This window comes from Manacus candei, unplaced genomic scaffold (assembly GCF_025592945.1).
Source record: "Manacus candei isolate 608988 ecotype Guabito, Panama unplaced genomic scaffold, ASM2559294v1 h1tg000014l, whole genome shotgun sequence".
Taxonomy (NCBI): domain Eukaryota; kingdom Metazoa; phylum Chordata; class Aves; order Passeriformes; family Pipridae; genus Manacus; species Manacus candei.
In genome coordinates, this window is record NW_026138062.1 from 52,956,812 (window position 1) to 53,082,905 (window position 126,094).

The following is a 126,094-nucleotide window of genomic DNA, read 5'->3' on the forward strand; positions in this document are numbered from 1 at the left end:
TACTCATACATCAGTATGTCAACACGTTACAATGTAAGATTTCTTCTTGGCAGTTTTTTGTCTGAAATCATGACAGTTAACAGCTCTTGCACTTTACTGCACAAAAATAGGGACAGGCATACATGAGTGTCAGTATTTTTCCAGTCACAGTGAATGTATGCCACAACACTGTTCAGTGAGAGGAAATTCCATAGGACATAGTGGCAAATTTGCATTTAAATGAATGCCTTTTATTTCTACCTTCTAAATAAAAAGAACCATCTGCAGCTAGACAATGTATCTAAAGTTAGCATGATCCAGAGGGCTCTGAGGTACAGGATAGCAGTTTCCTTTGATAACAGCCAGCAGTAGACTAGGTTTGTTCAATAGTTAGTATCTCTTTCTGATAGAAATGCAAAATCTGATCATCTCTATCTCCTTTCAAAATGGGAGTACAATTTGACTCTTGAGGAACTTCTAGAAGAAAAGTCCTTGACTTTTAAGAATATTCATTATTTGCAGATGTTCCATGACCAGCTAATGGGATTAAAGTTTGGGCTAAGAGTTAATTTTCTTCATAGCCGCTTATATGGTACTATGCTTTGGATTTGTGACCAAAACAGAGTCAATAATACACCAAAGTTTTTGTTATTGTTGAGTAGCACTTGTACAACACCAGGATTTTTCTGTTTCTCATACGGCCCTGCCAATGAGTAGGCTGGGGATGTGGAAGAAGCTGTGAGAGACACAGCCAGGACAGCTGGCCCCAATGACCAAAGGGATGTTCCATACCATATGGCATCGTGCTCAGCTAAAAAGCCGGGGAAAGAAGGAGAAAGGGGGAGGATCGGAGTTATGGTGTTTGTCTTTCCAAATAACTGTTACGTGTAATGGAGCCCCGCTTTCCTGGAGATGGCAAAATATTTGCCTGCTGATGGGAAGTAATGAATGAATTCCTTATTTTTGCTTCGCTTATGCATGCAGCATTTGCATTATCTATTAAGCCATCTTTATCTCAACCCATGAGTTTTCACACTTCTACCCTTCCGTTTATCTCCCCCATCCCACTGCAGGGGAGTGAGAGAGTGGCTGGGTGGTGCTTAGCTGCCTACGAGGGTTAAACCACAACAGTACATTTTTAGTTATTTCCTCCCCCTCCATACCAATATTTCTTTCATAACTGTTCCCAATCCTGCATTATGTTCTTGTACCAAATATTCTTGGTATGCCACATATGCTTGGATAAGGACACTGATAAATACTAATTAATTAATCAGTTACCTGTGCTACTGAAACTTTATAATGAAAACAAGAATCCTTCCAAATCCTCATTCCATGCTTATTGTATTAAATACTGTAGCTTCACAACTCCTTCTGTGCCTCTCTCTTCTAAGCCAAGTGGGTCTAGCAGCTTAATTGCTTCTCACAAAGCAATTAAAAAAGCATACAAAAGTATGCTTCTCTACTTCCCATTTTTACTACATGCCTCCAGATATGTCATGTATATATGCTATTTTGAAGTGACTAATGCGTTTCTGAGAAATGTACAACACCATACTACAAAGAAAACATATTGTTGACTATAAGGTAATCTTACAGATCATCCCAGATTTTATGTCTCTTTGAGAGGGGGGAAGAAGTAGAAATTTCACCTGAAATATAATGTGATCCTACATCTACTATGCTATCAATTCCAGACCCTTATATCACATGTTTTTACCTCCTAAACAGAAACCAAATATCATGTTCCTGTCACTGCCAATCATCTCACACAAAATAGGAATTAACTTTATTAACACTCACCTCACATTGCTGTATTTCATCTGTTTTTTATCCTGTGCTTCCCTGTTTCCATGTCTGCATTATTGTTGTGGTTTAACCAGACACAGTCACTAAGTACCACATAGCCACTTGCTCACTCCTCTCCCTGCAATGGGATGGGGAAGGGAGCGTGCAGGGTAAGACTCACGGGTTAAGAACACTTCAATAACTGGAAAATGTAAAATATGATGATGATAATAACAATAATAGTAAAAATAATTTTAAAAGGGAAAAAGAGAAAGAGCCATAAAGCCCAAGAAAAACAAGTGATGTGCAATACAGTTGCTCACCACTGACCGATGCCCATCCCACCCCTGATCAGTGGCCCCTGGATAACTCCCCTCCATTTATATTTTGAGCATGGTATTCCATGGCATGGAATATCCCTTTGGTCAGTTCAGGTCAGCTGTTCTGGCCATGTTCCCTCCCAGCTTCTTGTGCACCTGCTCACTGGCAGAGCATGGGAAACTGAAAAGTCTTCGATTTAAAGCAAGCTCTACTTAGCAACAACTAAAACATCAGTGTGTTATCAATATTATTTCACACTAAAACCAAAACACAGCACTGTGTCAGTTACTAAGAAGAAAATTAACTGAAACCAGAACAGTTTCAGTTCCATACCAGTTATGTCATGCTACACTTCAATACTCTATCACCTTTCCTGTTTTTTGATATATGCACATAGATATATTCCCTTTGATATATTCCCTTAGTCTATGGACCATCCATTGAGTTAATTTAGTCCATGAAATTAGGCTCCATCTGTCATAACAGTCTTTCAGGCAGCAAAGATGGTGTGTGGTGTTGGATTGTTGCATGTTGAAGTCAGTTCTGATTCCATCACCATTGCACTTCTCCACTTAATTGACATTAATGTGACAATCAAAAGGGAGTGGGATTCCGATCCCAGTGTGATGATGAGCACATAGCCACTGTAGAAGTGATAATATACAGTGCTATATAGCAATTAATATAATGCAATTTAATTAATTGGATATTCTTACCCCAAATCAAAACCCCTTGAGGCACACACCAGACTTCCCACTTTAGCCACCAAGGGCGCTCAGGTTCTGGAGCAAAAGCAGTCTTACAGATGGGTTTGCCTTTGCCTGAGGCGGGAATACCGCAGACTCTTTTCCCCAGGATGCTTTTTTACATGCACTACAGGAACTTTAATCCCTTCTACAGTACATAAAAGGCAGTGTCAGACCAATTGGCAGATCCCCTGCTGTTGACTAACCAAGTGGCCTTTGCTAAATGTGTATCCCAATATCTGAGGGTCCCACCACTCATTGCTCTCAATGTAGTCTTTAGGAGTCTATTGCATTGTTCAATTTTTTCAGAGGCTGGTGTGTGAGAGGGGATCTGATATACCCAGTCAATGTCTTGTTCTTTAGCCCAAGGGTGTATGAGGTTATTTTGGAAATGAGTCCCTTCGACACAGTCCTTTCTGGAGTACCATGCCACAGATATTTACTTAACCCTAAACAAGATCTGAATCATATTCAACAACTTGCAGAAGGACCAGGTTTGTTTCAAGGTTATTCAAAGGATGAATAGGATTATAGGATTCAAAAGATTCAAAGTATTCAATACCTTTAAAAATCTCATACGCTACTATAATGAGCCAGGAGAAGGAAGGAAGGAAGGAAGGAAGGAAGGAAGGAAGGAAGGAAGGAAGGAAGGAAGGAAGGAAGGATTAGGAAGAAGTGTTCCCCATAGGTTGGCTCTGCAAGCGGAAAAGGCGAAAGGTGTAATTGTCAATAGTTCCCAATAGATGGCTCCCGAAACACAGAGGTGACGGCAATGCTGAGCACACAGATTAAATTAGTTTTGCGACCTGCGATTCTATCATATCATAAACCAGTACTGCATAGAACAACAAAATGATAACCTTAGCCCAGGACACAAGGAGGACAGACACCACAACCAGGAACACATACAGCAATTAAGGTGTTACATAAATACACATGCAAAAACTCTAAGAACAAATAAATCAGCATTGTGATCAGTGACTTTTGAATTAATAAAATGAATGCTTAAAACAAATTTGTTTTAACACTTTCTGGTCAGATCTGTTGTTATCACAACCCTTTGTGCCCAACACTGGGCACCAAAAAGGACTGCCATGGTTTAACCCCACTTGGTAACTAAGAATTAAACAGCCACATGCTCATGTTTCTCCCACCCCAAGTGGAATTAGGAAATACGTAAAATGTGTACGTTGATATAAGAACAATTTAATAATAATAGTCATGGTAAAAATAATTTGAAAGGAAAAAGAGAAATGAAATTAAAGCCCAAGAATAATAATTGATGCACAATTGCTCACCAGCTGCTGACTGATGCCCATCCCATCCCTGAGCAGCAATCAGCAGCTTCTGGCTAAATTACTCCCAGTTTATGTACTGCACATGATATTGTATGGTACGGAGTATCCCTCTGGCCAGTTCATGTCAGCCGGCCTAGCCATACTCCCTCCCAAATCTTGTGCACCTCTTCACTGGCAAAGCATGAGAAACTGAAAAGTCCTTGATATAGAGTAAGCTTTACTTAGCAAGGACTAAAACATCAGAGTGTTATCGTCATTATTCTCATACTAAATTCAAAACACAGCACTGTGCCACCTACTAAGAAAATAACTCCCTCCCAGCTGAAATCAGGACAAATACTCCTCTCTGTCTTAGCATCACCACTCTGACCTTGTGTAGAGGGTTAACACCGAGTTCCTGCAAAAGCTTTAAAGGTGCTAGAGATGTTAACTCACATTGTAAAACATTATCAGCAAGCAGAGACAGCTTATCTCTGAGCAAGGCAGCTCCTACATTTCAATAGTTGATATAAGACATGGTGATGGGGACATGTATGGGTTTTTGTGGTGGCTTTTTCCAGTAAAAATACAGAATTTACTGTACAATAAACAACTATATGTTGATTGCAATTTTCTGCCATTTCCCCATTCCTTTCCACTGGCATTGTTATCCAGCACCTGAGAGACATTGGTTAAAACCAAATTCACCTTATGTCTTTCAAATTTCACACCAAGAATTTAATGAAAACAAACCCAATCCAAATATTTGGGAGAATTTTCTGGAAAACAAATGCTGGGAAAATTTTAGTACTTTTGCTAAGTAAACCATTACCTAATTTTTTTGAGGATTTTTAAAATCCTGATATGATATGTGGTGCAAGAAAATTTTGGGCTGTTTATAGTGAAGGTAGGAGGTGTTAAAATTAGTTTCTGTGCTGAAATTCAATAACTATAGAACAAAAGACCTTTCAATTCCTAGTAAGAGTTGCACTGTCAGATAGCTTTAAAGAAAATTCACCCATTTATCACTGCATTCACTGGCAAATTTAGGAATAAGGAAGTAATGAATAAAACTTATTGGGGTCCGTGTGAAAGCCTGAAAACAGACCAGAAGTTGGGGACAAGTGCTTTATGTTGAATTTTTTGAAAGTTATAATGCCATTAGCAATTTATGCAAATTCAACCATGTAAAATCAGCTAATGCTGCATTTGAAAGGAAACAGCTGAAGTCAAGCAAATGTAGAGAAATGAGGTAGACAAGTAGATTCAGAAGAGGAATATAATGTTTCATTAAGAGTTGTATGCTTGAACAAAATAAATGCCCAGAGGTAAATATAAATAGTTGAGACCTGCCAAATGCAGTGGGAAATAGGAAAAATTTGCATGCAGTGGTACACTCAGATTTTTGACTTCTGATCTAAGGCAGATTCTCTAAGAGTAGAGAAGGCAAGTGCAAGTACTATCAGAACACAATACTCTCAATCTTAATGGCAGTTTATTCTTCCACCTGAGTTACGTGTTATTTGAAAGACAGCATGCATTTTCAGTGGGCAAACAAAAAACAGATAGCAAGCCAAATAAAGTGATAAAGAAAATAGAGAGATATACACTTCACATTAGAGTCAAGAGACAGATAGTCTTGAGAAATGCTTAAGGAGAGATGACAGCACTGAAGTCCTGAAATCCTAAAAAAGGTGACAGTAAGATTTAAACTGCTACTGTGAGAACAAGGAGACATGAAGAGAGCACTGAGGTTTACATTGGAAGGTCAAGTGGTAAAGGTGAATGCATGATTTTAGAGAAAAGATTTAAAATGGACATCTCAAAAAGGTACTTAAAGTCAGATTGTACTCACGTAACTTAAAAAGTGGATAACTGTATAGAATATTGGAGGTTCTATTCCAAAAGTGATTACATAAAAACTGCACCTTCCTACTCAACAGATTTCATTGCTGTGTTTATTCAGAGTCAGATCTATTTACCTCAAAGACAAAAATATGCCTTTACAATTTTTATTCCTGTCCTGTCTCCTTGCAGAGCCCACACAATTCAGCCAGGGGTCTAGATGTTATTCGTTCTTCTGCAACAGCTAAATCACTTTGCAAGTTTCAACCAAATATACTTGCAAGAGCAGCCGAAACACAGATTCAGTGCAGATATCCTGGAATTAAATCTTACAGTCTGCGTTTTGGAGTAGGCTAGGAAAGATCTGATTGGTTCCTCCTGGTCTTAAAAGCTGTCTAATTTGACTAAATATTACCTTAAAATACTGACTTCCCTAGAAGTCATGGGGGTTTTCCACTGATTTCAGTCAAACCTAAATATATGCAGACATAAACTAATTCTGTCTCTTTCTGCCATTTTTTGGCTTGAATGTAATTGATCTCTAACAAACTGAACTTTTTGGCTGCTGGTATTTTCAAAGAGGCTTTATCTGGTTTTTCCAATATCCTTCACTGTTTGTAATATTAAAGGTATTAATGTAAATTAATACTGAATAATACCTAATACCTAATACTACCTAATTAATACAAAATAAATACCTAAATGTAATATTAAAGGTATATATTTACAGAAAATATCTAGAATGGACATTTCAGCAACGTACTTGAATTCAGATTGTACTCTCATATGTAGCTAAAATCTGGATAAGATGTAAGTACTCCAATCACCTATGCTATGTGAACCATAGAGATTCAATCCTTGATTCTCTTCATTATTCTCTATTTGGTCTTTTAGTCTTTCCAAGCTGAAATGGGAAGTTTTTCAATCCAACTTACACAAAGTTCTGGTAACATGATGTAGGCTAAAATTAAAGGTGCATAAATTTTGGATCTTTTAGACAGAAACATCTGCCTAAGAACAGGTCAAACAGATCAAATAAAGAGCATCTGAAAATACTGCTCCTGAGAGCTAAAAAAAAGTGAAAATTTTTTGTTCAGAGAGGTGGGTTGGAGACAAAAGGACAAAGAGCCTGAAATTTGAATGCCATTAACATCATGAACTCTGAGTACTTGACTAAGATGCACTTCAGACATAAATCTCAAACTTTACAAAGGTAATTTCCTAACTGCTGCTAACATACTGGACATGGACCAAACCTCTGATTGCTATATATTAAAAAAAAATAAAAATAGAGAGAAGCCTCATAAAGTGCTTTTCTCTAATAATATGATGGGGGAGAAGAAAGGAGCTGAAATTTATCAAATTGACAACCATATATTTGATTTAAATCTGAAAAGTGAAGGTTTTTTTTTTCCTATTTCAAAATCAGCAATTACAATCCAATTGTGCATGCACATTTTAAACTCAGGGGTTCTTTTCAAAAAACAATGTTAATTTCCCTAAGCTCTTTTCCCCTACCAATGAAAAAAAACATATACAAAAGCAAATTCAAAAAGCAAACAACCTGTTCTTCCTCTACATTACATTGCCTGTTTAAAAGCAATCTATAGCCAAAAATATTGTAATTTAAACAGTAAAGAGAGTTTCAGAAAATTTCAGGTTGCCAGAAATTAGCATCTTTAAAGCAAATGCAACATAGATCTAAAAACCACTATGGCTAGTTGGGAACTTCTATTGAACGCTTAAATACAGTGAAAATAATTTTGCCTGCCCTTGTTGACGAAGCCTTCCATACAGCTCTGGATTTTCCCACCTTCGAATGAAAAAAATGAGAAACACACAGATGCTCTACTTTGTTAGCTGTGCGGAAAGGATGGTAAGGGATTTTAAGGATTTTAAGGGATGCTATCAGAGTCATTTATGTGTCTGACTTGAGAGAGATCATCTCATTATTTTAAAGACCCTACTAGAAAAGCAACAAGGATATTCAGTGTGCGATATCGAAAATGTTCACTTGACCTGCAATAAGCTTGTCAGGTCAACACTAAAATCTTTTGCTTCAGAGGGCAAGTCTTGCCTCCTAATTATGAGCCTAATTTTCTTCTCATGGATATCAAGATTATATTAATTATAGTCAAAAGAATTTCACTACAGTATTGCCATGAGGGGAACTATACCATGGAAATCTGTTGAAGACAAACAAGATAAGAAAAAGCTAAAAGCCTCTTTTTCCTTCCTTAGTAATTCCAGATAGCTGCATATGGTCAAAAATATGTTTTACATGGCATTTTTAAAGCTCCAACAAATCACATATGAAGTTACTACAAATTACCTGTTCTCATCTCGCTACTTATTATTGTGAGTTACAAAATCTTAATTAAGGAATTAACATCACCTTTTTCTGTCATGTGTGCTTTGTTTGCTGAGTTTTCAATCCTTAAATAGCTAGTGTCATGGAATACAGACTTAACCAAATATAGATACAGTCTATTGACTGTACTGAAAGTCAGAATGCCAGGCATCAGCATTTTGAGAATATTATTATTAATATTTTCAAATTTTATGCAATTCTACATTTATCAACCCATAATACTAATAAGCCTTTGTCAATGCCTCGGCTAGCTCCAAAACTGCTCTGTGCTAGCAATTGAGAGTATGCATTTTAAATAAGAACAAATAAATGAAAACTGAGACAATAAAAAAAAAGAAAGAAAGCCTGTTTATTTGTGCACTTCTAAATGAAAACTTATTGCAAGATTAAGTGATAAACGAAGCATTATTTGAATATAAAATAACAATACATCTTTCTTCCCTGCTATGAGAAATAAAACCAAATGTACCAAAATGTGTAGTAGGCAATGATGTATCTATCCTGATTAGTAAGGCCAAACAGATCCACTAAATGATTCTCAGAAAGAATGTTTAGACATAACACACAAGGAAATTAAATTATATGGGTAAAGGTGGGTGAAGAAAAAAACTGTATTAAAAAGCTGTCATATAAAATATCTCTGAATTTACCTGTAAAGATATCTTAACAGACCCTTGGTCACAGCTTCAGTGATGTAAACTGAAACAGCACTACTGATGTCATTGCAAATATGGTGATTTATACCAGAAGCTGAAAATCCAATCCATTATTTTTTTTTATTATCCTATGTAACGTGGTGTGATCTATCACTACTGAAGTTCTTGGGCTATGTAAAAAGAACATAGTACATTTAAATAAAAATATCTTATAGTAGTTAAGTTATAAGAGAATATTCAAATTAAGGAAGAATAAATCCAAATTGTAGAGAATACAAATCACAACTAATTAGTAAACTCTGCCAGTAACATGTAGGGACACTAAATAGTGTTGAATGGAAATGCTACAGAAGCAAGGTAAGAATAACAAATATGATTCTGATGCCATAATCACAATGGAATGTGATAATTTTAATATTATTTTAAGATTAATTAGGGAGAAACAAAAGGGGTGATGATTTTAATCAGGTTTTTTTAGTGTCAGTGCCAAGCATTTACTATTTTCATAGCACTCAGCTTAGACTATAAAAACAAGACAGTGAGAGCTGCCTGCTTTACCTTGAGCCATTGAGTGATGCAATATTTCTGTTTAAAATCCCTACAGAAATAGGCTGAGGTTGACCAAAACACTGTTTAGTTTGATTACATTCATCTCTGAAGGTATACTGCCTTTTCAGAAAAACAAAGCCAGCCAAAGAAAAGGAAGAAAAAAAGAAAAGGAAAAAAACCTGAAAACATTCCCATCCTAAAAATGCTTTCTTTCCCTATTTTAAGCTCCCTTTTACTTGACTACCTTAGCAACTGTTTTAATTTCATAGGAACTGAACTGGGAAACATTAGGGTTTTTATTCACCAGGAAGGCTATGAAAGCAGGATGTGTTTATCATATGGAGTTATTATGGTTTAACTCCAGCCAGCAAATAGTTACCACACAGCTGCTCACTCACTCCTCAGTTAGGAGGAGAATCAGGAAAAAAAGTAAACCCTATGAATTAAGAAAAGTTTTATAACTGAAACAAAATAAAATATAATAATACTATAAGTAATACACAATACAGTCGCTCACCACCTGCTGACTGATGCTCAGCCTGTCCCTGAGCAGTGATCAACAGCTCCCAGCCAGGTCCCCACTGTTTATATAACTGAGCATGACATTCCATGGTATGGAATATCTCTTCGGCTGGTTTGGGTCAACTGTCCTAGTCATGCTCCTTCCCAGTTTCTTGTGCATCTCTTCTCTGGCAGAGCATGGGAAACTGAAAAGTTCTTGAGTTAGAGTAAATGCTACATAACAACAACTAAAGCCTGAGTGTGTTATCAATGTTATTTTCATATAAATACAAAACACAGCACTGTGCCAGTTACTAAGAGGAAAATTTACTCTTTCCCATCTCAAACCAGGACAAGAATGCATTTACAAAATTGTACGGATGACTGGTGTTGCTGAGTAACTGAAGACATTTAATTAGTAACATGGTAAAACTGAACTCTGCACATCATAGGAATAAGATATAATTTAAGGGGAAAGAAAAGAGCATACCTGCAATCCCCACTCTGTGGGGTTTGGCAGAGATGAGTAAAGAATGGCAATTTAATCTAATACTTAAAATTGTTGCAAGTCAATAAATAGTGGTCAGCACTACTGAAAACATTTATAAGAAGTACACTGTTGAGAACAATGCTTTTCACATCTGATTTGTGTTATTCTATACCAAATCTAACACTGTCAGCTGGATTCTTGACCCAGATCTGCAGTCCCATGTATACAATTCACTGACCCACTACAACTGCTTTCTCTCAACACATGCAAGTTTCAATACCAATTAGAAGGCATCTAAGATGCCAGGAAAGCTCAGTCTTCTGGAGTCAATCTGTTGCCATCTTCACATATGAACTCATACAACAAGTGTGAGATACTTGAGATGCACAGGTGCAGGTTTAAGAGTTGGACTTAATGATCCTTTTGGGTCCCTTCCAACTCTGCATATTGTGTGATTCTGTGATAGTTTTTGAGTGATGAGGGCAGTGCCAAGCTGAATATCACACACCTAAGAACGGTTAATTTCTCATTGTTGATCCTTTGAGAACCAACTATAATCTACATTGCCAACAGTGACAGTAAACAGATAGCTACTTCCTGCCAGCACTCTCCCTGTGCTCACTCACAGATGGAGCACTGTTTTCACTACAAGGTATAGAAAATTCACTGTATGTAAGTTTTCAGATGTGAATCACGAAGTTTGAAAAAAAAAAAAAAGAACCTCTGCACTTCTTTATGTCTATTGGAAGCTAGTATAGGCAGGAATGGAAAAGGTAAATTCCACTACTAGACATGTCCAAGAGTCATCTGTCTGCACAGAAGGTTCCACCTGAATATGAGGAAGAACTGCTTAACTGTGTGGATGACTGTGCATTGGAACAGGTTGCCCAGAGAAGTTGTGGAGTCTCCCTCACTGGAGAAATTCAAGAACTGTCTGGACGCAATTCTGTGCAATGTGCTTTAGGATGACCCTGCTTGAGAAGGAAGGTTGGACCAGATGACCTACCGTGGTCCTTTCCAATCTAACATGTTCTGTGATCCTGTGTACCTGTGTCATTTTTGTGAAAAGACTTCTGAAGTGTTCTTCTTTTGCTTTTGCCATTCCAAAGAAGAATGGGATGCAAAGGTAAGGATTTCTCTCTTGGACTCTGTAAAGGGCAATATGTATTGGCAGTATGATACAGTAAACAATATTAACAACCATTGATTGTTTGACTTATCATTCATAAAGTTTTGTTGTATTCTAATAGCACAGAAAAATTTATGAAGTACCAAGCTTAGACTTCAGGTGAAAGAATAGTCAAAATAGTTTTTGCTTACAATTTAGCTGTCATCCCTTGAAATACAGTTTGGAATCTGAGCCAAACTTTCTATTTTTATTGTTGCTAGCAACAAAACTCTGCAGAATAAATTAGGATGCTCACTGGCATCTATGTAAATGTGTTAAAAAATGTAGCTTTCCTGCAACAGAGTCTCAGATGTTTGATTCCAGGAAGAAATAATTTAATATTCCACTGGTACAACAATAGGAACGGCTCAGGCTTGGTACCCCAAACAAAGGAATCCATGGGAATTACACCATTGCAATCTAAGTTTCCTGCCTATCATGCAACAGTTTGGTCCAATGGTATTATTAGGGTCTTCTTGTTCTCCATTGGTTCTCTTCACTGTCTCTAGGTGGGCTGTTTCTCCTCCTAACTCTAAGGTTTCAGCTTCTGGTGATGGGAGTAGTGACCTTCTTTGCTTCCTTATCTTCCAGTGTGAACCGGCTGTGAGGTATCCCTTTACTTAAGATGAAAAACTCAGCATATCTAGGAAAAAGTTCACAGCTCGAGGTCTGAGGCTTCAGCACATCTAGCTACTAATGCTAATATTAGTCACTGAGTGACTAATTTCCTTTATTCCTTTACAAACGTAGCACCTCAGTCATGTTCCTGTAACAACTCCCAGGCAATTTTATTTAGTTTCTATTGTAAACAATTGTCTACTGGATCAAAAAGACTGATAACATAAAAGAAAGCATATCATCACTCTCTCAAAGTGCTCTCGTTCCTCTCTTCAGACTTTGAAAGAGAACTAGAGATAAAAACTAGCAAAAAGAGATATTTCAGTAACAAAAGGGAGGACATGAATCTCTGAATACACTCAGAGAGCAAGTCTTTTCAATAAGAAGATACTATCTTCATGTAGACATTTATCATAGTAGATTTGCTACCTGAAATGCTCTTATAATAATACAACATAATGAGACTGGTTGGACGTAGTCATTTGTAGAGTAACTAGAATAGATATAAACCTCAGACACTCATGTTCGTGGTCTGGTATTGTAGTGCAAATCTGTTTTAAGTTTTTTTTAAGACAATATTCTAGACCAAGTGACTAAAAATTTTGCCTCTCCACTGTGGCCAGAGAAGAGAGTTTTCTCTGAACAATTTTTCTTGCATTTCTGTAGGCCTTGCTTGACATTATTTTAGAAGTTGTAAGCTGCGTGAAACTACACAATGTTTATACTTGTTAGCCGTGTGTTTATAGTTACAAGGTTTGAGAAAATATAGTAAGAAAGCCTTGAGAAACTGGAGATAACGAAACACCTGCAGATCTCTGGAAAAGCCCTAAAGGCAGATCAATACAAGGGACTTGCATGCCAAGTATGATTTCAGGCCGCATGGACAGAGCACCAGGTCCAATAAACCGAAAGCATGAGATGCGTGCACAGACTGAGCTATCCAATCGCCTTGTTGTGAGCATGTACCTGGAACAAACTAAACTGTGTAAAAGTTAACTGATCTAAATAATAAATTGGACATGGTCTGACCACATTGGCCTGTGTACAATTTGTTCCGAGCCTCTCCGCCAATACTCCACTTCTGCAGACTGTCTTAGGGAATGTTGATTCCCTAACAGAGGAGCACTGTGTGGGCAGTATAGCTATTTACATGTCACAGCTTGTTCATGAGAATTAGTAAAGTATGTTTTGGTCTTGCTTACCTCAACAAGATAATAATTTCAGTTAGATCACACTTCATGGATGAAACCAGAGTAGCGATAATTAGTCAGAAAATTACTTCTGGAATGAGGTAATTCAAAAATGATCAATAATGTCTGGACTTTTAGCTGCTATATGTAATGGAAACTGGGTATGGATTAAATGTGAAATAGGACAATAAATAAGGAACCTGAAAGCTACACTGGCAACTGATGAACAGCCATAAAGCCAATGCTACTCTACAACCTCTTTCAACAAAAACCTTATGAAATCAATTTCATTTTTGCTATCAACGTGTCTTCTAAATAGCTCTATATGCAGAGATTACCATTGACTTTGTGTGAACAATTTCATATTGCTCTTTAATTTCAAACAAAAAACTCCTTTCCCAATACTTTGAAAAATTTCTAAAAACTTTTATACTGATACTGTAAGTTCTTGTAGGATCTTTCAGGTTAAGGCACATTTCTCTCTATATCAGACCAGAGTGTGTTTCTGCCTGACACTAGTCAGTGAAATTAATCTCCTCTAACCAGACACCTTCATTTCCAGCTTCTCAAATGGCATATGAAGTTTTTCAGAAGACCACCTTGTGACTGTCTTGATACTCTGCTGTGCTGTACATTGCAAGAGTGGTCCAGGGTCCCATTAAGACTTCATAAATGGAAAAGTCAGCCCCTTATTCGCCACTGATTTCATAATCATCCTTAGCATAAACACATAACGAACATCTTTACAAAAAACTTAAATATAAGCAATATGATTGCAAAGCTGTCATGTTCCTGGAATACTGACTGCCCCCTGTCTCTTTAAAAATAGTAAGGGAAGCCAGATGCAGTCACATTCCTCTCTGAATTTAGTGCTTGATTAAATCATAAGCAAATCATCAGACTATGATGAGCAAACCACCCTCTATACCTAATGATGTTATAATCATCAAAGCAATGTAAAAAATTAAAATCGAAAAGCAAAGGCTGAGTCTAGTATTTTCTAAACATGCATGGATTGTTGATTAATATATCTTATACAACCACCAAAAGTAGACCAAAGCACATGATTCACTAAAGTCTGCTGGCTGGAACTGCTGATTGATTACACTCATATATCTGGAATCAAGAACAGATTTATGGTAGCTGTCTCTAACTCACTTTTTGAGGCACAGTATTACAGCCCTATTGGGTCAAGTAATAAGTACTCCATAGGCAGGAATACCAAAACACAGGAACTGACATCAAAGTATATAAGCACATATCAACCTCAATAAAGGTACATAAAAAGAAAGGTTTTTTAAGCAACTGAATTACATAAAAGCAGTACAAAAAGCTATCCAATTGCTGGTAGAAAACATCTCTGATCAGGTTACAATAAGTTATATGCCTTTATGGCAGCTACCTTCCAGTTACTAGACTTTCAAGAAGTTGCATTAAAATAATATATATTCAGACCCATATTCTGTATATTTTTAATTTGCTATACTCTCCAAAAGGAAACAATCCGAGAAAGGTTTACCATACCTCAAGCTATTAGGAATTGCATGTATAAAGATGTCTGAAAAAAGAAAGAATTAAAACAAAAATTTGGCAGAACCTATGATATAATTAAACTGCTGCCTTATTTTTCAGGCTAGTGAGCGTTGGTAGAAAAGGGCACCACAATCTGCACACAATATTACATATGCAAATTTTTACAAGTAGACAAACTGAGGAACCTGGCAGTTCTGTGATGGCTGCAGAGCAAATAAGCAAGTGACAAGAGCATAAATACAAAATTTCATCCACTCCATTTATTAAAAGGCTAAACTCCAAAACACTTTATCATTGCTTCTTTTTCTTCTCAGTGCAAACTCTTATTTTTTATATCTTTCCTTACATGCTTATAATCATATTCACATAGCATTCACTGCATTCTGCACAGCTGCATTTGGTCACCAGTTCTTTGATGCACTGCACAAAAGCTGTGGTTGGCTGAGAAGATTTTTTCATCCAAGGCCATGTTTTCATTTTGACTTGTTGAGATGCTCCTGCTAAGGAAGAATCACTAGAATATACCACAAAAATGATAAATACTTTATATTAATTTAGGTCTGCAGCCTAAATTAATGAATACTTTATATTCATTTATATTAATACTTTATGTTAATTTGGGCCTGCAGCAGATTCCCAACAATTCTAGACATTCCCACTCTGTAAGATTCCTGTACCCATAGGACACTCATGCTATCCCCTCTTGCCCCTTTTTTTTGATTCTTTTTGCAACCCACTGCTGCAAATTGAAGACACTTTAGAAAAGTCCAGTAGATTTATCAATGCCAGTAAGGACAGAGCAGCCTCCTTTGAACTCAAACAAGGAGTATAATCCTTGTATCCAGGTATATAAGTTTGCCAGAAACATGGCAGACCTGACACCACGGTAAATGCATCAGACTTCCAGAGCTACGGACTGGAGAACACCAGAATTATTCTGTTTCAAGGGCCATCAACATACTTAATTTGGAGAAAAGCCAGGTGTGGCAAGAGGAGACATCAAGCTCAGGTATAAATTTTCTTCAGAAAAGGGAAACAATTATCCTGAAAAATCAAACTGGCAATGTAGACCAGCTCTTAGCAAAATTCTAAATGGTTTTCACTCAAAAAGTCACCTTTTGAAAATATAATTTCTCATCAGCTTCATTACGAGCACTTAATAGGCCTTTATATTGGTGTCATGACCTTGCCTCCTATGCCACCAGGCTTTTGCTGCAATTCTGAAAATTGTAGAATCATAGAATAGTTTGAGTGAAAGGGACCTCTAAAGCTCATCTAGTCCAACCCCCCTACAATAAGCAGGGACATCTTCAACTGGACCAAGTTTCTCAGAGTCCCATCCAACCTGAGCTTGAATGTTTCCAAGAGTGGGCAGGAACTTTTTCAAGAAGTATAGCAGGTTAGAGCTGGGATATATCTTCCATGATTTTCATATATAAAAATTAAAAGAAAAGCAAATAAATAGCCAAGGAAATTACAGAGTAATGTGGTTTGCTTTTCCATTACCTTACACCCAGCTTCAATGTTTACATTAAGATGCTACTTCTCTGATCACCCATCTCTTTACATCTCACTGTGCCCTGATTAAAAATTGCCCAAATGTGAAGTAGTAGTTGCCCCTGAGGTCCTGGCAGCTAAGGGTGGCTTCTGATCTCTCTTGAGAGCAATGAAGCAAGGCAAAAAATTATGCTTCTAAAACTTTCTTCAGATGAGATTGTGGCAAAAATGTTTTTTCTTGCTGCATCCCTCTTTTGCCCTGTCAAAGGTGGAAAATGCTACCAAACAGGAAGAATGAAGAGTGTGGGGATTCTTTCCTGGTTCTTCTGAATTATAGCACAAGGACAGTGTGGAAATCAGCCACGTGGCTCTTTCAGTCTAGTTTATATGCTGCAGGGCTTAGAGGTAGTAAATAGCTATTCTCAAATTCTCATTTTTAAATGTACCATCCTGAATGAAGGAAGCAGCAGCATGGAACAAAAAGCTGTATCAATACACATGGGGAAACATACTTTGCCAAAGATATGGAAGCACAGTCTCCTCAATGTACAACTCTGCATAAAAAGTATGGTAGTTATCTTGGCTCCAGATAGTAGTTATTAAAAAAAAAAAAACAAATATTGAACCTACCAGGAGAATATTCCATTAGTGATGTGCTAAAATTAATTTTAATGAGGTCTCTCTGCTTCACTTGGCAAGAAAACCTAATGCACCAAATGATACTTCAGTTTCTGATGAATGCCTTTAATCCTGTTTGTCTGGACAATTGCAAACTAATGATGCTAGAGAATGGAGTTCTGGAAGTCATAAAATATTCTTAGCAGTGATGTCTGGAACTTTAAAGGGAATAAAAATACAGGTGTTTTCTAAACATCCACTAGGTTAATGGATCTGAAGTGCAACATGATGATTTTCAACTTTCTTCACTGGAAACCAGACATGACATTTGCAAGAATAAATGCAATTTTGCAGCAAAATATGCTTGGTATTTATTTAACTTTAACTCATAGTTTGACACCTAAGGTGTCAGTGAACACCACAGTATATTTTTGCTGTAATTGGGAAGATACTGGAGTAAAGTCCATGTTTTTCCCACATCTTTCCAAGCATACAACCAAGCAAATACTGAGTTCATCAGATGCTAAGGGTAACACAGAATTAGTACACTGGCCTTGAGGCAAGTACCAGGTGCTTCAAAGGGAGATGCAAGAAGCCTCAGATTTAAGAGCTAAAGAATTACTTTCTCAAAGGGATATTTACTAGATGCCCTTCACCCTTTCTCTCACCCTGGATGAAAGATGACTTTCATCTAGAAACGCTTGGGCTTTGTCTCTGTTAAATCTTTTGTATTTCTGTTTCTTAAACTTTTCACATGTGTTAATCAAAGCCACAATTTATCACAGAAACAACTTAGAAATCCAGAAACTGTTTATGTTTGGGTTTGTTGGCTTTGTTCGGTTTCTTTGGGTTTTTTGTTTGTTTGTTTTTATAATTGTTCTGCATGGGTAAAGTCTATTGCTGCTGGTCATTATTGGCTGAAAATCTTATGCTTTGACAGTGCCACTGTTTGTTTCCTGGCACACAATGCCTCTGACAGTTCCGCAGAAGAACTGCAGCTGTGCACAGTTAAGTACCAGTGATCAGGTGTGTAAATATGTAAGTACATTGGCTCTGAAGGCCACAATCTCTTTTTGTAAACATGGATATTGCCTTTGCAACCTCTTTATGCTTTAAAAATAATGAAATGTGGGAAGAAATTCTGCATTCACTCTCAAAATCTGCGTTCTGTGCTGGCAGATTGATTGGGCTGCTTACCTGAACTAAGAAAATTATATTCAGCCAGGGGAAGGGACTCAAGAATGCTATCTGCCTGACTGCCAGATCCTCCTGCTAGAGCCCTCTGATCAAGGGACAAAACAGGTTGTTCCATTAAATCCTAGTTTTCCAAATTAAAGTGAGAATAATTTGGGTTTTTTTTAATTGGTATGAGTTTGCAAACAACCACTTCCCATAACTGGGGATATCTATTAAAGCTTCTCATTTCAGGCCTGAAAAAGACACCAGTCATTCAGTGTATTCCTGAGCTCTGAAGAAATGAACCAACATACATTGGGCTTTGATTTTTGCTGTTATTTGGTTCAAGTCAGTTTCTCTTCTATGTTTCAGTTGCCCAGGGGAAAATAAATTCTCTTGCAGTTGAAAACAATGGTATCAAAAGAATAATTCTTAAGCAACATCAGCGGCACGGTAAATGTAAATCTTACGCAATGTTTTACTTTCCAGGTCTTTAGCCCTGTTTCAGTTGTTTTTCCATCAGTCAAACAATTCAGGAAGTACACAAAGCATATGTGTGATACGACTGTAAGATTTAATGGCTTTCAACATACTAACTAAGCAAAAGTCATAGCAAAGATTTTATTGACTTCTTCAACTCATTCCTCCCCGGGGCTAGTTTACAACAAAAGTTTTTAACGGATCAATAGTATAATTCAATGGATATGAATAATTTCATAACTCTCAAGTTTCTCTGAGTTCTCTGAATGAATCCATTTTGCTTAAAATCTCAGTAAGTTATTGAGTCAGCAAGTGGAAGATTAAAGACCTTGTTCTGAGAAATGAAGTGTAGTAAAAAACTAGCAGAAAGCTGTGAGAAAAGAGAAGGAAAGGGAAAGCTGTTCTTAAAGAGTATTTGCAAATATTCAGTAGGAGCTTATAAAGAGTGCACATAGCATAAACTGACCACTGACAAAAGCTTAACAACATGCAGTAGTTACAGTAAAGAACTCTGTTTACTTGGCCTATTTCTGTTCTCAGTTTCACAAGTGTAAAGCACATGATATGAACACATGACATTGCAAGCTATCTAAAGAAACATGTTCTTCCTGTGACTACTAATAACAAGCTATGGTCCAAAGTGGTAATTTTCAGCAAAAAATCCTGGGCAAACTTTGCCATGCAGATGCATTTTATTGGGAGAAATGGAAACACAGTTACACAAAAGAAGTTGCCCTAAAATAAAGATTTAGTAGCAAGACAACCTTTTCTTAGTTATTTGGCTGTGAGCTAGGTCCTCTCTTGCCGTGAACTGCATCTGGATCAGAAGGCTTTTCTAGTCTTGAGATTAAGCGCTTCTTTGATCAGGCTCAGTCCTATGTTAACATGTATAAATGGCTTTGGGAACAGATTTTGCTTCATGTCCAGCCAAGAGTATGGGCAAGCCAAAATACTAGTTGACCACTTATATCTAACTGTACAGGAAGCCCTTGTGAGTTTCTGTTCCAGTAAAATACCATCCTACTCAGAGAGCATCCAGAATCATTATAACTACGATCCAAAGTTTGTTTTGTTTACAGTTACAGGCATCCATTTTAGCATCCAGAAATGGGGAAATAAGTAGGATAACAGAATGTAAAGTGAACACTCCAGAGAAAAGCACACCCCAGATACTACCACATTCACTGACAACTCCAATAAAACCTCATAGCAGTGCCCTTCAGCATACCCTGAAGCTGCAGGATGCTACATAATAAAATATTTAATAATTATCAGAGTAAGTTTTCAAAAGGCTAGAATAACATCAAGTGAAAGCCCAAACAGTGAGAATAACTCAAATAAGAAGGAAGAACTCTGAAATCACAGGATATGATCCAGAGAGTATTTATTTTCCAAAGGCATTAGTGTACTGTTCATAGCGATTGAAGTATCATCTTCCTTCTTCTGACTTCTGTAGCAAGTCAATAACTACGACAATCCCAGCAGAGGCAGAAAACTGGAATGCTTTATTGGACTTACAAGTTCATATTTCAAGGGTTTAGGGTCTACATATTTAACAGGGGGTTGTAACTATTGCAATTTATTACAAACAGGGGGTTTCAGGGGATGACATAAGGGAAAAACCCGACATCAGGGGAAAATCCAAGTTACATTTCTTGGGGTCTTAGGAATTACTTCACGGGGAAAACCTCATTTTATCTTGGGGGATTTCCATGGGGAAAAAGGTATTTTGTTTACAGAATGCAAGGATACAGGGAACATAAAGGGAGACATAAAGCACAAAAGATCTTCTGCATAGGTTTGATGAGATCAGGGCATGCAGGACATTCCAAATCCATGACATCAATGGATCCTTGTCTGGATTCTGGACGAAGGTTTTTTCCCAGTCTCTGTCAGCCCAAGGTTTTTGTTTAAACTTAGCAGTTTTCTTTTTCTCATATCTAGATTTTGGAATCCAACAGACTTCAAGGGAATTTCTGTGGACCTTAAATAACAGAAGTTCTTCCTGACATATTGGGTTACAGTACCATACAAACACAATTATAGAACTTTGAAATCAATGTAGAGCTGTACAGAAATGTGCTGTCCAATAAGAACGATATTTCCAAGTCCCATGAGCACTAGCTGTTAATACAGCAATAGATAGAGCTAGATATAATAAATAACCTCAAACTTGATTCCATTGTTAACTGGTCTACTCTTGCAGAAGTGCAAATGAAAGTTTTCTCCCTCTCACAAATTTCTTGTGTCAAAGCATAGAGCCGTTTTCATCTGACTTCTATGTTACCTACAACTTACATACACAGAATATAGACTAGCCCTTACAACTAAGATGCATGCTAGATTTGATATGGCTTTGATACCTTAAAATTACTCCTATCCTTAAGACAGAATTGCACTGAATTAATACTGAGGTCTTATGTAAGAAAATATACTCATCCTTTGGAGGACAGGGAAAAATGTTAAAAACTGTGTCAGTCTTTTGTTCAGTGAAATTGATAGCAGTACTACCAGTATTCTTACCCTGCTTCCTAGGTTAGGAAAAATAGCTAACATTCTTTTGTACCATGTAAAAATAGTGAAAAAATTTTCTGGCCCTCCTACACTCAAGGGCAACATGGATCATAGACTCTTCATCATTTCTAGGTCATCACATGTACAGACCTATTTCATTAGCAAAAAGCATTTTTATTCATTTTCTGCTTGACCTGTGTTATTGACTTTGATGACTAACCCCTTATGTTCCTTACAGAGATCTGACTACTGTAAAGGACTGAATAAAGTCCAGTTTTGTGCACACCTTCACCTCCATGCATAAGTAGTATTAACAACCTGGAGAATTTCCAGCATATGGCCAACCAGTTGATTAGTGTCCAAGATGATTAGGTGGCACATGACATACGAGAAGAAACAAGAGAGCTGTTATTCTTTGTCTTGAAGAGAAGAAAGCTAAGGGCAGGTGGAACAGTGGGAGGTGTAATTCCAATCTTTCACTGCCAAAAAAGGCAGATGTAGGGACATAGAGACATAGTATGTGCCATAATGACAAGAGGGAATAGTTATAAGTTGCAGGAATAAAAGCAAAAAAATTGTCTTTGAGGGTCCTACAGTGCTAGAACAGAAAGTGCCCAGAAAGACTGTAGAATCTCCCTCCTTATAGGTTTCCAACTCTCAATTGGGTAAGTCCCTAATCAACCTCTTTTTAACCTTTTTAACCTCTTCTAGGTTAAAAACTAGTGTTGCTTTAAGTTCGAGGTTGGACCACAGACCCCAACCCCTGCATGTTCCTTCATGCAAAAAATGTTCTGTGATAATATGAAATAGTGTCTTGGTTGCCAAAGAGCTCAAAGGATAGTCTGAATATGACACTTCAGTGCTACTTTTTGCTGTAAAGATCCCATTGTATTTCCTTTATGCTGGGCAAAGTGAAAATAACTAATGTAAAGTGTCCCTATCTTAAAATCTCCATCATATATAGCTAAGACACACAAAAAAGGCAGAAAGATAAACACATAGAAGAGTGATGTTATTTACTCAACAGTCAGTAGAGTAGTACAAGATTACTGACAGAGGCAGAGCTAGGACCTGAGTGGTACCAGTGAGCAATATACTAGAGAAAAAAAATCTTCTTTATGCTGTTGAAATGCTACACTTCTCTCATAATTATAATTTCAAATACAAATTTTCCAATATAATAATTTGCTCATGACCTGACATGGAAATTCCTATATAGTCATTAACAACAACAGTTGTCATTACTGGGCTTGCCAATAAGTGTTTCACTAGGATGGCTTGGAGATGTGGAAGAAGAGAAGGAGGAAATGGTGGAAGAGGTGGCAGAAGCAAGGGGTGGCAGCAGGCAGCAGCAGGCAAAGGAGGGTAAAGGAGAAGGTGACAAAAGAAGTGGCAAAAGGCTAAAGTAGGAGATAAGGATCAGGTGACAGACAAGATGATAGAAGAAAGAGGCAGAAGAAGATGGTGGAAGAGAAGATGATAGATGAGGTGACAGAGTAGGTGACAGAAGAAGGTGGCAGAGGCAGAGGCAGAGACAAAAGGTGGAGGAATACAGTGGCTAAAGGTGAAAGTCATAGAAGGGTGTGATGGAGAAATGTGGTGGTAAAGGCACTGAAGACAAAAGGCAGTTTCGGCCTATGGAGGCAGTGGCTGATTAATTCAGCAGTGGAAAGTGGCAGCAGTGGGAGGTGGCGGAAGCAGAAGGCAGAAACAGGAGGCAGTGATGGAATGTGACAGTAGACTGCATTGACAGGAGGCAGTGACAGAAGAAAGCAGAGGAGGAAGGCAGGAGAGAAAGATGTGCAAAAAGGCAGCAGCAGTGGAAAGAGGCATCAGCAGAAGGTGGTGGAAGAAGATAGAAGAAGGTGAAGGTGGCAGAAGGAAGGCCTTTGCATTGGAAGGTGGTGGTGGTAGATGAAGGCAACAGAAACAGGCAGAAGAATAGAAGGAGGAGGCAATGGAAGAGGTGACAAAAAAGGTAGAGGAAGAAAGTCACAGAAGACAAAAAGCAGAAGGAAATGGAGGAGGTGAAGGAAGAAGGTGTTGAAAGAAAAGAAAGAGGAGGCTACGGAGAAGGCAAGGGAGGAAGGCAGCAGAAGAAGACACTGGAAGAAGAAAAGAAGGAGGTGATGGAAAAAAGTAGTGAAGGAGAGGATGGAAGAGGCTGTGGAAGTAAAGAAATAGGAAACAACAGAGGACTCAATGGAAGAAGATGGAAAAAGGCTGTGGAAGAAGAAGGAAGAGACAACAGAGAAGATGAAGGAAAAAGGTGGCAGAAGAAGTGAAGGAGAAAGCAATGGTAATGGAAAAAGGCAATGGAAGAAGAGAGGGCATAAGTGAAAGAGGATGAGAAGGAAGAAAAGAGCAGCAGAGGTGTAGGACAGAGGAAGAAAAGGAGGAGGTGACTGAGTAGGTGAAAGAAGAAGGCAACGGAAGAAGGTGTTGGCATTAGAGAAGGAGGAGGTGATGGAGAATGTGAAGAAGTGACAGAAGACAACACTGGAAGAAGGAGGTGAAAGAAAAGGAGGAGACCATGAAGGAGGTGACAGAGGAAAGTGGCAGAAGAAGAGAAGGAGTGGTAGAAGAAGGGAAGAAGGAAGGTGCAGAAGAAGGTGGTGGAAGAAGGTGGTGAAAGAAGAAAAGGAGGCTATGGAGAAAGTGACAGAAGAAGGAGGAGGCAATGGAAGAAGGTGGCAGAAGGGTGGTGGAAGAAGGCTGTGGAAGAAAAGAATGAATAAGTGACAAAGAGTGGTGGAAGAAGGCAGGTGAAAAAGAGAAAGAGGAGACAATGGAGGAAGTGATAGTGGAGGTGGTGGTAGAAAGTGGCAGAAAACGAGAAAGGGGGGATGTGGAATAAGGCAGCAGCAGAATGAATTGGAAGAAGAGAAAGTGAGGGGATGGAGAAGGCAACGACAGAGGTGATAAAAGAGGTGGTGGAAGAAAGTGATGTAAGAAGAGAAGGAAGAGGAGATGGAAGAAGGTGGTGAAAAGAAAAGGCAGAGGTGACAGAGGTGATGGAAGAAGGTGGTAGAAGAAGGTGGTCAAAAATGTGGCAGTAGAAATGAAGGAGGTGATGGAGGAGGTGGTGAAAGAAGGCATTAGAGGAGGAAAAGGAGGAAAATACATAGAAAGCAACAGAAGAATGTGGCAGATGAAGGTGGTGGAAGAAGAGGGGGAGAAGGCAATGGAGAAGCTGACAGAAGAAAGATGCAGAAGAGGGTAGAGGAAGGAGGCAGTGGAAGAAGAGGTGGCAGCAGAATAAGACATCAAAAGAATGCAAAGGAAGATGGTGGAGGAAGAAGAGGGGAGGAGGCAATAGAGAATGTGGTGGAATAAGGCAGCAGAAGGAAGTGTCAGAAGAGGGGGATGGAAGAGGAGGAAGAAGGTTGCAGAAAAAGTGAAGGTGACAGAGGAGGGGACAGGAGGGGGTGGCAAAAGATGGCAGAAAAAGAAAAGAAAAGAAAGAGAAGGTAAAAGAAAAAGGTTGTGGAAGAACACAGCAGAAGTAGAGAAAGAGGAAGCGATGGAGGAGGTGATGGAGGAGGCAATGGAAAACAATGCTCTGAGGACCCTTTATTTTGCCCAGGAAATACAGGTATTTTACACCCCAAGAAAACCCCTTCCAGAAATTGGAACCACTAGGGCAAGTGTTTCATCATTAAGTGCTGTCCCTACTTCCATCTCTGCCTGAACTACCCAACAACACTGTGAGATAAACCCACCTTCTAACACACACCTTTATTAGATCAGACCCTCCCATCCTGCCCAAAAGGGGTCGAGATGCTCCCAGGAGACCTCTTATGCTCCAGAAAATGAAGGGATGCATTTGGGTAACTCTCCAAACTTATGTAGGACTTAAGCAACTCTGCCTGTCCTTCTCTGGGTTATGAGTGACACACTGGCAGACGGGTGACAGTCCAGAGAGATCTATGATAATCTTTGGTCTCTTACTGGGCTACAGTAGCAGGGAACTGTCCAGCACCAAGTCATTCCTGAGGATGAGAGAGATCAGATCAGATGTCATAGCCCTCCATGAATTTTTCTTCCATAAATGTGTCCCTGCTCTTTTTGAGGCCATGTAAATCTTTTGCAACCTTTCCCACAAAAACCTGTGGGAAGGACTTCACAGCTTCCCTAAAAGAGGAGGAAGTGTTTTGAACCAGCCCCAACCCCCAAGCTTTGCATGTTTCTCCCTGATTCTTGGACAGAAACAGACAACAAACAAACCATCCTCCCCCTGGCTCCTTAGGCCACTGTCATGTGCTATGTCTTCTTTCTCTCTACGACACTAAGAATCCATGTTTCTGGCATGGATAGAATTAGAAGAAAAGCATTAGAGGCCATAGGTGAAAGAGGAACACTTGAAGAAAGAATACAACAAGAGGCTGCCAGAGTAGGTTTGCTCAGATGTGGAGAGCTTTGGAGAATGTAGCAGCTGCTCCTACACAGGAGAAACTTGAGAAGAGAGAAGCAGTGGTGTCCTCATGACCAAGCTCTGCGAGCTGTAAAAGGACTAACCTCAGAAGCTCCTCTGATTTCTGTTCACAGGAAGCTTTATCTCTGTCAGCCCATGGTCTCACCAGGTTTCTCTTTCCCGGGATCTTTCATCAGCCTGGACAAATGGATTTCCTTTATCTGAGTCCAGTGTTGACACAGCTGACTGAAATACTTGAAGTAGGAAGACGGAGTTCTAGAAATGTAAACTGCCATTGCTTGTCCATTGATAATACCTAGTAGAGCTGCCCTCAATTCACCAGTCCTCCTCCTTGCTGTGCCCCTGAAACCACCAACTTTCTGTGGCAGCATCACTGCATAAACCAAGAGATTCATTTGCAGCAGCAGATGTACAACCTTGAGTGTATTCTTTCAAAGACCCTCTAAAAAACTTACAATATGGAATGTTCAGCAATCTATCTGATTACAGCCTGTCTTAATGCCAGTGGCATGTTTTAGAAAAAGAAATTATAAATCCACAGGGAGATCAGATTATACATTCTTGTAGACTAGAAATTCTTCTTGTTCTGCTTAGCTATGATGGCATTGGACAGCTTTGGTAATCTTTCCACAAATAGGGCTATTAGGGACCTTTTGCTTTTCCACAGGAAGTTTCTAGTCCTTACTTCTTCCCCAAAATAAAACATGCTTCTAGGAAAGCTAGGCAGTGACACCAGTTTAAAGGTCAACAAAATCCATGCAGCCCCATAGAAAAGTTGCTGGCCTTGGACACGTGCTTTAGCCTAAAGGAAAACTTCATCTGGACAGTGTCACTTTGGGTGTCAGTCCTCCAGGGCTCTCAAAACATGGATCATGGAATGGAGTAGAAAGAGTATTCCTTTTTAGTCTCTCCTGCTATTCAAGCATCTCAAAAAATGTGGCTTCTGTTTAATGTCTCTTGAGAGTATCCCACATCTTTCAGGAGCTAACATGATGAAGTTGGCAGCTGCATGCAAAATGAAAAGGATTTTTCATCAAATGCATTAAGCTTTAGCAAACTTTGCATCATGACAGAAATCCTCCACCTTCCCAAGAAGGATTTCAGAAGAGCTCGCTACTTGTGTTCCCAGTATTATTTTTCATTCCCATTACATTCATAAACATCAGCATGGCCCCGAAATTCTTCTGTGGTAAAAATGAGTCTCTGTAGAACACTCCAAAGATGAATAAAAAGCAGGCCTTGGTACTTTGGCAGGTATTTTCTTAGCGATTAGGAGAGAGAAATTAGGAAAGGTGAGCATTCCCACAGATGAAGTATATAACTTGGGAAGTGGTGGATGACACAAAATAGTTTTCGTCATACTCCCTTTGGAAATTACTTGTGAGGAATTTTAGTTAGGAAATCACTGTTTTCTATATGACAAAACACACAGACACTATTCAAGGAAAGGGATAAACTTAACAAAGTTAACCAGTGGTTTGTTGGCTTTCTCCCATCTCCCCAAAGAAATGCATTGTATCTTTCTGTCCACTACCTACAAAATTCAGCTTCCCGTGAAAATATGCATTCCTAAGAAAGACATCATCAGCACAGAGGAATCTCAAAGGGGTTTGAGACTTCTTCTCAACAGGTGCTGAGTTTAAGAATGAGGCAGACAAACAACTAGGCATCTACCAAAGCCAAAATGTATTTTTAAATTGAAGGCTGCCCTCTGGAATAACTTAAAATAGCTCTCTGTCTTAAGAGAGGTTTATGATGAACAGATATATTATTTGTACTTTCTACTAGGGCCTGTTAATGCCCACGTTTGGATCTCCAAATTTTCCACTGTGTACTTTTTGTCTGGAGAAAACCTTGGACTAGAGATAAGGCCATATCCAAAAATGTATTTCTAGCAGCTCCTGCTTCCAGTCAACCTGTCTGGGCTTGAGGCTGAATCAAGACCATGAAGTGCCTGCTGTTTCTCGCCTTTGTTGGGGCGGCTGGTGAGTATGTTTTTTACTTCTATTTCTGTAATGTAAAAGGAAGCTGATTTTCTGAGCAAAATGGCAAGGTAGCCTGTTGTGGGAAAGCCACACCTCGTTTCAACTTGCCGAAGTTTCAAGGCAGAGTCCTGCAACTTCTGTCTTCTGTTTGCAATTGCTTGTGTCAAAACATGGGGAATGAACACCTTCACAGGGGTTCCTGACCCAGCAACACAGGAACGTGTCCACAGCGCAAGGAAAAGACTCCCTCTGTCTTAAGAAACACACAGATAAGAGTTCTGGCCCAGGAAGCCCTAAAGCAGCTGTAAAATTTTAGACTCTAGGCGGGCGCTTGCTCCAAGGAAATGGCACCGTGGACTTGTTTTGTACTTTTGTGTTCAGTCCACTCTTGACCATTTCTGCAGACAGGATCCTGGGGAAGACACACCTTTCCTCCAATCCATCAAGCAAATTTCTATGTTCTTCTGTTCACTCAGGGTGTAGCTGGACATGCTTTAGTTGTGGACTCGTGAGACACCAGACTAAGCCTGATCACCTTATTGGAGGGTGCAGCAAGTGAATGTCCATTGCACTTGCTCACCACTGCTACCCTGAGTTTTATAGAAGCGCAACCTCCAAGTGGGGTGCACAAGGTACCTTAGGCCAGGTGTTGACATGTGGCACTTCTTATCTCCCAGTTGCCTTCCCCACCATCGCTGAGGATGATGACGACAAGATCGTGGGAGGCTACACCTGTGCAGAGAACTCTGTTCCCTATCAGGTGTCCCTGAATTCCGGATATCACTTCTGTGGAGGTTCCCTCATCAGCAGCCAGTGGGTCCTGTCAGCTGCTCACTGCTACAAATAGTGAGTGGAAAAATTCACATTCTTCTCCAACTGACTTCTCTCTTCCAGCTCACTTCTAGCAGGAATTCAGAGTTATGAGATACAAATAGGGAAGTGGCTCTGTTGTGACCTGAGACAGCCAAGGGATGGATGGCTCATTCAGGAAGGTGGGCTGAGGCACCCAAAAGGGTTTTTTCCTTCTGCAAATGTTTCTGTCAACGCACTTTCTGAAATGACAATGGAATAATCGAGAAACAAGTTACGGGATATGATTTCTTGTCCATTCCATGAATCCAGCTAGAACAGGGTCACTGCAGAACAGGAAGAGCAATGAGGTCCGGCTGATGAAGGTTTGCCTTATTCCAGAATGTTTCTATAAATCACTGCAATATATTCCACTGCCATCTATACATAACCCTACAGAAATCCACCACCCCTACAGGGAGTGGGTAAAGATCTCAGTGTGGATTCCCTTGGCTTATGCAGGACAAGAAAGATAACCCACCCAAAAGAGCTACTGGGGCAGCGATGTTGAAACAAGGGCATCAAGTGACAGACAGGTTTCTCTAAAGCTGTACAAGGGTAGCAGAAAAGTACATGCCGTGCCTTCTCTTTTTTGCAGTCGCATCCAAGTGCAGCTCGGGAAAAATAACCTGGCCCTGACAGAATCAACACAGCTGTTTATTAACTCGGCTAAAGTCATCCGCCACTCTGGCTACAGCGCCTATACCCTGAACAATGACATCATGCTCATCAAGCTTGCCACCCCAGCCCAGCTCAGCAACGCTATCCAAACAGTTCCTCTGCCCACCAGCTGTGTGGCCGCTGGCACCACTTGTCTGATCTCCGGCTGGGGCAACACACTCAGCAGTGGCAGTGAGTACTCTGTGGGAATGTACAGCCCCCTGGGGGCCTGCGAGACTCTCAAAGACCTCACCATTAATTCCAAACAGGGCAGGGTAAAGCACAGAGAAGTGCTGTGCAACAGGGCTTTTGGAGTGATGGGTCAGGGAACGACAGTAACCGTTTGACTGCAGTGATGCAAGCCTTTGCAAGGTCCTTCCTCTCATTCTGTCTTATGAACACGGGATCACTGAAGCCCCCCATGCACTGTTTGCCAGCACGTTCACAGAGCCATTAATTTTGTGGCCCGGTGCTCTCAGCTGTGCCATGCCAAGCACTAGCAATGTAACTATTGTCAACAGAGTTGTCAGTTCTCTGAGAACAAGGGCAAAGTCTGGGATTGGGGATCTACAATTCCTACTAGACACCTCCCGTCTCTTATACCGGTGGATAGTGACTGATATCTAATCCACTGATGACATCTAAACCTGCACCAGAGGAGAGGATCGTTGTCCTGAGGGTCAGCCTGCTTCCACCGTATGTGCCACAAGAGTGGCTCCACACTTGCCAACTAGTGATTTTCTAGGTACCAGAGAAATTAAGGTGGCTGCAGTGTAGAATGGTGGGCCTATAGGTAGAGTCTGTTCCATCTAAACAGAAGGAATCCATGCTGTGGTTACTGTTCAGATGAAGAGGGACAACTGCTGGAATAGGATGTCCAGTGACTACTTGCCTGTTAAAAAAGAACTTCTCTGGGCCATGAAAGGAACTCAGCGATGTCATCAACCATCTCTCCTTGTTTTCTTGTAGGTAACTATCCAGATGAGCTGCAGTGCCTGAAGGCTCCAGTGCTGTCTGCCACAGACTGCCAGAATGCCTACCCTGGTGAGATCACAGACAACATGATGTGTGTTGGATTCTTGGAGGGAGGAAAAGATTCCTGCCAGGTAAATCCTCTGCCTCTCCTGTCCCATTTGCTTCTCTCCTGCCTTTTCCCAGCCAAAGAGGCCTTCATGTCACACAATCAGCTCTACTCCCTGCCCTGGCACATCTGAATTTTTGAATGACACCAGAGGTTTAGGGCACGCATATCCTAAGCATCTGACAAGGACGACATCCAGCAAAACCAGGCAGCTTCTTCATCCTTAGCTGTGGTGCCCTTGGAGCTCAAGTCAGGCATGCTAGCATCAGGGGGAGAGTGCTCATCAGAAATGTAGAACTACCTTCTACCTTTGCAGAATTTCTGTCTAGAGTAAGCCTGACAGAGGTTCCTTAAATGTCAGGGATTTCAGGGGTCTCTGGCTCACTGCTCAGGCTGATGCCATTGGCTGACTATCCATATCCTTTGTGTGCACAGGGAGATTCCGGCGGTCCCGTGGTCTGCAACGGAGAGCTCCAGGGCATTGTTTCCTGGGGCATTGGATGTGCCCAGAAAGGCTACCCTGGAGTTTACACCAAGGTCTGCAATTACGTCTCCTGGATCCAATCCACTATAGCCGCCAACTGAGACCCTCTCACTCAATGTGACCTGCTTTTTCTCATCATCCTTTCCTCCCTTTGGGTCTGGACAAACAAACACCATGAAAAATTAATAAAGACTTTCAGGCACCCCTACTTTGTGCACTGTTTCTCTGGGAACTTCCCTCGGCTGCGATAAGGAGGACAGAGGCAGGAACGTCACTCTGGGCAAAGTAGTTAATAGTTGTAGTGCCCCTCAAGTGGTAGCATCTTGGAACACTTTGCAGACTATCTTCAGGAGTCTTTCAGTTAGTTACTTGCAGTTGTTTCTGGAGCCTTCCATTTATGTCAGTTTCTACACATTTCTCCTTTCCAAAAGGAAAATTCAGGCCTCTGCCTCCTCCATGTGTAGCTCTCCACTCCCTTCAGCATGAGACCTAGGTACTCTGGGTTTGTGGAGAACCACAGATGACAAACTGAGGCTAGAGATATTGATCACGCACAGCAGAGTAACTAGAGATGTTGATTACAGACGGCAGAGTAACTTGAAGAGATTGAGGATGGTTGATGCACAATTTCTACATTTGAATTTGTTGGGAACCATGTGGGAGTCACAAGCTTGCAAACCACAACTCCAGCTGCCTAGGACATGAGGTTATCAAGATCACAGACCTCCAGGCAGAGGTAACACAGGCATTAACTTGGGCTACCTTAATTTGACTACAGTAATTACCTGTAGCCAAATACATAGGCTGTCTCCCCAGCTGCCCTGTATTGGTAAACAGTGAGGTCTGTGGCTTAAAGGGATGAAGGAAGCAACAGGAGCTAAACTGTCAGTTGTCCCTGCCTGCAGCAGGAGACATCCCAGGTTAGTTATGGAATGGTCCTGGTGACCAGGACAATGACCAGGAGGAAGTCCAGGAGAGATTTTCAGAAGAGGTTTTTGGTGGTTCCTAGCATCTTTTTTGGTTCATCAGTTGCATCCCCTGCTGCTTGATGCAAAATGAGGGCTGTCCTGACTTGCCTGCTCTTCTTTATCTGTAGTGCTGCTGATAAGCAAAAGAGAATGTCAGTGCCCAGGGCAATCTGATACTCAGGTATTTTCACAATCCACCAAGGACAGAAGCTGCAAATTCCTTAATGGAGTGAGAAGCATAGGTTTGGTCATGGGGGCTGCAGTTCATGCTGTAGCTGTGGGAAAACAGAGATGCTGTCTAGCATGCCAGTTGTTGTGGCTTAACGCCAGTAACCAACTAGGTATCATGTACCCACTTGCTCACTACCCCCTTGCCCTTGGTGGGATGGGGATAAGAAAAGGAAAAAGGTAAAACACATGTATTGAGATACAAATATCATCATCATCATCATCAAAATAACAACAATAAAAACAACAACAACAATAATAATAACAGTAATGGAAGGGAAAACAGAGAGAGGAATAATAGTCAGCAAACCCAAGTGATGCACAATACAGTCATTCACCACACACTGACCAATACCCGGCCTGACCCTGAGCAGCAATTGGTGTCTTCTGGCCAACTCCCAGCAGTTTATATACTGAGCACGATGGTTTGCAGTGTGAAATATCCTTTTGGATCAGTTTGGGTCAGCTGTCCTGGAAAAGCTCCCTTCCAGCTTCTTGTGCATCTCCTGGCTGGCAGAGCAGGAGAAAATGCAAAGTCCTTGATTTAGGGTAAGCACTGCTCAGCAACAACTAAAACTCTGTTATCAACATTATTCTCATCCTAAATCTAAAACTCAGCACCATATCACAGTCTCCACCTGTTGATCCTGTCTCCTGCTTAGCACTTGCATACAGTTTTCCTCATGACTTTCAATGAACTTTCTTCTTCACAGGAACACTGAGTTGGGTGACACAGAGAAGGTTAGTGCCTTCTCCTTCCCAGCATTAGGAACAGAAGTACCACCAGGAATCCTAGTCCATTTCACTTGAGTCTCCTTCCCTGTCATCAGGTAGAGCTCCAGGCACAGAAAGGAGGAGGAGGAGGAGGGAAAGGTATTGCCAGCAGGGCTTGGTATAGTGAAGACCTCTGTCATTTATTCCCTGTGTTCCTTTCACCCTTGCCAGTCTCCCAGACGTTCATCCCTGTGCTCATCGGGCTCTCCAGCTATCCTTTGTAGATTTCCCCCCATGCAGGAAAGGCCTCAGGGAGGTTTTTCAGAGCAGAAATACCTGAGGACACAGGGAAAAGGATGCCAGCTGCCTGAATCTCGTCAGCTGGTGAGCAGAGCAGCAGAGAAGTGTCACTGGCAGAGCATGAGTGAATGAAATGTCACTGTGCAGCTGCTTTCACTGGCTGTATCCCAGTGGCACCCTCCACACCTCACTGGAGAACAAGCTCAAACCACCCTGGACATCCGGATTCACAGGGCAGAGGAGGGAATGACACAGATGGTCTCAGTCCCTGAGCAATCTTCAAATTTGCCAGATGAAGTGTGCACCCAAAGCAGAACTCCCAGAAGCTCCGGTCCCAGAGGCAGCACCAGGCTGAGTCAGCCAGGGTTCTCCAGCTTGGCACTAGGTCCCACGGACCAACTGTCTCTGGAGGAACTTGGGCTATGTCCTGTCAGCAAGGAAAGTGGAGGGAGAGGTCACCCTGACTCCGATCCTCAGCACCTTTCTCCCTCATGTCTCTCCTTTTGGGCCACACATGATCCCTTCTTTCTTCCCATGTCAGCTCATTGACTGTCCCTGGGCTCTACAAAGGAACTTACCTTCTTCCCCTCTCCCTCTCACTGCAAAATCCATGAGAGCCCTGAGACATTGAAATGCTTGGGCTGCTGGGGTGTCTTTCCTGGTCCTGCCTCTCACTGATGTTATTTACTGTGCTCACAGTACCACATAGGAAAAAAAGAGCCATCACACAGCTGGGTGGGAAGAGGGGCGGTGGGGCAGGAACTGAACCAGTCATGTCTGGGGAGGACAGGAAAAACTAATGGGAAAAATTCTAGGGACCAATGTGTGTCCTTTATATCTTGTTCTTTCATCTCTCAAGGCCTTCAGAAGGAGAAGGGGAGCTCTCAGCATTCCTCTGCCTTGCACACTCAGACTGCCAGGCAACCTCAGCATAGTTCTTTTCATACAACCCCCTTCTTGCCTCTCCACCACCCCCACCACCCCCACCGTTCAGCCCACTGCATCACTGAAGGGTTTATGCTTTCTTGTCCTGCCCCACCCCAGTATGTCTCATCCTCACTCAGTGCTACTCTTCACATATCTCTGCACAGCTACAGAATACAGGTTGCTGACAGGATAGGGGCTTTTCCCCCATGGTTTCCTGCTGTTTCTTTGTGGCCATGATGGCCCCTGTGGGTAAGTGAACTCAACTCACTGCTGAGCACCTGCATTGATCCCACTGCTGCTCTCCCAGCTGGGTACTCAGTTGCTGGCAGTGTTTCATTCCACAAAGTGTTGAGGATGAGCAATGAACGAGATGGGAAGCAATCCTCAAATCTCCTGCAATGGCGGTCTATTTTTAATTCTTTGTGCACCCTCTTCTCTACCAACTCACAGTGCCTAGTTCACATTTTTCCATTTTTTCCTTCTCTTTAATGCTACTCCTTTACCCTTCCAGTGTTGGCTCTGGAACAGTCCGCAGACACGGTGATACAAGAAGGCCACCCTGTGACTCTGAGATGTTCCAAGAAGAAATCCTCCAACACAGCAATGTACTGGTACATGCTGCCTTCGCGGAAGGACTCCAGGCTGACCCCAGTGGCTTCTGCAGTGGAAGGTGCTAAGGCAGTTGTTGAGAAGGATCTCGAGAGCCATTTCAAGGCCAGTAAGATACAAGGAGACAGTATGATCCTCTCGATAGAGCATGCCTTTCTCAACGATTCTGGCATGTATTACTGTGCTGAGAGTGAAACACAGTGGCTAGGCTGATGAGGCAGCTGAGCACAAACCTCTCCCTGCACAAACAGGACCTGCTTTCCTCCTTCCAGGTGCTGTACAAGGCAGGGAGATTGCTTCCAAGTCTTTACCTCCTCTGCTTCCTAGCCTTCCCTTCTTCCTCTTCTTAGATGCTGAGAGTTTATTCTCACTATCGAACAGAAAGGATGCTTGCGTGAGAAGTTCCTGGTGCACCTTTACATAAAGGCAAGGCCAGACCAGGCAGGTGTCGAAGTAGCCAGTTCCAAGTGGGAGCTGCCCACATGCTCCTCTGTTGCAACAACTCCTCTCTGGTTGTTATGTAACCAAGGTTTGTGGTTTGTGTGCAGCACAGCACAGGCCTGTGCCTACTCCCATTAACTGTTATGTGCATCACTAACTCCTCCATGTACAGTGCTCTCTGGGTCAGGACCAATGCCTTCCACCCCTTGATCCACACACAGTTTACCTTTCCCAAAGATTGTCTTAGCAAGCTGTGCAGCTAACTGAAATTTTCCAACAGGAGAGAGTGTTCTATTCATCCATGACTTGGATGAACAGGTGGAGAGTCTCCTCATCAAGTTGGTTGATGACACAAAACTGGGAGAAGTGGCTGAGACACTGGAGTGCTGTGCAGCCCTTCAGAAGGACCTTGACAAGTTGGCGAGATGGGCAGGGAGGAACCGTCTGAAACTGAACAAAGGCAAATGCAGGGTCCTGCACCTGGGGACAAATAACTCCACATTACTTCCCAGTACAGCCTGAGGGCCGATGTGCTGGAAAGCAGCTCTGTGGAGAAGGACCTAGGGGTCCTGGTGGACAACAAGCTGTCCGTGAGGCAGCAGTGTGTCCTCGTGGCCAAGCAGGCCCATGGTATCCTGGGGTGAATGAGGAAGTGCATTGCCAGCAGGTTGAGGGAGGTGATCCTGCCCCTCTCCTCAGCCCTGGTGAGGCACATCTGGAGGGCTGTGTCAGTTCTGGGCTCCTCAGTACAAGGGAGACATGGAGCTCCTGGAGCAGGTCCAGTGGAGGGATCTGAAGACAATTAAAGGACTGGAGCGTGTCTCTCATGAGGAAAGGCTCAGGAAACTGGGCCAGACTGCCCGTAAGTAGAGTAGAGGCGACTGATAGAGGACCTCCTCCAGAGATATAAGTATCTGAAGGGAGGGTGTCAAGAGGATGGAGTCAGGCTCTTCTCTGTGGTGCTGAGCAATAGGACGAGAGGCAATGGGTGGAAACTGATGCACTGGAAGTTCCACCTGACCATGAGGAAGAACTTCTTTGTTGTGAGGGTGACCAAGCACTACAACCAAGTGCCCAAAGAGTTTGTGGAGTCTCCCTCCCTGAAGATATTCAGGAACCACCTGGACAAAATCTGGTTCAGCGTGCTCTGAGGAAGACCCTGCCTGAGCAGGGAGGGTGGGACCTGATTCACCCACTGTGGTCCTTCCCAACCTTACCCATTCTGTGATTCTGTGATCCTTTCTGTCATATATAACATACACCAGTGTGTGGCACAGGCCAGCAGCAGGCATTCCAGAAGGTTCCCCCACTGCAGATTCCCATGCTAACATACAGGCTTCTTGAGACCTAAATACAAGGCCCAACAGAGCAGACATGTCTGTTTGAGATCCCTAACTCCTTGAATACCATGTGCTCTGCAAGGCTCACTATGCACTGCCCTGTCACCTGCACTCCTCAGGGAATCCCATGGGAAATGGAGTCCCTTTCCACGTACAAAGCAAGTCGAGTCCCAACTGAAGTGCTGGGGTGTTGCGAGGGTGTGCAGTTCCTTCTGGCTGCCTGCACAATGTAGCCCACCCCCTTTGTTCTTTTCTCCCTTTTCTTTCTTTGGAGGAATCTGGGATCTTTCCTAAATCTTCTGTAGGCAGCTGGTGGAAATAAATGCAATGGGACATACTTAGACCTGCAACAGAGGGTTTGGGAGCTGGAGGCATTGCTGGTCCCTTCAGCTGAAAGGACACAGGGGAACTTCTTCACTGAAAAGTCCATGAAAACCTTACACTGCCCTGCACTGCTGGCCGGCAGCACAGCATGGATATGCAGAGTCTCGGTCAGACCTCTGTACACCAACCCAGTGCACACAAACTATCAGCCTCTCTTCCTGTTGGCAGTGATTTCCCACTGCCTTGGGATGGTGAACAAGGCTCTGTGTCAAGAAGACATTATTTTCTCCAGCTTTGTCCGTTCTTGTCCTGTTGGATAAGGAGTGCAGAAGAGTATCAATTCTTCTCTGGCATGGAGAAGGAAAGTCTGTACCAGCATATCCCCTGGGGCACACCCTTTCTGTTCAGAAATCTCTCTGGGGTGCAGTCTCTCAAGAGGTAGTCCCAGGGCAGAGCCAAAAACAGCATTTTCTCTCCTGGAGATCCCCCTTTGGAGTAAGAGAAGAACAGTTAAAGAACTACTCTCTGTCAGGCAACAACAGACACCAGGATGACAGGTCAGCACTTTTTCCATGTCAGGCAACATGTCAGGCCTGACTGGGATCAGCAAAGAAGATTCCACTCTGCAGCTTGCAGGCTTGGGAGTCTGTGTGTCTGAGCATGTCTAGAGAGGAGAAAAGCTGTGGGCACAGACACAAACATGCATTCCTGAGGTCCCTTTCTCTTCCCTTCATTTGGTGCCTCTTTGTGCATCCCTGTGCCATGACCACACTCAGGCTGCCACACAGCCCCATCATGCTCCTTTGATAACACTTAACTCCACCTACTCATACACACACACACACACACACACACACACAGCAGAAAGTCAGTGGAGTAGAGTACATGCACCTCAGGACTGCGTGCAGGTGTCATTCCCACTGTTCCCAGGCAGACAACTGCCTTCTCACACTTCTGACTCCCTCCCACTCCCCTGCCCACCCACAAACACATGTATCTCTTCCTCTCAGCCTTTCCTCTGTACACAGCTCTGTGTCTGTGCTGTCACCAGGGGCAGGTTGCTGGAAGGAGGTGGACTTTTTCAATGGATTTCCACTGGTTCCTTGTGGCCATCCTGGCTCCTCTGGGTAAGTGAGCTTCCCTTCCTCTTGAACATTTGCACTGGAGCCACTGCTGCTGCTTCAGCGGTGTGCCCAATTGCTGGCAGTGTCCTTTCACCAAGGCGTCCAGGGGGAGGATGGGCAATGAACAAGGTGAACTTTTCCTCTACCTCTTAAATCAGAAAACTTTGTCGGCCCACAAATTTGTTTTTTTTCTTTCCCATTTTAATGCTTCAAGTGAGAGTCCTGAAGCCATTATTTTTCAAAACAGATGTACATTTGATTTTGAAGCTGGTTTGTTTGATTCTTAGTTTGTTTGTTTTCTCCTATGTGTCTTTTTCAGAGAAACAGGACACTGTCCCGCAGCTTTCTTACACCCAGACACCACTGCATCCTATGACATACTTCAAGGATGTATTTTTGTGTCCTCTTCAAGGCATTTCACTTCCCACATTTCTTCCCTTCTCTTTCCAGGTGGGGCTGTTCAGCAGTCACCAGATACAGTCATCCAAGTGGGAGACCCTGTGATTCTGAACTGCTCCGGAACATTGAGTGGAGTCAGTTACCTGTACTGGTACAAGTTGCCCACTGGGAAGGATGCCTCTCTGCAGTTGGTTGTATATTCAATGGAAGGTGGCAAAGCAGATATTGAGAAGGAATTCCTAAATCACATCCAGAGTAATGGGACTAAGAACAAACGTTTATCTATGAAGATAGATCATGCCCTACTCAATGACTCAGGCACATATTTCTGTGCTGAACAAGATTCACAGTGACTCAAAAGCTGGAGCAACATAGCACAAACCTTTGCATGCAAACAGGGATCTGGCACTAGTGCGCAGGGAGCCCAGTATTTGACAGTAACCCATTTTCTTCACTTGTCATCCAGCTCTTTAGGAAACGAGTGGTACTGTCTCTCTGTCTTCTACGAGGTCTCTAACTTCTTTCCTCTTCCTTCCCATCTCTGAATCACTTTTTGACTCTCCTTTCTTCTTGTATTCCCTGCCTCACCTCATTTCTCTGCCATTCACAGACTGCTTCTCACGCTGTTCCCTGAATGTGTTTCTGTCTATCCTGCCAACCTTTCTTCTCTGTCCTCTCACACCTGTTCCCCTCCTATTTCCTTCATCCTCATCCCTTTCTTCTTCCTTTCAGTCTACTACACAAATTTCTGGGGAAGCACAATGTGGAAGAGTTCACACCTTCTCCCCAACGGGAAGGACAAGGCCAACTGGTCCCCTGGTCCCCCTGGTCTCCAGGGAATGCGCACGCTGCTGTGAACCAGGGTCCCCAAGTCACACTAGAACCCTGTGACCTGAACACTCTGATGTATGTGATGTAGGCCAAGTCTTCACAGTGTGTGGGGACAGAGCATGGGACTGTAGGGAAAGAGCCCCAGGCTGCAGCAGAAACTCATGGCTAGCATCACTCCCTGAGCCTTTCTTCCTGTCCTCCTGCAGTCTTCCTTTCCTGTCTTGCTTTTAGCTTTCCTTCTTTCCTAGATTTCTGCCTTTTTTCCTTCTTTCTCCCCTGCCTTTTTCCTTGCCTTCTTCCTTTTCTGGCATGTCTTCCTCCTTCCCTCCTGACCTTAACTCCCTCCCTCTTGCTGCTTTCCTGCCTTCCCTCCTCACTTCCCTTCTTCCTCTCTCCTGAACTTCTTTCCTTCTTGTGATGTGGGATGGCAAGGCCTTGTTCTGGGGCTCTGCAAGCACAGAATGAGACAACCCAATCAGTCTCATGGCAAGGACCAGCTCTTCCACATGGGAGATCCAAAGTCTCTGCTTCAATGCCCTGCCTCCTGCTGACCTCCTCGCAAAACACCACCCTCTTCCCCCTTCCATTCCTCCCTACCCTGGTATAAGCAGGCTCAAAGAAAGGATGCCATGCTGCAGCTCGTTGGGTTTTCAGCGGAAGGAGGGGAAAAGGCAGAGTTGGGGGATGAATTTCAGAATGACTACTAGAGCTTCTTTTTCTTTTTCACAAGGGCAGAAAAGATGTTCTGCTCCAGAAATGCCTGCAAGTAACCGACTCTTAAAGATGTGTCTGCAAAGTGTTCCAAGATGCTACCACTTGAGGGGCACTACAACTATTAACTACTTTGCCCAGAGTGACGTTCCTGCCTCTGTCCTCCTTATCGCAGCCGAGGGAAGTTCCCAGAGAAACAGTGCACAAAGTAGGGGTGCCTGAAAGTCTTTATTAATTTTTCATGGTGTTTGTTTGTCCAGACCCAAAAGAGAGGAAAGGATGATGAGAAAAAGCAGGTCACATTGAGTGAGAGGGTCTCAGTTGGCGGCTATAGTGGATTGGATCCAGGAGACGTAATTGCAGACCTTGGTGTAAACTCCAGGGTAGCCTTTCTGGGCACATCCAATGCCCCAGGAAACAATGCCCTGGAGCTCTCCGTTGCAGACCACGGGACCGCCGGAATCTCCCTGTGCACACAAAGGATATGGATAGTCAGCCAATGGCATGGCCATAGTCAGCCTGAGCAATGAGCCAGAGATCCCTGAAATCCCTGACATTTAAGGAACCTCTGTCAGGCTTACTCTAGACAGAAATTCTGCAAAGGTAGAATGTAGTTCTGCATGTCTGATGAGCACTCTCCCCCTGATGCTAGCATGCCTGACTTGAGCTCCAAGGGCACCACAGCTAAGGATGAAGAAGCTGCCTGGTTTTGCTGGATGTCGTCCTTGTCAGATGCTTAGGATATGCGTGCCCTAAACCTCTGCTGTCATTCAAAAATTCAGATGTGCCAGGGCAGGGAGTAGAGCTGATTGTGTGACATGAAGGCCTCTTTGGCTGGGAAAAGGCAGGAGAGAAGCAAATGGGACAGGAGAGGCAGAGGATTTACCTGGCAGGAATCTTTTCCTCCCTCCAAGAATCCTACACACATCATGTTGTCTGTGATCTCACCAGGGTAGGCATTCTGGCAGTCTGTGGCAGACAGCACTGGAGCCTTCAGGCACTGCAGCTCATCTGGATAGTTACCTACAAGAAAACAAGGAGAGATGGTTGATGACATCGCTGAGTTCCTTTCATGGCCCAGAGAAGTTCTTTTTTAACAGGCAAGTAGTCACTGGACATCCTATTCCAGCAGTTGTCCCTCTTCATCTGAACAGTAACCACAGCATGGATTCCTTCTGTTTACATGGAACAGACTCTACCTATAGGCCCACCATTCTACACTGCAGCCACCTTAATTTCTCTGGTACCTAGAAAATCACCAGTTGGCAAGTGTGGAGCCACTCTTGTGGCACATACGGTGGAAGCAGGCTGAGCCTCAGGACAACGATCCTCTCCTCTGGTGCAGGTTTAGATGTCATCAGTGGATTAGATATCAGACCTTGCAAAGGCTTGCATCACTGCATTCAAACGGTTACTGTCGTTCCCTGACCCATCACTCCAAAAGCCCTGTTGCACAGCACTTCTCTGTGCTTTACCCTGCCCTGTTTGGAATTAATGGTGAGGTCTTTGAGAGTCTCGCAGGCCCCCAGGGGGCTGTACATTCCCACAGAGTACTCACTGCCACTGCTGAGTGTGTTGCCCCAGCCGGAGATCAGACAAGTGGTGCCAGCGGCCACACAGCTGGTGGGCAGAGGAACTGTTTGGATAGCCTTGCTGAGCTGGGCTGGGGTGGCAAGCTTGATGAGCATGATGTCATTGTTCAGGGTATAGGCGCTGTAGCCAGAGTGGCGGATGACTTTAGCCGAGTTAATAAACAGCTGTGTTGATTCTGTCAGGGCCAGGTTATTTTTCCCGAGCTGCACTTGGATGCGACTGCAAAAAAGAGAAGGCACGGCATGTACTTTTCTGCTACCCTTGTACAGCTTTAGAGAAACCTGTCTGTCACTTGATGCCCTTGTTTCAACATCGCTGCCCCAGTAGCTCTTTTGGGTGGGTTATCTTTCTTGTCCTGCATAAGCCAAGGGAATCCACACTGAGATCTTTACCCACTCCCTGTAGGGGTGGTGGATTTCTGTAGGGTTATGTATAGATGGCAGTGGAATATATTGCAGTGATTTATAGAAACATTCTGGAAAAAGGCAAACCTTCATCAGCCGGACCTCATTGCTCTTCCTGTTCTGCAGTGACCCTGCTTTAGCTGGATTCATGGAATGGACAAGAAATCATATCCCGTAACTTTTTCCTCGATTATTCCATTGTCATTTCAGAAAGTGCTCTGCATTGACAGAAACATTTGCAGAAGGAAAAAACCCTTTTGGGTGCCTCAGCCCACCTTCCTGAATGAGCCATCCATCCCTTGGCTGTCTCAGGTCAGAACAGAGCCACTTCCCTATTTGTATCTCATAACTCTGAATTCCTGCTAGAAGTGAGCTGGAAGAGAGAAGTCAGTTGGAGAAGAATGTGAATTTTTCCACTCACTATTTGTAGCAGTGAGCAGCTGACAGGACCCACTGGCTGCTGATGAGGGAACCTCCACAGAAGTGATATCCGGAATTCAGGGACACCTGATAGGGAACAGAGTTCTCTGCACAGGTGTAGCCTCCCACGATCTTGTCGTCATCATCCTCAGCGATGGTGGGGAAGGCAACTGGGAGATAAGAAGTGCCACATGTCAACACCTGGCCTAAGGTACCTTGTGCACCCCACTTGGAGGTTGCGCTTCTATAAAACTCAGGGTAGCAGTGGTGAGCAAGTGCAATGGACATTCACTTGCTGCACCCTCCAATAAGGTGATCAGGCTTAGTCTGGTGTCTCACGAGTCCACAACTAAAGCATGTCCAGCTACACCCTGAGTGAACAGAAGAACATAGAAATTTCCTTGATGGATCGGAGGAAAGGTGTGTCTTCCCCAGGATCCTGTCTGCAGAAATGGACTGAACACAAAAGTACAAAACAAGTCCGCGATGTCATTTCCTTGAAGCAAGCGCTCGCCCAGAGTCTAAAATTGTACAGCTGCTTTAGGGCTTCCTGGGCCAGAACTGTTATTTGTGTGTTTCTTAAGAGAGAGGGAGTCTTTTTCGTGAGCTATGGACACATTCCTGCGTTGCTGGGTCAGGAACCCCTATGAAGGTGTTCATTCCTTATGCTTTGACACAAGCAATTGCGAACAGAATACAGAAGTTGCAGGACTCTGCCTTGAAACTTCGGCAAGTTGAAACGAGGTGTGGCTTTCCCACAACAGGCTACCTTGCCATTTTGCTCAGAAAATCAGCTTCCTTTTACATTACAGAAATAGAAGTAAAAAACATACTCACCAGCCGCCCCAATAAAGGCGAGAAACAGCAGGCACTTCATGGTCTTGATTCAGCCTCAAGCCCAGACAGGTTGACTGGAAGCAGGAGCTGCTAGAAATACATTTTTGGATATGGCCTTATCTCTAGTCCAAGGTTTTCTCCAGACAAAAAGTACACAGTGGAAAATTTGGAGATCCAAACGTGGGCATTAACAGGCCCTAGTAGAAAGTACAAATAATATATCTGTTCATCATAAACCTCTCTTAAGACAGAGAGCTATTTTAAGTTATTCCAGAGGGCAGCCTTCAATTTAAAAATACATTTTGGCTTTGGTAGATGCCTAGTTGTTTGTCTGCCTCATTCTTAAACTCAGCACCTGTTGAGAAGAAGTCTCAAACCCCTTTGAGATTCCTCTGTGCTGATGATGTCTTTCTTAGAAATGCATATTTTCACCAGAAGCTGAATTTTGTAGGTAGTGGACAGAAAGATACAATGCATTTCTTTGGGGAGATGGGAGAAAGCCAACAAACCACTGGTTAACTTTGTTAAGTTTATCCCTTTCCTTGAATAGTGTCTGTGTGTTTTGTCATATAGAAAACAGTGATTTCCTAACTAAAATTCCTCACAAGTAATTTCCAAAGGGAGTATGATGAAAACTATTTTGTGTCGTCCACCACTCCCCAAGTTATATACTTCAAATGTGGGAATGCTCACTTTTCCTAATTTCTCTCTCCTAATCGCTAAGAAAATACCTGCCAAAGTACCAAGGCCTGCTTTTTATTCATCTTTGGAGTGTTCTACAGAGACTCATTTTTGCCACAGAAGAATTTCAGGGTCATGCTGATGTTTATGAATATAATGTATATGAAAAATAATACTGGGAACACAAGTAGCGAGCTCTTCTGAAATCCTTCTTGGGAAGGTGAAGGATTTCTGTCATGACGCAAAGTTTGCTAAAGCTTAACGCATTTGATGAAAAATCCTTTTCATTTTCCATGCAGCTGCCAACTTCATCATGTTCGCTCCTGAAAGATGTGGGATACTCTCATGAGACATTAAACAGAAGCCATATTTTTTGAGATGCTTGAATAGCGTGAGAGATTAGATAGGAATACTCTTTCTACTCCATTCCATGATCCATGTTTTGAGAGCCCTGGAGGACTGACACCCAAAGTGACACTGTCCAGATGAAGTTTTCCTTTAGGCTAAAGCACATGTCCAAGGCCAGCAACTTTTCTATGGGGCTGCATGGATTTTGTTGACCTTTAAACTGGGGTCACTGCCTAGCTTTCTTAGAAGCATGTTTTATTTTGGGGAAGAAGTAAGGACTAGAAACTTCCTGTGGAAAAGCAAAAGGTCCATAATAGCCCTATTTGTGGAAAGGTTACCAAAGCTATTCAATGCCATCATAGCTAAGCAGAACAAGAAGAATTTCTAGTCTACAGAATGTATAATCTGATCTCCTGTGGATTTATAATTTCTTTATCCTAAACATGCCATTGGCATTAAGACAGGCTGTAATCAGATACACTGCTAAACATTCCATATTGTAAGTTTTTTATAGGGTCTTTGAAAGAATACACTCAAGGCTGTACATCTGCTGCTGCAAACAAATCTCTCGGTTCATGCAGTGATGCTGCCGCAGAAAGTTGGTGGTTTCAGGGGCACAGGAAGGAGGAGGACTGGTGTATTGAGGGCAGCTCTACTAGGTCTTATCAATGGACAAGCAATGGCAGCTTGCATTTCTAGAACTCCGTCTTCCTACTTCAAGTATTTCAGTCAGCTGTGTCAACACTGGACTCAGATAAAGGAAATCCATTTGTCCAGGCTGATGAAAGATCCCGGGAAAGAGAAACCTGGTGAGACCATGGGCTGACAGAGATAAAGCTTCCTGTGAACAGAAATCAGAGGAGCTTCTGAGGTTAGTCCTTTTACAGCTCGCAGAGCTTGGTCATGAGGACACCACTGCTTCTCTCTTCTCAAGTTTCTCCTGTGTAGGAGCAGCTGCTACATTCTCCAAAGCTCTCCACATCTGAGCAAACCTGCTCTGGCAGCCTCTTGTTGTATTCTTTCTTCAAGTGTTCCTCTTTCACCTATGGCCTCTAATGCTTTTCTTCTAATTCTATCCATGCCAGAAACATGGATTCTTAGTGTCGTAGAGAGAAAGAAGACATAGCACAAGACAGTGGCCTAAGGAGCCAGGGGAAGGATGGTTTGTTTGTTGTCTGTTTCTGTCCAAGAATCAGGGAGAAACATGCAAAGCTTGGGGGTTGGGGCTGGTTCAAAACACTTCCTCCTCTTTTAGGGAAGCTGTGAAGTCCTTCCCACAGGTTTTTGTGGGAAAGGTTGCAAAAGATTTACATGGCCTCAAAAAGAGCAGGGACACATTTATGGAAGAAAAATTCATGGAGGGCTATGACATCTGATCTGATCTCTCTCATCCTCAGGAATGACTTGGTGCTGGACAGTTCCCTGCTACTGTAGCCCAGTAAGAGACCAAAGATTATCATAGATCTCTCTGGACTGTCACCCGTCTGCCAATGTGTCACTCATGACCCAGAGAAGGACAGGCAGAGTTGCTTAAGTCCTGCATAAGTTTGGAGAGTTACCCAAATGCATCCCTTCATTTTCTGGAGCATAAGAGGTCTCCTGGAAGCATCTCAGCCCCTTTTGGGCAGGATGGGAGGGTCTGATCTGATAAAGGTGTGTGTTAGAAGATGGGTTTATCTCACAGTGTTGTTGGGTAGTTCAGGCAGAGATGGAAGTAGGGACAGTACTTAATGATGGAACACTTGCCCTAGTGGTTCCAATTTCTGGAAGGGGTTTTCTTGGGGTGTAAAATACCTGTATTTTCTAGGCAACATAAAGGGTCCTCAGAGCATTGTTTTCCATTGCTTCCTCCATCACCTCCTCCATCGCTTCCTCTTTCTCTACTTCTGCTGTGTTCTTCCACAACCTTTTTCTTTTACCTTCTCTTTCTTTTCTTTTCTTTCTCTGCCATCTTTTGCCACCCCCTCCTGTCCCCTCCTCTGTCACCTTCTTTTATTCTGCAACCTTCTTCCTCCTCTTCCATCCCCCTCTTCTGACACTTCCTTCTGCTACCTTATTCCACCACATTCTCTATTGCCTCCTCCCCTCTTCTTCCTCCACCATCTTCCTTTGCATTCTTTTGATGTCTTATTCTGCTGCCACCTCTTCTTCCACTGCCTCCTTCCTCTACCCTCTTCTGCATCTTTCTTCTGTCAACTTCTCCATTGCCTTCTCCCCCTCTTCTTCCACCACCTTCATCTGCCACATTCTTCTGTTGCTTTCTATGTATTTTCCTCCTTTTCCTCCTCCAATGCCTTCTTTCACCACCTCCTCCATCACCTCCTTCATTTCTGCTGCCACATTTTTGACCACCTTCTTCTACCACCTTCTTCCATCACCTCTGTCACCTCTGCCTTTTCTTCTTTCACCACCTTCTTCCATCTCTTCCTCCTTCTCTTCTTACACCAGTTTCTTCCACCACCTCTTTTATCACCTCTGTCGTTGCCTTCTCCATCCCCTCACTTTCTCTTCTTCCAATTCATTCTGCTGCTGCCTTATTCCATCACCCCCCCTTTTCTCGTTTTCTGCCACTTTCTACCACCACCTCCTCTGTCACTTCCTCCATTGTCTCCTCTTTCTCTTTTTCACCTGCCTTCTTCCATCGCTCTTTGTCACTTATTCATTCTTTTCTTCCACAGCCTTCTTCCACCACCCTTCTGCCACCTTCTTCCATTGCCTCCTCCTTCTTCTGTCACTTTCTCCATAGCCTCCTTTTCTTCTTTCACCACCTTCTTCCACCACCTTCTTTTGCACCTTCCTTCTTCCCTTCTTCTACCACTCCTTCTCTTCTTCTACCACTTTCCTCTGTCACCTCCTTCATGGTCTCCTCCTTTTCTTCCACCTCCTTCTTCCAGTGTTGTCTTCTGTCACTTCTTCACATTCTCCATCACCTCCTCCTTCTCTAATGTCCGCACCTTCTTCCATTGCTTTTTCTTTCACCTACTCAGTCACCTCCTCCTTTTCTTCCTCTGTCCTACACCTCTGCTGCCTTCTTCCTTCCCATCCATTCCATGATCCATGTTTTGAGAACCCTGGAGGACTGACACCCAAAGTGGCACTGTCCAGATGGAAATTTTCCTTTAGGCTAAAGCACATGTCCAAGGCCATCAACTTCTCCAAGGGGCTGCATGGATTTTGTTGGCATCACTGCCCAGCTTTCTTAGAAGTATGTTTTATCCTGTGAAAGAAGTAAGGATTAGAACATTCCTTTGAAAATGGAAGAGGTCCATAATAGGACTAAGCATGGCAAAAATTACCAAAGCAATCCAATGCCATCCTAACTAAGCAGAACGGGAAGAATTTCTAGTCTACAAGAGTGTGTTATTTGATCCCTCTGTGGATTTATAATTTCTTTGTCCAAAACATGCCATTGGCATTGAGACAGACCAATAGTTTCAGGCAATACTGTAGGATGACTCAGAGCTCATCCCACAAACAGACTCTTAAAGCAGCCCTTCTGGCCTTGGTCCTAGTGGGATGTGGAGAAGAGCAGGATACAGGTGAAACTCATGGGTTGAGATACAAACATCATCATCATCATCACAACAACAACAATAGAAACAACAACAATAATAATAATAACAGTAATGAAAGGGAAAACAGAGAGAGGAATAATAGTCAGCAAACTCAAGTGACACACAACACAGTAATTCACTACACACTGACCAATACCCAGCCTGTCCCTGAGCAGCAATTGGTATCTTCTGGCCAACTCCCTGCAGTTTATATTCTGAGCACGATGGTTTGCAGTGTGAAATATCCTTTTGGATCAGTTTGGGTCAGCTGTCCTGGAAAAGCCCCCTTCCAGCTTCTTGTGCATCTCCTGGCTGGCAGAGCAGGAGAAAATGCAAGGTCCTTGATTTCAGGTAAGCACTGCTCAGCAACAACTAAAACTCTGTTATCAACATTATTCTCATCCTAAATCTAAAACTCAGCACCATATCACAGTCTCCACCTGTTGATCCTGTCTCCTGCTTAACACTTGCATACAGTTTTCCTCATGACTTTCAATGAACTTTCTTCTTCACAGGAACACTGAGTTGGGTGACATAGAGAAGGCTAGTGCCTTCTCCTTCCCAGCATTAGGAACAGAAGTACCACCAGGAATCCTAGTCCATTTGAGTCTCCTTCCCTGTCATCAGGTAGAGCTCCAGGCACAGAAAGGAGGAGGAGGAGGAGGAGGGAAAGGTATTGCCAGCAGGGCTTGGCATAGTGAAGACCTCTGTCATTTATTCCCTGTGTTCCTTTCACCCTTGCCAGTCTCCCAGACGTTCATCCCTGTGCTCATCGGGCTCTTCAGCTATCCTTTGTAGATTTTCCCCCATGCAGGAAAGGCCTCAGGGAGGTTTTTCAGAGCAGAAACACCTGAGGACCCAGGGAAAAGGATGCCAGCTGCCTGAATCTCGTCAGCTGGTGAGCAGAGCAGCAGAGAAGTGTCACTGGCAGAGCATGAGTGAATGAAATGTCACTGTGCAGCTGCTTTCACTGGCTGTATCCCAGTGGCACCCTCCACACCTCACTGAAGGACAAGCTCAGTCCTGCCAGGAAAGCAAACCACCCTGGACAGCTGGATTCACAGGGCAGAGGGGGGAATGACACAGATGGTCTCAGTCCCTGAGCAATCCTCAAATTTGCCAGATGAAGTGTGCTTCCATCTCACGGTTGGGTGGGAAGAGGGGCGGTGGGGCAGCCATGTCTGGGGAGGACAGGGAAAACTAATGGGAAAATTCTAGGGACAAGTGGGTGTCCTTTATACCTCATTCTTTCATCTCTCAAGGCCTTCAGAAGGAGAAGGGGAGCTCTCAGCATTCCTCTGCCTTGCACACTCAGACTGCCAGGCAACCTCAGCATAGTTCTGTTCATACAACCCCCTTCTTGTCTCTCCACCACCCCCACCACCCCCACCGCCCAGCCCACTGCATCACTGAAGCGTTTACGCTTCCCTGTGATGCTTTGTGTCATTCCCCAGTGTTCCCAGCCAGCCAATCCTTTCTCACCTTTCTTGTCCTGCCCCACCCCAGTATGTCTCATCCTCACTCAGTGCTATTCTTCACATATCTCTGCACAACTACAGAATACAGGTTGCTGACAGGATAGGGGCTTTTCCCCCATGGTTTCCTGCTGTTTCTTTGTGGCCATGATGGCCCCTGTGGGTAAGTGAACTCAACTTACTCCTGAACACCTGCATTGATCCCACTGCTGCTTTCCCAGCTGGGTACTCAGTTGCTGGCAGTGTTTCATTCCACAAAGTGTTGAGGATGAGCAATGAACGAGATGGGAAGCAATCCTCAAATCTCCTGCAATGGCGGTCTATTTTTAATTCTTTGTGCACCCTCTTCTCTACCAACTCACAGTGCCTAGTTCACATTTTTCCATTTTTTCCTTCTCTTTAATGCTACTCCTTTACCCTTCCAGTGTTGGCTCTGGAACAGTCCGCAGACACGGTGATACAAGAAGGCCACCCTGTGACTCTGAGATGTTCCAAGAAGAAATCCTCCAACACAGCAATGTACTGGTACATGCTGCCTTCGCGGAAGGACTCCAGGCTGACCCCAGTGGCTTCTGCAGTGGAAGGTGCTAAGGCAGTTGTTGAGAAGGATCTCGAGAGACATTTCAAGGCCAGTAAGATACAAGGAGACAGTATGACCCTCTCGATAGAGCATGCCTTTCTCAACGATTCTGGCATGTATTACTGTGCTGAGAGTGAAACACAGTGGCTAGGCTGATGAGGCAGCTGAGCACAAACCTCTCCCTGCACAAACAGGACCTACTTTCCTCCTTCCGGGTGCTGCACAAGACAGGGAGATTGCTTCCAAGTCTTTACCTCCTCTGCTTCCTGGCCTTCCCTTCTTCCTCTTCTTAGATGCTGAGAGTTTATTCTCACTATCAAACAAAAAGGATGCTTGCGTGAGAAGTTCCTGGTGCACCTTTACATAAAGGCAAGGCCAGACCAGGCAGGTGTCAAAGTAGCCAGTTCCAAGTGGGAGCTGCCCACATGCTCCTCTGTTGCAACAACTCCTCTCTGGTTGTTATGTAACCAAGGTTTGTGGTTTGTGTGCAGCACAGCACAGGCCTGTGCCTACTCCCATTAACTGTTATGTGCATCACTAACTCCTCCATGTACAGTGCTCTCTGGGTCAGGACCAATGCCTTCCACCCCTTGATCCACACACAGTTTACCTTTCCCAAAGATTGTCTTAGCAAGCTGTGCAGCTAACTGAAATTTTCCAACAGGAGAGAGTGTTCTATTCATCCATGACTTGGATGAACAGGTGGAGAGTCTCCTCATCAAGTTGGTTGATGACACAAAGCTGGGAGAAGTGGCTGAGACACTGGAGTGCTGTGCAGCCCTTCAGAAGGACCTTGACAAGTTGGAGAGATGGGCAGGGAGGAACCGTATGAAACTGAACAAAGGCAAATGCAGGGTCCTGCACCTGGGGACAAATAACTCCACGTTACTTCCCAGTACAGCCTGAGGGCCGATGTGCTGGAAAGCAGCTCTGTGGAGAAGGACCTAGGGGTCCTGGTGGACAACAAGCTGTCCGTGAGGCAGCAGTGTGTCCTCGTGGCCAAGCAGGCCCATGGTATCCTGGGGTGAATGAGGAAGTGCATTGCCAGCAGGTTGAGGGAGGTGATCCTGCCCCTCTCCTCAGCCCTGGTGAGGCACATCTGGAGGGTTGTGTCAGTTCTGGGCTCCTCAGTACAAGGGAGACATGGAGCTCCCGGAGCAGGTCCAGTGGAGGGATCTGAAGACAATTAAAGGACTGGAGCGTGTCTCTCATGAGGAAAGGCTCAGGAAACTGGGCCAGACTGCCCTCAAGTAGAGTAGAGGCAACTGAGAGAGGACCTCCTCCAGAGATATAAGTATCTGAAGGGAGGGTGTCAAGAGGATGGAGTCAGGCTCTTCTCTGTGGTGCTGAGCCATAGGACGAGAGGCAACGGGTGGAAACTGATGCACTGGAAGTTCCACCTGACCATGAGGAAGAACTACTTTGTTGTGAGGGTGACTGAGTACTACAACTGGTTGCCCAAAGAGTTTGTGGAGTCTCCCTTCCTGAAGATATTCAGGAACCACCTGGACAAAATCCGGTTCAACGTGCTCTGAGGAAGACCCTGCCTGAGCAGGGAGGGTGGGACCTGATTCACCCACTGTGGTCCTTCCCAACCTTACCCATTCTGTGATTCTGTGATCCTTTCTGTCATACATAACATACACCAGTGTGTGGCACAGGCCAGCAGCAGGCATTCCAGAAGGTTCCCCCACTGCAGATTCCCATGCTAACATACAGGCTTCTTGAGACCTAAATACAAGGCCCAACAGAGCAGACATGTCTGTTTGAGATCCCTAACTCCTTGAATACCATGTGCTCTGCAAGGCTCCCTATGCACTGCTCTGTCACCTGCACTCCTCAGGGAATCCCATGGGAAATGGAGTCCCTTTCCACGTACAAAGCAAGTCGAGTCTCCTCTCAACTGAAGTGCTGGGGTGTTGCGAGGGTGTGCGGTTCCTTCCGGCTGCCTGCACAATGTAGCCCACCCCCTTTGCTCTTTTCTCCCTTTTCTTTCTTTGGAGGAATCTGGGATCTTTCCTAAATCTTCTGTAGGCAGCTGGTGGAAATGAATGCAATGAATGCAACAGAGGGTTTGGGAGCTGGAAGTGTTTCTGCTCTCTTCAGCTGAAGGGACACAGGGGGACATCTTTATTGCAAGGTCCATGAGAACCTTGAGCAACCAGATCACTTGCTGTCTTGTACGGGCCAGCCTTACACTGCCCTGCATTGCTGGCCGGCAGCACAGCATGGATATGCAGAGTCTTGGTCAGACCTCTGTACACCAACCGAATGCACACAAACTATCAGCCTCTCTTCCTGCTGGCAGTGATTTCCCACTGCCTTGGGATGGTGAACAAGGCTCTGTGTCAAGAAGACGACATTATTTTCTCCAGCTTTGTCCGTTCTTGTCCTGTTGGATAAAGAGCGCAGAAGAGTATCAATTCTTCTCTGGCATGGAGAAGGAAAGTCTGTACCAGCATATCCCCTGGGGCACACCCTTCTCTTCAGAAATCTCTCTGGGGTGCAGTCTCTCAAGAGGTAGTCCCAGGGCAGAGCCAAAGACAGCATTTTCTCTCCTGGAGATCCCCCTTTGGAGTAAGAGAAGAACAGTTAAAGAATTACTCTCTGTCAGGCAACAACAGACACCAGGATGACAGGTCAGCACTTTTTCCATGTCAGGCAACATGTCAGGCCTGACTGGGATCAGCAAAGAAGATTCCACTCTGCAGCTTGCAGGCTTGGGAGTCTGTGTGTCTGAGCATGTCTAGAGAGGAGAAAAGCTGTGGGCACAGACACAAACATGCATTCCTGAGGTCCCTTTCTCTTCCCTTCATTTGGTGCCTCTTTGTGCATCCCTGTGCCATGACCACACTCAGGCTGCCACACAGCCCCATCATGCTCCTGTGATAACACTTAACTCCACCTACTCATGCACACACACACACACACACACACACACACACAGCAGGAAGTCAGTGGAGCAGAGTACATGCACCTCAGGACTGCGTGCAGGTGTCATTCCCACTGTTCCCAGGCAGACAACTGCCTTCTCACACTTCTGACTCCCTCCCACTCCCCTGCCCACCCACAAACACATGTATCTCTTCCTCTCAGCCTTTCCTCTGTACACAACTCTGTGTCTGTGCTGTCACCAGGGGCAGGTTGCTGGAAGGAGGTGGCCTTTTTCAATGGATTTCCACTGGTTCCTTGTGGCCATCCTGGCTCCTCTGGGTAAGTGAACTTCCCTTCCTCTTGAACATTTGCACTGGAGCCACTGCTGCTGCTTCAGCGGTGTGCCCAATTGCTGGCAGTGTCCTTTCACCAAGGCGTCCAGGGGGAGGATGGGCAATGAACAAGGTGAACTATTCCTCTACTTCTTAAATCGAAAACTTTGTAGGCTCAAATTTGGTTTTTTCTGTCCCATTTTAATGCTTCAAGTGAGAGTCCTGAAGCCATTATTTTTCAAAACAGATGTACATTTGATTTTGAAGCTGGTTTGTTTGATTCTTAGTTTGTTTGTTTTCTCCTATGTGTCTTTTTCAGAGAAACAGGATACTGTCCCGCAGCTTTCTTACACCCAGATGCCACTGCATCCTATGACATACTTCAAGGATGTATTTTTGTGTCCTCTTCAAGGCATTTCACTTCCCACATTTCTTCCCTTCTCTTTCCAGGCGGGGCTGTTCAGCAGTCACCAGATACAGTCATCCAAGTGGGAGACCCTGTGATTCTGAACTGCTCCGGAACATTGAATGTAGTCAGATCCATGTACTGGTACAAGTTGCCCACTGGGAAGGATGCCTCTCTGCAGTTGGTTGTATATTCAATGGAAGGTGGCAAAGCAGATATTGAGAAGGAATTCCTAAATCACATCCAGAGTAATGGGACTAAGAACAAACGTTTATCTATGAAGATAGATCATGCCCTACTCAATGACTCAGGCACATATTTCTGTGCTGAACAAGATTCACAGTGACTCAAAAGCTGGAGCAACATAGCACAAACCTTTGCATGCAAACAGGGATCTGGCACTAGTGCGCAGGGAGCCCAGTATTTGACAGTAACCCATTTTCTTCACTTGTCATCCAGCTCTTTAGGAAACGAGTGGTATTGTCTCTCTGTCTTCTACGAGGTCTCTAACTTCTTTCCTCTTCCTTCCCATCTCTGAATCACTTTTTGACTCTCCTTTCTTCTTGTATTCCCTGCCTCACCTCATTTCTCTGCCATTCACAGATTGCTTCTCACGCTGTTCCCTGAATGTGTTTCTGTCTGTCCTGCCAACCTTTCTTCTCTGTCCTCTCACACCTGTTCCCCTCCTATTTCCTTCATCCTCATCCCTTTCTTCTTCCTTTCAGTCTGCTACACAAATTCGTGGGGAAGCACAATGTGGAAGAGTTCACACCTTCTCCCCAACGGGAAGGACAAGGCCGACTGGTCCCCTGGTCCCACTGGTCTCCAGGGAATGCGCACGCTGCTGTGAACCAGGGTCCCCAAGTCACACTAGAACCCTGTGACCTGAACACTCTGATGTATGTGATGTAGGCCAAGTCTTCACAGTGTGTGGGGACAGAGCATGGGACTGTAGGGAAAGAGCCCCAGGCTGCAGCAGAAACTCATGGCTAGCAGCACTCCCTGAGCCTTTCTTCCTGCCCTCCTGCAATCTTCCTTTCCTGTTTTGCTTTTAGCTTTCCTTCTTTCCTAGATTTCTGCCTTTTTTCCTTCTTTCTCCCCTGCCTTTTTCCTTGCCTTCTTCCGTTGCTGGCATGTCTTCCTCCTTCCCTCCTGACCTTAACTCCCTCCCTCTTGCTGCTTTCCTGCCTTCCCTCCTCACTTCCCTTCTCCCTCTCTCCTGAACTTCTTTCCTTCTTGTGATGTGGGATGGCAAGGCCTTGTTCTGGGGCTCTGCAAGCACAGAACGAGACAACCCAATCAGTGTCATGGCAAGGACCAGCTCTTCCACATGGGAGATCCAAAGTCTCTGCCTCAATGCCCTGCCTCCTGCTGACCTCCTCGCAAAACACCACCCTCTTCCCTCTCCCATTCCGCTCTGCCCTGGGATAAGCAGGCTCAAAGAAAGGATGCCATGCTGCAGCTCGTTGTGTTTTCAGTGGAAGGAGGGGAAAAGGCAGAGTTGGGGGATGAATTTCAGAATGACTTCTAGAGCTTCTTTTTCTTTTTCACAAGGGCAGAAAAGATGTTCTGCTCCAGAAATGCCTGCAAGTAACCGACTCTTAAAGATGTGTCTGCAAAGTGTTCCAAGATGCTACCACTTGTGGGGCACTACAACTATTAACTACTTTGCCCAGAGTGACGTTCCTGCCTCTGTCCTCCTTATCGCAGCCGAGGGAAGTTCCCAGAGAAACAGTGCACAAAATAGTGGTGCCTGAAAGTCTTTATTAATTTTTCATGGTGTTTGTTTGTCCAGACCCAAAAGAAAGGAAAGGATGATGAGAAAAAGCAGGTCACATTGAGTGAGAGGGTCTCAGTTGGCGGCTATAGTGGATTGGATCCAGGAGACGTAATTGCAAACCTTGGTGTAAACTCCAGGGTAGCCTTTCTGGGCACATCCAATGCCCCAGGAAACAATGCCCTGGAGCTCTCCGTTGCAGACCACGGGACCGCCGGAATCTCCCTGTGCACACAAAGGATATGGATAGTCAACCAATGGCATCAGCCTGAGCAATGAGCCAGAGACCCCTGAAGTCCCTGACATTTAAGGAACCTCTGTCAGGCTTACTCTAGACAGAAATTCTGCAAAGGTAGAATGTAGTTCTACATTTCTGATGAGCACTCTCCCCCTGATGCTAGCATGCCTGACTTGAGCTCCAAGGGCACCACAGCTAAGGATGAAGAAGGTGCCTGATTTTGCTGGATGTCGTCCTTGTCAGATGCTTAGGATATGCGTGCCCTAAACCTCTGGTGTCATTCAAAAATTCAGATGTGCCAGGGCAGGGAGTAGAGCTGATTGTGTGACATGAAGGCCTCTTTGGCTAGGAAAAGGCAGGAGAGAAGCAAATGGGACAGGAGAGGCAGAGGATTTACCTGGCAGGAATCTTTTCCTCCCTCCAGGAATCCTACACACATCATGTTGCTTGTAATCTGACCAGGGTAGGCGTTCTGGCAGTCAGTGGCAGACAGCACCGGAGCCTTCAGGCACTGCAGCTCATCTGGATAGTTACCTACAAGAAAACAAGGAGAGATGGTTGATGACATTGCTGAGTTCCTTTCATGGCCCAGAGAAGTTCTTTTTTAACAGTCAAGTAGTCACTGGACATCCTATTCCAGCAGTTGTCCCTCTTCATCTGAACAGTAACCACAGCATGGATTCCTTCTGTTTACATGGAACAGACTCTACCTATAGGCCCACCATTCTACACTGCAGCCACCTTAATTTCTCTGGTACCTAGAAAATCACCAGTTGGCAAGTGTGGAGCCACTCTTGTGGCACATATGCTGGAAGCAGGCTGAGCCTCAGGACAACGATCCTCTCCTCTGGTGCAGGTTTAGATGTCATCAGTGGATTAGATATCAGACCTTGCAAAGGCTTGCATCACTGCATTCAAACGGTTACTGTCGTTCCCTGACCCATCACTCCAAAAGCCCTGTTGCACAGCACTTCTCTGTGCTTTACCCTGCCCTGTTTGGAATTAATGGTGAGGTCTTTGAGAGTCTCGCAGGCCCCCAGGGGGCTGTACATTCCCACAGAGTACTCACTGCCACTGCTGAGTGTGTTGCCCCAGCCGGAGATCAGGCAAGTGGTGCCAGCGGCCACACAGCTGGTGGGCAGAGGAACTGTTTGGATAGCCTTGCTGAGCTGGGCTGGGGTGGCAAGCTTGATGAGCATGATGTCATTGTTCAGGGTATAGGCGCTGTAGCCAGAGTGGCGGATGACTTTAGCCGAGTTAATAAACAGCTGTGTTGATTCTGTCAGGGCCAGGTTATTTTTCCCGAGCTGCACTTGGATGCGACTGCAAAAAAGAGAAGGCACGGCATGTACTTTTCTGCTACCCTTGTACAGCTTAAGAGAAACCTCTCTGTCACTTGATGCCCTTGCTTCACATCGCTGCCCCAGTAGCTCTTTTGGGTGGGTTATCTTTCTTGTCCTGCATAAGCCAAGGGAATCCACGCTGAGATCTTTACCCACTCCCAGTAGGGGTGGTGGATTTCTGTAGGGTTATGTATAGATGGCAGTGGAATATATTGCAGTGATTTATAGAAACATTCTGGAAAAAGGCAAACCTTCATCAGCCGGACCTCATTGCTCTTCCTGTTCTGCAGTGACCCTGTTCTAGCTGGATTCATGGAATGGACAAGAAATCATAGCCCGTAACTTTTTCCTCGATTATTCCATTGTCATTTCAGAAAGTGCTCTGCATTGACAGAAATATTTGCAGAAGGAAAAAACCCTTTTGGGTGCCTCAACCCACCTTCCTGAATGAGCCACCCATCCCTTGGCTGTCTCAGGTCACAACAGAGCCACTTCCCTATTTGTATCTCATAACTCTGAATTCCTGCTAGAAGTGAGCTGGAAGAGAGAAGTCAGTTGGAGAAGAATGTAAATTTTTCCACTCACTATTTGTAGCAGTGAGCAGCTGACAGGACCCACTGGCTGCTGATGAGGGAACCTCCACAGAAGTGATATCCGGAATTCAGGGACACCTGATAGGGAACAGAGTTCTCTGCACAGGTGTAGCCTCCCACGATCTTGTCGTCATCATCCTCAGCGATGGTGGGGAAGGCAACTGGGAGATAAGAAGTGCCACATGTCAACACCTGGTCTAAGGTACCTTGTGCACCCCACTTGGAGGTTGCGCTTCTATAAAACTCAGGGTAGCAGTGGTGAGCAAGTGCAATGGACATTCACTTGCTGCACCCTCCAATAAGGTGATCAGGCTTAGTCTGGTGTCTCACGAGTCACCAACTAAAGCATGTCCAGCTACTCCCTGAGTGAACAGAAGAACATAGAAATTTGCTTGATGGATCGGAGGAAAGGTGTGTCTTCCCCAGGATCCTGTCTGCAGAAATGGTCAAGAGTGGACTGAACACAAAAGTACAAAACAAGTCCACGGTGCCATTTCCTTGGAGCAAGCGCCCGCCTAGAGTCTAAAATTGTACAGCTGCTTTAGGGCTTCCTGGGCCAGAACTGTTATCTGTGTGTTTCTTAAGAGAGAGGGAGTCTTTTTCGTGAGCTATGGACACATTCCTGCGTTGCTGGGTCAGGAACCCCTGTGAAGGTGTTCGTTCCCCATGCTTTGACACAAGCAATTGCAAACAGAAGACAGAAGTTGCAGGACTCTGCCTTGAAACTTCGGCAAGTTGAAACGAGGTGTGGCTTTCCCACAACAGGCTACCTTGCCATTTTGCTCAGAAAATCAGCTTCCTTTTACATTACAGAAATAGAAGTAAAAAACATACTCACCAGCCGCCCCAACAAAGGCGAGAAACAGCAGGCACTTCATGGTCTTGATTCAGCCTCAAGCCCAGACAGGCTGACTGGAAGCAGGAGCTGCTAGAAATACATTTTTGGATATGGCCTTATCTCTAGTCCAAGGTTTTCTCCAGACAAAAAGTACACAGTGGAAAATTTGAAGATCCAAACGTGGGCATTAACAGGCCCTAGTAGAAAGTACAAATAATATATCTGTTAATCATAAACCTCTCTTAAGACAGAGAGCTATTTTAAGTTATTCCAGAGGGCAGCCTTCAATTTAAAAATACATTTTGGCTTTGGTAGATGCCTAGTTGTTTGTCTGCCTCATTCTTAAACTCAGCACCTGTTGAGAAGAAGTCTCAAACCCCTTTGAGATTCCTCTGTGCTGATGATGTCTTTCTTAGGAATGCATATTTTCACGGGAAGCTGAATTTTGTAGGTAGTGGACAGAAAGATACAATGCATTTCTTTGGGGAGATGGGAGAAAGCCAACAAACCACTGGTTAACTTTGTTAAGTTTATCCCTTTCCTTGAATAGTGTCTGTGTGTTTTGTCATATAGAAATCAGTGATTTCCTAACTAAAATTCCTCACAAGTAATTTCCAAAGGGAGTATGACGAAAACTATTTTGTGTCGTCCACCACTCCCCAAGTTATATACTTCAAATGTGGGAATGCTCACTGTCTCCCTTTCCTAATTTCTCTCTCCTAATCTCTAAGAAAATACCTGCCAAAGTACCAAGGCCTGCTTTTTATTCATCTTTGGAGTGTTCTACAGAGACTCATTTTTACCACAGAAGAATTTCAGGATAATGTTGATGTTTATGAATGTAGTGTATATGAAAAATAATACTGGGAACACAAGTAGCAAGCTCTTCTGAAATCCTTCTTGGGAAGGTGGAGGATTTCTGTCATGATGCAAAGTTTGCTAAAGCTTAACGCATTTGATGTAAAATCCTTTTCAATTTCCAGACAGGTGCCAACTTCATCATGTTCGCTCCTGAAAGATGTGGGATATTCTCATGAGACATTAAACAGAAGCCATATTTTTTGAGATGCTTGAATAGCGTGAGAGATTAGATAGGAATACTCTTTCTACTCCATTCCATGATCCATGTTTTGAGAGCCCTGGAGGACTGACACCCAAAGTGACACTGTCCAGATGAAGTTTTCCTTTAGGCTAAAGCACATGTCCAAGGCCAGCAACTTTTCTATAGGGCTGCATGGATTTTGTTGACCTTTAAACTGGGGTCACTGCCTAGCTTTCTTAGAAGCATGTTTTATTTTGGGGAAGAAGTAAGGACTAGAAACTTCCTGTGGAAAAGCAAAAGGTCCATAATAGCCCTATTTGTGGAAAGGTTACCAAAGCTATTCAATGCCATCATAGCTAAGCAGAACAAGAAGAATTTCTAGTCTACAAGAATGTATAATTTGATCTCCCTGTGGATTTATAATTTCTTTATCCTAAACATGCCATTGTCATTAAGACAGGCTGTAATCAGATACACTGCTAAACATTCCATATTGTAAGTTTTTTATAGGGTCTTTGAAAGAATACACTCAAGGTTGTCCATCTGCTGCTGCAAACAAACCTCTCGGTTCATGCAGTGATGCTGCCACAGAAAGCTGGTGGTTTCAGGGGCACAGGAAGGAGGAAGACTGGTGTATTGAGGGCAGTTCTACTAGGTCTTATCAATGGACAAGCAATGGCAGCTTGCATTTCTAGAACTCCGTCTTCCTACTTCAAGTATTTCAGTCAGCTGTGTCAACACTGGACTCAGATAAAGGAAATCCATTTGTCCAGGCTGATGAAAGATCCCGGGAAAGAGAAACCTGGTGAGACCATGGGCTGACAGAGATAAAGCTTCCTGTGAACAGAAATCAGAGGAGCTTCTGAGGTTAGTCCTTTTACAGCTCGCAGAGCTTGGTCATGAGGACACCATTGCTTCTCTCTTCTCAAGTTTCTCCTGTGTAGGAGCAGCTGCTACATTCTCCAAAGCTCTCCACATCTGAGCAAACCTGCTCTTGCAGCCTCTTTCTGTATTCTTTCTTCAAGTATTCCTCTTTCACCTATGGCCTCTAATGCTTTTCTTCTAATTCTATCCATGCCAGAAACATGGATTCTAGAGAGAATCCATGTCCTAGAGAGAAAGAAGACATAGCACATGACAGCGGTCTGAGGAGTCAGGGGAAGAATGGTTTGTTTGTTGTCTGTTTCTCTCCAAGAATCAGGGAGAAACATGCAAAGCTTGGGGGTTGAGGCTGGTTCAAAACACTTCCTCCTCTTTTAGGGAAGCTGTGAAGTCCTTCCCACAGGTTTTTGTGGGAAAGGTTGCAAAAGATTTACATGGCCTCAAAAAGAGCAGGGACACATTTATGGAAGAAAAATTCATGGAGGGCTATGACATCTGATCTGATCTCTCTCATCCTCAGGAATGACTTGGTGCTGGACAGTTCCCTGCTACTGTAGCCCAGTAAGAGACCAAAGTTTATCATAGATCTCTCTGGACTGTCACCCGTCTGCCAATGTGTCACTCATGACCCAGAGAAGGACAGGCAGAGTTGCTTAAGTCCTGCATAAGTTTGGAGAGTTACCCAAATGCATCCCTTCATTTTTTGGAGCATAAGAGGTCTCCTGGAAGCATCTCAACCCCTTTTGGGCAGGATGGGAGGGTCTGATCTGATAAAGGTGTGTGTTAGAAGGTGGGTTTATCTCACAGTGTTGTTGGGTAGTTCAGGCAGAGATGGAAGTAGGGACAGCACTTAATGATGGAACACTTGCCCTAGTGGTTCCAAGTTCTGGAAGGGGTTTTCTTGGGGTGTAAAATACCTGTATTTTCTAGGCAACATAAAGGGTCCTCAGAGCATTGTTTTCCATTGCTTCCTCCATCACCTCCTCCATCGCTTCCCCTTTGCTTCTGCTGTGTTCTTCCACAACCTTTTTCTTTTACCTTCTCTTTCTTTTCTTTTCTTTTTCTGCCATCTTTTGCCACCCCCTCCTGTCCCCTCCTCTGTCACCTTCACTTTTTCTGCAACCTTCTTCCTCCTCTTCCATCCCCCTCTTCTGACACTTCCTTCTGCTGCCTTATTCCACCACATTCTCTATTGCCTCCTCTCCTCTTCTTCCTCCCCTTTCTCTTTTTCACCTGCCTTCTTCCACCGCTCTTTGTCACTTATTCATTCTTTTCTTCCACAGCCTTCTTCCACCACCCTTCTACCACCTTCTTCCATTGCCTCCTCCTTCTTCTGTCACTTTCTCCATAGCCTCCTTTTCTTCTTTCACCACTTTCTTCCACCACCTTCTTCTGCACCTTCCTTCTTCCCTTCTTCTACCACTCCTTCTCTTCTTCTGCCACTTTCCTCTGTCACCTCCTTCATGGTCTCCTCCTTTTCTTCCACCTCCTTCTTCCAGTGTTGTCTTCTGTCACTTCTTCACATTCTCCATCACCTCCTCCTTCTCTAATGTCCGCACCTTCTTCCATTGCCTTTTCTTTCACCTACTCAGTCACCTCCTCCTTTTCTTCCTCTGTCCTACACCTCTGCTGCCTTCTTCCTTCCCATCCATTCCATGATCCATATTTTGAGAACCCTGGAGGACAGACACCCAAAGTGGCACTGTCCAGATGGAAATTTTCCTTTAGGCTAAAGCACATGTCCAAGGCCATCAACTTCTCCAAGGGGCTGCATGGATTTTGATGGCATCACTGCCCAGCTTTCTTAGAAGCATGTTTTATCCTGTGAAAGAAGTAAGGATTAGAACATCCCTGTGAAAATGGAAGAGGTCCATAATAGGACTAAGCATGGCAAAAATTACCAAAGCAATCCAATGCCATCCTAACTAAGCAGAACGGGAAGAATTTCTAGTCTACAAGAGTGTGTTATTTGATCCCTCTGTGGATTTATAATTTCTTTGTCCAAAACATGCCATTGGCATTGAGACAGACCAATAGTTTCAGGCAATACTGTAGGATGACTCAGAGCTCATCCCACAAACAGACTCTCTTAAAGCAGCCCTTCAGGCCATGGTCCTAGTGGGATGTGGAGAAGAGCAGGATACAGGTGAAACTCATGGGTTGAGATACAAACATCATCATCATCATCACAACAACAACAATAGAAACAACAACAATAATAATAATAACAGTAATGAAAGGGAAAACGGAGAGAGGAATAATAGTCAGCAAACTCAAGTGACACACAACACAGTAATTCACTACACACTGACCAATACCCAGCCTGTCCCTGAGCAGCAATTGGTATCTTCTGGCCAACTCCCTGCAGTTTATATTCTGAGCACGATGGTTTGCAGTGTGAAATATCCTTTTGGATCAGTTTGGGTCAGCTGTCCTGGAAAAGCCCCCTTCCAGCTTCTTGTGCATCTCCTGGCTGGCAGAGCAGGAGAAAATGCAAGGTCCTTGATTTCAGGTAAGCACTGCTCAGCAACAACTAAAACTCTGTTATCAACATTATTCTCATCCTAAATCTAAAACTCAGCACCATATCACAGTCTCCACCTGTTGATCCTGTCTCCTGCTTAACACTTGCATACAGTTTTCCTCATGACTTTCAATGAACTTTCTTCTTCACAGGAACACTGAGTTGGGTGACACAGAGAAGGTTAGTGCCTTCTCCTTCCCAGCATTAGGAACAGAAGTACCACCAGGAATCCTAGTCCATTTCACTTGAGTCTCCTTCCCTGTCATCAGGTAGAGCTCCAGGCACAGAAAGGAGGAGGAGGAGGAGGGAAAGGTATTGCCAGCAGGCCTTGGCATAGTGAAGACCTCTGTCATTTATTCCCTGTGTTCCTTTCACCCTTGCCAGTCTCCCAGACGTTCATCCCTGTGCTCATCGGGCTCTCCAGCTATCCTTTGCAGATTTCCCCCCATGCAGGAAAGGCCTCACGGTGGTTTTTCAGAGCAGAAATACCTGAGGACACAGGGAAAAGGATGCCAGCTGCCTGGATCTCGTCAGCTGGTGAGCAGAGCAGCAGAGAAGTGTCACTGGCAGAGCATGAGTGAATGAAATGTCACTGTGCAGCTGCTTTCACTGGCTGTATCCCAGTGGCACCCTCCACACCCCACTGAAGGACAAGCTCAGTCCTGCCAGGAAAGCAAACCACCCTGGACAGCTGGATTCACAGGGCAGAGGGGGGAATGACACAGATGGTCTCAGTCCCTGAGCAATCCTCAAATTTGCCAGATGAAGTGTGCTTCCATCTCACGGTTGGGTGGGAAGAGGGGCGGTGGGGCAGTCATGTCTGGGGAGGACAGGGAAAACTAATGGGAAAATTCTAGGGACCAGTGGGTGTCCTTTATACCTCATTCTTTCATCTCTCAAGGCCTTCAGAAGGAGAAGGGGAGCTCTCAGCATTCCTCTGCCTTGCACACTCAGACTGCCAGGCAACCTCAGCATAGTTCTGTTCATACAACCCCCTTCTTGCTTCTCCACCATCCCCACCACCCCCACCGCCCAGCCCACTGCATCACTGAAGGCTTTACGCTTCCCTGTGATGCTTTGTGTCATTCCCCAGTGTTCCCAGCCAGCCAATCCTTTCTCACCTTTCTTGTCCTGCCCCACCCCAGTATGTCTCATCCTCACTCAGTGCTACTCTTCACATATCTCTGCACAACTACAGAATACAGGTTGCTGACAGGATAGGGGCTTTCCCCCCATGGTTTCCTGCTGTTTCTTTGTGGCCATGATGGTCCCTGTGGGTAAGTGAACTCAACTTACTCCTGAACACCTGCATCGATCCCACTGCTGCTTTCCCAGCTGGGTACTCAGTTGCTGGCAGTGTTTCATTCCACAAAGTGTTGAGGATGAGCAATGAACAAGATGGGAAGCAATCCTCAAATCTCCTGCAATGGCGGTCTATTTTTAATTCTTTGTGCACCCTCTTCTCTACCAACTCACAGTGCCTAGTTCACATTTTTCCATTTTTTCCTTCTCTTTAATGCTACTCCTTTACCCTTCCAGTGTTGGCTCTGGAACAGTCCGCAGACACGGTGATACAAGAAGGCCACCCTGTGACTCTGAGATGTTCCAAGAAGAAATCCTCCAACACAGCAATGTACTGGTACATGCTGCCTTCGCGGAAGGACTCCAGGTTGACCCCAGTGGCTTCTGCAGTGGAAGGTGCTAATGCAGTTGTTGAGAAAGATCTCGAGAGCCATTTCAAGGCCAGTAAGATACAAGGAGACAGTATGACCCTCTCGATAGAGCATGCCTTTCTCAACGATTCTGGCATATATTACTGTGCTGAGAGTGAAACACAGTGGCTAGGCTGATGAGGCAGCTGAGCACAAACCTCTCCCCGCACAAACAGGACCTACTTTCCTCCTTCCGGGTGCTGCACAAGACAGGGAGATTGCTTCCAAGTCTTTACCTCCTCTGCTTCCTAGCCTTCCCTTCTTCCTCTTCTTAGATGCTGAGAGTTTATTCTCACTATCAAACAAAAAGGATGCTTGCGTGAGAAGTTCCTGGTGCACCTTTACATAAAGGCAAGGCCAGACCAGGCAGGTGTCAAAGTAGCCAGTTCCAAGTGGGAGCTGCCCACATGCTCCTCTGTTGCAACAACTCCTCTCTGGTTGTTATGTAACCAAGGTTTGTGGTTGGTGTGCAGCACAGCACAGGCCTGTGCCTACTCCCATTAACTGTTATGTGCATCACTAACTCCTCCATGTACAGTGCTCTCTGGGTCAGGACCAGTGCCTTCCACCCCTTGATCCACACACAGTTTACCTTTCCCAAAGATTGTCTTAGCAAGCTGTGCAGCTAACTGAAATTTTCCAACAGGAGAGAGTGTTCTATTCATCCATGACTTGGATGAACAGGTGGAGAGTCTCCTCATCAAGTTGGTTGATGACACAAAGCTGGGAGAAGTGGCTGAGACACTGGAGTGCTGTGCAGCCCTTCAGAAGGACCTTGACAAGTTGGAGAGATGGGCAGGGAGGAACCGTCTGAAACTGAATAAAGGCAAAATGCAGGGTCCTGCACCTGGGGACAAATAACTCCACATTACTTCCCAGTACAGCCTGAGGGCCGATGTGCTGGAAAGCAGCTCTGTGGAGAAGGACCTAGGGGTCCTGGTGGACAACAAGCTGTCCGTGAGGCAGCAGTGTGTCCTCGTGGCCAAGCAGGCCCATGGTATCCTGGGGTGAATGAGGAAGTGCATTGCCAGCAGGTTGAGGGAGGTGATCCTGCCCCTCTCCTCAGCCCTGGTGAGGCACATCTGGAGGGCTGTGTCAGTTCTGGGCTCCTCAGTACAAGGGAGACATGGAGCTCCCGGAGCAGGTCCAGTGGAGGGATCTGAAGACAATTAAAGGACTGGAGCGTGTCTCTCATGAGGAAAGGCTCAGGAAACTGGGCCAGACTGCCCGCAAGTAGAGTAGAGGCGACTGATAGAGGACCTCCTCCAGAGATATAAGTATCTGAAGGGAGGGTGTCAAGAGGATGGAGTCAGGCTCTTCTCTGTGGTGCTGAGCAATAGGACGAGAGGCAATGGGTGGAAACTGATGCACTGGAAGTTCCACCTGACCATGAGGAAGAACTTCTTTGTTGTGAGGGTGACCGAGCACTACAACCAAGTGCCCAAAGAGTTTGTGGAGTCTCCCTCCCTGGAGATAGTCAGGAACCACCTGGACAAAATCCGGTTCAACGTGCTCTGAGGAAGACCCTGCCTGAGCAGGGAGGGTGGGACCTGATTCACCCACTGTGGTCCTTCCTAACCTTACCCATTCTGTGATTCTGTGATCCTTTCTGTCATACATAACATACACCAGTGTGTGGCACAGGCCAGCAGCAGGCATTCCAGAAGTTTCCCCCACTGCAGATTCCCATGCTAACATACAGGCTTCTTGAGACCTAAATACAAGGCCCAACAGAGCAGACATGTCTGTTTGAGATCCCTAACTCCTTGAATACCATGTGCTCTGCAAGGCTCATTATGCACTGCTCTGTCACCTGCACTCCTCAGGGAATCCCATGGGAAATGGAGTCCCTTTCCACGTACAAAGCAAGTCGAGTCTCCTCTCAACTGAAGTGCTGGGGTGTTGCGAGGGTGTGCGGTTCCTTCCGACTGCCTGCACAATGTAGCCCACCCCCTTTGTTCCTTTCTCCCTTTTCTTTCTTTGGAGGAATCTGGGATCTTTCCTAAATCTTCTGTAGGCAGCTGGTGGAAATGAATGCAATGGGACATACTTAGACCTGCAACAGAGGGTTTGGGAGCTGGAAGTGTTTCTGCTCTCTTCAACTGAAGGGACACAGGGGGACATCTTTATTGCAAGGTCCTTGAGAACCATGAGCAACCGGATCGCTTGCTGTCTTGTACGGGCCAACCTTACACTGCCCTGCATTGCTGGCCGTCAGCACAGCATGGATATGCAGAGTCTCGGTCAGACCTCTGTACACCAACCCAGTGTACACAAACTATCAGCCTCTCTTCCTGCTGGCAGTGATTTCCCACTGCCTTGGGATGGTGAACAAGGCTCTGTGTCAAGAAGACGACATTATTTTCTCCAGCTTTGTCCGTTCTTGTCCTGTTGGATAAGGAGTGCAGAAGAGTATCAATTCTTCTCTGGCATGGAGAAGGAAAGTCTGTACCAGCATATCCCCTGGGGCACACCCTTCTCTTCAGAAATCTCTCTGGGGTGCAGTCTCTCAAGAGGTAGTCCCAGGGCAGAGCCAAAGACAGCATTTTCTCTCCTGGAGATCCCCCTTTGGAGTAAGAGAAGAACAGTTAAAGAACTACTCTCTGTCATGCAACAGACACCAGGATGACAGGTCAGCACTTTTTCCATGTCAGGCAACATGTCAGGCCTGACTGGGATCAGCAAAGAAGATTCCACTCTGCAGCTTGCAGGCTTGGGAGTCTGTGTGTCTGAGCATGTCTAGAGAGGAGAAAAGCTGTGGGCACAGACACAAACATGCATTCCTGAGGTCCCTTTCCTTCCCTTCATTTGGTGCCTCTTTGTGCATCCCTGTGCCATGACCATACTCAGGCTGCCACACAGCCCCATCATGCTCCTGTGATAACACTTAACTCCACCTACTCATGCACACACACACACACACACACACACACACACACACAGAGCAGGAAGTCAGTGGAGCAGAGTACATGCACCTCAGGACTGCGTGCAGGTGTCATTCCCACTGTTCCCAGGCAGACAACTGCCTTCTCACACTTCTGACTCCCTCCCACTCCCCTGCCCACCCACAAACACATGTATCTCTTCCTCTCAGCCTTTCCTCTGTACACAGCTCTGTGTCTGTGCTGTCACCAGGGGCAGGTTGCTGGAAGGAGGTGGCCTTTTTCAATGGATTTCCACTGGTTCCTTGTGGCCATCCTGGCTCCTCTGGGTAAGTGAACTTCCCTTCCTCTTGAACATCTGCACTGGAGCCACTGCTGCTGCTTCAGCGGTGTGCCCAATTGCTGGCAGTGTCCTTTCACCAAGGTGTCCAGGGGGAGGATGGGCAATGAACAAAGTGAACTATTCCTCTACTTCTTAAATCGAAAACTTTGTAGGCTCACAAATTTGGTTTTTTCTGTCCCATTTTTATGCTTCAAGTGAGAGTCCTGAAGCCATTATTTTTCAAAACAGATGTACATTTGATTTTGAAGCTGGTTTGTTTGATTCTTAGTTTGTTTGTTTTCTCCTATGCGTCTTTTTCAGAGAAACAGGACACTGTCCCGCAGCTTTCTTACACCCAGACGCCACTGCATCCTATGACATACTTCAAGGATGTATTTTTGTGTCCTCTTCAAGGCATTTCACTTCCCACATTTCTTCCCTTCTCTTTCCAGGCGGGGCTGTTCAGCAATCACCAGATACAGTCATCCAAGTGGGAGACCCTGTGATTCTGAACTGCTCCGGAACGTTGAGTGGAGTCAGTACCATGCACTGGTACAAGTTGCCCACTGGGAAGGATACCTCTCTTCTGTTGGTTGTATACTCAGTGGAAAGTAGCAAAGCATATATTGAGAAGGAATTCCTAAATCACATCCAGAGTAATGGGACTAAGAACAAACGTTTATCTATGAAGATAGATCATGCCCTACTCAATGACTCAGGCACATATTTCTGTGCTGAACAAGATTCACAGTGACTCAAAAGCTGGAGCAACATAGCACAAACCTTTGCATGCAAACAGGGATCTGGCACTAGTGCGCAGGGAGCCCAGTATTTGACAGTAACCCATTTTCTTCACTTGTCATCCAGCTCTTTAGGAAAAGAGTGGTATTGTCTCTCTGTCTTCTACGAGGTCTCTAACTTCTTTCCTCTTCCTTCCCATCTCTGAATCACTTTTTGACTCTCCTTTCTTCTTGTATTCCCTGCCTCACCTCATTTCTCTGCCATTCACTGCTTCTCACGCTGTTCCCTGAATGTGTTTCTGTCTGTCCTGCCAACCTTTCTTCTCTGTCCTCTCACACCCGTTCCCCTCCTATTTCCTTCATCCTCATCCATTTCTTCCTCTTTTCAGTCTGCTACACAAATTCGTGGGGAAGCACAATGTGGAAGAGTTCACACAGCCTTTTCCTTCCCCCCATCTGGAAGGGCAAGGCCGACTGGTCCCCTGGTCCCACTGGTCTCCAGGGAATGCGCACGCTGCTGTGAACCAGGGTCCCCAAGTCACACTAGAACCCTGTGACCTGAACACTCTGATGTATGTGATGTAGGCCAAGTCTTCACAGTGTGTGGGGACAGAGCATGGGACTGTAGGGAAAGAGCCCCAGGCTGCAGCAGAAACTCATGGCTAGCAGCACTCCCTGAGCCTTTCTTCCTGCCCTCCTGCAATCTTCCTTTCCTGTTTTGCTTTTAGCTTTCCTTCTTTCCTAGATTTCTGCCTTTTTTCCTTCTTTCTCCCCTGCCTTTTTCCTTGCCTTCTTCCTTTTCTGGCATGTCTTCCTCCTTCCCTCCTGACCTTAACTCCCTCCCTCTTGTTGCTTTCCTACCTTCCCTCCTCACTTCCCTTCTCCCTCTCTCCTGAACTTCTTTCCTTCTTGTGATGTGGGATGGCAAGGCCTTGTTCTGGGGCTCTGCAAGCACAGAATGAGACAACCCAATCAGTGTCATGGCAAGGACCAGCTCTTCCACATGGGAGATCCAAAGTCTCTGCCTCAATGCCCTGCCTCCTGCTGACCTCCTCGCAAAACACCACCCTCTTCCCTCTCCCATTCCTCTCTGCCCTGGGATAAGCAGGCTCAAAGAAAGGATGCCATGCTGCAGCTCGTTGTGTTTTCAGTGGAAGGAGGGGAAAAGGCAGAGTTGGGGGATGAATTTCAGAATGACTTCAAGAGCTGTGGGAATATGGGCTCTTCCTTTTCTTTTTCAAAAGGACAGAAAAGATGTTCTGCTCCAGAAATGCCTGCAAGTAACCGACTCTTAAAGATGTGTCTGCAAAGTGTTCCAAGATGCTACCACTTGAGGGGCACTACAACTATTAACTACTTTGCCCAGAGTGATGTTCCTGTCTCTGTCCTCCTTATCGCAGCCGAGGGAAGTTCCCAGAGAAACAGTGCACAAAGTAGGGGTGCCTGAAAGTCTTTATTAATTTTTCATGGTGTTTGTTTGTCCAGACCCAAAAGAGCAGAAAGGATGATGAGAAAAAGCAGGTCACATTGAGTGAGAGGGTCTCAGTTGGCGGCTATAGTGGATTGGATCCAGGAGACGTAATTGCAAACCTTGGTGTAAACTCCAGGGTAGCCTTTCTGGGCACATCCAATGCCCCAGGAAACAATGCCCTGGAGCTCTCCGTTGCAGACCACGGGACCGCCGGAATCTCCCTGTGCACACAAAGGATATGGATAGTCAACCAATGGCATCAGCCTGAGCAATGAGCCAGAGATCCCTGAAATCCCTGACATTTAAGGAACTTCTGTCAGGCTTACTCTAGACAGAAATTCTGTATAGGTAGAAGGTAGTTCTACATTTCTGATGAGCACTCTCCCCCTGATGCTAGCATGCCTGACTTGAGCTCCAAGGGCACCACAGCTAAGGATGAAGAAGCTGCCTGGTTTTGCTGGATGTCGTCCTTGTCAGATGCTTAGGATATGCGTGCCCTAAACCTCTGCTGTCATTCAAAAATTCAGATGTGCCAGGGCAGGGAGTAGAGCTGATTGTGTGACATGAAGGCCTCTTTGGCTGGGAAAAGGCAGGAGAGAAGCAAATGGGACAGGAGAGGCAGAGGATTTACCTGGCAGGAATCTTTTCCTCCCTCCAGGAATCCTACACACATCATGTTGCTTGTAATCTGACCAGGGTAGGCGTTCTGGCAGTCAGTGGCAGACAGCACCGGAGCCTTCAGGCACTGCAGCTCATCTGGATAGTTACCTACAAGAAAACAAGGAGAGATGGTTGATGACATCGCTGAGTTCCTTTCATGGCCCAGAGAAGTTCTTTTTTAACAGGCAAGTAGTCACTGGACATCCTATTCCAGCAGTTGTCCCTCTTCATCTGAACAGTAACCACAGCATGGATTCCTTCTGTTTACATGGAACAGACTCTACCTATAGGCCCACCATTCTACACTGCAGCCACCTTAATTTCTCTGGTACCTAGAAAATCACCAGTTGGCAAGTGTGGAGCCACTCTTGTGGCACATATGCTGGAAGCAGGCTGAGCCTCAGGACAACGATCCTCTCCTCTGGTGCAGGTTTAGATGTCATCAGTGGATTAGATATCAGTCACTATCCACCAGTGTAAGAGAGAGAAGGTGTCTAGTAGGAATTGTAGATCCCCAATCCCAGACTTTGCCCTTGTTCTCAGAGAACTGACAACTCTGTTGACAATAGTTACATTGCTCGTGCTTGGCATGGCACAGCTGAGAGCACCGGACCACAAAATTAATGGCTCTGTGAACGTGCTGGTAAACAGTGCATGGGTGGCTTCAGTGATCCCGTGTTCATAACACAGAATGAGAGGAAGGACCTTGCAAAGGCTTGCATCACTGCAGTCAAACGGTTACTGTCGTTCCCTGACCCATCACTCCAAAAGCCCTGTTGCACAGCACTTCTCTGTGCTTTACCCTGCCCTGTTTGGAATTAATGGTGAGGTCTTTGAGAGTCTCGCAGGCCCCCAGGGGGCTGTACATTCCCACAGAGTACTCACTGCCACTGCTGAGTGTGTTGCCCCAGCCGGAGATCAGGCAAGTGGTGCCAGCGGCCACACAGCTGGTGGGCAGAGGAACTGTTTGGATAGCCTTGCTGAGCTGGGCTGGGGTGGCAAGCTTGATGAGCATGATGTCATTGTTCAGGGTATAGGCGCTGTAGCCAGAGTGGCGGATGACTTTAGCCGAGTTAATAAACAGCTGTGTTGATTCTGTCAGGGCCAGGTTATTTTTCCCGAGCTGCACTTGGATGCGACTGCAAAAAAGAGAAGGCACGGCATGTACTTTTCTGCTACCCTTGTACAGCTTAAGAGGAACCTCTCTGTCACTTGATGCCCTTGCTTCACATCGCTGCCCCAGTAGCTCTTTTGGGTGGGTTATCTTTCTTGTCCTGCATAAGCCAAGGGAATCCACGCTGAGATCTTTACCCACTCCCAGAAGGGGTGGTGGTTTTCTGTAGGGTTATGTATAGATGGCAGTGGAATATATTGCAGTGATTTATAGAAACATTCTGGAAAAAGGCAAACCACCATCAGCCGGACCTCATTGCTCTTTCTGTTCTGCAGTGACCCTGCTTTAGCTGGATTCATGGAATGGACAAGAAATCACAGCCCGTAACTTGTTTCTCGATTATTCCATTGTCATTTCAGAAAGTGCGTTGACAGAAACATTTGCAGAAAGAAAAAAGCCTTTTGGGTGCCTTAACCCACCTTCCTGAATGAGCCACCCATCCCTTGGCTGTCTCAGGTCAGAACAGAGCCACTTCCCTATTTGTATCTCATAACTCTGAATTCCTGCTAGAAGTGAGCTGGAAGAGAGAAGTCAGTTGGAGAAGAATGTGAATTTTTCCACTCACTATTTGTAGCAGTGAGCAGCTGACAGGACCCACTGGCTGCTGATGAGGGAACCTCCACAGAAGTGATATCCGGAATTCAGGGACACCTGATAGGGAACAGAGTTCTCTGCACAGGTGTAGCCTCCCACGATCTTGTCGTCATCATCCTCAGCGATGGTGGGGAAGGCAACTGGGAGATAAGAAGTGCCACATGTCAACACCTGGCCTAAGGTACCTTGTGCACCCCACTTGGAGGTTGCGCTTCTATAAAACTCAGGGTAGCAGTGGTGAGCAAGTGCAATGGACATTCACTTGCTGCACCCTCCAATAAGGTGATCAGGCTTAGTCTGGTGTCTCACGAGTCACCAACTAAAGCATGTCCAGCTACTCCCTGAGTGAACAGAAGAACATAGAAATTTGCTTGATGGATTGGAGGAAAGGTGTGTCTTCCCCAGGATCCTGTCTGCAGAAATGGTCAAGAGTGGACTGAACACAAAAGTACAAAACAAGTCCACGGTGCCATTTCCTTGGAGCAAGCGCCCGCCTAGAGTCTAAAATTGTACAGCTGCTTTAGGGCTTCCTGGGCCAGAACTGTTATTTGTGTGTTTCTTAAGACAGAGGGAGTCTTTTTCTTGAGCTATGGACACATTCCTGTGTTGCTGGGTCAGGAACCCCTGTGAAGGTGTTCATTCCCCATGCTTTGACACAAGCAATTGCAAACAGAAGACAGAAGTTGCAGGACTCTGCCTTGAAACTTCGGCAAGTTGAAACAAGGTGTGACTTTCCCACAAGAGGCTACCTTGCCATTTTGCTCAGAAAATCAGCTTCCTTTTACATTACAGAAATAGAAGTAAAAAACATACTCACCAGCCGCCCCAACAAAGGCGAGAAACAGCAGGCACTTCATGGTCTTGATTCAACCTCAAGCCCAGACAGGCTGACTGGAAGCAGGAGCTGCTAGAAATACATTTTTGGATATGGCCTTATCTCTAGTCCAAGGTTTTCTCCAGACAAAAAGTACACAGTGGAAAATTTGAAGATCCAAACGTGGGCATTAACAGGCCCTAGTAGAAAGTACAAATAATATATCTGTTAATCATAAACCTCTCTTAAGACAGAGAGCTATTTTAAGTCATTCCAGAGGGCAGCCTTCAATTTAAAAATACATTTTGGCTTTGGTAGATGCCTAGTTGTTTGTCTGCCTCATTCTTAAACTCAGCACCTGTTGAGAAGAAGTCTCAAACCCCTTTGAGATTCCTCTGTGCTGATGATGTCTTTCTTAGAAATGCATATTTTCACCGGAAGTTGAATTTTGTAGGTAGTGGACAGAAAGATACAATGCATTTCTTTGGGGAGACAGGGGAAAGCCAACAAACCACTGGTTAACTTTGTTAAGTTTATCCCTTTCCTTGAATAGTGTCTGTGTGTTTTGTCATATAGAAAACAGTGATTTCCTAACTAAAATTCCTCACAAGTAATTTCCAAAGGGAGTATGACGAAAACTATTTTGTGTCGTCCACCACTTCCCAAGTTATATACTTCAAATGTGGGAATGCTCACCTTTCCTAATTTCTCTCTCCTAATCTCTAAGAAAATACCTGCCAAAGTACCAAGGCCTACTTTTTATTCATCTTTGGAGTGTTCTACAGAAGCTCATTATTGCCACAGAAGAATTTCAGGGTCATGCTGATGTTTATGAATGTAGTGTATATGAAAAATAATACTGGGAACACAAGTAGCGAGCTCTTCTGAAATCCTTCTTGGGAAGGTGAAGGATTTCTGTCATGACGCAAAGTTTGCTAAAGCTTAACGCATTTGATGTAAAATCCTTTTCATTTTCCAGACAGTTGCCAACTTCATCATGTTCGCTCCTGAAAGATGTGGGATACTCTCATGAGACATTAAACAGAAGCCATATTTTTTGAGATACTTGAATAGCATGAGAGACTACATAGGAATACTCTTTCTACTCCATTCCATGATCCATGTTTTGAGAGCCCTGGAGGACTGACACCCAAAGTGGCACTGTCCAGATGAAGTTTTCCTTTAGGCTAAAGCACATGTCCAAGGCCAGCAACTTTTCTATGGGGCTGCATGGATTTTGTTGACCTTTAAACTGGGGTCACTGCCTAGCTTTCTTAGAAGCATGTTTTATTTTGGGAAAGAAGTAAGGATTAGGAGCTTTCCGTGGAAAAGCAAAAGGTCCATAATAGCCTTATTTGTGGAAAGATTACCAAAGCTATCCAATGCCATCATAGCTAAGGAGAACAAGAAGAATTTCTAGCCTACAGTATGTATAATCTGATCTCCCTGTGGATTTATAATTTCTTTTTCCAAAACATGCCATTGGCATTAAGACAGGTTGTAATCAGATACACTGCTAAACATTCCATATTGTAAGTTTTTTATAGGGTCTTTGAAAGAATACACTCAAGGTTGTCCATCTGCTGCTGCAAACAAATCTCTCGGTTCATGCAGTGATGCTGCCGCAGAAAGCTGGTGGTTTCAGGGGCACAGGAAGGAGGAGGACTGGTGAATTGAGGGCAGCTCTACTAGGTCTTATCAATGGACAAGCAATGGCAGCTTGCATTTCTAGAACTCTGTCTTCCTACTTCAAGTATTTCAGTCAGCTGTGTCAACACTGGACTCAGATAAAGGAAATCCATTTGTCCAGGCTGATGAAAGATCCCGGGAAAGAGAAACCTGGTGAGACCATGGGCTGACAGAGATAAAGCTTCCTGTGAACAGAAATCAGAGGAGCTTCTGAGGTTAGTCCTTTTACAGCTCGCAGAGCTTGGTCATGAGGACACCACTGCTTCTCTCTTCTCAAGTTTCTCCTGTGTAGGAGCAGCTGCTACATTCTCCAAAGCTCTCCACATCTGAGCAAACCTGCTCTGGCAGCCTCTTGTTGTATTCTTTCTTCAAGTGTTCCTCTTTCACCTATGGCCTCTAATGCTTTTCTTCTAATTCTATCCATGCCAGAAACATGGATTCTTAGTGTCCTAGAGAGAAAGAAGACATAGCACAAGACAGTGGCCTGAGGAGCCAGGGGAAGGATGGTTTGTTTGTTGTCTGTTTCTGTCCAAGAATCAGGGAGAAACATGCAAAGCTTGGGGGTTGGGGCTGGTTCAAAACACTTCCTCCTCTTTTAGGGAAGCTGTGAAGTCCTTCCCACAGGTTTTTGTGGGAAAGGTTGCAAAAGATTTACATGGCCTCAAAAAGAGCAGGGACACATTTATGGAAGAAAAATTCATGGAGGGCTATGACATCTGATCTGATCTCTCTCATCCTCAGGAATGACTTGGTGCTGGACAGTTCCCTGCTACTGTAGCCCAGTAAGAGACCAAAGATTATCATAGATCTCTCTGGACTGTCACCCGTCTGCCAATGTGTCACTCATGACCTAGAGAAGGACAGGCAGAGTTGCTTAAGTCCTGCATAAGTTTGGAGAGTTACCCAAATGCATCCCTTCATTTTCTGGAGCATAAGAGGTCTCCTGGAAGCATCTCAACCCCTTTTGGGCAGGATGGGAGGGTCTGATCTGATAAAGGTGTGTGTTAGAAGGTGGGTTTATCTCACAGTGTTGTTGGGTAGTTCAGGCAGAGATGGAAGTAGGGACAGCACTTAATGATGGAACACTTGCCCTAGTGGTTCCAAGTTCTGGAAGGGGTTTTCTTGGGGTGTAAAATACCTGTATTTCCTGGGCAAAATAAAGGGTCCTCAGAGCATTGCCTCCTCCATCACGTCCTCCATCGCTTCCTCTTTCTCTGCTTCTGCTGTGTTCTTCCACAACCTTTTTCTTTTACCTTCTCTTTCTTTTCTTTTCTTTTTCTGCCATCTTTTGCCACCCCCTCCTGTCCCCTCCTCTGTCACCTTCTTTTATTCTGCAACCTTCTTTCTCCTCTTCCATCCCCCTCTTCTGACACTTCCTTCTGCTACCTTATTCCACCACATTCTCTATTGCCTCCTCCCCTCTTCTTCCTCCACCATCTTCCTTTGCATTCTTTTGATGTCTTATTCTGCTGCCACCTCTTCTTCCACTGCCTCCTTCCTCTACCCTCTTCTGCATCTTTCTTCTGTCAACTTCTCCATTGCCTTCTCCCTCTCTTTTTCCACCACCTTCATCTGCCGCATTCTTCTGTTGCTTTCTATGTATTTTCCTCCTTTTCCTCCTCCAATGCCTTCTTTCACCACCTCCTCCATCACCTCCTTCATTTCTGCTGCCACATTTTTGACCACCTTCTTCTATCACCTTCTTCCATCACCTCTGTCACCTCTGCCTTTTCTTCTTTCACCGCCTTCTTCCATCTCTTCCTCCTTCTCTTCTTACACCACTTTCTTCCACCATCTCTTTTATCACCTCTGTCGTTGCCTTCTCCATCCCCTCACTTTCTCTTCTTCCAATTCATTCTGCTGCTGCCTTATTCCATCACCCCCCCTTTCTCGTTTTCTACCACTTTCTACCACCACCTCCACTATCACTTCCTCCATTGTCTCCTCTTTCTCTTTTTCACCTGCCTTCTTCCACCGCTCTTTGTCACTTATTCATTCTTTTCTTCCACAGCCTTCTTCCACCACCCTTCTGCCACCTTCTTCCATTGCCTCCTCCTTCTTCTGTCGCTTTCTCCATGGCCTCCTTTTCTTCTTTCACCACCTTCTTCCACCACCTTCTTTTGCACCTTCCTTCTTCCCTTCTTCTACCACTCCTTCTCTTCTTCTGCCACTTTCCTCTGTCACCTCCTTCATGGTCTCCTCCTTTTCTTCCACCTCCTTCTTCCAGTGTTGTCTTCTGTCACTTCTTCACATTCTCCATCACCTCCTCCTTCTCTAATGCCCGCACCTTCTTCCATTGCCTTTTCTTTCACCTACTCAGTCACCTCCTCCTTTTCTTCCTCTGTCCTATACCTCTGCTGCCTTCTTCCTTCCCATCCATTCCATGATCCATGTTTTGAGAACCCTGGAGGACTGACACCCAAAGTGGCACTGTCCAGATGGAAATTTTCCTTTAGGCTAAAGCACATGTCCAAGGCCATCAACTTCTCCAAGGGGCTGCATGGATTTTGTTGGCATCACTGCCCAGCTTTCTTAGAAGCATGTTTTATCCTGTGAAAGAAGTAAGGATTAGAACATTCCTGTGAAAATGGAAGAGGTCCATAATAGGACCAAGCATAGCAAAAATTACCAAAGCAATCCAATGCCATCATAACTAAGCAGAGCAGGAAGAATTTCTAGTCTAGAAGAGTGTGTTATTTGATCCCTCTGTGGATTTATAATTTCTTTGTCCAAAACATGCCATTGGCATTGAGACAGACCAATAGTTTCAGGCAATACTGTAGGATGACTCAGAGCTCATCCCACAAACAGACTCTCTTAAAGTAACCCTTCTGGTCTTGGTCCGAGTGGGATGTGGAGAAGAGCAGGATACAGGTGAAACTCATGGGTTGAGATACAAACATCATCATCATCATCACAACAACAATAGAAGCAACAACAACAATAATAATAACAGTAATGAAAGGGAAAACAGAGAGAGGAATAATAGTCAGCAAACTCAAGTGATGCACAATACAGTCATTCACCACACACTGACCAATACCCAGCCTGTCCCTGAGCAGCAATTGGTGTCTTCTGGCCAACTCCCTGCAGTTTATATACTGAGCACGATGGTTTGCAGTGTGAAATATCCTTTTGGCCAGTTTGGGTCAGCTGTCCTGGAAAAACTCCCTTCCAGCTTCTTGTGCATCTCCTGGCTGGCAGAGCAGGAGAAAATGCAAAGACCTTGATTTAGGGTAAGCACTGCTCAGCAACAACTAAAACTCTGTTATCAACATTATTCTCATCCTAAATCTAAAACTCAGCACCATATCACAGTCTCCACCTGTTGATCCTGTCTCCTGCTTAGCACTTGCATACAGTTTTCCTCGTGACTTTCAATGAACTTTCTTCTTCACAGGAACACTGAGTTGGGTGACACAGAGAAGGTTAGTGCCTTCTCCTTCCCAGCATTAGGAACAGAAGTACCACCAGGAATCCTAGTCCATTTCACTTGAGTCTCCTTCCCTGTCATCAGGTAGAACTCCAGGCACAGAAAGGAGGAGGAGGAGGAGGGAAAGGTATTGCCAGCAGGCCTTGGCATAGTGAAGACCTCTGTCATTTATTCCCTGTGTTCCTTTCACCCTTGCCAGTCTCCCAGACGTTCATCCCTGTGCTCATCGGGCTCTCCAGCTATCCTTTGCAGATTTCCCCCCATGCAGGAAAGGCCTCAGGGAGGTTTTTCAGAGCAGAAATACATGAGGGCACAGTGGAGAGGATGCCAGCTGCCTGGATCTCGTCAGCTGGTGAGCAGAGCAGCAGAGAAGTGTCACTGGTAGAGCACAAGTGAATGAAATGTCACTGTACAGCAGCTTTGCTTTCACTGGCTGTATCCCAGTGGCACCCTCCATACCTCACTAAAGGACAAGCTCAGTCCTGCCAGGAAAGCAAACCACCCTGGACATCTGGATTCACAGGGCAGAGGGGGGAATGACACAGATGGACTCAGTCTCTGAGTAATCCTCAAATTTGCCAGATGAAGTGTGCTTCCATCTCACGGCTGGGTGGGAAGAGGGGCGGTGGGGCAGCCATGTCTGGGGAGGACAGGGAAAACTAATGGGAAAATTCTAGGGACCAGTGGGTGTCCTTTATACCTCATTCTTTCATCTCTCAAGGCCTTCAGAAGGAGAAGGGGAGCTCTCAGCATTCCTCTGCCTTGCACACTCAGACTGCCAGGCAACCTCAGCATAGTTCTGTTCATACAACCCCCTTCTTGTCTCTCCACCACCCCCACCACCCCCACCGCCCAGCCCACTGCATCACTGAAGCGTTTACGCTTCCCTGTGATGTTTTGTGTCATTCCCCAGTGTTCCCAGCCAGCCAATCCTTTCTCACCTTTCTTGTCCTGCCCCACCCCAGTATGTCTCATCCTCACTCAGTGCTACTCTTCACATATCTCTGCACAGCTACAGAATACAGGTTGCTGACAGGATAGGGGCTTTTCCCCCATGGTTTCCTGCTGTTTCTTTGTGGCCATGATGGCCCCTGTGGGTAAGTGAAGTCAACTCACTGCTGAGCACCGGCATTGATCCCACTGCTGCTCTCCCAGCTGGGTACTCAGTTGCTGGCAGTGTTTCATTCCACAAAGTGTTGGGGATGAGCAATGAACGAGATGGGAAGGAATCCTCAAATCTCCTGCAATGGCGGTCTATTTTTAACACTTTGTGCAGCCCCCTTTTCTTTGGACACAAACTTCCCAGGAATGTGTATTGCCTATTGGAGAGAGATTGGGAAGTCACTTGCTGATCTGAGGAGCTGTTCCAGGCCTTGTGCTGCTCCCTAGTTCCTTCTCACCCTCTTCTCTACCAACTCACAGTGCCTCGTTCACATTTTTCCATTTTTTCCTTCTCTTTAATGCTACTCCTTTATCCTTCCAGTGTTGGCTCTGGAACAGTCCGCAGACACGGTGATACAAGAAGGCCACCCTGTGACTCTGAGATGTTCCAAGAAGAAAGACTCCAGCACAACTATGTACTGGTACATGCTGCCTTCGCGGAAGGACTCCAGGCTGACCCCAGTGGCTTCTGCAGTGGAAGGTGCTAATGCAGTTGTTGAGAAGGATCTCGAGAGCCATTTCAAGGCCAGTAAGATACAAGGAGACAGTATGACCCTCTTGATAGAGCATGCCTTTCTCAATGATTCTGGCATGTATTACTGTGTTGAGAGTGAAACACAGTGGCTAGGCTGATGAGGCCACCTCCTTTCCTTCCTGAGGAAAGGCTCAGGAAACTGGGCCAGACTGCTTTCAAGTAGAGTTGGGGCAACTCAGGGAGGACCTCCTCCAGAGATATAAGTATCTGAAGGGAGGGTGTCAAGAGGATGGAGTCAGGCTCTTCTCTGTGGTGCTGAGCAATAGGACAAGAGGCAATGGGTGGAAACTGATGCACTGGAAGTTCCACCTGACCACAAGGAAGAACTTCTTTGTTGTGAGGGTGACCGAGCACTAAAACCGGTTGCCCAAAGAGTTTGCGGAGTCTCCCTCCCTGGAGATATTCAGGAACCACCTGGACAAAATCCGGTTCAACATGCTCTGAGGAAGACCCTGCCTGAGCAGAGAGGGTGGGACCTGATTCACCCACTGTGGTCCTTCCCAACCTTACCCATTCTGTGATTCTGTGATCCTTTCTGTCATATATAACATACACCAGTGTGTGGCACAGGCCAGCAGCAGGCATTCCAGAAGGTTCCCCCACTGCAGATTCCCATGCTAACATACAGGCTTCTTGAGACCTAAATACAAGGCCCAACAGAGCAGACATGTCTGTTTGAGATCCCTAACTCCTTGAATACCATGTGCTCTGCAAGGCTCACTATGCACTGCTCTGTCACCTGCACTCCTCAGGGAATCCCATGGGAAATGGAGTCCCTTTCCACGTACAAAGCAAGTCGAGTCTCCTCTCAACTGAAGTGCTGGGGTGTTGCGAGGGTGTGCGGTTCCTTCCGGCTGCCTGCACAATGTAGCCCACCCCCTTTGTTCTTTTCTCCCTTTTCTTTCTTTGGAGGAATCTGGGATCTTTCCTAAATCTTCTGTAGGCAGCTGGTGGAAATGAATGCAATGGGACATACTTAGACCTGCAACAGAGGGATTGGGAGCTGGAAGTGTTTCTGCTCTCTTCAGCTGAAGGGACACAGGGGGACATCTTTATTGCAAGGTCCATGAGAACCTTGAGGAACCGGATCGCTTGCTGTCTTGTACGGGCTAACCTTACACTGCCCTGCATTGCTGGCCGTCAGCACAGCATGGATATGCAGAGTCTTGGTCAGACCTCTGTACACCAACCCAGTGTACACAAACTATCAGCCTCTCTTCCTGCTGGCAGTGATTTCCCACTGCCTTGGGATGGTGAACAAGGCTCTGTGTCAAGAAGAAGACATTATTTTCTCCAGCTTTGTCCGTTCTTGTCCTGTTGGATAAGGAGTGCAGAAGAGTATCAATTCTTCTCTGGCATGGAGAAGGAAAGTCTGTACCAGCATATCCCCTGGGGCACACCCTTCTCTTCAGAAATCTCTCTGGGGTGCAGTCTCTCAAGAGGTAGTCCCAGCCAAAGACAGCATTTTCTCTCCTGGAGATCCCCCTTTGGAATAAGAGAAGAACAGTTAAAGAACTACTCTCTGTCAGGCAACAACAGACACCAGGATGACAGGTCAGCACTTTTTCCATGTCAGGCAACATGTCAGACCTGACTGGGATCAGCAAAGAAGATTCCACTCTGCAGCTTGCAGGCTTGGGAGTCTGTGTGTCTGAGCATGTCTAGAGAGGAGAAAAGCTGTGGGCACAGACACAAACATGCATTCCTGAGGTCCCTTTCCTTCCCTTCATTTGGTGCCTCTTTGTGCATCCCTGTGCCATGACCACACTCAGGCTGCCACACAGCCCCATCATGCTCCTTTGATAACACTTAACTCCACCTACTCATGCACACACACACACACACACACACACACACACACACAGCAGGAAGTCAGTGGAGCAGAGTACATGCACCTCAGGACTGCGTGCAGGTGTCATTCCCACTGTTCCCAGGCAGACAACTGCCTTCTCACACTTCTGACTCCCTCCCACTCCCCTGCCCACCCACAAACACATGTATCTCTTCCTCTCAGCCTTTCCTCTGTACACAGCTCTGTGTCTGTGCTGTCACCAGGGGCAGGTTGCTGGAAGGAGGTGGCCTTTTTCAATGGATTTCCTCTGGTTCCTTGTGGCCATCCTGGCTCCTCTGGGTAAGTGAGCTTCCCTTCCTCTTGAACATCTGCACTGGAGCCACTGCTGCTGCTTCAGCGGTGTGCCCAATTGCTGGCAGTGTCCTTTCACCAAGGTGTCCAGGGGGAGGATGGGCAATGAACAAGGTGAACTATTCCTCTACTTCTTAATCGAAAACTTTGTAGGCCCACAAATTTGGTTTTTTTCTTTCCCATTTTAATGCTTCAACTGAGAGTCCTCAAACCATTATTTTTCAAAACAGATGTACATTTGATTTTGAAGCTGGTTTGTTTGATTCTTAGTTTGTTTGTTTTCTCCTATGTGTCTTTTTCAGAGAAACAGGACACTGTCCCGCAGCTTTCTTACACCCAGACGCCACTGCATCCTATGACATACTTCAAGGATGTATTTTTGTGTCCTCTTCAAGGCATTTCACTTCCCACATCTCTTCTCTTTCCAGGCGGGGCTGTTCAGCAGTCATCAGATACAGTCATCCAAGTGGGAGACCCTGTGATTCTGAACTGCTCCGGAACATTGAGTGGAGTCAGTAACCTGTACTGGTACAAGTTGCCCACTGGGAAGGATGCCTCTCTGCAGTTGGTTGTATACTCAGTGGAAGGTGGCAAACCAGATATTGAGAAGGAATTCCTAAATCACATCCAGAGTAATGGGACTAAGAACAAACGTTTATCTATGAAGATAGATCATGCCCTACTCAATGACTCAGGCACATATTTCTGTGCTGAACAAGATTCACAGTGACTCAAAAGCTGGAGCAACATAGCACAAACCTTTGCATGCAAACAGGGATCTGGCACTAGTGCGCAGGGAGCCCAGTATTTGACAGTAACCCATTTTCTTCACTTGTCATCCAGCTCTTTAGGAAAAGAGTGGTATTGTCTCTCTGTCTTCTACGAGGTCTCTAACTTCTTTCCTCTTCCTTCCCATCTCTGAATCACTTTTTGACTCTCCTTTCTTCTTGTATTCCCTGCCTCACCTCGTTTCTCTGTCATTCACAGACTGCTTCTCATGCTTTTCCCTGAATGTGTTTCTGTCTGTCCTGCCAACCCTTCTTCTCTGTCCTCTCACACCCGTTCCCCTACTATTTCCTTCATCCTCATCCATTTTATCTTCTTTTCAGTCTGCTACACAAATTGCTGGGGAAGCACAATGTGGAAGAGTTCACACAGCCTTTTCCTTCTCCCCATCTGGAAGGGCAAGGTCGACTGGTCCCCTGGTCCCACTGGTCTCCAGGGAATGCGCACGCTGCTGTGAACCAGGGTCCCCAAGTCACACTAGAACCCTGTGACCTGAACACTCTGATGTATGTGATGTAGACCAAGTCTTCACAGTGTGTGGGGACAGAGCATGGGACTGTAGGGAAAGAGCCCCAGGCTGCAGCAGAAACTCATACCTTTCCTTCTTTCATAGATTTCTGCCTTTTTTCCTTCTTTCTCCCCTGCCTTTTTCCTTGCCTTCCTCCTTTTCTGGCATGTCTTCCTCCTTCCCTCCTGACCTTAACTCCCTCCCTCTTGCTGCTTTCCTGCCTTCCCTCCTCACTTCCCTTCTTCCTCTCTCCTGAACTTCTTTCCTTCTTGTGATGTGGGATGGCAAGGCCTTGTTCTGGGGCTCTGCAAGCACAGAATGAGACAACCCAATCAGTCTCATGGCAAGGACCAGCTCTTCCACATGGGAGATCCAAAGTCTCTACCTCAATGCCCTGCCTCCTGCTGACCTCCTCGCAAAACACCACCCTCTTCCCTCTCCCATTCCGCTCTGCCCTGGGATAAGCAGGCTCAAAGAAAGGATGCCATGCTGCAGCTCGTTGTGTTTTCAGTGGAAGGAGGGGAAAAGGCAGAGTTGGGGGATGAATTTCAGAATGACTTCTAGAGCTGTGGGAATATGGGCTCTTCCTTTTCTTTTTCAAAAGGACAGAAAAGATGTTCTGCTCCGGAAATGCCTGCAAGTAACTGACTCTTAAAGATGTGTCTGCGAAGTGTTCCAAGATGCTACCACTTGTGGGGCACTACAACTATTAACTACTTTGGCCAGAGTGACGTTCCTGCCTCTGTCCTCCTTATTGCAGCCGAGGGAAGTTCCCAGAGAAACAGTGCACAAAGTAGGGGTGCCTGAAAGTCTTTATTAATTTTTCATGGTGTTTGTTTGTCCAGACCCAAAAGAGCAGAAAGGATGATGAGAAAAAGCAGGTCACATTGAGTGAGAGAGTCTCAGTTGGCGGCTATAGTGGATTGGATCCAGGAGACGTAATTGCAAACCTTGGTGTAAACTCCAGGGTAGCCTTTCTGGGCACATCCAATGCCCCAGGAAACAATGCCCTGGAGCTCTCCGTTGCAGACCACGGGACCGCCGGAATCTCCCTGTGCACACAAAGGATATGGATAGTCAGCCAATGGCATCAGCCTGAGCAATGAGCCAGAGATCCCTGAAATCCCTGACATTTAAGGAACCTCTGTCAGGCTTACTCTAGACAGAAATTCTGCAAAGGTAGAAGGTAGTTCTACATTTCTGATTAGCACTCTCCCCCTGATGCTAGCATGCCTGACTTGAGCTCCAAGGGCACCACAGCTAAGGATGAAGAAGCTGCCTGGTTTTGCTGGATGTTGTCCTTGTCAGATGCTTAGGATATGCGTACCCTAAACCTCTGCTGTCATTCAAAAATTCAGATGTGCCAGGGCAGGGAGTAGAGCTGATTGTGTGACATGAAGGCCTCTTTGGCTGGGAAAAGGCAGGAGAGAAGCAAATGGGACAGGAGAGGCAGAGGATTTACCTGGCAGGAATCTTTTCCTCCCTCCAAGAATCCAACACACATCATGTTGTCTGTGATCTCACCAGGGTAGGCGTTCTGGCAGTCAGTGGCAGACAGCACCGGAGCCTTCAGGCACTGCAGCTCATCTGGATAGTTACCTACAAGAAAACAAGGAGAGATGGTTGATGACATCGCTGAGTTCCTTTCATGGCCCAGAGAAGTTCTTTTTTAACAGTCAAGTAGTCACTGGACATCCTATTCCAGCAGTTGTTCCTCTTCATCTGAACAGTAACCACAGCATGGATTCCTTCTGTTTAGATGGAACAGACTCTACCTGTAGGCCCACCATTCTACACTGCAGCCACCTTAATTTCTCTGGTACCTAGAAAATCACCAGTTGGCAAGTGTGGAGCCACTCTTGTGGCACATATGCTGGAAGCAGGCTGAGCCTCAGGACAACGATCCTCTCCTCTGGTGCAGGTTTAGATGTCATCAGTGGATTAGATATCAGTCACTATCCACCAGTGTAAGAGAGAGAAGGTGTCTAGTAGGAATTGTAGATCCCCAATCCCAGACTTTGCCCTTGTTCTCAGAGAACTGACAACTCTGTTGACAATAGTTACATTGCTCGTGCTTGGCATGGCACAGCTGAGAGCACCGGGCCACAAAATTAATGGCTCTGTGAACGTGCTGGTAAACAGTGCATGGGTGGCTTCAGTGATCCGTGTTCATAACACAGAATGAGAGGAAGGACCTTGCAAAGGCTTGCATCACTGCAGTCAAACGGTTACTGTCGTTCCCTGACCCATCACTCCAAAAGCCCTGTTGCACAGCACTTCTCTGTGCTTTACCCTGCCCTGTTTGGAATTAATGGTGAGGTCTTTGAGAGTCTCGCAGGCCCCCAGGGGGCTGTACATTCCCACAGAGTACTCACTGCCACTGCTGAGTGTGTTGCCCCAGCCGGAGATCAGGCAAGTGGTGCCAGCGGCCACACAGCTGGTGGGCAGAGGAACTGTTTGGATAGCCTTGCTGAGCTGGGCTGGGGTGGCAAGTTTGATGAGCATGATGTCATTGTTCAGGGTATAGGCGCTGTAGCCAGAGTGGCGGATGACTTTAGCCGAGTTAATAAACAGCTGTGTTGATTCTGTCAGGGCCAGGTTATTTTTCCCGAGCTGCACTTGGATGCGACTGCAAAAAAGAGAAGGCATGGCATGTACTTTTCTGCTACCCTTGTACAGTTTAAGAGGAACCTCTCTGTCACTTGATGCCCTTGCTTCACATCGCTGCCCCAGTAGCTCTTTTGGGTGGGTTATCTTTCTTGTCCTGCATAAGCCAAGGGAATCCACGCTGAGATCTTTACCCACTCCCAGTAGGGGTGGTGGATTTCTGTAGGGTTATGTATAGATGGCAGTGGAATATATTGCAGTGATTTATAGAAACATTCTGGAAAAAGGCAAACCGCCATCAGCCGGACCACATTGCTCTTCCTGTTCTGCAGTGACCCTGCTTTAGCTGGATTCATGGAATGGACAAGAAATCACAGCCCGTAACTTGTTTCTCGATTATTCCATTGTCATTTCAGAAAGTGCTCTGCGTTGACAGAAACATTTGCAGAAGGAAAATACCCTTTTGGGTGCCTCAACCCACCTTCCTGAATGAGCCATCCATCCCTTGGCTGTCTCAGGTCAGAACAGAGCCACTTCCCTATTTGTATCTCATAACTCTGAATTCCTGCTAGAAGTGAGCTGGAAGAGAGAAGTCAGTTGGAGAAGAATGTGAATTTTTCCACTCACTATTTGTAGCAGTGAGCAGCTGACAGGACCCACTGGCTGCTGATGAGGGAACCTCCACAGAAGTGATATCCGGAATTCAGGGACACCTGATAGGGAACAGAGTTCTCTGCACAGGTGTAGCCTCCCACGATCTTGTCGTCATCATCCTCAGCGATGGTGGGGAAGGCAACTGGGAGATAAGAAGTGCCACATGTCAACACCTGGCCTAAGGTACCTTGTGCACCCCACTTGGAGGTTGCGCTTCTATAAAACTCAGGGTAGCAGTGGTGAGCAAGTGCAATGGACATTCACTTGCTGCACCCTCCAATAAGGTGATCAGGCTTAGTCTGGTGTCTCACGAGTCACCAACTAAAGCATGTCCAGCTACTCCCTGAGTGAACAGAAGAACATAGAAATTTGCTTGATGGATTGGAGGAAAGGTGTGTCTTCCCCAGGATCCTGTCTGCAGAAATGGTCAAGAGTGGACTGAACACAAAAGTACAAAACAAGTCCACGGTGCCATTTCCTTGGAGCAAGCGCCCGCCTAGAGTCTAAAATTGTACAGCTGCTTTAGGGCTTCCTGGGCCAGAACTGTTATTTGTGTGTTTCTTAAGACAGAGGGAGTCTTTTTCTTGAGCTATGGACACATTCCTGTGTTGCTGGGTCAGGAACCCCTGTGAAGGTGTTCATTCCCCATGCTTTGACACAAGCAATTGCAAACAGAAGACAGAAGTTGCAGGACTCTGCCTTGAAACTTCGGCAAGTTGAAACAAGGTGTGACTTTCCCACAAGAGGCTACCTTGCCATTTTGCTCAGAAAATCAGCTTCCTTTTACATTACAGAAATAGAAGTAAAAAACATACTCACCAGCCGCCCCAACAAAGGCGAGAAACAGCAGGCACTTCATGGTCTTGATTCAACCTCAAGCCCAGACAGGCTGACTGGAAGCAGGAGCTGCTAGAAATACATTTTTGGATATGGCCTTATCTCTAGTCCAAGGTTTTCTCCAGACAAAAAGTACACAGTGGAAAATTTGGAGATCCAAACGTGGGCATTAACAGGCCCTAGTAGAAAGTACAAATAATATATCTGTTCATCATAAACCTCTCTTAAGACAGAGAGCTATTTTAAGTTATTCCAGAGGGCAGCCTTCAATTTAAAAATACAGTTTGGCTTTGGCAGATGCCTAGTTGTTTGTCTGCCTCATTCTTAAACTCAGCACCTGTTGAGAAGAAGTCTCAAACCCCTTTGAGATTCCTCTGTGCTGATGATGTCTTTCTTAGAAATGCATATTTTCACCGGAAGTTGAATTTTGTAGGTAGTGGACAGAAAGATACAATGCATTTCTTTGGGGAGATGGGAGAAAGCCAACAAACCACTGGTTAACTTTGTTAAGTTTATCCCTTTCCTTGAATAGTGTCTGTGTGTTTTGTCATATAGAAAACAGTGATTTCCTAACTAAAATTCCTCACAAGTAATTTCCAAAGGGAGTATGACGAAAACTATTTTGTGTCGTCCACCACTCCCCAAGTTATATACTTCAAATGTGGGAATGCTCACCTTTCCTAATTTCTCTCTCCTAATCTCTAAGAAAATACCTGCCAAAGTACCAAGGTCTGCTTTTTATTCATCTTTGGAGTGTTCTACAGAGACTCATTTTTACCACAGAAGAATTTCAGGGTCATGCTGATGTTTATGAATATAATGTATATGAAAAATAATACTGGGAACACAAGTAGCGAGCTCTTCTGAAATCCTTCTTGGGAAGGTGAAGGATTTCTGTCATGATGCAAAGTTTGCTAAAGCTTAACGCATTTGATGTAAAATCCTTTTCATTTTCCAGACAGCTGCCAACTTCATCATGTTCGCTCCTGAAAGATGTGGGATAATCTCATGAGACATTAAACAGAAGCCATATTTTTTGAGATACTTGAATAGCGTGAGAGATTAGATAGGAATACTCTTTCTACTCCATTCCATGATCCATGTTTTGAGAACCCTGGAGGACTGACACCCAAAGTGGCACTGTCCAGATGAAGTTTTCCTTTAGGCTAAAGCACATGTCCAAGGCCAGCAACTTTTCTATGGGGCTGCATGGATTTTGTTGACCTTTAAACTGGGGTCACTGCCTAGCTTTCTTAGAAGCATGTTTTATTTTGGGAAAGAAGTAAGGATTAGGAGCTTTCCGTGGAAAAGCAAAAGGTCCATAATAGCCTTATTTGTGGAAAGATTACCAAAGCTATCCAATGCCATCACAGCTAAGCAGAACAAGAAGAATTTCTCGTCTACAAGAATGTATAATCTGATCTCCCTGTGGATTTATAATTTCTTTTTCCAAAACATGCCATTGGCATTAAGACAGGCTGTAATCAGATACACTGCTAAACATTCCATATTGTAAGTTTTTTATAGGGTCTTTGAAAGAATACACTCAAGGTTGTACATCTGCTGCTGCAAATGAATCTCTTGGTTCATGCAGTGATGCTGCCGCAGAAAGCTGGTGGCTTCAGGGGCACAGGAAGGAGGAGGACTGGTGAATTGAGGGCAGCTCTACTAGGTATTATCAATGAACAAGCAATGGCAGTTTACATTTCTAGAACTCTGTCTTCCTACTTCAAGTATTTCTGTCAGCTGTGTCAACACTGGACTCAGATAAAGGAAATCCATTTGTCCAGGCTGATGAAAGATCTCGGGAAAGAGAAACCTGGTGAGACCATGGGCTGACAGAGATAAAGCTTCCTATGAACAGAAATCAGAGGAGCTTCTGAGGTTAGTCCTTTTACATCTCGCAGAGCTTGGTGATGGAGGCACCATTGGTTCTCTTTCTTCCCAAATGTCCTGTGCCTGTGAGGTGCTTCTGGAAAGGCACACCTGAGACCTAGGAACACCAGCTCCTCAGCTGCTGGGGGACAGGAGAGTGGTGAAGCTCTGTGCATCTTCTAGTCTTTACATCTGTAATTGATATTCAGAGAAAGGCTGTTGGCTTACAATGTTCCTATGCAGGAGTCTTCAAAGTGGGTACCATGCACCCCTGAAGGAGAGCAAGATGATGCACTGAAGCATGGGAAGGGTGCATTAGAACTTTAGTGTTATATGTATAAAATTATCAACTACGGAATATACATGTACTGGAGGTGCTTGTTTAAAAATATTTTACTGATGGGGTGCACAATGAAACATGTTTGGAGACCACTGTTCTACTACTTTCAACAAATACCTACAGATACCTTAAATTTGGTTTCTTACATTCTGCTGTAACAGTGTCCAACAGTGTCTGTTTCTGCATCGCCTTCATGTCATCACTAATTTCTTCGCTACCCTACAGTAATTCTGGTTTTTACTAATTTTTTGGGCTGTGAAGAAGGAAAGTTATGACTTCTTTCAGAGTGTCTGAGCTCACAACTAGGAAAGGGTACTAGATGACTGTGGCCAAAGGCACTGAGGGAACATCAAAGTAAGAAGAGAGCATGGTACCGGGAAGAAGGTAGGAAAATCATAAGAACAGGGTTCTCCACATGGAGCCAAATGTGGACATAAAGCATCCACCTCTGAGGCAGGAAACAGACTGTGCCCCAGGAATTTTCAGCAAATGGCTGGATCAGAAAGGAAGGGTCCTAAAAGGACATAGCAGATGGGGAAGATTAGATTTGAAAGTATTTCTTAAATCCATTTTACCCAGCACACGATCTGTAAGAGAGCAGCATGAAGAACCTTCCCTGAATGGTCTGCGTACCCCAAGTGTGAACTGGGCCACTACTGGGCAATTTTACCATCTCCAAACCTAGAAGCTGCCTCTTTGCTGTAAGAATACAGGATGGAAAGTTTGGGAAACAAAAAGGAAGGCAAAGAAGAACCAGGAAAAGTGTAAAGGTGGTGAGGTGAAAAGTCAGAAGGTCTGAAAAACTTGGGAAGAAGTTTAGAAGTGGTAACCAGCAAAGCTGACACAGTGAAATAGAATGGATGAGGAAGAGGAACTTGCACCAAGCAAGCAGACACAGCTGCTTCCGTTAGAAATGGAATTAGAATGGATTGGTTGGGGATGAGAGGTGGGAAAGGAGCAGCATGGGTCTGGCTGGGCAAGATATCTGTGATGACAAGCCTGAAGAGGAAGGATTTCTCTCAGAATTGTCTGCAAAGAGTTGGCCCTGGAGAAACTTCCTGTACTGGTAGGGGCTACTGAAAGAAACTGGCCTGAGATGCCTTAAATCCACTATGACTAAAGAGACATCTGATGCTCATAGTCACCATTGACCCAGATGGTGCCTTCCTTGTATTGCAACAGGCATTTTTCTCTATCATTTGGAACAGGAGAGCCTTTGTTTGATGGTCTGTTCTATGACAGTAGTTTCCAAATCCAGCACAGATCCCTGCTAAGCCAGTACTTACTGTTTCCAGTTTATATTAAACACCCTTCAGTAGAAATCTTTTCCTTGTTCCTTGGGTTCTCTTCCGTGCAGTCAGGGTACCTCTGCCCTTTCCTTATTGTCACGTCTATTCTATGATCTCTTTTTCCATTAAGGAGGAGATGAGGTTCACTGGTAGGCTGGGCTGAATGTGGTGGCCTGAGAGGAGGCTGCCATGGCTCCATGTCCCCTGGCCCAGCCAGTAGCAAGGCTGAGAATGTATCCTGAGTAGACACACATGTATACAAAGCATATACATGTACACAAAACCAAATACACAGATCAACAGAGATGCACTCACCCCACCCACAAACAGAATCAGCACTAATCACCTTATCTTTCATCCCCCTCTGGCTGGGGTGTATAGTGGGAAATAAGTGTTCTAGGTAGCGGGAAATAGATGTATATGTATGTACAATGTGCAAATTTTCCATAGGTTTCCATATTTGGACATTGAGTCCAGTAGATGCCCCTGGATCCCAGTCACCACATGTGCCAGCACCTGGACCCGTGAGCCCCCAAGTCCTGCAGTTGCTGGTATGCACATGCACACACAAACCTCCCACACAGCCCCCTCTCCAGGAGATGCCTGGGACTCCCCTGCTCCACCTGCCACTGCTCTTGCCATTCGAGACATACACCTGGAACCCAGGTCGCCTCATTTACTTTACGGATTGTCTGGCTTCATGTTCACTAGTGATCACACACTCACACACTGTCCCTCACCCCTGCTGCCAGCATGATGAACAAATGGTACCTCTTACTGGTCGGTGGCCCTAATCCAGCTTCTGGTGCTTAAGTTCACTCACTCTGGTCTCTCCAGTTGCTGGTACCTGTGGTAATAGACAGTCCTACCCTCAAGTAAATACTTAGAAAAGGGACTTAATAAGATATGGATATGCTGAGCTAAGCAGGTACAAAGTATAGCCAGACAAGCATATTCACCAGCATCCTGCTTACCTGTGTGACCCCTTTCATAACTATATTTCTCTATTTCCCTGCATTTATTCTTCCTCAGATGCAGTAGTTCTGCGTCTTACTTGGGAAGTCTGAACATACTTGCCTTTATCTTGGTACATTTTGTTTTCCCTTGTTTCTTCTTTAATCTTAAAAGAAAATAGACTGAAAGAATTAAGTGTTTGGAAATGAAAAAAAAAAGGGCTGTCAATCTTGCTGCTCTTCAGAAAGCAGCAACGTTAGGCAATTCCAGAGACACACACTAGAGGTCCTGAGTTGTATCCTCCAAATACTTTCTTCTTTTGGAGAGTCTACAATCACCTGTTGTTTCCTGAGACAAAAAAAGTTATTCTAAGTAAAAATCTTCATCTGCTAACTGATGTACTGACTCTGAAAACAGCATAAACATTAAAAGAAAAATGTAAAAGATATGGCAGCTAATTAAAAACAAATCTATATGGTCTACAATTCCTTGAAAAATCACTGAAACTGTAATATATCCAGCACAGGGCTCAGTCTCACTGGAGCACAGGTAATTTATCCTGAGAAAACCCACAATGGCAAGAACTGGCAAGGACTGCACAGGAGCAATGGTTGAACCCCTACTTCACAGATGCTAAGTGTCCATGATACTGGAAATCATACAAAACTTTATATATTTATATCATGTATATTTCATATACATGATATAAAATGTATTTTCTTTCCCATCTGGGAAGAAGCTATAGCTTCTTGGGCAATTTCTGTTAACACCTTAAAAAAGCAGGATTAAAAAAGTGAGACAGGGAACATTCACTACCAAATTTTTGAGATTCACACTACTCTGAATCCTCGTGTGACGCTAGGAACTCAACCTTAGGCCCCGAAAAAGTACAGTACTGCCAGGATCACTGGCAGAACATGCCTCTTCTACAATTAAATAGAGGTAAAGGGAAGATATAAATCTCTATAGAGCTTCAGGCAAGTATGGGAGGGGGGATATCAATAAAGTGCGAAGGATTAGTAAAGATCATTGGAATTAAATCTGTGTGTAAAACACTGATTTCTTGTGAAAAGACTAAAGCAAAACTTAAGAGTCACATGAATACTTAGTTTTGCTTTTATTAATTTACCAAAGAAAGTATGAAAGTTGGACAGTCCTTTCTCTGTTCTCTGCCCAAGGTTGACAGAAAAATCAGAGGAAGGGGAGGGGTATCAGTCTCTCTTAACTCTAGGCTCACAGTGGGCAGGAACACTTTGTCCTGGGACAACTGAAGGGCCATGCTGACTGTTTTGGTTGCTCTTTTACCTGGTAAGAGACCACAGATCCGCCTGCAGCACAGCTCTCATCCAGGCCATGCTCGGCTGTTGTTAGGTAAAGGACCCTTCTAGTTACCATCTGTACTCCTACTCCTCAGTTTGTCTTTTTCTCTCTCACTAATACAGGTGTTGTGATCGGATACATCGTCATTGCACAGTGGCCAGAAGAAATCTTTCAGAGAGTTGGAGACACTGTGAACATCTCCTGCAACCAGAAAAACAGTGACCTTGCCTTTATGTTCTGGTACCAGCAGCCTCCAAGAAATGGTCTGAAGTTAATAGTCAGTACTACTTCATTGAGGGAGAAATTTTATGAGGACGGTTATAGTGAGGCCAAGTTTGAGATAAGCAGAAAGTATACTTACACTGTGATGACAATCAAGAATGTGACATCCAAGGATGTAGCCACGTATTTCTGTGCTGCGAGTGATCACACGGTACAGAGAGAAGGTTGAGCACTAAGATAAAATCCCCACCCTGACTGAGAGAGAGATGAAGTCTCTGAAAAATGTGAGGCAGTTAGGAGAGGGGCAGAGGAAGAGCAGAAAAAAAGACAAGGAAGATGTTGGAGAAATAGACCCAGAACACTTTGGAGGGGAGAGAGACAAAGCAGTGCAGTAGCCTTTAGCTTCAAAGACAAAAAGCCTTCAGAAATACAAACCTATAGATCAACATTAAGAATTGAGGCACTGCTGATGTGGTTAGTGAAAGGCAGCATGTATTTCTTAAAATTAGTGCTGCAGTAGCACACTCATGTTCTGAGCCAATAGTTCCTCACAGATACCGCCATAGCACAAAGGAAAGAGTACAAAGGAGATGGAGAATTCAAAGTTCTTCCACATACTGATGATGCACACAAAACTGAGGTACCCAAACAGAAATTGATTGATGTGGGAGGAGAGCCAAGCCCCTAATTATGGACGTAGGAGGATGTCAGCGGTGCCAGTGGGGGAAAATGTACCCAGGGGACCAAGCATACCTCCCATTGTGGAAGGGACAGCCCTTTGGCATCTTTAAAAGCAACAGTGTGCACTGCAGCATTTTATTCACCTGCCTCACAAACTGCTTAAGTGCAGGATCCCTCCCTTCCTTGCATACAGTTCTGAGCTGGACCAAGGCATCTGTTCATGGCAAAACCTCATTGGCAGAGAAAAGAAACCACAGAAAGCTGCCATCACGTGGTGCTCCTCTTGAGAGGAACAGCTGAAGGTAGAAATTTCCTCCCATTGTGCTTCTCTCTCCATTGCTTGCAGAGACAAACTTTTGATGAACTAGTTGCTCTTCTGTAATGGACCTGGGAAAACTGAAGGCAGGGTTTTATTACGTTCCCTTACCTGTCACTCCCTGTCCATGCTCCTGTTTTTATTGCATAACCTGGAACTTACCTCTTCTTCAAAGGAAGGGAAATGGCACATGAAAGAGCAAAAGGTATTTTTAGGAAGTATGGCTATACACTTGTGTGCTTTAGGTTTCTGTTTTTAGGCTGTGGCTTTGACATCTGCATACCACTGATGAAAACCCAATTGTCTCATATGCTCCTGTGGAGGGCATTGCATATCAAGCATTTAACTAACACAGATAGCAAATGTACTGTGCTGCTCATTGATATGGCAAAGCTGGGTATGCTGAAGTGAAACACACTGTGTGATTATTGCAAAAAAAAAAAAAAAAAGAGAGAGATGATAAGAGCTGGTGAAAGCAAGGAGCTGGAGCCAGATCTGAGCACTTCCTGTAAAAGACCCTCATGCTCCATTTCACCAGCACTGCTAGGAGACTTTTGTACTGCCAGGATGGATCTCTCAATTTCATGCCAGGATCCTAGTCTCCTGATCAACCATGCTACAGAAATGTTACTTCGCTTCCAGGCTCTGCTCTGAAAGCAAGTAACCTGTTCTTGGCTAAGAAAATCCAGACCCGTGACAGAAACTCATGCTTGTTGTAGTCTCACCCTACACACAGAGGAGGCTCTGAAGAGGTTAAATCTAGTTGCATACCAGACTTACTCCAGTCCTCCAAAAACATTTCTGAAAGCCTCAGCTTCATACACCACCCCGTGCACACCCTTGTAGTCAATATTCTTCCGACTTCAGGAGCTGCTCAGCAAATGTAACACACGGTTCCTTGCTCCCAGGGAGCACTTGTCCGCTCCTCAGAGCACCCTCAGGTCCACGATCTCCTCACTGTTCATATCAGGCTGCAGACATACAGCAAAGAAGCACAAACACATTGTCTGTCACACAGCAGAGACGAACTGAGCTCCTTATCCTCTTCAGCCTCTGATCTTTTTGTAGAGATCATTTTTACACAAGTATGAAACATATTCACGCTATTGCTGTCTGAAATTATTACTGGCAATTCAAATGCCCTGTGAAAGTTTTTTGGAAAATAGTTCATGCTGGAATCATGAAGGAATATAAATACTATGGTGGTGACTTTGGGGTAATTTTTCTTTTAGATCCTTTTTTAAAATACTCTTTTACTAAACTACCAGTTCCTGAAAACCATGTTATAGTCTTAGCTCAGACCTTTTTCATAAGCACTGCAAACCAACTTTTTCAACTCTGGTAATGTAACAAAGGAAGGATCCCTTTCTCAACTCTTGAGCACTTTTAATTTAGCATGGCAAATGCAGTTTTAAGGCCTTGGCATAACAAATTTATCAGTGACCTTCAACATACAGCAGTTTAATGAGCTGGCTATTGACTGGTCACAGCTGTGCAACTTCCAGGCAGTAGCAGAGAACCACAAAGATCTCTGTGTTCATTGCTATCTTGAAGTTCTGCGGTCACAGTTCCCTCTTCCAGCTCTAAGGTACAATTTGCTCCTATGCAGTACTTCTATCAGCTTGAAGTGGCTCTGCACAAAAAGCAGCTATTCTAATAAGTTTCTTGTGAAACAGCTACTTTCCTCCTCATCCCACTCTCTGTAATCATATTTATTCAGATTATTAATCAGATCCCTTCTTTCACCATCTTCTATTCTCAGTGTAGACATGCCCTGAAAAAAGGCTGTTGCTTAACTTTAGGGGTTTGTGGTCAAAAGCCCTGACTGTTAATGAAAATCTTCCTAGTGTGTCTAGAAGAAATCTGTAAATCTCCTGTAGTCTCTGTAGTAGGGCCTGCTTTTTTGTAACTGCTGCTTCTGTAAACTCTAAAGAATTGAAGACTGGTGTAAGTGATGCAATCACTGTGTTCTTGTGAAATTCTTCCACTAAAATGAAAAATTGTTAGAAAGTATTTCCCTAGATGTCTCTTTCTTACATATTCTTGTCTTTCCTTGTCTGAAACCTTACACAGCATGGCCCATGAGCCTCTTATAAAAGACACGGAAATGAAAATCAAGGAACTGTCTTTCCTTTCTTTCCTCGCTCTCACTCATTTGAATTCATGGCCTGAAAGGCCTTTGCTTTTGGAAGGTTACAGAGGAACATTAAAGTGGGACAAGGCTGGTCTCTGCTGGCATGTCTTGGAAATTGCCTAATGAACGTGACCTGAGGAGCTGTTAGCACCACATACTCCTTCAAAACTAATAGACAGGTGATTTCCTTCTTTTTAAATCAGGGACACGTATGAGACAGAGTCTGTTAGTGACAGTGAGGACACTAATGGAGCAGTAGACTGGACATGAAGACAGAATGGGTTTAGACCCTGAATAAATAGTGTTGAGATCAGAGGCAGACTAAGAGCAAGGCAGGCAAATAATATCCCACTATTAGTGTTATTATTTAAACAGTGACAGACAAATACAATCCTAAATATATTTTTTAAAAGAATTCAACATAAACAGACAAATACCTTTGTCACTTCCATAATTAGTGACTTAAGCACCCATTTTCCTGTGATAGAAGAGAGAATAACCTAGGGGCATTCCAAGATGACTAGTCCAATACCTTGCCTTCCATAGTCCTATGTCTTGGTCCTAAATGTTTCAGCTTAGTCTATGTTTTTTGTTCCTTTCCCTGGGACGCTCTCAACTGTTCCCAGTTGAAGAAACTGTATCAGAAATTACGGGTTTTTCTGTGATATCTGAAAAGGTCAGAAAATAATTTGTGATTTTCCTAGTAGAATAATCTTGTTTTGAATGATTGTGTCCTGTAAATAAGCTTTACAGTCTATTTTTTGTATCAGAGAGACTCAAGTGAAGCTATTAAAGTTGCTATTACTGCAACTATGTGTTAACGTTTTGTGTGAGAAGATTGGGCCATTTTTGTGTTAGGGAGGGAGACAAAAGTAGCCAGTTAACTGTCACCATCAGTTCCCACACCCTTCAGACAGTCTGCAAAATTAAGGCTCACTCTTACACCCAGACGAAGCCTTTTCAGAGGAAGAATCACAGGCCCTGGGAGAAGCTTGCGCTTCTGCTTCCTGTATAAGGGCAATCAGAGGAACACAAGTTTAAGAGCTCAGCATTCTAGTTCTCTCCCTTTCAGAGCAGCTGTGACAAGTGCAGCACAGACCACAGAGGACGCTCTCAATCAAGACCAGGCTACAAACAAAAACACCAGCCTGTAGTAAGCAAACCACTCTCATTGCAGAGCAGTTATTGTGGGTCTGAAGTCTCTTTGTCCCCCTGGGGCAAGAAGAGAGCAAGAGTGGAAAGGAAAGCAGCATGAACATTGTCATGATGTTACCAAGTGAAAAATAACTGCATTTAAAACAAATCAATAAAAGAAAATAAAGTATTACCTTTTTGACTATAAGAAAAAAGTTGGGATTTTAAATTCAGGGATAAAGGATACACTAAGAGGTAATGGGACTATCACACAGAAACAGCAGTGGCAAAGGAAGGATGTGGCCTGTGGTTCTGTCATGGTTTAACCCCAGCCAGCAACTAAGCACGACACAGCTGGTTGCTCACTCCCCCACCATCAGGACCAGGAAGAGAACTGGAAGAGTAGAAGTAAAAAATTCGTGGATTGAGATAAAGCGAGTTTAATAGGTAAAGCAAAAGCCATGCACACAAGGAAAACAAAAGAAGGCATTCATTCATCACTTCCCATGGTCAAGGAGGTGTTCAGTCATTCCTAGGACAGCAGGACTCCACTATGCATAATCATGACTTGGGACAACAAAGGCCATCACTCCAATCATCCCCCTCTTCCTTCCTATTCTTCCCCCACCTCACTTTATATACTCAGCATGACACCCTATGATACGGAATATCCCTTGGATCAGCTGGAGTCAGCTGTCCCCACTGTCTCTCCTCCCAGCTTCCCATGCACTCCCAGCCTCCTTGACAGAGTGGCAATATAAGAAGCAGAAAAGGACGTGAATTTTGTGTTTGCACTACTCAGCAGCAACAAAAACATTTCCATCTTATCAACAGTGCTTCTGGCACAAATCCAAAACACAACCCCGCACTAGCCACCGAGAAAAAATGTAACTCCACCTCGGTTAAAACCAGCACAGGTTCTTATGGCAATCTTTCATGGTGACTGATTGACAAAAATGGGAGGGTGGAGTCATGGGTGGGATTGTTTTTGTACGAGGTTGTATCATTGTGGGGACGGGGGTACACGATGATACATTCCCCAGGAGGCCTTTACAAAAACCTATACGCGCATAAGCCTTGTGGAAGAGCGTGTTGAGGCAGCTGCAGAGAATTCTGCAGCAGAGCAGGCATGTTCTGCCTTGGTTTTTCTTGACAGATCTAGTATGCTAGGACTTTCATCATGTGAGAACTGAGCCTGCCCTCTCTGGGAAGCAAGCTAAGAAATTCTGAGACATTGAAATAATTTTCAGCAAGCCAAATTGACTGCAGGTGCACCTAAAGCTTTTCAGAGTATGCAAAACAGAAATTAGTACTTTTTTCTGATGCGCCAATGTTTGCAATAGATGACAAAATGGTTCTTTATTAATGTGATGCAAGTGCTAGAAAAGGAATTCTGTCATGTAGCAGAGATGCTATATGAAGTGTATTGGAGTTTTCTCTCTTAAATAAGCCTCCAGTGTCCACTGACTGACTCATGCCTGTGAGAACAAAGGTTTTCTCTAATCCTTCTCCACACTGTCTCACATCAGTTCTTCCTAATGGGTATCAAGTGTTTGTCTGAGACCAGTCAATTGATTATTCTGGACTCTCCTTCTGTGGATTATTTTAACGTATGAGAAAACTGAATGGGATCCTGAAAGCCTATTCAAGATGATTGAACTGTCATGGAAGAGAAAACAAATGTATTTGCTTTAGCTCAGTGCCAAAGGCAAACCACCTACATTTGACTATGAAAACCACAAAACAAGTATTATTTGATTATTAACTCCACAGGGCACAGAAAGGAAGCCTTCACAATGCTCAGAGCACAAAATGGAGAGTGAGGGAGCTCTGGTTGTAGAGGAATTCTGTTTCTAGTCAATGACAGCCTTTGGGTACCTCTGCATGTTTTTGAGATCTGCAAAATGAGAATAGCAGGTAATTTCAATGGCGTAACGTGGAGATCTGAGAAAGGTTGCAAAAACAACTTGAGGTGAAATGTAGACAATAAGTATCAAAAAACTCTGGCAAATGCTTTTATGAATGCTACAGATTATACAGTAGATTTCAAGATGGTTTTCTGTCAAACCCCTTCAGACAGAAATTGAGTGACCTTTGGGATTTCAAATAAAGTAATGATTGCTTAAGCTTCTGCTTATAGTGAGTCAACTGCAGTGCATCCCTTTTCTTAGCTTATGATACAGCGCTTTGTCACTGTGAATAATAACAAGTTGTTTTTCGGCGATGGCACAAAACTTACAGTAATAGGTAAGAAATTTTTGTTTTCTCTTTCAATTTCTTAATTTTCCATCAAATCCCTTCAGCCAGAGATTGAGTGACCTTTGGAATTCCGAATGCACTAATGATCGCTTAAGTTTCTGCTTATAGTAACTCAATTGCAGTGCTTCCCTTTTCTTAGCTTATGATACAACAGTTTGTCACTGTGAACTATGGTAATATGATTTTTGGCGATGGCACGAAACTTACAGTAATAGGTAAGAAATTTTTGTTTTCTCTTTCAATTCACTTCTCTTTAGAGAACTTCATCATTGTTCTCCCTTTCATTATTAAACTGGTGTGCTCCTGATGTGCAGGTAAACCAGTTTACTTTGGAGAAGAGACTAAGTTTAGTACTCTAGGTAAGGACACAAGTTTCATATTGGATAACTAAATTAATGCATGTCAGTGAATATGTCCATATAAAGAATTAGGATAAGGAATGGGTTAAAAAATGTGTGCTTATCATAAAAGAATTGCCTTAATAAATCAACATATGCAAAAATCCTTATTTGCCCAAAAGTATAACTATTATCTGTAATGCTAATTCTCCTGGGGCTACAGATGACTAAGGAAAAGTCAGTGAAAAACTATCAGTCTGTCTAGAAAGAACTGACTTACAGTTACACTTTGAACAGTTCTAGAAAACAAAATCAAGACTATACAAGTTTAAACTACTTTGGATCTTTTCAGGGTAAACTAAAGCATGTGTTATCTCAGATAACTGTGAAAAACAAACGTTCTGCATTTTTGGTTGATAAAACAGAAGGCACAAATAAATACTTGACTTTATAATAAGCAATACTAAGAGCTCTCTGCAGCTGTTTAATTCCTTGTTGTCATAGAAAGTAACTCTCCACAGCACAGCAAGTTTCTTTCCACTAAACAGTCTCATCAGGGTGGTGATAAAAGATCATTAAGGACAACAGTCTTTCTATTTCAGAATAGATGATAAACAGCCACTGAAAACCACAGAAACAGAATATATGTTTCATTTCAAATAGAAGAAGCTCTCAGGGAATGTTTCTTTCTGGGCCACATTTATGGATTTGGATTCTCCAATGCAGATGAAAACAAAGTTACTTCTAAGACTGATAGCTGATGGTGATCTCTTCTTCTCATTGTACTGCTCCTGGAGACTTTTGTACCACATTGTGCCACTACGGAATAAATTGATTACAAGTGATAAAATTCAGTTTCTATAGGAAAAAACTCAGTGATCAGATCATTTTTCAAAATCCAATGTGTATCTGAGGTGCCTGAACTGATGAAAATGAATACACCTATCCCTCATTTATCATAGACAATTATGCGGCTAACTTGAATAATCATCACTAAGAGAACAGAAAGAATAAAAGCAGAGACTTCTTTCCTGGGAAGGAGAAAGGGAGGCGTGTTTAGGAACTGCTGCAACTGGGAGAGTGGACCAGGATCCTGTGCTATATATTAAAAGTATTTTGCAAGTGAAAAAAAAGGTATTTATTTTACAAATGAAGGGTATTCATGATGTTGAAAAAAAAATGAGGAAATTAAGGAAATGAGGCTGTTTAGTTGAGAATAAGCAAATTATTCTTTTTGCATATGGAAAATATTTTTTAATATTACACCTAGATAAAGGGATAAATATCCTCTAAAGAAATGGTGAAAGCGTCGACAACTGATTCACCGAAGCCCAAAGCAAAAGGACTCTGGATGCAGTATTTCTGATATTGACCTCAGCTGGTTAAACTCTCAGATGTGGTGGTGTTCCCTTACAGACCTTTGTTTTTAGGGACCATAGATTGCTGTACTTTGTGTTTCTTCTTTTGCTGGTACCACATGAGGGGAGGATTAGTCCGCAGGTTTGGCTAAGAGGACTGAGAGTAGAGGAGAGGTTTTTCTGCAGCCACAAAACAGTGTGAATAATGAAAGACTGTACTTTGGCAGTGGGACAAAACTCACAGTCATAGGTAAGTCAGAAGTCAGATCTCTGTGATATGTGTGATACTGGTTTAGGGTACAAGAGTACTCTTAATTAAAAGCAGAATAATGATCTATAATGATTTTTCATAAGGCCATGAGAACAGGATTAATGCTTTATTGGTTGCTTATTAAAATGAGATACACTATTATGGACGTGTAGGATTTGCAGGCAAATTTTGAGATCTTTGTGTCTGTCTGTAGCCTTTGTCTTTAATTTCTGGGAGCATCAAAGGAATAAATAATTCTGTTTCCTGCCATTCTCTAAGAAAACATTAGAGAGGTTGAGAATGAAAAATGCTTCTTCGGTCTGCAGGTTTTTGCAGTTCATCTATGTAACAATCCAAAGCAATGCTTCAGAGGTAGAGTCCAGATTCTCCTGTGTGCTGAATTAAGCAGGGAAAGAGTAACATTGCTGGCACTTTGCTTGCCTCTCATTAGGTGGTTGGCAGGCTGCCTAACATTGCTTTGGGACACTGGCATCTGCTAACAGTCCTTTTCATAGCTTCTGATTCTCTCAGGACACTTTTCTCCTCTCTTCTTTCTCCTTTTCTAGATTTGCTGTCTCTGTCTTCTCCCCTCCCAGGAAAGAATTTATTATCACCTCTATCAAGGCATTTTGGAATCACAGAGCAAAGTAACCTTTCCCATCTGATAGCAAACTGTAGAAATACACGCTGGTGCCTGTTCCTTTAAACCGTACCATTTTAAGGAACTAGGTGTCTGACAGGAAAAGCATAACGGCACTGAGAGTTACAGCCTGATTGTGTGCAGCCGTGTAACTGGGCTACTTACCTTTGGAGCTGGCACTGTGCTCAGAGTTATAGGTAAGTAGCTGTGATTAACCCGAGTACTCAATGTGGAGGACACTTGAAAATTTCCCTTGTATTAATGATATGCAGCATATACACAGATGATTTTAAAATGAGAGTAGGAGTGGAAGAGAACAAGGAATTATGAAACTGACCTTGCCATGATGGGAATGGAGGAACTGCAGTACTTTTTCTCTTAGGTGGATGAAAACTGTGTGACTGGGAATGCAGGAGTTTATGCATGGAAGTGATTAAGCTTTGTGCCAGCGTCTACCATGAACAGTGTGGAAGATGAGAACACAATGGGTTGTTGATAACACTTTTTTCTGGTTGCCTTCATTCTTGCTTTTACGAGTCTCCTTATTCCATGTAAAACATGCTCATTTTCTGGCTTTCTTTGTCTTTCCAGTAGTTTTATCATTCTTTCTCTCTGCCTTTTTCACCTACTTTCCTCTTTGTCTTTTATTGGTCTGTTCAATCTCTCTCATTTTTTCTTTTGTGTCCTCCTGTTGTTTCCATCTCTTCACTCATTAGCTATGTAGGCTATGAGTCAATGAACTTGTCGGAGATACTTTTAGGATAGGAAGAAAAGTTATAAAGCCAAGTGCTAAATGGGGGCAGTAAAAGTGATCAACCTCATATCCACTGAAAGCAAAGCAGAGCAGTGCCAAATCTTCTAGGGAATTATCTCTATTAATATCTAGGTACAATTAAGGCTAACATTTGAAAGCAAACACTGGTGCTTAGGAGTCAAGATCTATGAAGATATAAATTTCTGCTAATTCTGCTAACTCTCTTACTCTGCAAAGGAGAGAATGATCAGGAAGGACATCTACAATTTAGGGTGCCTTTACACTGAAAGAACAGTAATAGTTTTCTCTTTGGCTCCATAGTTCTCTCTGCCTTTCTGTTTCCACAAGCATTCTGCAGACCTGTTGGGTTTATCATACTAGATGAGTAAAAAAGGCACTCTACTCAGTATATGGGGGGAAAATGGCTTTTAGCATCAGTGACTAGCTTCTGAGTAACTTCTCATTGCTGCCTTGTACATCCTTTTGACTAAAATCTGTTCCCATTAGTCTTACATGTAGGTATTAAACACTATAGGATGGGAGACAACTTTTGGTTTGTAGTGTATAGAATCTGGCATAATTTTGTGAAGATGTGTAGTCTAGGATGAGGGCTTCTCATACCTAGGATAACCTAAACAAAAAATTGCATGAAGAGATATTTATTAGTCTTAAAATAGGATGACAAGTTAAGACCCAAAGCAAAACTTGTCCCAGGCTGATTCATATTACCTACCTCAAACGTTCACTTCAGACAGTGAGAAAGATTAGCTCTTTCCTCTCAAGTCACCTCTTAGATAGGGGGTCCAAGAAGGGTACCACATGACAGTGTAATTCTGAACACTGCAATGACCATCATGTCTTAGCTACATCTTCAGGAATGTAGCTCAGTCCCTTGAAGATGCTTGTGCCTTAGAACAGACTCCCTTATCTATTAAGACAATATTGCAAATACAGGCCTTACACCATAACTGGGTACTCTTCTGCCCACCTCTTTCCTCAGCTTCTTTCCAACTCTCTTATTCTTCTGACAGAGGTAATACTAGAAATTCAAATACTCATGCATTTCTGTAGCCAGACCTTTTATATTTCTGTGTATTAAAGGAAAACAAATGTTTTCAGTTTCCTGGTGTCCAATATCTAATAGATATTAGTTCTCTAATAGACAGTTGTTAAAGGGCCAGGTATATCAGGAGTAACACAACACAAACACAGTACAATTTTAAGGAGTTTCTGATTGAATAGAGTAATGGAGGCTCTGGGCCATATTGCTTTCTGTTTCAGAGAAGAATAAGGAAATCATACCTCCATCTGTGGCCATCTTTTACCCATCAAAGCAGGAAATCCAACAGAAGAACAAGGCCACACTGGTGTGCCTGGCCTCTGGTTTCTACCCTGACCACCTGACTCTGGTCTGGATGGTAAATGATGTTAAAAGGACAAAAGGAGTGGGGACAGATGAATTCTCCACACAGAATGGGAGTACCTACTCACTGACCAGCCGACTGAGGATCCCAGCCTGGGAATGGTTCAACCCTTTGAATCATTTTGAGTGTGTTGCCAATTTTTTTCAGAATGGAAAAGAGGAATCCGTACACAAAGTTATCTCTGGTGATGCTGGTGAGTAAAAAATGTGTATCACCATGCTGTACAAACTAGAAATCACAAATCAGAAGTGTGTGTGCTATGATATGAAACACATCTATGTAAAACTTCTATCCAGGGTGTTGTTATGGTAAAATATATATCTAAATATGTAGGTATTAGCATATGTCTCTTCATATTCCTGGGCCTCTCTATCTACATTAGCATTATATATTTATAGTTTCTTCAGCTTTTCAGTGAGAAATCTCTGTAGTATAGTAAAACATATAGTATAATAAAATATATATTATAGTATAATGAATTTATTGAACTAATGAATTATAATTAGGCAGTATTTTGTAAACTGAAACTTCTAAAATTTATGGTCTGTTTGATTTGAAAAGAAACATGACTTTCAGTTTATTTTTGTCTTTCAGGTTGTGCAGTTACAGAAGGTATGTGTTTCTTCTCACAGGCAAATATCTGTACATATTTGAATTGCAGTTTTACTGACACTAAGTACAAGGTGTGTAGGATTTCTACCACATGAATAGCTTCTGCTTTCTCATCTAAGTGATTTGTATGTTAGATTTAAAAAAAAAAAAAAGAAAAAAGGAAGAAAAGACTTTGAGAAGGTTGTTTGTGCATACTGTATGTAGCGATGGTGTTGGGTTTTAGCTCTTCCTTATGGTTCCCTTTTGAAAACACAGGAGAAATACTGGAACCTTCCTGTACAGTGTAATTTGCTCTTTATTATCTCCTCCTGTCCTTAACACTGCCTTCTGTTGGGAAGATTCTTGCTCAGTCATGAAAGAAATGAGTCCTACTTATCCAAGCAATTATGACATGAAGATTGAGAATCCAAAATTCTGAATATTTCCTATATAAAATTCGACATACTTCTGATGGCAAGTCACATCCCCCTCCAAACTGGAGTTATATAGAGACGATATCCAGATTACAGATTACATTTCTTTCCTTTATGTATACGTATTTACTCACTCCTGTTTTTCACTAACTTCTTTAATGTTTCAGGAATCTTAAGGCTGAACCAACATTGAGGTGGTATCTCAATACTACTGCAACTCCTTAAGAGCAAAAAATCTACAAGAATAAACTGCTAGATACCATGTTATTCTGGGCTGTGTAAAACTCTCCTGATATGTCAGCAGCACTCATAAGGCCACTGACAGTAATGAGAGAAAAAAAATCTGTATCTTGTGATTTGGCTTATTTTGTGTTCCTAAGAGGGAATTCAGATGAACAGCCTAGTTTTTCAGTAGGAGTGGCAACACAGTACTTTCTTAGCATAAAGCCAATCTCTGTTGCTTCCTAGGTTTGCTTTCTCTTTTGGTTCTTTGGATCACTATGTTCTTTCCCATCACCTGCTATCTGGTGTCAACAGAAACATTAATTTGGCTCTAGGTTTCAAGGGTTCATATTTGATTAAAACTACATTAGATCTAGTATCTCGTGATGATGACAATTCAATACATAAATGATGCTTTCTTTGCAGACTCGTACTTGCAGTATGGAAATTCTGTGAAGCTCACTTACCTCATTCTCTGTGGCAAAGCCTTGATCTATGCAGTTTTGGTGAGCAGTCTGTTGTGGAGAACCAAGGTAAGCTAGTGTGCCACTTGAAGGCTGAGCTTACTCACCAGTCAAGGATCAGTGGATGCAGGCTGGATCTATCCTCAGACCTATGGTTTTTCTGCATGTGATCTGCCAGGCTCTGTGCAGTCTAGTTTGAAAAATCACGAGAGATGAGTTTTCTATTCCTGTTTTTCCAGAACTCAGATAAAATCAATGCTATCTAGCAGAGAAATTCCTTCTCAAAGTACTCTTTAAACACATGAAAAAGATGAGACTTAAGGACAAATTCTGTAGAAAGTAAAGAAGGGAAATATGAGATATATCACACTTTTCTGTAACCATTAAAAAGGGACTTATGCCTGCAGTGAAAATAACAAACAGGTTTTTTGAAGTGATATAGAGGATAAATCTGAACAAATATTTACAAAAATTTATAAAGAATTGTGGGATAAATCTGAACAAATGGGAGAAGTTGAACTAACTACCAGAAAATACTTTTTATTAGTAAGTTTCTCATATGACTGAAAGATGTACCTGGTGAGAGCAGGGGAAGCCTCAGCATTTGTCCCTTTAAAAGCAGGACAGGAAGATATATTTGAAAAGTGACCTGGCAGAGTTGAGGGCAAGTATGAACACAATCTCAATTATATTTTTGGACCTTTTCCAAGGATACCAGATGGAGTGGATGTGTATTTTACTGGATCACAGTCATAGAATCACAGGATGGTTTAGGCCAGAAGGAACCTTTAAAGATCATCTAGTTCCAACCCCCTGCCGTGGACAGCAACATCTGTCACTAGACCAGATTTTTTAAAGCCATGTCCAACCTAGCCTTGAACCTAGCCTTTCTGGGCAACCTGTCCCACTGTCTCACCATCCTTATGATAACAAATTTCATCCTTTAATCTAAAGCTACCTTGTATCCGTTTAAAACCAGTACCTCTTGTCCTATCACTGGAGGCCTTGGTAAAACGTCTCTGTTTTTCTTAAAAGTCCTCTTGTATACTGAAAGACCTCAAGAAGGTCTCCCCAGAGGTTTCTCTTCTCCCTTCTGAAGATGGGGTTGTTCTCTCAGTCTGTCTTCATACCAGCCCTCTGACAATTTTTTGTGACACTCCCCTGGATCTGCTTTAACATGTCCAGAGATGGACACAGTACTCCAGGTGGGGTCAGTGGGGTCACGTGAGAGCAGAGCAAAGGGGCAGAATCACTTCCCTTGACCTGTTGGCCAGACTGGGCTTTTGATGTATCCCAGGATATGGTTGGCTGTTCGGACTGCGAGTACACACAGCTGGGTGACACACAATTTTTCATCCACCAGTATCCCAAATTCCTTTGCCACAGGGCTGCTCTCAAGCCATTCATCCTCCAGTTTGTACTGATCCTGGTGGCTGCAGGGTTCACCTGGGCCACCTTTAAGTCTGTCCAGGTCCCTCTGGATGACAACTCTGATTCCCTCAAGCATATCAACTTCCCCTCAGCTTGGTGTCATCTGTGAACTCGCTGAGGGTGCACTCGATCCCAGTATCAATGACACATTGATGTAGGTATTAAATGATGTTGGTCCCAGTACAGGCCCTTGAGGGAAACCATTCATTGCTGGTTACCACTTGGACATTGAACCATTGATGGTAACTCTCTGGGTATGGTCATCCAACCAACTCCTATATTTGTCTCTTTTGCTCAGTTGTTGTTGTTATTATAATTTTTTTAAAATATTTTTTATTCTGTTTTGTTTTCAATTAGGTAGGTGGCAAGTTGTATAAAGAATGAATGAAGACCCCTCTTCATCACGTCAGCGGAAACACAAGTTATACCCTCTACCTTTCCATAGCAAAGGATCTATGCTTCTAAGAACTTCTAAATATTTTTTGGTGATTCTTTGTCCCACTCCTGTTCTCCACTTTGTTGTACTCACTGCTGGATTTTTCCTGTGCTTCCATATCATATATTATCATATTGTATTGTCTCATATGTTTAAAACTAGCACCTTCTTAATGCTCAGAGGCTGAGAACTCAGATCATTGATTTAGGAATAAATTTTTATCTTCTTTTCCGTTGAAAAAACATGAGTTGTTGTTTTTTAATTTGGTCTTTTGTAGTAATAATGTCCTACCACACAACTTTCAGTGATGAGTGGTGTCATAAGGAACTCACATTAAAGCTCATTCACTGACAATCTTTATAAGAATAATTTATCTGTTATGGGAACAGAAGACGACTCATCCAGTACTTAGACTGTGTGCCAACAACTGGAGCAAGGCTGCAGGCTTTAGAGGCTTGCACACTCCAGTGGCTAATTTCTAACCAAAACAGATGCATAAGGAAACAGAACTCTAGCCAGAAGAAAAGTGACACTCTCTCAGGAGAGGCATGGTAGCTGCTTTCTCTCTCACTGTGTTCTTACTTGAGATTAGCTTGGTGATGGCACCACACTCATTGTGTTAGTGAAGAAAAATTTTGTGAATAGATTAAAGGTTGCCTGACAGTTAATGTGTTTGTTTCAAAAGGATCTGATGACAGGTTTGAGAAGAAGGTGGCATATCTTTTTTAATGTCATTAAAGGAAAAAAAGTTATATCTAAGTGCTAGAGGATAGATGGGTATAATCCTATAAAATGGAGTTATTTTTCCTGCTCTGTACTTGTAACTCCTTCAATCTCCTCTAACCACTTCAAAACAAGAGAAAATACTATATTGAAAAATTATTACAGAAATTATTTATGTACTCTTATGGCTATTTCAAACAAAATGGAGAACTGTTTCCTGAAAATACTTTTTTCAAAAATGTGTTCATGGGTCTCACATTCACAAGATGTGGACAACCTGGTCTAGTGGAAGGTGTCCCTGCCCATGGCAGGGGGTTTGGAACTAGATGATCTTTAAGGTCCCTTCCAACCCAAATAATTCTATGAATTTATGATTCCATGAAACACTTTTTGTTATCCTCAACCAAACAATTTAATTGTCCCTCAATAATTCACAAAAAGTCTTAGCATTTACTTCACTATTAAGAAGGAAATTTGAGTTGATTTCTCCATTACACAAACTAAGCACAGAGAAATAATCTTGGCCATTTGGACACCTATCTGTAAGCTTTTACAAATTTAGGTAATAATTTTTATCTATGCTTACACAGAACCACTGCGATTTGGAGGAGAAACCAAGCTGACTATTACAATTAATAAAATGTTATTTACCAAGCATGTTTGAAATAAAACAAAGGAAGCCCAGAAAGAATTTTCCTTTCAGTTATTCTTTTTATAGCTATATTTTCTATTTTGGTCAAGTCATGTTTAAGTTCTTCTGTGTATCAGTGAGAGAGATGATCAGTTGATGATCAGTCTTCCAGTTGCAATTGTTATTTTCATAAATATTTCTTGCCATGTTTGCCCTGAACATTGTAAAATACTAGGTCATTTTTGCTTTTGAAAGATTCAAGAAAATAGACAACAATACAGAAGAAGGGAAAAAACCCAAAGAGAAACACAGACATGTTCTAGGGAAGTCCCTAAAAGAACAAATAAGGTGTTTTGATTCTTGGAGCAAAAATCATAAGCTAACTTGCAGATCAAGGCACTAACACTCTATTCTGGAATAGAAAGACAGACTAAGGGACAAATTAAACCTCTAATTATGTATTTTAGGAGGAGAAGAAGGGCTGATGACAAGGAACTGCTGTCTGAAAATCGAAACAAGGGACTAATATACTTAGGAAATAGCATTTGAAAAAAAAAGGATGAAGCATATAATCTAGAGTGAAGGAAGAAAAAAAGGTTGGTGAGTAATTTCAGTGCCAAGTGGGGCATGGAATAGGGGAACATGATCTGTTGGCACAAGTCAGTATTCCAGGGTCCTGTGAACAGAAAATAAACGACTCCATACCCCTTGCATTTGGTGAATTCCCATGCCCAAAGTTTCCTAGATCACAGAAGATGGGAAGGTGATGAGAGAGGAAACCAAGGAGTTAATGGAGGCTTCTTCATCCTTGACTCTTCAAAACCTTAACTGTTACAACAGATATACACCATTATTTTCTTATTGTTTCTCTCTCAAATTCAGACAACAGACCACAGTGACTACTCTGAGTAATAAGCAAAGGCTGACAGCAAAGCTGAGTGCATCTCAGCTTTTCTTGCACCTTCCTTGACAAACATTTTTGTTAGCACATGCCAGAGGTACTGAGCTTCCTGTGGGAGCCAGCCTTTTTATATCTGAAACAACATCTCACATGAAATGTATACAGTAGAAAATCTTTCTGGTGGCTATGATAACCCTTTAAAAGCACTTGAAAAGTGTGCCTAGTTTTGTGTCCTTCTTCACTTGAGGCAAGCAGAACATTAATTATGGGAGAGGAGAAAACAGAGTTTGTGAGTTAGACACCCAATAGTTACATGCATTACAGGAAGGAATGTCCATGGGTAAGGGATTTACCATTAGGTGATTCCAAATTCTGCAGAATTAAGTAAGTAGTGAGGGCAAATGTCAGGCTATGTGATTACACTTCAGTCTGCTGGACTGCAAAAAGGTAGGATATATGACAACTTGCCTAAAAAAAGAAAAGTCATTGTCTGCGATGTTTAGCAGTCAATGTTTTACTAAATCCTAAGCCTACAAACAATATTTGTAGGGTCATGGCAAAGAGGATGCTTAATGTCAAAACAGATTAAATGAAAAGTTATTTTTTTTAAGCTTGTAAGAAAGGAAAGTAATGAAAGTGAAGGACTGCAAGGGAATGATAAACAGGATCTTCCCAGTGCTCCTAGTATTTCAACACAGTAGACATTACTTAAGTGAAGTAGCATACTACATCTCCAGGGACTCAGCTCTTTTCAGGGGTGGGGAGTATTTCAGGAGTGGCTATTCTGGGTATGGTAGATTAGGAAATAGAAAGATTGGACAAGCTTTTCAGGCAAATTTCATATGAAGGTCAGCAGTAATAACATATTTTGAATAAGGAACAAGTCTCACTGTTCTAGGTAAGGAAAAAAAAGGAGAAGTCAGCAGACCTTCACTAAGAAGGCTAAAGATGACCCTTCAGGAAAGACAGGGTAAGAAATAAGGAGACAGAAAGGACTGTGAAGAAGAAGGTGACAAATTCACCAGTTACTGAATTTGCCCTATGAATAGGACATTTTAGTGTTAAAAATAACAGATTAATAAAACTGTGAAGAAAGCTAGCAAACAGGCAACCTTAATGGAATAAACTGAAGGGAATGAGAAGGTTGAGACAAGAAGAAGAGACCTCAAGTCAGATAAGTGCATTTTGGAAGAATATATGCCACCTCAACAATGCAGAACTCCCAGAGACTTTATTCAGCATGTACTCAGTCTACTGGCTGTCCTCCAGAAGAAATGAACTGTGTGACTGACCAAGTCTTTGTCACAAAATTAAATTGCTTATGGAATGAGCTAATCATTATGATTCCCTCCTATTTTTGCAGTCTATCTCCCACTGTTCTATCCAAATTGAATGCATGTCCATGAAAGGAAAAGGCAGAAGGACTAGGAAGGATGTAAAATGTATTCATGAGGAACTGCCAAAAGTTGTGGAGGCTGGAGGGAAAGAAAATAAGAGTGGGTTCAAGTGAAAGAGACTGGATATTGCAGTATGTATAATGATTCCTAAAAATTGTGAGGATATTGATGTCAAACTACAGCACCAGACACTAAAGTGTTTTACTACTAACAGAAAAATGAGGGCTGCTTTTATGCTATCATTTGGCTATTATTCTGAAAAAAAAAAATTAATGATTCAACATGATTATCACTGAACATTAACCCAGGATAGGTGTGAGTAGTTTTGATAATACCCTATGAGGCTGTCCTGTGCCAATGTCCAGTATTTTAGAGAAGAAACAAAAGTAACAGTTCTCAGCAAGTGGGACTCATGAGAAGGCTGTGCAAGGGGCACATTTCAGGGAGTGTGACAAAGATAAACAAAGAGAAGTCTTTGGATTCAGATTATGAGTTCTTTTCCCAAGATGCCTTATTATTCATGTTCTATGAAGTTAGAACAGACTAGAGCACAGCAGAATGCAATATTAAAAAATAATTCCATCTCAGTCTGGAACACATTAAGATGAATATAATTTCTAAGGACATTTGGTGGAAATGGCTGCATTGATCAAGCCTGTCAAAAACACACAGATCAATCTTGACCTCACACATAGATTTGCATAGTGGTTATGGCAGAATTTGGTCAAAGTGAGTGAAGGACAAACTTGAGGATAGGTGTTTTGGAGCAGACAAGCTACATTTTGAAGGAGTGACACAACTGAACAGTTCTACGTAGGAAAAAAATATGGCAAATAACAGAGAGTTCCTTTAAGATTCTCTAATAAAAAGAATATTCCTACACTGAACTCATATCTGTCAGTCCCTGGAAATTGAGACCAAGCACAGGAGTCCAATCTTGTTCTTCTCCAAGCTTGCTACAAGCCATGCAATTCTCATTCCCACACACACCCTCTATCACACAAATGATTGCGCAAACAGAGCACTTTAAAAGAGGGACTGATACACATCTGGGCTTAAATAATATCTTCTCTTTTTTTTCTTCTATTTTTTTTTTTTGGACTGCAGTATCTTCAATAGAAATTTAAACCCTTCATGTTTTTCCCTCTTGACAGGGAGTTTGTTTGTCTACATATACACCTGTGTATGCAAAGAGAGATATGACTTTTGTATATGTGCCTGAATGTGTCCTGTGTTTGTTTTTGCTGGCAGGCACTGCTGTTTTCCTAAACAGATGTAGGAATAATGCAGACGAAGGTAGAGGAGTGCTTGGGGAGCTTTGGAAGCAGAATATCTGAGAATGCAATAGAAAGGCAGAAGGAGTAGGAGGCATAAAGTGGAGAGCCTGAATGGAGTTTTGGTCTGGTATAGAGTCAGCAGCAGGGGAAAATGTCTCTGAAGGCCTCAGCAGAAAATGGAACCTTGTTATGAGAACAGGTTATGTGCCAAAATGTGTTTGAAAATATCTCTTTAAGGGAACAGCAGTTGAATTTTAGCAAAACAGGATGCGGTTTGACATTTACTCAGAAAAACCCCATTTTGATAACACATCAGCCTCCCTTACCACAACACCACCCCAGCCTCTCAGGATCAGGCACAGGATGTGGCTTTCTGTTCACCATTTTACGGTTGGACAGAAACAGTGACACATAAGGGGCCTTATGAAAGCTGTTGGTTTTTTTGTCTCAAGTTATCACATAGTCTTCTTGTTACTCAAGTCTGCAGATGGGGTCCTGCATGTGCAGCTGCTTTTCTGTTGTGCAACATACAAAAAACTTGAAGATTTGTGGGTTTGGGGGAGGTGCTGATCTACTTTTACAAATTAAAAAAACCCTCACGCTTTTTCTAGGCATCTCAAATCAGCAAAGCAAGATAATCATAAATTTGTAGAAACATTTTGATGGGAGGGGACTTCTGGAGGTCTCTTCAATCCAAATTCCTGTTCAAAACAGGGCTAACTCCAGTGCTAGATCATGTTGCTCAGAGCTCTATCCAGGTGATCTCTGAATATCTTCAAGGACAGAGATTTGACAAGGTCTCCTAGAAACCTATTCCAGTGCTGAAACATCATCAAGACAAAGTATTTTTTGTTATGCCTCATCAGAGTTTATCTTGCTGCAGCTTGTTTCCACTTGCTTCCACTGTTCCCCTCTAAGACTCCAAACTCTGTTTGGAGTCATGCAATTAGTCATCTTTTAGCTGCCTTCTCTCCATGATGAACAAAATTTATTCCATCAACCTCTCTTCTTATGTTTCTGCTCCAGTTCCCTGATCATCTTAGTGATTGACCCTCTGCTGGGCTCCAAAATTTTTGATATCTCTGTTGTACTGGGATAGGGATGTATATGGACAGTAGAGGTAGTATTACAAATACAGTCACAAAAGTGCTTCAACATGCTAACTGCATTCTTGCTAGCAGAACCAAACACACAATTATCTTTCATTGCTGAAAGGATTTACTGCTTATTCATGCTCAATTGCTTTTCTGTGAAGTTGCCCTCTAGTCAGTCAGTTGATATGTAAAGGGCTCAAATAAAGGTTTTTCCACCTTTTCTCCAGGGATGTGCCTCTAATCCAATAATTCCCTTCCCAATGAAGAAATGTTGCACAATAATCACAAGTTGAAAATTTCCCTTGAAGGTCAGTATGGTTTTCCTTCGTATGTCATAATACTCCTTTGCTCTACAACATTTGCAATATAATTTGACATAATTCAGATTGATAAGAAAAATGTTATTGTGGATGCTGTGTGGGAATGTTCCCATTCTACACCTTTTATTTAAACCTTTCCAAAACTGGAAACACATCATTATTCTTCTTTATTTCAGAACTAGCAAATTATGCAGGTAACTTTTATACATCACGAGAACCTTGCTTAGTGCTTTTTTGATTTAGGACAATTTAGAACAATTTGTTATATTGTCATCAGGGAAAGCTTACACCAAAGAGTACCTCAGGCTATGACTACTCCTACTGCATCAATGACACTACCTGAGAGAACGCTGGTGATGGAAAGTATTTTTGTAAGGCTTTTTGTGTGAGACACGAGACTCTTCATGGCAAGCCTGAAGTAATCAATCAGGATGAGATTATGTAGTAAATAAAAAATTCATTCTAAGTTGCTTACTACTTTGACCATCTCCCTTTCCACTTTATATGCTCCATATACACATAACTTTTCAGGACTGCATTAGTGCACTTGCAGGCCATGGTAATGGCTCCTCTTTGGTGACTTCAATCCAATCTGTTGCATATTAGTTCTGTTCAGCTTCTATTCTTGCACCATCTTTTGTTCAGGCTCCTTCTCATCACTGCTGACAATGGTAATTCTACAGTTTTGTTGTGATTAGGCTAACGTTTCCAAGCACAGTGAAAAACTTTATGGTTTTCACTACTTGATAATCTTCAGGAAGAAATGAGAGTGTCCATAGAAGTCACTATCTACAAAGTATTTCAGACTTATATATATGAAGTAATTGTTCTGTGTCAGGTAAGAAAATGGCTTAGGGGATGATAATTTGTGGTTGTGTAGATTGCAGTTTCCATTTCCTTTATTTTATGTCTGCATTTGATTAACCAATTTTATTGATTGTCCTGATGAGATTGGGGATAAATGGCTGATCAGAGGAGTTCAGCAATTAGCCTACACTTCATGTACCTATTCTACCTAAGTCTTATTTCTACCTATTCTTGTTCCAACTTCTTGGCAACACATTGTTTGTGAATAGGTTATTAGCCTACACACCCTTTTCCTGTGTTGAGAGTGGAGGGAAAGTTCTGAAAGGAGAGAGGTTTATGTAAAGAGAGTAAGTGACTTTGAAGTGTTGTGTCCAGACTGCTGGCGCAGAAATAGACAGCTGAATTGTTCATCTTCACAGATAAAATATCCAAACTGAAATCTGCAAGGTTTGGTCGGTTAGCTTGGAATCCTTCGGGAATGTCACCCTCTTTTTTATCATTTGCACCAAAGGAATAATAGATCAATTGCAACCCCTTCCCTGGCTGCTGCATATACCAGAACATACTATTGTGATTATCATTTTGACTGCATTTCAGAGTAGTTTTCTCATCTTCTCTCACCACAAGACTTGAGGTTTGGATGATTTTAGCTCCTATAAGAAAGAGCAAAACAAAAAACCAGTAAAACAAGTAAGCTACATTATCCTAGCAGCAGAGCAGGTATGGCTCTACCAGTTCCTTACTTGCTCCAAAGAAGTACATGGCCACACACCAAGCAGTCCACATCCTCATTTCTGCCTTGGTAGTCAGTGAACCTATCCCTGTAAGGCACTTATATAGGTCTGTTTCACATGCTTCTCTTAAACCAATAGCAGAGATCTCTGTAACAGCTACATCTATGCTGAAAACAAGCTCCTTCCTGCAAGAAATTTCAAGCAAACACTTGTTTGTGCAGGTGTTGACAACACACAGAAAGTTTCAAACTGACTCAGCGGGAAGATTTTCTTATTCTATCAGGCAGGATATTGTCATATATGGCAACAGTCTTTTTATTTACCACTCTATGTTTTATTTTAGTTTTTGATATTTTGTTTCCAGAATAAACCAAAAAATGTTTAGTGCAATCAAATAAAGTACTTTTGTTTTTGCGCTGGTTACTGATGAAATTTTTCTTCCTGGAAAAATGTAATACATATGCTCAGACCTTAATTATTTTTCTTCCCTTTCTGCCTGTTAGAACAAGCATGCATGATATTGTTTTGGGAATTTATATGGGAACCTGTTGTAGCCTTAGCATACAGCAAAAGTGAAGGAAATTTGGGTTATTCCTGAAGCAAATATCTAGCGACCTTTTGTCCACTGGTTGTCTGGCAGTACCTGTACTAATTATAAATGCATTTTCCAGGATCCGGAGTGATACCACTGATTCTGGCACAATCTTTTAACCTATGTTAAGAAGACTCATCACTGTCCTAGCACGATATTTTGAATGCACAGTGGGAACTGACAGAGTTGTCATATTTACCATCTATGGTTTTGAAATGTGGGCCCAGAGACCAATGCTAATATTAAGCAACCTCAGGTCTGTGCTACTGAAACTATTCTTTCTTATTTAAGTGAAAGGATACCATCTGGTGGAATGAGTGGGTGTTTACGGTGATCCTTAGGGGCTATATTTTCCACAGTTCTTTATTTTTGCGCTGGCAGAACTTCATGGAAAAGGAACTGGAACTATTGTACCAGAGATACATATGTCTGTCATGAAACTGGAGACTGTGAAATGCTGAATTCAATGTATTGACTCAGAAGTACACAGATTCTTTATCTGTAGGAGAAAGATCTCAGAGCTGGTATTGAGAATGGGATTTCACAAAGCCAGCATAATGCTGATGAGGAGGGGAACTAGTGTGTGAAGTAGCTGATGAAGTACCTAACTAGACATGCTGTAAAAGTTACCCTAAGATCCAGGTAAATGGGCTGGAAGGAGAAATCCCTTTTCACACAGAACATATAGAGTTTTCCTCTGGATTTATGTGGGACAGTGTGCAGAGAAGGGGTTTACAGCAATATCACAGGTAAAATGTTCAAAGACAATATCTAGATTCAAATCACATATTTTTGTTTTTTCAAGAGGGCATCTGAATCCAGACAAACCAACTCTGTAGTGCACTGTGTAGTAGGGTATCACCAAGAGATTAATGATTACTGTTTTTCTACTCTATAAAAAGTATAAATTTATAGCTTAGACTTTTCACATGGAACAGATTCCGTGTCTGATCAATAAATATTTAAATATTTAATACAAAGAGAAAAAATTTCAAGTGGAAAATCTCATTCACAACATCCTTTTACACACCAGTGGTTAAGTCAAGCTCAAAGGAAGCAAGGGGAGGAATAAAACCTAGTCCAGTTAGGTATATTAGTTTGAGGATTACTAAGTGCGGGGAGTTGGAGGGAGAGACTTCATCACCTAATCCTGACAGTGAGCTTGTTTGGAGAGAGTTTGGTCTTCCTAATGAAGTTGCAAAAATAAAGCATCAAAATGTCTTACTGTCACTCTGAGCACAACATGACCTGGGCAATCATCAGCTCAACGCTGTGATAGACTTACTTTCTTCTCAGTGGGAATGAATGTCGGGGTCGTGGGCTTTGTGGCTTTGGCATCCACAAACACAAAAAAACTAAAGTGAGAGTATATAAATCAAATGCTTTGAAAAAATGCAGCCCTACTATCGGTAGAACCAGACCACTAAATGCTGCTGCATCCCAACAGGTTATTATACGAAGCTGGACCAACAAGTTCAGATATTGTATGCCCTACGTACCAAGGATACATATGAACTCATTTGTAGTCATGTCCCATAGCTGCACAATTCTCAACAAATGCCAGGATTATCCTTTTAGCTAGTCATTTTTTGATTTTTGTGTGACTCTGAAATTGCAAGGTGTGGGAAAAAAGCTATTAGTAGCAATGTTAATATTTACAAGAATGAAACATGATGAGAATTGGTCCAGTAAATACAAATACATCCTTCAGGAAAAAAATACAATATTACACATACAATTACAAAAATTTACAAAAAAATATAACTTTTTTTTTCCAGAAAAAAGTTGTTTGAATCTCCTAACTATTACCCTGTGAGGAAAAAAGCCAAGATAAAATGTAGAAGACATGCCCTTTTTTTCCTATATATGTCAAATTTTTTAAAAAATTAGTGTTACATTTGCCATCTTCCCATCATGGGTATCAAGAACATTTTACATGAGAAAATACACACTCCTGTCTGTAAGCCAGCTGTTTCAGACTTGTGCTGTCACAGTATTTTTATTTGAAAGAGATCTGATAATGGCATTTAATATCATTTGCATGTTCCATAACCTCCTTTCTGGTCAATTCAGTTTCAGACAACTCTTCTAGTGAGGATAAGTTACATAATGAAGGATTTCAGTGTGGGTTTCAGCATGGATTTCATCTGTTTCATAACATCAAGAGATGTTGCAAAATTATTTATCTCAAATCAGGAATTTCTTAGAACACTTCATTGATAGAATTTTGAATGCTACTATTATTTAGGGTTGAGTTATAGGTTTGCTTTCAGGAGATCCCTTGATGGTGTCTCTGTTTCAGAACCTTATGTGTTTCTTGCTCAATGAGAGTACTGGAAGTTTCAGCACAGCACAAGACTGTTGCCATCACAGTAACGCTACTGGCAATGTAGATTTGGTACTATCCCACTCCTACTCAGGCCTAGAATTTCAATCTCATTTTTTCTGGATGGCTTCTTTTCTTCATTTGAACCAGTTCTAAATTCTTACTGCAGACATAACAAAATTAGGGAATGGGCTGTATATCCCAAGAAACATCCATTGGTGAGGGTGGAAGGGAAAGAAACTGGCCTACTGACTGAAACTTAATCTGTTCAGCCACTCACACTCCAGAGTAAAGGAGATTATTTTTTCTTTATTGCAGGACCTGCATGTCCTTGATCATACTGAAAGCTCCTGGTGCAGTAATGCATCCCTATGGGGTTTTTTCTGATAAAGTGTTTTTATGCTCAGTGTAAACTTCCACTTCTTTTGTTGCCTGCTCTAAAACACGTTTTCTCCACTCACCGAACTGGTTGTTGGAACCAGAATACGCAAGATTGTCTCTGTGCTCCTCCTGGTGGAGAATCAGAGAATCTACCTGTAAAAGAAAAGAAGAAAAGGAAAGGGGGGGGGGGGCAGAGAGGAAAGGTTTTCTCATGCATAGCAAATCATTTCTGCTCATGTATTTAGTGAATATCATGATAAAAAGAAGAAGCAATAGCTACCCAGGTATCTTTCTTTCCTTCAACATCACTGATATCAGACAATTGGCCTTCCTCCAGGTAGGTAAAAGCTACAGATTAGTTAAATCAAGCACTGTTTCAGACTTTCTATCCCCCCCTGTCATTTGTGATATCCTTATGCTTATCCCTATTGTTCTCTGTAATTCCCATATAACACTCTTGCAGATTACTTCCATTTTCCCCTTTTCTCATCTTACTTTTTCTCTTCTCACTCAATTAAAATTCATCATTTCTAAACATGTTTTCTGTGCCTATACACAGTCCTTTTGCATTTAGGCCTGCCAAACCTCTCAGCTGTGGTAAGGCTGTAGTTTTGTTGGTCTCCAGATAACGAAGCAACCATTTAAAATTTCCATTATCAGATCTTTGGATTACTACTTTTTGTCATCTTGTAAGTGTTTAAGAACACAAGAAACTCTCAGACTTCCCCACCCACTCAACTGGTCTGATGAACTACACAACCTCATCCTACAAATCCTACCCTCTGTTATTTCAAACACACAGAATGAGAGGTATTATAGCCTCCTTCAGTTCGGCAACCAAAACTAGAATACACCATGTTCTCTGATTCATCCAGGTTTAGTCTTTCATATCACACTACTTAGAAGCCCTGAAATCCTGTCCTACAGGACAGATGACTCCTCAGGCAGCTGATCTCAACTCCTATTACACTTTAATGCCTTCTATTTTAACTACCAGCATCAAGGATGTTGCAGGCCTATTCATCCTTTGGTTTTGCTAAAAGACCAGCTTGTGTCTGCTTTAAAAAGGAGAACCAGTGGGAGAACAACACCATTAGGAGTCAAATGGTACAAGAGAAAGGTTGGCATAAAGATAAGTCCTCTTGTCTATCAACAATGCAACTGCTTTGGTGAGAGAAAAGACAAAACTGGAAATAGCAGACAGGAGACATGTATTGCCTCATTCAGATGAGAGCTAGATGGAGGCTTAAATAAACAGAACAGAAAGTCAAGGAAAGAATGTTTAGTCAACTTGCAATGCTACAGAGTGAAATCCAGCAAGTATATCTGCTTTCCCTTCACCTAAGCAATGCTTAACATTCAAGCTATTGATTTTGGGTAAATTTGCTGTCACTGAAGTCAATAAAAGACTTTGCAGAGGAAGCAAAAGCTATAGATGTCTAAATTCTCATGTAAGTGAAGAAGCATGCTTTACAGCACAGCTGCAAAGAAAACCTAAAGGATGCTGTCTGCCACTCATTCTTGGGAAGAAGATACTGCTCATTAAGTATTTGACAGTTTACCAAAAAACTAAGGAAAGAAGACAAGTCAGCAAAACCTTAAAACCAGTCTGAAACTGTACTTTATCACATGGTGATAAAAGTATTTAACAGCAGAGTTTGCTTTCTGGCACCTCTGTACAAAATCTCACGTATTATCACCAGAAGAAATTAATTTCTTTGCTCCCAGTCTTACCCATATGATAAAAAAAATAATTAAACACAAAGTATTTGACTTCGCAAACAATATACAAGTAACATATAGTCAGGCAGTGAATAAAGTGAGGATCACACACCGGCAGGACTAAGGAACACAGCTTGCATTCTATGAGGCTAGCAGGACTGTATGGGAGAAGGAACAAATCTTTTTGTCTGATGATACTACAAGATAGAGGTATAAACCAACAATATTTGAAGTAGTTTTAATTAACAGATAAAACTATTTATTTGGTATGCACACTCAGATTGTGGTCGAGAAAGAATACAACTATTTCTATATTTGTCACAACTATCCATTTTTGCACCATTCAGATTATTCCAATAATGTTATTACATATGGGCTGAAATGGACTAGAAGTTGCAAACAGTTAAACATGGAGGGGAAAGTTGGCTGAATCTGAGTGACATTAATAACTTCTTTTGTAGTTTGATGAGCATAATCTGTTTATCAGGCCACTTCTGCTGTGCAACAATGTACACAAACCCTATTATATTTCATAATTCTTATCACACTCTAAGAAAAGAACTCATACAGTTAGCCACACTCACTTGAAAACACTTCTACTCTGGCAAAGAAGAAGGGAACCATAAATAAGAGTTGAGTCCATAAACACCCTTATTTGTGGTGATGTTTGATATTCTGTTGGTAATTGGAGTACTTCTTGCAAGAAAAAAAATCTCACAAGCTAAAGCACAAATAAACTTTATTTCTCCATTTGAAAACTTGAGTATCTTGACTTTTTCATAGAGAAAGATAAAGTATTTTAAATAAATGTTAATAAACTTCCATCATTAAGATGTATGTGGGCTTCTCCATTGCTTTAACAGTATTGACTATTACAAATATACTTGAATCCACGGAACAATCTTTATTACATTTTTACAAGCTTTTGAAACTGTTTAGTGAAGCTAAAAAAGAGTTTCGGGAGCAGTGTGGTTATAGGAATGAACTTATATTGATGTACATGCAAAATGTGACAACACAATTTTATCTCAATCCAACTCCATGAAATAAAGCTGGCAACAAATATATGTCAAATTGACAAATAATATAAAAGACTTAAAATCAATGAATGTCTTATTTCTGCAGTTGCATAAGATGATTTATGAACAGCTAGGTTGAATTTCTATCAACAGTAGGATTAAAAGAGGTTTTCCTATTCATACTATTCACTATAGTTAAACTTGTATCAAGATAATCTAAAAGAAAGCAGAAAACAATGTTTTTCCTACATGAAAATCTTCAACATTCTTCTGTCCTTAAAACAAGTCCTTATATATCATTTACCCTTTTGTTTTCCTTGACATTAGGGAAGATATCAAGAAAAAAAGACATCAAGATGTCTAGCAAAGAATTCACATTAGGATACACTCCATGTTTTGAGGAGCTATCAAATCATATGCCTTGTCATGGTCCATTTGGATCTCCCAAATTTACAGGATAAAATACCCTGTGATTTAAACTTTATTTCATGAGCTTATTAAGACATACGACCAACAGGACAAACAGGGGCTCAATCCCCTTTTGCCTAGACTAGTCTATCACATGAATTCACGTATTCACCATTCAAATCATAAGGTTTCATAACTTAGAACTCATAATCATTAATTTGTGCACTTACAAGCAAAAAATCCCCACATGCTTAATGTTGTAAAAACTAATATTACAACAAATATTAGTAATGTAGCCGATGGCGAGAGTGTTAATCCTTCCTCTTCCATCATAGTGTGGACATCCCCTGTATCAAACTGGGAAGCATGAAAGTCTCAGCAATCCATCTGCTGTTGTATCTGCTTTTTGCATAAGCTGGTGGGTTTACATCTTCCAGCTTGGAAGTTTGGTCTACACCATTTTCAGCAGTTAGCAGATTCTGAAGAAACTGCCAGACAAAGAAGATGGCTGCAGAAGCCAGCAATCTGCAGGTGACAATGGCTGCATAATGGCCCTTTACCTCTTTCTGGGCACCTGTCCTACCTGTATGGTGTTCTCACACTGATGTAATGGCATTGTTCCCAGCACACCTGAGGCCTTAGCATGAGCTGTGTTAGCCAAAACACTGCATAAATATAAGCAGGATGAGTCTAAAGAAATTGCCCCTCCCACACATAATTAAGCTGATTGTGAGCTGATCCTATTTCCCCTTCCCCTAGGGCATGAACACACTTGAGGGCTCACCTTTTTGTGGATTTCTCACTGATCAGCATTCCTTAGACTGAGGTGGATGAACCACATTCCATACACTCTGAAAATGCAGATCTTAAAGAACACTCTCAAGGAGGAGAAGGTAGTTTTATATTTTCCAGTGAATCCCATTTTTATATGTAAAATAAGAATGAAAAAATGAACAAAAATTATCAGAGATATTGATAAAAGTCAATAAAAACCTTTTGATTAACCTAGAATTTCATTGGAACTTGGGAGTGATTGTACTCGTGATCTGAAATACAACTGTCCAAGAAGACTTTAGTAATGAGGGATTCTTTTTCAATTCAGCTTCCAGGACTAACAAAAGGTATTTATCAAGAAGCAATCTGGGGCCCTTACCATCAGCAAGGGTAGGAAGTGCCAGGTAGCTTTGTTCAGCATGAAGCTCCAGGCACCAGTAACACAACTCTTGTGTCATTACTGGTAAAACTCCCTGTGCTCACTGTGAGCTGACTGTTCTGACAACTAGCCATGACATGTTTGTGCAGGATACTTGCACTATCTGGAGCAGCACAAACTGCCAGAGCTGGGAAGGCTTCCTCATGGGCTAACTGCTAGTTCATAAAAGCATTTCCACTTTAGCTTTCCAAGAAGCTGGACTGATGATCCCTGAAGATGAAAAATGAAACATGGAAGCTAGTGGAAGTTCTGAGAGTGCACATCTGAAAGAAGGAAGGAGAAAAAAAAAGACACACCTCTTGGTCCTGCCAGCTCCATTCTGTTCTTACATTCAACAGCTGTAAGGAGGAACAACAACAACAACCATGTCAGCATTTTCCTGTCCTGCAACAGCACTGATGTCAGCAAGAGCTATCAGGGACTTTGAAGCCAGATGTTCGATCTGTCGCCTTGATTTTATTTTTCCCTGCAAAACCTTTCTTTTTCCAATCTCCATTAACTCGTTGCTTTGGCTTTGTTATTTGGACACGCTGTGGCTCTTACTGTCCCTCCTTTAACTTATTTCTGGTCCTCCCTCTTCAATTGTCTTTTCAACTTCCTGGAAAATCAGAAATTAATACTTTTTTTTATTAAATTTTTTTCAGCATTCAGATTCCACAGAATCATTTTACCAGAAAATTACTGAAAAACTGGGTATCGAATTAGTCACATTTTCCTGGAGTATTCCTTTTATGAGTTATGTTCCATCTTCAAGAGAAGAGATAAATCTCCATTAAACATTATTTTTTCAGATTAATTTCTGTTCTTCTTTACATGTGAAATTGAATATCTGATGCTGATACCCTGAACTGACTAGGCAGTCAGTTCTTTAACAGTCAGTCAAGAGCCTCTTTGCATGTGGCAACTACCTCTCCTCTTAAATGGTTTGCTCAAAACAGTTATTGATTTGGTCTTGCTCAGGCAGTAACTCAAAGTCCAGGAAAATGAAGAGTTTCATCAGTTCGTTAAAATGCACTTCACATCAAGGGAATGACAGAAAGTCAGTAGATAGAAATACTAGACTATCATAGACTCCTTTTAAGGTAAGCAGTTGGACACAGTCTGTGTTTTAGGATAAATGGGAATGAGAGAAAAAATGGATTTGTAGAAAGTAAAAGAAAGATAATTTGGGAATAAGGTCTGTCCCTAGGGCACTGAGGTGGAAGAAAAGACATTAGGCTAGTTTATTTATGGTAAAAAAGCAAACCCACGTTACTGTGGACAAAATAGATTTACTTTCTTTACAGGCCATGGTCTAAAAACTGACCCTCAAAAACAGTCTTGCATTTATCTGAAGTTGCAGCCTTTTCTTGAAGGTTTTTTTTTTCTCTGAGCCAGAGAATACTTAGTCAAGGATGCAAACTGTTGCAGTGACAGACAGAAATCTTTGTTGAATGTGAAACCAGAAAGCACCTCCTTGAAAGCAGGCTACATTAGCTGCTTTAGGAGGAGTGTCCTCTTGCTCATCTGCATTTTGTGCCCAGACAAGCTGTTTGCTATGTCTTCCTCTCTGAGCAGGCACAAAATCAACTGTAAGGATGCAACAACTGTACCATATATTTTGCATGCACAAATCATATTTACTTTTTTATTTGGATGACCTGTCCGATCTTAATCTGAAGCACAGCAACAAGTTCATCATTTTTCCTTCCTTTTCTGCAGCTCTTTATTGTTCACTTGACTGTACCTTGTCAAAACTCTTACTCCTTTTATGCAGGAAGTGAGCTGCAGTGCATGGTTCTGTATCAGCAGCATTACAGTTTCTATCTTTGCTTTGTTGAGTCATAACAAGAAATTTAAGCATAGTATATTTTTTAATAAATTAATGGCATTTTAAAAAGTAAAGGAAATATGAAACCTGCATTAAAGTTAAGTTTACAGCCATGCCAATTTTTCCTTCTGCCTGGCACTTTGGAACCTATTGAAGAAGCACAGGTGAGATCTAATAACACATGGTGCTCAGAAGCCTGACTCTCACTGATAGACCTTGTAGAAGTAGTTCCATGACATTTTCTATAAAACCTACTGTATTTTTAGGATGACATCTCCCCAGTCTTGTCTGTACCAGGACTGAATTATGGTCTTTGCAATGCTAACAGGATGTGAGAAAAATATCTGCATTTTGCCAAAGTAGCATAGCCTTGTGTCAGTGACAAAGAGCTCAAGCTGGCCTTTAAGATGCTCCCAAAAACCTTCATGCATCAATACAGTGGTCACTAAGTAGGAGACAAAGTCTTTAGATGGCCCAGCAGGTGACTGTCAACAGTGAGGACAGATAATTTGTAAATATGGTCCATAGAAGATCACTGGAGCTTTTTCTGCTTTTTCTAACAACAAATGGAAAGCGGGATCTGCAGAGCAGAGGTGCAGCTGAGCCATCTTACCAACAACAAAGGTAAAGACCTACCCACAACATAGCTTAGACAGGGAATGTGTGTCTACATTTCAGCTTAA

The 126,094-nt window shown here is 43.2% G+C and overlaps 3 protein-coding genes and 1 gene segment (V, D, J or C); 3 read left to right on the forward strand and 1 right to left on the reverse strand.

Moving 5' to 3' along the window:
- Window positions 1-27,588: 27,588 nt before the first annotated feature.
- Window positions 27,589-31,017, forward strand: LOC127468070 (trypsin I-P1-like). The gene is made up of 5 exons (XM_051780871.1): window positions 27,589-27,737; window positions 28,415-28,583; window positions 29,185-29,438; window positions 30,216-30,352; window positions 30,763-31,017. The coding sequence occupies exons 1-5, from the start codon at window positions 27,698-27,700 to the stop codon at window positions 30,910-30,912; spliced, it is 750 nt and encodes a 249-aa protein (XP_051636831.1). The 5' UTR covers window positions 27,589-27,697; the 3' UTR covers window positions 30,913-31,017.
- An 8,919-nt stretch (window positions 31,018-39,936) lies between these two features.
- Window positions 39,937-87,304, reverse strand: LOC127468069 (trypsin I-P1-like). 9 transcript variants are annotated; one of them, XM_051780870.1, is made up of 5 exons: window positions 87,173-87,263; window positions 42,146-42,314; window positions 41,286-41,539; window positions 40,614-40,750; window positions 39,937-40,194 (listed from the first exon to the last, which is right to left on the reverse strand). In XM_051780870.1, the coding sequence occupies exons 1-5, from the start codon at window positions 87,210-87,212 to the stop codon at window positions 40,045-40,047; spliced, it is 750 nt and encodes a 249-aa protein (XP_051636830.1). In that variant the 5' UTR covers window positions 87,213-87,263; the 3' UTR covers window positions 39,937-40,044. The 9 variants fall into 9 exon arrangements, with proteins under 9 accessions (XP_051636830.1, XP_051636829.1, XP_051636823.1 ...); XM_051780869.1 differs by lacking the exon at window positions 87,173-87,263 and adding an exon at window positions 72,841-72,931; XM_051780863.1 differs by lacking the exon at window positions 87,173-87,263 and adding an exon at window positions 58,021-58,175.
- LOC127468058 (M1-specific T cell receptor beta chain-like) lies at window positions 52,556-109,514 on the forward strand. The gene is made up of 7 exons (XM_051780840.1): window positions 52,556-52,832; window positions 53,276-53,573; window positions 101,608-101,660; window positions 104,336-104,671; window positions 105,073-105,090; window positions 106,152-106,258; window positions 107,978-109,514. Exons 1-7 carry the CDS (start codon window positions 52,697-52,699, stop codon window positions 108,002-108,004), a joined length of 975 nt encoding a protein of 324 aa, XP_051636800.1. The 5' UTR covers window positions 52,556-52,696; the 3' UTR covers window positions 108,005-109,514.
- On the forward strand, window positions 92,910-93,745 carry LOC127468085 (Ig kappa chain V region 3381-like). The segment is given in 2 exon segments: window positions 92,910-92,956; window positions 93,091-93,745. Coding segments are annotated over 2 exon segments (360 nt in total).
- Window positions 109,515-126,094: the final 16,580 nt, after the last annotated feature.

Bases quoted from the DNA above. Each gene is read 5' to 3' on its own strand.
- LOC127468058 (XM_051780840.1), top strand. From the start codon at position 52,697: ATGTATCTCTTCCTCTCAGCCTTTCCTCTGTACACAACTCTGTGTCTG. The intron at 101,661-104,335 runs GTAAGTCAGAAG...TTTCTGTTTCAG, and splicing joins GACAAAACTCACAGTCATAG to AGAAGAATAAGGAAATCATA. The intron at 106,259-107,977 runs GTAAGCTAGTGT...GTTTTCAATTAG, and splicing joins GTCTGTTGTGGAGAACCAAG to GTAGGTGGCAAGTTGTATAA.
- LOC127468070 (XM_051780871.1), top strand. From the start codon at position 27,698: ATGAAGTGCCTGCTGTTTCTCGCCTTTGTTGGGGCGGCTG. The intron at 27,738-28,414 runs GTGAGTATGTTT...CTTATCTCCCAG, and splicing joins CGCCTTTGTTGGGGCGGCTG to TTGCCTTCCCCACCATCGCT. The intron at 29,439-30,215 runs GTGAGTACTCTG...GTTTTCTTGTAG, and splicing joins CAACACACTCAGCAGTGGCA to GTAACTATCCAGATGAGCTG.
- LOC127468069 (XM_051780870.1), bottom strand. From the start codon at position 87,212: ATGAAGTGCCTGCTGTTTCTCGCCTTTGTTGGGGCGGCTG. The intron at 42,315-87,172 runs GTGAGTATGTTT...CTTATCTCCCAG, and splicing joins CGCCTTTGTTGGGGCGGCTG to TTGCCTTCCCCACCATCGCT. The intron at 41,540-42,145 runs GTGAGTGGAAAA...TCTTTTTTGCAG, and splicing joins GCTGCTCACTGCTACAAATA to TCGCATCCAAGTGCAGCTCG.